Source organism: Budorcas taxicolor, chromosome 2, assembly GCF_023091745.1.
Source record: "Budorcas taxicolor isolate Tak-1 chromosome 2, Takin1.1, whole genome shotgun sequence".
Lineage (NCBI taxonomy): Eukaryota > Metazoa > Chordata > Mammalia > Artiodactyla > Bovidae > Budorcas > Budorcas taxicolor.
Window position 1 is genome coordinate 32,407,914 of NC_068911.1, and position 142,438 is coordinate 32,550,351.

At 45.9% G+C, this 142,438-nt stretch overlaps 3 protein-coding genes across 8 annotated transcripts; 2 read left to right on the forward strand and 1 right to left on the reverse strand.

Annotated features, from left to right (window-relative positions):
* The first annotated feature begins 240 nt into the window (after positions 1-240).
* On the forward strand, positions 241-37,885 carry ZC3H7A (zinc finger CCCH-type containing 7A). Its single transcript, XM_052636159.1, has 23 exons — positions 241-297; positions 11,375-11,476; positions 12,250-12,289; positions 14,585-14,782; positions 15,527-15,685; positions 15,922-16,002; positions 16,096-16,134; positions 17,013-17,046; positions 17,666-17,949; positions 19,374-19,581; positions 20,681-20,745; positions 21,292-21,478; positions 22,459-22,620; positions 25,817-26,013; positions 26,288-26,388; positions 27,040-27,221; positions 27,629-27,705; positions 28,752-28,885; positions 29,287-29,392; positions 32,025-32,133; positions 33,843-33,976; positions 35,760-35,923; positions 37,023-37,885. The coding sequence occupies exons 2-23, from the start codon at positions 11,409-11,411 to the stop codon at positions 37,210-37,212; spliced, it is 2,919 nt and encodes a 972-aa protein (XP_052492119.1). The 5' UTR covers positions 241-297; positions 11,375-11,408; the 3' UTR covers positions 37,213-37,885.
* Positions 37,886-45,805: 7,920 nt separating this feature from the next.
* Positions 45,806-104,429, forward strand: TXNDC11 (thioredoxin domain containing 11). Of its 4 annotated transcripts, XM_052636160.1 has the most exons (12): positions 45,806-46,133; positions 53,527-53,743; positions 56,908-57,005; positions 60,441-60,570; positions 70,855-70,948; positions 86,586-86,698; positions 88,767-88,967; positions 92,723-93,515; positions 95,734-95,876; positions 96,348-96,457; positions 99,906-99,986; positions 103,694-104,429. In XM_052636160.1, exons 1-12 carry the CDS (start codon positions 45,889-45,891, stop codon positions 104,334-104,336), a joined length of 2,868 nt encoding a protein of 955 aa, XP_052492120.1. In that variant the 5' UTR covers positions 45,806-45,888; the 3' UTR covers positions 104,337-104,429. The 4 variants fall into 4 exon arrangements, with proteins under 4 accessions (XP_052492120.1, XP_052492121.1, XP_052492122.1 ...); XM_052636161.1 differs by lacking the exons at positions 70,855-70,948; positions 86,586-86,698 and having other exon boundaries at positions 46,006-46,133; XM_052636162.1 differs by lacking the exons at positions 56,908-57,005; positions 60,441-60,570 and having other exon boundaries at positions 46,006-46,133.
* Positions 104,388-114,349, reverse strand: SNN (stannin). Of its 3 annotated transcripts, none has more exons than XM_052636172.1 (2): positions 114,259-114,349; positions 104,388-107,541 (listed from the first exon to the last, which is right to left on the reverse strand). In XM_052636172.1, exon 2 carries the CDS (start codon positions 107,457-107,459, stop codon positions 107,196-107,198), a length of 264 nt encoding a protein of 87 aa, XP_052492132.1. In that variant the 5' UTR covers positions 107,460-107,541; positions 114,259-114,349; the 3' UTR covers positions 104,388-107,195. The 3 variants fall into 3 exon arrangements, with proteins under 3 accessions (XP_052492132.1, XP_052492133.1, XP_052492134.1); XM_052636173.1 differs by lacking the exon at positions 114,259-114,349 and adding an exon at positions 108,984-109,150; XM_052636174.1 differs by lacking the exon at positions 114,259-114,349 and adding an exon at positions 107,944-107,987.
* Positions 114,350-142,438: the final 28,089 nt, after the last annotated feature.

A 142,438-nucleotide genomic window follows, 5' to 3' on the forward strand; every position in this document is an offset into this window, starting at 1 on the left:
GGTCGCCGCCTCCCGGTGCCGCCGCCGCCGCCCGGCCCGACGTGGCGCCGCCACCGCCCCCGGCGCCGACGCTCGCGGGCGCAGCCAATGGCGGCGTCTCCCGGGCGGCGGGCGCGGCCTCCGGCCGCCAGAGGGCGCCGCGCGGAGGCCGAGGAGCCGCCGCCACCACCGCCGCCGCTGCCGCCGCCGGGTCGCCGCGGAGGGAAGCTACGAGCGAGCGCCCAGGCCGCCGCCGCCGCCGCCGTCGCCTGCTCACCGCGCGCCGCTGCCCGCCCGCCGGCGCGGACGTCCCCGCAGGTAGGTGCGCGCCGCCCGCCCGCCGGCCCGCGCGCCGCCCGCGCGCCGCCCGGCCCCCGCCCGCCGCCGCCTCGTGCTCGCGCGCGGCCGGTAACGGACACGGGCGGGGGAGGGGCGCGCTCTCGGCCGCCCCGCGGCGGAACGGCGGCCCCGGGGGCGCGGGGCTCGGCCACAAAGGGCGCGCGGCCCCGGCGCAGGGGCGGCCCAAGCGCGCGCGGCCGCCTGGGCCCCCGCGGGCGCGCCGACGGGGGCGGGCGGGTCCCGGTGCCTCCCTCCCCGGGCGGCGGCGGCGGGGGCGCGTCTCCGCCAAGTGGGGCGCAGGGGCGGCGCCGCGCGCCCCATTCCCGCGTGTGTTTCGGCTGACAAAACACCCCGTCTCTGGTTAACTAAAATATATATGTATGTATATATTTCCCCGTACTATTTGTGTCTGTTTGGTGATCGAGGACCCCCACCCCCCACCAATCCAGTACCTTGGTTTTGGGGGCGGGAAAGATGTTCGCGGGGCGCCTGGCCCGTTAATTTCGGGTCACTGTCTCCGCCCCCCCCCCCCACCCCCCGTTATTTATTTTTTTGTTTTGCACGGAGTTCACGTCTAGGACGTGCACGAATGGTTTCCTGTCTTTATTGTGGACACCGAGACGGCCCGGGCTGGAGGTTTCTCGTCCCCACCCTTAAAGAATGAAGACCTGTCAGTTCCCATTAGCGTGAATTTCCTGTCGGGGACGGTCACTGCAGGGGTGTGGTCCAGCTGGAAAGCTCTGGCTGGTCCCGAGAGGTCGCGCTTGCACCCTGATTGGGTGAAATTTTCGGGACTTGGGTCTTTCCCCCCAACCCGGTCCTCTGATACGTAGTTAGGTATTTTAAAGGCCAACGTCCGCCTGAAGTTCGTGTGAGCTGCCCCCGGAAGGTGGCCGCTGACCGCCGGAGCGGTTGCAATGTGGCTTGACCTACTAGAGATTCCCTCTTCGGTGAAAGAAACACACCTGATTTTAAATCACTTAGGAGAAAACAGTAAAGCACCCCATTCGTCATTTTTTTCCTGCTTAAATCATACAGGTTGAGATGATGTTTCAAACATACTGGGTTAACTGAAATACATTCTTAAAATTAATGTCACTGGTTTCATTTTGCTCTCTCTTCTCCTTTTAACATGGCTACTTGAAAATTTAAAATTAGATATGTGACTGGCATTATATTTCTGTTGGACAGCGTTCAGCCAGAGCTTCCGAAGGGGGCAGGGGTGATTAGGATCCTGTGCCATCTGCTTATTTTTTTCTGATTCTGTGATGGCATGTGGCCTCCTTCTCTACTAGGCTCTCAAGGAATCCCCTGCCTCTTCCCTCTCACCCTCAGCTGGACTGCCCAGCTGATTGCTTAATGAGGATCTTGTCCTAATTTGCAGAATAATTCAAATTAGTGGAGGGAATTTTCTTTGCTGAAAAAACGTTTTCCGTCTGCTGTCTACAGGAGTCTGCAGATAGTTTCACTCAGAATCAGACCTTGAGCTATCGAAGCTGAATATTTTTGGGGGGTGGGGTGTATGTTTGTGTGTGTGTGTAATGCAAAGCACATGTTGATTTTCAGGTCCTCTGCCACCTAAATGCCTTCCTTCAAGTTACCATGGCTCTTTCTTGGGTGCTCATCACACACCGACCTACACTCTTTTCCCTTCCCACCTGTTAGATACTGTTAGTTTTTATGAGTACAAGTGGTGGTTGTCAATGATATTGTCCCCTAATTCTTCATTTTGACTAACTGTAAAGCTTGTCAGTTTGGGAGGGTTAAATCAGTGTTAAGTAGGAGAGAATCAATTAATATAGAATCTCAAGTCCAGTAATGGTGACAGTGACTCTTGGAGAGTTGTGAGCATTCCAGTAAAGGACAAGGTAGAACAGAAGGTGTCTGTATTCTTTGCCTTGGTTACTCTAGAATGACTTTCAAGAGAAAGTATAACGTGTGGAGATTTGATTTCCAGATAATATCTTGAAGTGTGTGTGTATTAGTGAAAATACTTTTTCTCCAGAATCTTAGGATTGAAAGTGAAATTTGTGTTTTCTAAAGTGTGAAATGTTTACAAATCATCAGAAAAACTTTAGATAGTATTTTTCGGGTGGAGAAATAAGAAAATGTTCATCCAGAAGTTTAAAATGTATACTTGTTCCAAATATCAGTTTAAAAAATTTAATTCACATACACGCACACACACAATAGAAGCATATTAAGTGAAGTGAAAATTTCCTTTGATGCAAAGAAACAGGGTCATTTATCCTTACCAGGTCTTGCCCAAATAAGAAGTTTGCTTTTTAATTTTGTTATGAGTTTAGCGATGTGTTTTTAGTTAACTAATTACTATTAATTTCACATACTGTGACGCCTTGGGAACCAGATAATTAATACAGTAAAAGGTGGAAATTTTTCTGTTGCACAAATGAGAAAGTGGAACCTTTGTATTTTATTAGAATACGTGAGTCTGGAGCAGGGTAGTAATCTGGCAGTTCAGCACATCTCTGTAGTCCTGGGCATGCCACTGACCCAGGGCCTGGGTGCCCCCGGGCAAGCTATCTGCAAGATTTTTTGTCTTTCTTGTCCATTCCTCCCATACAGGATTCCTGTGTCAGGCAAGATGTTCCCAGGGCCTTAGGAGGCCTGGGCCCTGGAAGGGCCACCTGGCACTTGTTATATCTGAGAGATCTGAGAGCAAGTTCAAAGTGAACAGCTGGGGGGGTGGGGTGGGAGAGGGGTTAGGGGAGGAGTAAAAGTGTGAAATTGCCTCCCTGATGTTGCTTAGTGCAGCCTTCATCTTGGGGCTTTCGTTTTCAGTAGAAGGGGCAAACTGCCTCATAAGTGTATCCAGGAGGAGATTTCCCTGTTCCAAGAAGGTGCCAGAACATCTATAATGACGTTTCCCTCCCTGGGTTTGAGGTCTCTGGGGGATGTAATGTGTCCCCCCGCTTCTGCAAGTGTTGCAAGCCGGGATGACAGGGAACAGTTACTTTAGCTACTTTGTGTGTTGTTTGGGCCCTGACCCAGAGAGGCTTGAGGCTGAGGACCGCATTGACTACAGGCTGATGATTATAATTTTTCACTTGCAGCTTAGGAATGCCTTTTAAGGCAAGAATTCAGGCACTGTGCTGCACATTCTCTGGGGCACCTTCTCTGGTCCTGTGTGAGGATGTCTTGGAAGTACGGCTGTTTAATAACATTTACTCCTCTTTCTAAACACATGATGTCGTGGGTGGAGCGTATTTCCACTCGCCACTCGGCCCTGGAGTGCTGTCCTAAAATTCCCTGTGTCCACACCATCGACCCTCTCTGCTTCTCTGAGTTGCTTTAAATTTCATCCCTTGCCGACGTCACCCTGTATGCCTGAGTGTGCAGAGGGCTGTATTTATTCGGTTCCTCTTGAGTGGCACTGAAGTGCCCACCTGTCTGTGGCAGCTGTGTGTGTCTTTCAGAGCCCAGCCCCAGCGCCCTCAGAGCCACGCTGGCCCTCCTGGCAGAGCTCCTTGGATGGGAATTCAGGCCTGGGGCCAGGCCGGGCCGCTGGGCCGCTTTCTGGCTGTGCGATGCTGGCCCGGCCGCATCACCTCTCTGTGCTTCAGCTTCCTCTCAGTACCTGCCTCTCAGCTTCTTAGGATTGATGATTTCACCCTCAGAAAGCACTTGGAACAATGCCTGGCATCCAGCCAGAGCCGTCAGTGATGGCTGTGATTTTTGCCTCTGCCGTATATTGTAGTCACATTTCGCTTCCTTGGTGTCTTCTGATAATGGACGCTGCTGGTTCCCAAAGTTACCATGAAAGGCCAGAATTTCACAGTTTCGCATTTCATGGTTTAGTTATAGCTTTGTGCTAGGCTTCGACTAGTGGGTGTCACCTCACAGGCACAGAATAAATATATAAGGAATTATACCGGAGAGCCAGGGTGCCTTGCCTTCTGTGAAGCTTCAGGGTGAGTAAGGAACTTAAAGTCAGCTGCTTCCAGAGAGGTGATGTATGTTCCCGTTTACAGGAGTTTAGCTAATTCATGAATTGTTGTTGGTCAGTGGCTCCCTCGCGTCCGACTCTTCTGGCCCCCTGGACTGCAGCACTCCAGGCTCCCGGTCCTCCACCATCTCCCAGGGTTTGCTCAGACTCTGTAATTGAGTTTCTCGCTGATTTTGTTTATTTATTTTTACAGTTCAAAGCTCCCCCCCCCTCACCCTCCCACCACTTCCTTTCCGTTTAAGGAGAAGAGGGTGTGGCTGACTGGCTTTTCCCCTGTTGGTGATGAGTGAACTCCTTCAGGAGTGACTTAGGGGTTCAGGTTTTTCCTCTGTTGGTCCGGTTGATTCCCACCCTGTTGATTCACTCCCTTGTTTGCTCCCTAAGGACGTGGGGTCCCCGTCAGCCAGCCCCACTGGCGTCCGGTCACTTCCTCTTTGGCCCTATCCTTTGGTTTCTCACGCCTGCCTTGACTGAAGCGCTGTCCCGGGGACTTTGAATGGAGTGTCCTCTTTACACTTGGCCACTTCATTCATTCTTCACTCAGGTTGTCATTGACCTGGACCCAGGGAGTGTGAGGTGATCGCGTCCAAGAAAGACAGGGGGTCTCCTGGCAGGGAGTGATGAGGGCGACAGCCTCTAAGGCTGACCCTGAAGCCCAGACTCAGGGCTGAGAGGAGCCAGCTCAGGGCAGATCTGAGAAGGGTGTCGTGGGCAGAGGGAACTGCAAGCATGAGCTCCCGGAAGCGTGGAGCCCTTGACTCACCCCAGGGACCCACAGGAAGAGGAACAGCGTGACCCGGGCCGGGTGAGGGCGGCGTCGCCGTCAGGAGTCTAGATTTGGTTCTGGGTGCTGAGGGGACGCCAGCAGAGGAGTTTAAGCAGGACTGTAATACCCAACTTGTGTTTTTAAAGGGCATTCCTTTCAGTGTAGTGTAGGGACGGGGTGGGGGAGGGACAGTGGTGAGCTCGGGGGCCCAGAGCAGAGGTGGGGGGGGGAGGGAATTGCGACACCCCCCTGTGACTGGGACCGGGGTGGCACAGGAGGCCTGACACGCTCAGATTTGGGGTGCCTGGCATGTATTTTTGACAGTGTCACCGACAGATGCTTTGTGGGTAGATTAGTTGGATGTGGTGAGAGAAAGGTTTCTGGTTTGAGCAGCTGGCCGGGAGGTGATTTCAGTACTGAGAAGGGCAGAGTTAGGCTTGAGAGGAGGAGGGTATAACATTAGGGGCCTTCCAGTTAGACATGCTGAGTAAAGGTCACACACTGGCCCAGAATTTTCTATGGGTCTTACACATGTCAGTGTAGGGTAGATGGCCTTTTTGTAAATGGCATTTGGACAACTAGTAGCTATTTGAGAGGGAATATGTGTGTGTGTGTGTGTGTGTGTGTGTGTATATATATATATATATATATCACTCCTTAGAGTAAACTGGTGGATCCGGTTTAAGGAAAAGAAAATATATTTTTTTAATGAATCCGTGAGACTACTAGACGAAAACATGGAGAGTTATTTCGTAATCTCAGAGTGGTGCAGGCATTCCTTTCTTTCTTTAAATCATTTTACTTCTTTATTTATTTTGGCAGTGCTGGTTTTTCGCTGCTGCTAGGGCTCTTCTCTAGTTGCAGTGAGCAGGGGCTACGCTGGTTGCGGGACATGGCCTTCTCGTTGCGGTGGCTTCTTTTGTTGCAGAGCCCGGGCTCGAGGGTGTGCGGGCTTCAATAAATGTGACGTGGGCTCAGTAGTTGTGGCACACAGGCTTAGTTGTTCCGTGGCATGTGGGATCTTCCCAGATCAGGGACCAAACCCTTGTCGCCTGCCTGACAGGCATTCTTAACTACTGAGCCGTCAGGGAAGCCCAGGCATTTCTGAGTATGTCAAAATCCAGAAGCCATAGAAGAAAGTATTGAGCTACTTAAGAATAAGACTTTTGCTGTCAAAAAGTACTATAACCAACATCAAAAGTTTGACATCACGTTGGGGAAAATAATAATAACATCACAAAGGACTGCTTTCCTCAACACATAAAGAGCTTCCACGAATCAAAACAGCTCAGCCTGGAAGAAAAATGCATGAAGGAAATGAAACAACAGTTCACAGAAAAGGAAGTACAGACGGCTCTTAAATCTTAAAAGATGTTTTAGCCTCACTAACGATAGGAAGACTGAAACAAACAAAGCCCCAACCACAGTTGTCACACTGTCATCTCCCTGACAGCAGTGGAAACGTCCAATGATTTCTTGTGCATTGGTGGTGGGTAGGGTCATTTGGTAAAACTTGGCAGTAGCTGGCAAAATAAAGAAATACACCTACCCTTCATTCTTTGGAAATTCTTTGAAGATATGTGCATATGAAATGTCCTGTGTACCTGGTGAACTTTTAAAGGCTGGAAACAACCACAGTGTCCTAGGGGCCTGGTCACGTTCCGGTGCAGCCGTATCACGGAGCCCGCTGCAGGGCTGTTCACGCAGCTTGATGTGTGCTGATATGGACTGACCTTCAAGACGCGGTGCCAAGTCAAGAAAAGTAAGGTGCAGACACATGTTAGGAGCCCTGGTTTGTATAAAAAATAGCGTATCCACAGGATATTTTTAACTTTTTATTTTGAAATAATTACATACTCAGAGGATACTACGAAAGTCTTATATTGACTCCCACAAACCCTTCGTCTGCTTCCCCCAGTGGTGCCGTCTTGCCTACCTGAAGTGCCGTAGCCAAGCCCGGAAACTGACACCTGCATAATGCTGTTAACCAGACTACAGACCTTACTCAGCTCTTCATTCACGTGTGTGTGTGTTTCTGGGCAGTTTTATCCCACGTGTAGATTCATGTAACCACCTCTGTAGTCCAGGCACAGCTTTGTTCACAGAGTGTCTTTGTCAGGGTGCCTAACAGATCTGTGTCAATGATGTTCCATTGATTGATTGCCCTCAGAGGGCATGCAAGCGGCTGAATGATCGGGCTGGGAAGGCGACGTTCCTTTTCACTCTCATGGTATTTTAAAGCCCTGCTTTCTGAACAGTGGGTGGCATCTGGACATCCAAGTAGAACTACCAGGTAGAAGGTTATCTGCGAGCTCTGCTAGGGGATGGACATGGGGCATTGTCGGGCCCTCGAGAATGTTTCACATCTGGGTGGGGCAGGGGGTTCCTGAGCGGAGAGGGTGGGGGGACACAGGGAGAGGGGTTCTGGTGTCCCCCAGGGCCCTCACGTTTAGAGGTCAGCTGGAGGTGAAGCCCCCCGCCCCCGCACTTTGAGGAGGGAAGAGACCCCTGTCATGTGCTGCTGAATTTGAAGAGAAATGGTTGTTGGATTAACTTTATCAAGTTCTCCTTCACTTTAAAACTGAGGCAGGGTTCTGTTGACTGGATCCCGAAATAAGATGGTGTGGAAAGCCTTTATTGTTTTATTTTAAAGTGAGATGTTGGGGGAGGCTTCATTTCACAGGTAAAACTAACTATGGTGGGAAAAAGGCCGAACAGTGATTGCCCTGGGTGCAGGTTAGGGGAAGACCGGCTGGAGAAGGGGCCCGAGGGAACTTCCTGGAGTAAAGGCAGTGGTGTGTCTCAAGACCAGGGTCTGGGTTACACAGATGTATCATTTGTCAAAACCTGCCTTAACGTATTTGCATTTTACCTTAAAAACTGCAAACAGCTGTTGAACTCCACATAATGCTGAGGTGTTTCGTGGTGAGTTATAATTGATGTCTGCCGCTCACTTTGCAGTTTACAAAATTGTGTTGGTGGATGGACGGAGGGTGGGCAGCCGTCATTAAGGATGGGCAGATGTAATACATATACCAAAATATTCATTGTAAGATATAAGGTAGTATAGAGGTATATGAATTCATGGTAAAAAAAAAAATGTGTGTGTGTGTGTGTATAAAATTTTTCATAACAAAATTTAGGGGAGAATTCTATAGAACATGGAGTGCTGTGTCATATGATGTTTAAATGTCACCTCATGCTCTGTTCCCCGATTTTTAAACATGTGAAAGTGGCATGGCGTTTCCTGCTGTAAAGAATCTACATCTTACTTTCCCTTAATCACTTGCTTGAGTCGTCAGCTCTTTCTCTGCTGCCCTTTGTCCTTAAGAGGCCAGGGTTCAAGGTTTTTGAGCACTTCCTGGGGAAGCAGCTCTAAGGCTCTTATCTTGGCGATTATCCTAACCCCGGAGTCCCTTCTGAGTCCACAGATTTGCTTTTTTTGTTGTTGTTACATAAATGAGCCCGTTTATTATAGGCTAGGCAACGTTGTCAAATGGTGGTGCTTCTCCTGGTCCTTCAGTTCCTTCGGTCTTCTTTCTGATGCAGCCTTGACTATGACGGCAGAGGTGGGGGTGAAGGTCCAGGCGCCACCAGCTGCTGTTCTCACACAGGAACCGCAGTGCCAAGTGCCCACGGCTCGTCTCTTCTTCTTGGTTTTGTTGCAGAAGGAGCAGGTGTGCTTGGCATGCTGGCTGGTTTCAGTTTTCCTCACCATTTTCCTGGGGGAGACATCATAACAGGTCCCATGTTTGCCCACGATTCTGACCTCCTTGGTGCATTTCGCCAGGTGGCCGCCACCTAGGTCCGAGCCCAAGAGCCAGATTTACTTTTCAAGTGAACCTCAAACTAATTCCACAGCTCGCCAGGCAAGGGTGGGGAGAGGCCCATGGTTCACTGAAGGAGAGAAGAGGCTTCTTGCCTGCAGCTTCTTTTCTTCCATCCCAGTCACTCTGGCCTGACCACCCTGGGCCTCCAAGTGCAGCCCTGGGTGCCTTTCCCTGGGCCTCCAAGTGCAGCCCTGGGTGCCTTGAGCTCCAAGGTTCTGACTCGGCCTTAAGTTAAAGGAGAGAAAACTCGAGTGGCCCCGGAAGGGCTCAGAAGCCACATAGGCTTCTTTGAATACTTTCTTTTTCCAGTGGTCATTTATTCACAAGATTAAAAAAAATTTTTTTTTAAAGGTTTGCTATGAAGAGACTCTGTCTTACCCTCTCCCAGCCCCCAGGTTTCTCTCACTGCTGTTCCTTCTGTGAATCCATCTGGAGCTATCTTGTGTATGGCTCGTGCTCAGTTGCCTCAGTCGTGTCTGACTCTTCGTGACCCCATGGACTGTAGCCCGCCAGGCTCCTCTGTCCATGGCGTTTCCCAGGCAAGGATACTGAAGTGGGTTGCCATTTTCTTCTACAGGGGATCTTCCCGACCCAGGGATCACACCCATGTTTCTGGCATTGCAGGTGGATTCTTTACAGCTAAGCTACCAGGGATGCATGAAGGTTGTTGAGGATGTAGAGTAAAAGTTCTCATCCCAAGGAAAAAAAAATGTTTATATTCTTTCAATTTTGTGTTTATATGAAGTGATGGATGTTCACTAAGCCTGTTATGGTGATCATTTCGTGAGGTTTTTATGTCGATCATTGTGTTTTACACCTTACCCTTACACAGTGCTGTATTCAATAAAACTGAAAGGGGGAAGAGAAGAAAAAAGCCTTAGCACCAGTTCCCAGGTTTCTGGGCACTCCAGCCTCCATCCCACACTACACTTGGAAAACCTTGCACAACACATGGTGAGCAGTAATGAAACTAAAGCAATTCAGCTATGTATACTTGAAACATGGGTGCAGACCCATAGTTTTCGTGACACGATGTCCTCTTAGAATTGACTCTCAGGAGCCCTCGTCCGAGGGTGACTGTGTGGACCCCCCAACCCCTTCCCACCCCACTGGGGAGCATCTAACAATATCTGGAGATACTGGTGTGCCACATCCGAGGGGAGGAGTGCTGCTGGGACTTAGTGGACAGAGGGCAGGAAGCTGCTAGCATCCCACGGCACACAGGACAGCTCTCCACGCTAGAGCTTGTTGTTGTTATTTAGTCTCTAAGTCTCGTCAGACTCTTTGCGACCCTGTCCTTCACTATCTCCCAGAGTTTGCTCAAATTCACATCCATTGAGTTGGTGATGCCATCTAACCATCTCATCCTCTTTCATCCTCTTCTCCTTTTGCCTTCAATCTTTCCCAGCATCAGGGTCTTTCCCAACGAGTCAGCTCTTCACATCCGACCAGAGTAGTGGAGCTTCAGCGTCAGCATCAGTCCCACCCATGAATATTCAGGGTTGATTTCCTTTAGGATTGACTGGTTTGATCTCCTTGCAGTCCAGAGGACTCGCAAGAGTCTCCTCCAACACCGCAGTTCAAAAGCATCAATTCTTCGGTGCTCAGCTTTCTTTATGGTCCAACTCTCACATCTATGCATGAGTACTAGAAAATCATCACTTTGACTATACGGAACTTTGTAGGCAAAGTGATGTCTCTGCTTTTTAATATGCTCTCTGGCTCTGTCCTAGCTTGCCTCCCCGAATGGCTGAGACTGAGTGACCCTAGTTTAGGACGCTGAGAGGTGACGTTTTATCCTGTTTCTTTTCTCTGTGGTTCTCCGGTAGCTTTCTGGAAAATACTTCATGAACAATGGCCAGTCAGGGTAAATACCCCCGGTGTTGACATCAACCTGAGTTACAGTTAAGGTAAACCCTTACCATCTAGAAAATTTCAATTAAAGTAACTTCACTTAGATCCTCATTCTATCAGTTGTATCAACAAGGATTGTTTCAAAAGTCTGTGTAACAAACTACAGATCAGGCTTAGACTGCTCACAAGGAAGTCAAAATCCCTCGGAGGCAAGCGGATATGAAACCTTTTTGCTCCTGGAAGGTTTCCAGAAGCAAAACAAGGCCAGGACTGTTCTCACGGCTGCTTCCGCGTGCGTAGAGACAGGCCAGAAACAAAACCTGCAGTTGAAGGAGGGTAGATGAGAGGGGGAGAGAGAGGTAACTTGTGTGTGGGGATTGTTTAGGAGGCGCCTGCCGAATCTGCCCGGTTGTTCAACGTGAAGCAGGCAGAATGTGGACACCCTCTGCTCAAGGCGCACGAGACAGCGGGGACCACTGACCCAGCTCAGGTGGTGTCCTCGGCCTCAAAGACCCTAGTCAAGCCGGAGGATGTGGATGCGTCCACAGTTAATTGTGCGACATGACCTTGATCCTGAGTGTTTTAATTGGGGTCCAGGAGCCCCGTGCCTTGTGTAACTTGTTGCCTGTTTCTTTCCAGATTTCTCCTTTAGAAAGTGGATGTGTGGGATAACATGTCCAGTGTGTCCGAGGAGAGAAGAAAAAGGCAGCAGAACATTAAGGAAGGACTACAGTTCATACAGTAAGGGCTCCCTGCACGCCTCTGTCCTCGCCACGTAGCAGTCCCTTTTTGCTGTGGCTCTGGATTTGGGGGGGGTAGGACACTTTTAGTCCTATTCACCTGGGTTAGAAATCAGATATTTTTGTCCCAGCAATGCTTTCTGCTCCCGGAACATCAGTCCCTTTGTGTTCCGAGGTGGATCTTGCCGTCACCAATATTTCAGGGTTAAAATCCTGACTTACCTCCCAAAATGTTCGACAGAGGAATTTGAACCTAGTTTCACTCTGATGAGGGAAAGTCAACATCGGTCAGCACCCAGGCCTTTTGTGGCCACACTCCTTCTGTTGAGAAGCCCGGCCTCAACTGGCCTTCGGGATGCACGTCAGCGACAGGACCACAGCCCGGGTGGCCGTGTCCAGGCAGAAAGGCTTCTTTGTCCCTCCTGGGAAGGGGATATTCTTTCCCTCTGTTCTGCAGTGAATTGGAACAAGTAGAACTAGTGGTTCTGTACTATTTAAAAACTTTTTCGGCATTTGAAGAATTAGGCCCTCTGTTAGTAGAAGTAGATTTGAAAGGTAAATGTTACCCTAAAGAAAATATAAAAGAATAGTTTTAGATATTTTTTTTGTGACTACAGTTATATGTGAATCATGCTCATAGAGGACAAGTAGGTCTTTCAAATGTGCTTTGAACCAGTGATGAGCTAATGAGAAGCCCAGTTTTAGGGTCACTCCTGGATGAACCAATCCTGACAGGGACCTGATCAGCAAAATTAACTGGTTTCTTCTTCGCAGGTCACCGCTGTCGTATCCAGGATCACAGGAACAATATGCGGTAAGGAAAAGATCTGTTTGAAAGTAGCCTATGAACTGTCACATGTAGCCTGGCTTGGCAAACCCCAGTGCGGCCCTCTGTTTTTGTGAATAAAGTTTTATTGGAACACAGCCATGCTCACTTGCTGGTGTGTTATCTGGCTGCTTTCATGGCATGGTTGAGAGAGACCGAATGGATCACAAAGCCTCAAATCCTTACTGTCTGGGTATTTACAGGAAAAGTTTGTCAACTCGTGTAAATAAGACAAGGTTAGTTTCTTCTGGCATACTTGGACGGTTGTATTTTCTTTCCTCTGTTAATGTCGTTTTGAAGTAATTTCTTTGAGTCCCTTGACAGTTACTTTTAGCCTTTCATTTCAGGAAGAATGAGAGGGACAGATTATGATTGAGAGGGACAGAGTATCTTCTGGTTTCTCTTTAGCAGAGAAATTGTCACAGTAAAAGGGTGACTTGGTAATCAAATGAAAGAGCTGGAGATGAATCTAGTTTGAGAGAAAGCCCAGTTGACTAGGCCTGGAACTAAAGATTACCTCATCTCTGCATACCGTTAGTTCCCCGTGGCTTTGTGTTTCTGCGGGTTGTGGTGTTTCTGAACGTCATTCCTTTCTCTCTGCCTCCCTCCCTCTCTGTTCATTTCAGCCTCTTCCTTCCTTTTCTCCAAATAGATGTAGAACTGTAAAGTATGAGAGCTAGCAATCATGTGGAGCAGTCCTTTGATTTTACAGACAGGCACTCAGGGCCCAGAGAGGGGAATCAGCCTGTCTCTCAAGTCACCTTAGTTGTTAAAGATTGATCTGGACAGTTTCCTTTGTCACTTTCATCAGCTTAGACGTGAATTCATGAAACGAGATGAAGAGCTGTATGTTTATGTGCCCCCTTGATAGGAAAGGATTACTTATTTAATTTATTTTGGGAGCTGTACTGGGTCTTCATTGCGGTGCACAGACTCTCTAGTTGAGGTACACAAGCTTAGTTGCTCCGAGGCATGTGGGATCTAGTTCCATGACCAGGGATCGAACTGCTGTCCCCTTCATTGGAAGGCAGTTTCTTAACCACTGGGCCAACAGGGAAGTCCCAGAAAGAGACTTCTAAAATCTTAAAGCAATGATAGCAATCCTGAAGGAAACTTAAACAACTTCTGCCCCTACCAAAAGAACATGTGTACTAAAAGCAATAAAAAAAAGATTTGACATCCCCTGGAAGAAAATCTATGACCAACCTAGACCACATATTAAAAAGCAGCAACATTCCTTTGCTGACACAGGTCCGTCTAGTTGAAGCTATGGTTTTTCCAGTAGTCTTGTATGGATGTGAGAGTTGGACCGTAAAGAAAGCTGAGCACCGAAGAATTGATGCTTTTGAACTGTGGTGTTGGAGAAGACTCTTGAGAGTCCCCTGGACTGTAAGGAGATCAAACCAGTCAGTCCTAAAGGAAATCAGTCCTGAATATTCATTGGAAGGACTGATGCTGAAGCTGAAACTCCAATACTTTGGCCACTTGATGCGAAGAGCTGACTCATTGGAAAAGACCCTGATGCTGGGAAAGATTGAAGGCAGGAGAAGGGGATGACAGAGGATGAGATGGTTGGATGGCATCACCGATTCTATGGACATGAGTCTGAGCAAGCTCTGGGAGTTGGTGATGGACAGGGAGGCCTGGCGTGCTGTAGTCCATGGGGTTACAAAGAGTCGGACACAACTGAGCGACTGAACTGAACTGAACCCCCTAAATCAGTAAGCCACCTGAACATTTACAAAAGAAGAAATACAAATGGTCCATTAAAATGTGGAGAAGTTCAGCCTTGCTGGTAATCAGATATGCAAATAAGTAAAGGATACCGTTTTTCCTCCAGAAATTGGTAGATTTTATGTGTGCGTGCTGACGCACGTGTGTACACATGTTGGCAGGGGTGCATTCAAGCAAGCCACTATATGCATTCATCGTTACTGCCTTTTTTGGAAAACAATTATAAATACCAGTTAGAAGCCTTAAAATGCTCATTCCATGTGTAGGAATTTATCCTTGGCGCAGAGTTGGCGATGTCAACAAAAATTGACAGGCTGCTTTTGCAGCACTTTTCTTAATTGATTTTTTTCTTGGAAAAAGCAAGCACAAGGAAACTCTAGCTGAGATAGTAGTGACCTGGCCTAGATTTCATAATTTCTTACAATAGTGCTTGTTGCTCTGTCAAATTATTTCCTCTGAAGTTTTAGATACAGAAATTGAAATTTGCTTGCACTCTGACTTGTTCCTTAAAGAGTTTCAAGGGGTAACATTCTTTTTATTTTTTTTAAGGTATATTTACACGCTCTTGTGAGAAATCTTTTTAATGAAGGAAATGATGTTTATCGCGAACGTGATTGGAACCACTCTATAAGTCAGTATTCAGAAGCTTTGAGTATAGCTGATTATGCAAAGTCTGAAGAAATTTTAATCCCTAAAGAAATCATTGAAAAACTATATATAAATCGTATTGCTTGCTATTCCAATATGGTGAGTTGTGACTTGTAAAGCAGTGTTTCTGGAGAGAAAAAAGATTTTCAGTAACATAGTACATTAGCAAAAGTCAGCTTTCTAATTTCAGTTTATAGGAAAGATGTATTAGCTGCTTTAGAGAGGCCTCAAGCTTTGAAAAATCAGTTTTGGCCAAATACTTATGAATTTTTAAAAATAATTTTTTAGATACTGGTCCTTGGAGATACCCTTTTGAGTATGGCTTTGGGGGAGGGGGTATCTGCTCTTAAAAAAAAAAAAAAGTCAGCCTAAAAAGATACAGGTATTCACAGATGGGTGTATCAGTTGTCTCTGCTGACAGCTTGCTCCTTATGTTTCTCTTAGGAGTTATTTTTATTTTTTAATTAAAAAAAAGGAGTAGTGAGCCTTCAAAAGAATTAATACAACCTCTTCACTTATCTAAACTTAAAAAGTAGTATTTTGATGTTCTTACAGTTTTCATATAGACATTTACACCTAGGACCTCAGCTATACCTGGACAGCTTTCTTTCTTGAAGATCTGGGGTCTTTTATGGCCAAAGGTCTGGGTGGTGGGTACATAGGTAGCCATGATATTCTTTCTACTTTTCTGTATTTGAAATTTCATAATGAAAATAATTAAAAAAAGAAAAACAAATAAAAACCATTACCAATCCATTTTGAGAGGAGAATCTGAATTTGTTTGTGTTTGCATCATTGCAAGACATGAATTGATTGCTAACTTTATTTGGTCTCACTCACCAGGGTTTCCATGATAAAGTTTTAGAAGACTGTGATACAGTCCTCAGTTTAAATGCCAGTAACTACAAAGCTCTGTATCGGAAATCTAAGGCTCTAAGTGATTTAGGAAGATTCAGAGAGGCTTATGATGCTGTAGCAAAGTGCTCCTTGGCAGTGCCTCAGGTATGGTATTTGTGTTCTAATTCATTTGTTTACATCCTAGCAATTTTATTGCTTCTATGTAGACGAATGGCATGAAAAAGTTATGTTTTCCAGCCAGCCGTCCACCTGCTGCAGCTAGGAATAAATGCCCATAAAGCAAGTGTCTTGACAAGGATAAATTAGAACTGCTTTGTCCCTTCACCTCTACGGTTAGTAAATATAACCCTCCATTAATCGTATATTCTGACTTTTTTCAGGATGAACATGTAATAAAACTAACTCAAGAACTAGCTCAGAAACTGGGATTTAAAATAAGAAAAGCATATGTTAGAGCCGAGGTAAGCTGGAGTTCTCGCCATAAGTTATTTTCATTTTGTTTTGTAACTTGGAGTCAGTTCTGGTTTTAAATTAGCATCTTAATTTTCTTTCAGCTCTCACTAAAATCAGTTCCTGGGGATGGGGCTACAAAGGTAAGGTCATTACTCTTGTAAGAATCATAATTTTTAAAAAAGAAAAGAAGAAGTAGTAGCAGTTCTGCTTTTAATATTTTGGGGTTTTGTTTATTTTTGAGGCCTTTTTATTCCTCATACACCTAAGTGGCCAGAGCTTCCTGCCCTATGAAAAGAAAACAAACAGCTCCAGTCATATCTTTTACTCTCAATCAGCATTTCCTGAAGGCCCATGGAGCATTTTACAGGATGTTCATGGAAGTTAGGTGTTATTAGAAAATGTGGGTTGGGGCCATATACTATTTTAGAAGTCACTGGGTTAAACACTTATCTTTTTTAAGGATAAGTCTTCTTAGAGCTGTTAGGAGGTCGCTGTGAGTTGGGGAGGGTGGAGTGGCTACACGGGTCCCTCTGGAACTGGAAGGCTCCTGAATATGCTTGGAGAAATACTAGGCCACACGAAATGAGTGGCAAGAGGCCCGCACTGTTTAATCCTACGTTATTACAAAGGTTGGGCTTCCCAGCCAGGTGGCCTGCGAGTGCAGGAGACGCAAAAGATGCAGGTTCAATCCCTGAGTCAGGAAGATCCTGAAAAGGAAATGGAACCCTACTGTGGTATTCTTGCCTGGGAAATTCCATGGACAGAGGAGCCTGGTTGGCTACAGTCCATGGGTCACAAAGAGGCAGGCACGACTGGGCATACACTGGACTGGCCCACACGACTGAGTGTGCACTGGACTGGCCATCACAAAGGCTGATGCATTCTGTTTGTCTCTGTCTTAATTGGAAGGAGGTCAGATGTGAGAATTGGCATTGCTCTCTTAGAGCAAGTTTTATAGCTTGCTTTATAGTCTAGAATCCTGAAAATACTATGATCTATTATTTGGTTCAATTTCTAGGCTTTGAACTGTTCTGTGGAGGATATCGAGCCAGGTATGTTTGCACACACACATCCTCTTAATCTGAAGTGCCACCCTTGGGGACTTCCCTGGTGGTCCAGTGGTTAAAACTGCACGCTTCCATGCAGAGAGTGTGGGTTCGACCCTGGTCAGGGAACTAAGATCCCACATGCCTCACTGCGCACCAAACAAAAAAGAAAAGTGCCAGCCTTAGATGTTATGTACGTTATAGTGTTGTCGGTTAAGATTGCTGGGTCGTTAGTAGTATTAAAACAAGAGTAATTTCAGAAACCACCTCTGTGCCTCTGGCTGTGTCAGTAGTGACTGATGGTACTGACTGTCAGCGAGCAGTTGTTTGGCATCCACTGTGGCATCACCACCCTCTAGTAGCTCCACCCGAAAGGAGCCCAGGTATTTTGAGAAAGGAGGAAGCATTTTCACAAGTGAATATATCTGTTCCTGGGCAAAACAAACTCTTTTTTTTAGAATTGCTTTTACTCTTTTATTTGAATTGGTTTCGCTGTTGTATCTATCTGTTTATAATTGCTTTCATATTTTCACCTTGCTCTTCATTTTCTCTGTTATTGGCCATTAACAGTAGTGTTACGTAAATATACTGAAAATAAGTGAGCACATGTCCATTCATGTTACAGATTTATTAGCTCCGAGGCAAGAAGCACCTTCTGTTGTTTCTATACCTGCATCCAGTTTTTCTCACCAAGTTGGAAATGAGCTGGCTTCAGTTTCTATTATGCCCTTAACTTCTGTTTTGCCGCTGCAAGTGGAAGAGAGTTCTCTACCATCTACAGTGTTGGCAAATGGAGGAAAGATCCCCTTCAGCACGCCGGAAGCATTTTTAGATGATGGGGATATGGTCCTCGGAGATGAAATAGACGATCTCCTGGATTCTGCACCTGAAACTAATGAAACTGTCATGGTAAATTTCAGTCTGACTCCCTTAAAACCTGACTTTTCCCCCCCTCTTTCTTTTAAAAAATTGTGATATAACCTGCTAGATATTTTCAGTATTGACTGTACGCTAAACTTAGGCTTTTCTTGAAAATTACTTTTGTCCTTTTCCAGTGGTAACTGGCACTTTATTTTATAAATTAAAAAAAAAACAGAACATGCTAGGAATCACGTGTTATGGGAAAGGGAAATTTAACTCCCTGGCAAAGAATAGACATTTGGCATGTAAGGCAAAATGAATCGATGGATTAAAGGATTTCTCATTCCTTAAGGATGATTCTCTTGTAGCTATATAACCATAACGCAAACTTGGGTCCACAGGCCAGACCTGGCCTGCTGCCTCTTTAGTACAGCCCGAACACTGAGACTGGTTTTGAGATTTTTACGTGGCTAGAAGAAAGGGAAAAGAAGAATAATATTTAAGATACATGAAAACATCTCATGACACTGCAGTAACAGAGTTGAGTAGTTGCACCAGAGGCCGTGTAATCCACAAAGCCTGCAATATTAATAGGGCTGCATTAATATCCAGCCCTTATAGAAAAGTTCACTGACTCCTGCTGTGAAGTATATTAAGAAAGATAGTGGCAGCAGTGATACTAGAATGATGACGCAGAGAGGGAAACTCAGAGCTGGTTTCCGGGGAGAGTAAGACCAGTGGTGTCCTTGTGGGGCTGACAAAGAGAAGATGTAAAAGGCAGACAGACGATGGGGGGTGCGGGTGGGGGAGTTGGTCCCTTCCACTTTGATCTGAGGCAGGTTATTTCACCTCTCAGTCCCTCGGTTTCCTCATCTGTACAGTGACAGTCCTCGTAGGATGCACCTCAGAGGGTTAGGAGGATTAAATGGATGGTATATCCCACCGTTTATAGAAAAGTTCGCTGACTCCTGCTGTGAAGTATATTAAAATAGTGGAAGGTATTTTAATTGATACAGGGGGCTCTCGAAAAATTGTCGCTGTGTGGGGGAGGGGCAAGGCATCGTTCCATTTGTTCTCATGAGGTTGTACATTGACATCTCCCAAAAGATGGTCCCCAGTTCTCCAGGCTGCTCCAGCTCCCTTCTCTCGACCACCCTTCCTTCCGCCCTGGCCCCTGTTGGCTCAGAGCAGGGACTGTTAGGAATCCTAGGAAGCTTGGAAAATGAAGCAGGGACTTCTCATTTGGGTCACAGTGATATTAGAAGTCACATCTCCAGACTTTTTAAAAAGTGGGCTGGAGAAGAAGTCAGCTCTGTCGCTTGGATTCTGCCATCTTGATAATGACTTCAACTTTGTTACCTAACAAAATCACCCAGTGGACTAATTTGTTCTTATGTGCTGATATTAAAAGCAGTTTGGCAAGCTTGGGACAGAGTTTCACGGACTTCATTCTGGTCTTGTTTCCTCCCCAGCCGTCAGCCTTAGTCAGAGGCCCCCTCCCAACTGCCAGCGTTGGCCCAAGCGTCCCCTTCTCGGCGGCGTCTCTTTTGGGCGCCTTGCCCATCGGGGCAAGGTACGCACCCGCGCCCTCCTTCTCGGATCTGTATCCGCCTTTGACTTCATCCTTAGAAGATTTCTGTTCTTCTTTAAATTCATTTTCAATGAGTGAATCTAAACGAGGTAAGACTCTAGCTGCTTATGTAAACAGTTACAGTTCATTTTCTAAAAAAGACAGTCTGTTTAACTAACACTAGGTAGTTGGTACTTGAGTTATTTTCATTGTAGCCGAAAATACACTGTAGCTCTAAAACCTGAAGCTTCCTGTTTTAAATTCTCCTGGACTTAACTGTGCCATTGTGGACATCAAGCAGCAAAGGCCTAAGAGTAGGAATGTATGTGGCACTGTTTGTTTGTTTGTTTTAATAAGATAACTTGTTAAGGTGGGTGTCTGTTGTTTGGGGGGGGTGAGATGACTTTTAATGTTTTCTCTAGAAAAGGGATAACTCCCTCTTAAAGGGTCTTAAAGACAGGTTATCCTTTTAAATTCTGAACTAGGCAATACTTCAGTTAAGACTAATTTAAAATCAGTGTTTAGAATGATAATAGAACCACATATTTTTGGCTTCATCCATTGAGCTCAGCAAACTATGGTACTTTACTTTTGCAAAGGATTGCTGAGGTTTGGGCCTGACTCCTGTTTTTGTAATTCTAGGCTTAATGTATCCTTTAAGTAGCCACAAGAAAAAAATCTTCATATTTTTGTCAGGCATCATTACAGTTAAACGAATCAACATCAAAATAATTGATTTAAAGATTGGCAACTGAACAAATGGAAATTTGTGGAAAACAGAGGGCAGAGAGAAAGGAATTGAGTGGCAGACGGAGAAAAAGAAAGAAGTTGAACCTGACTGGTTCTCTTAATGTTTTGATGAGTTTCTGCTTCACACTTTCAAAAGGAGAGAATCCTTTTCCATTTTTATTATGAATTATCTTCTTAGTCTTTTTTTTAACATTCCCATTTGATAGGCCCTGCCTTAGCTCATGTCTCTGAAAAATTGCTTTTTATTGAAATTTGTTTGTCTAAGGATTATTTATGTCCTTGGTTTCTGGAGGAGAAGAGAGACTCCATAGCCCTTTTTGGGTGTCAATAATGAGCAAGAAAGCTTCTCGGAACTGGGAGGGGAAATAAGGTGGGAAGCCATAGTGAGCTACTAAGCCCTGATGTTCTTATTACATGATTAGAATGAAAAGGTCTGTTGAAGTTTTTTTATTATTTTAGATCTGTCCACCTCAACTTCTAGAGAGGGAACAGCGCTTAACAACAGTAATTCTTCCCTTTTACTTGTAAGTGCCACTTCCTCTTTTGTAACTTCGTCGCTTAAATTGCAAATAGGTCTTTTACTTAAGTAACTGAGTTATTTGAATGAACGGTACCAGCTCCCTGGAATTTTGTGTGTGCTGTGGGAAAGAGTGCTAAAATAAGACTCTTCTGGAACATCCAGTAATAAGTGCTCTGTGTTTAAGGCTGGATCTGTCATGGCAAATTAATCAACAGTGTAAGAGGCTTTAGCACAGTGTGAATGATGAAGAAATGCAAGATCAGGGCATGAAAACCCTGTTGGCTGATGAAGCAGAACAGTTGCCCATTGCTTATAACAACTCATAGAGCATCCCGAAAAGTGGGGGAGGGGCCTAGAGACCCCAAGGACAGGAACATGTAGAAGGAAATGGTTTTTAAATAGAAACGTAGTAAGGACAGAATAGTCCCACCTCTAGTCTGTGCAGAATGTCTCACTTTTGAGATGCATTTGTTTTCTTCTTTAGTGATAGTGCAATATTTTTTGGCTGTTTTTTGTTTTTTTGTTTTTTGTTTTCTTATGCTTCTTGCAGATGAATGGACCAGGCAGTCTGTTTGCTTCTGAGAGTTTCCTGGGAATTTCAAGTCACCCTCGGAATGACTTTGGAAACTTTTTTGGAAGTGCAGTAACTAAACCCGCTTCTTCAGTGACCCCAAGACATCCCCTTGAAGGAACCCATGAACTGAGACAAGCTTGCCAGATCTGTTTTGTAAAATCAGGTCAGGACCAAACCAAGGAGCCCGTCAATAACCTGAGAGTTCTTAGGAATTTGTAAATCTATGTGGAAACACCAACTATTGTGACTCTTGTATCTTTATTTGAATTCTTTTCTAAAGAAGCAGCAATTATTGATTAGGAGCCTTTAGAGTCTAATAGGATAAGTCTCGGTTCTTCTTTGATACAATTTTATGTATAGAATCATTTAAGAATGTGATCATTTTCAAATAGAGTGAGAACTAGAAAAAAGCATTTTAAGACCAGTATGTGATACAGTGTTTGTGAAAATTAGAGTACTTTCTGTTGGGTTTTTTCATATCTTTACCCCTAAGTCAAGTTATACAAACACAGTTTATTCTAAACGGGGCCCACATTCATTTTCTTACTTAGTTTATTTAAGCACATGCTTTTGCTTTACTCAGTTGGTAAAGAATCTGCCTGCAATGCAGGAGATCCTGGTTCAGTTCCTGGGTTGGGAAGAACTGCTAGAGAAGGGATAGGGTACCCACTCCAGTATTCTTGGGCTTCCCTCATGTCTCAGCTGGTAAAGAATCCGCCTGCAATGTGGGAAACCTGGGTTCGATCCCTGGGTTGAAAAGATCCCCTGGAGAAGGGAGAGGCTACCCACTCCAGTATTCTGGCCTGGAGAATTCATGTACTATAGAATCCATGGGGTCACAAAGAGTTGGACATGACTTTCACTTTCCCTTTCCCTTTAGAAGCCATTAGAATTCTTATTCTAATAAATAAGGGTTATATCTTGGGAGCACTGGTGGTTTTGTTCTGATCTTTGTGTTTTGTCTGACAGCACAAAAGGCAAAAATTACTTTCCCTAGCTTGTTTTACGTGGGGATTATGAAAGGACTTTTTCATGGGAATTTAATAATCATTATTCAGTTGCTCACATCTGCTTATAACTGTGCCTGTAAAATGAAATGATACTTCTTGTGCATATGAACAATCCTTTTTATATCTTTTTCAGGGCCTAAGCTAATGGATTTCACTTATCATGCTAATCTAGACCATAAATGTAAGAAAGATACTTTAATTGGTAGGATTAAAAATGTAGAAGATAAGTCATGGAAAAAAATACGTCCAAGACCGACAAAAACAAATTATGAAGGACCTTATTATATATGTAAAGGTATGTGCTATAATTACTTAATTGGTGTACCATGGCCTGAGAAACAATTTGCTACTTTTATTGCGATAGCCCCAGTATTACTGTTACTAAAAATGTTTAGAGTTAACAGCAAATTCCTTGGTTTGAAAGATTAGTATTTTTTTGTATTACTTTTACCTTTGCTTTCAATTTGCTGTCCAGTGGGTGTTTAATAGTTATTTATTGAAATAGGGGTTTCACCAGGTTTTAAACAAAGAACTGTCTCAAACTTTGGGTTTTCTGACATAGTCTAAGCAGAATCAGAACACTGAACTAAGGCTTTGATAATGTCACTCTTGTAATATATTTTTGAGAGAAACATAGTGTTTTCATTTTGTCAGACCGCTCCACCTAAATGAGCTTTCAGTCAATTAAGTTGCTCAGTCATGTCTGACTGTGCCACCCCATGGACTGCAGCACGCTAGGCTTCCCTGCCCATCACCAGCTCCTGGAGTTTGCTCAAACTCATGTGCATTGAGTTGGTAATGCCATCCAACCATCCCAACCTCTGTTGTCCACTTTTCCTTCTGCCTTCAATCCTTTCCAGCATCAGGGTCTTTTGCAGTGAGTCAGTTCTTCACATCAGGTGGCCAAAGTTTTGGAGCTTCAGCTACAGCATCATTCCTTCCAATGAATATTCAGGAAATGAGCTTTGAATGTCCATAAATGATAGAATGGGAAAGACTAGAGATCTCTTCAAGAAAATTAGAGATACCAAGGGAACATTTCATGCAAAGATGGGCTCAATAAAGGACAGAAATGGTAGGGACCTAACAGAAGCAGAAGATATTAAGAAGAGGTGGCAAGAATACACAGAAGAACTGTACAAAAAAGATCTTCACAACCCAGATAATCACGATGGTGTGATCACTCACCTAGAGCCAGACATCCTGGAATATGAAGTCAAATGGACCTGAGGAAGCATCACTATGAACAAAGCTAGTGGAGGTGGTGGAATTCCAGTGGAGCTCTTTCAAATCCTGAAAGATGATGCTGTGAAAGTGCTGCACTCAGTTTGCCAGCAAATGTGGAAAACTCAGCAGTGGCCACAGGACTGGAAAAGGTCAGTTTTCATTCCATTCCCAAAGAAAGGCAATGCCAAAGAATGCTCAAACTACCGCACAGTTGCACTCAACTCACACGCTAGTAAAGTCATACTCAAAATTCTCCAAGCCAGGTTTTAGCAATAGGTGAACCGTGAACTTCCAGATGTTCAAGCTGGTTTTAGAAAAGGCAGAGGAACCAGAGATCAAATTGCCAACATCCACTGGATCATTGAAAAAGCAAGAGAGTTCTAGAAAAACATCTATTTCTGCTTTTTCAACTATGCCAAAGCCTTTGACTGTGTGGATCACAAGAAACTGTGGAAAATTCTGAAAGAGATGGGCATACCAGACCACCTGACCTGCCTCTTGAGAAATCTGTATGTAGGTCAGGAAGCAACAGTTAGAATTGGACATGGAACAACAGACTGGTTCCAAATAGGAAAAGGAGTATGTCAAGGCTGTATATTGTCACCCTGCTTATTTACCTTATATGCAGAGTACATCATGAGAAACGCTGGGCTGGAAGAAGCACAAGCTGGCATCAAGATTTCTGGGAGAAATATCAATAACCTCAGATATGCAGGTGACACCACCCTTATGGCAGAAAGTGAAGAAGAACTAAAGAGCCTCTTGATGAAAGTGAAAGAGGAGAGCCTAAAAGTTGGCTTAAAGCTCAACATTCAGAAAACAAAGATTATGGCATCTGGCCCCATCACTTCATGGCAAATAGATGGAGAAACATTGGAAACAGTGGCTGACTTTATTTTGGGGGGCTCCAAAATCACTGCAGATGGTGATTGCAGCCTTGAAATTAAAAGACGCTTACTCCTTGGGAGAAAAGTTATAACCAACCTAGACAGCATATTAAAAAGCAGAGACATTACTTTGCCAACAAAGGTCCATCTAGTCAAGGCTATGGTTTTTCTAGTGGTCATGTATGGATGCGAGAGTTGGACTGTGAAGAAGGCTGAGCGCCAAAGAATTGATGCTTTTGAACTGTGGTGTTGGAGAAGACTCTTGAGAGTCCCTTGGACTGCAAGGAGATCCACCCAGTCCATTCTAAAGGAGATCAGTCCTGGGTGTTCATTGGAAGGACTGGTGTTGAAGCTGAAACTCCAATCCTTTGACCACCTGATGCAAAGAGCTGATTCATTTGAAAAGACCCTGATGCTGGGAAAGATTGAAGGTGGGGGAAAGGGATGACACAGAATGAGGTGGTTGGATGGCATCACTGACTCAATGGACATGAGTTTGAGTGAACTCCGGGAGTTGGTGATGGACAGGGAGACCTGGCGTGCTGCAGTCCATGGGGTTGCAAGGAGTTGGACACGACTGAGTGACTGAACTGAACTGAAATGATTTTTTAAACTTAGTGGTGAACATGCAAACATCAGGGCTTTTTTTGCCCTGTCTGAAATAAAAGTAATTTAGAATTGTGCTGCTGTTTTTTTTGTTTTTTTGTTTTAAGAGTTAATACCATTGGGACTTCTCTGGTGGCTCAGATGGTAAAGAATCTCCCTGCGATGTGGGAGACCCAGGTTCAATCCTGGGTCGAGAAGATCCCCTGGAGAAGGGGATGTCTACCCACTCCGGTATTCTTGCCTGGAGAATTCCATGAGCCTGGCAGGCTACAGTCCACGGGGTTGCAAAGAGTCAGACACAACTGAGCAACTAACACTTCCATGCTTTCAATACACCATTCCTGCATAGTAATATGTGTATCCTTGAATTGTTAGAAAAATTTAAACAATGCACTTAGTGTGTTTAATATTCATTGGCTTTGAAACCACAATGGCCCATGTTTTAAATGTCTTTTAATTCCCTGTCTCCCCCCTACTTTTTTTTATAAGATTTTGTTTGAAAATGTATTTTTTTTTTTCCTTTTTCAGAGGATAGTTACTTTACAATGTTGTGTTAGTTTCTGCTTTACAGCAAAGTGAATCAGCCACACTTATACATATATCCCCTCTTCCTTGGATTTTCCTCCCATTTAGGTCACCACAGAACATTGAGTAGAATTCCCTGTGCTACACAGTCGGTTGTCATTAATTATGTTTTATTCATATTAGTATACGCATGCCAATCCCAATCTCCCAATCCATCCCACCTCTGTTAATTTCCTGTCTTTCTAGATGTTGCCGCTGAGGAGGAATGTAGATATTCAGGCCACTGCACATTTGCTTATTGCCAGGAGGAGATAGATGTCTGGACGCTGGAGCGGAAGGGGGCGTTCAGCAGAGAGGCTTTCTTCGGTGGCAATGGAAAGATCAGCTTTACCGTATTCAAATTGTTCCAGGAGCATCTTGGAGAATTTATATTCCTTTGTGAGGTACCGTCTCCAAGTCTTCTTTCAACTGTGAAACAGATAGTGGTTTCTGACCCAGAAGTATCAAGTGCTTAGCTCTGGTCCTGCTGTTTGCTAAAGCATTTGCTTAGCAATGGTAGCTACTATTACTATCCAAAAGAATAACATTAAGACGTCCTATTTGCCGAGTGTTAATTGACATATGCTTGTAATATGTAAGTATGAATGTCATCAGCATCACACAAAAGTTATCATCTTGTATTACATTTTTATGATAATTCTTCTCTGTCTGTTTCAGAAATGTTTTGATCATAAGCCTAGAATGATAAGTAAAAGAAACAAAGATAATTCTACTTCTTGTTCTCATCCAGTTACAAAGCATGAATTTGAAGACAATAAGTATGTTGGTATTTTCTAATATTTTTAGTGACAAAATTAATCCTCTTTTTAGATCCAAATAAAACCAGAGTAGTATCTTCCCAGGTGTTCCCTTCTCTTTTTGTTGTTGTTTTGAAAGATGGTGACTATTTTTATAAGACTAATGGGTTTTGCTGAGAACTTTAAAATGAATTATTAAGATTTAATACAGAAAAGCAATACGGTTTATAGCTTCTCATGACATGGATTTAGGTATTTTAATGTAGCCTAAGATAATTATCCTCTCCTCTCCCCAGTTAATCCTACAGTTGCATACAGTGATTTGCTTTTTTTTCTGAAAGAGATTTAAAATGTATTTTCAGTCTAGAATTTTACATTTTGTATGTGTATATGGGCTTCCTTGTTGCTCAGATGGTAAAAAAAATCCACCTGTAATGCAGGAGACGTGGGTTTGATCCCTGGATGGGGAAGGTCTGCTGGAGAAGGGAATGACAACCCACTGTAGTATTCTTGCCTGAGAATCCCATGGATAGGAGCCTGGGGGGCTACAGTTCATGGGCTCGCAAAGAGTCAGACGTGACTGAGCGGTTAAGCACACACACACGAGTATATACATTTTTTTTAAAAGCTATGGTGGAACAGTAGTAAAATGTTGCTCCATTTTCCTCTTAGGTGCCTTGTCCACATTTTGCGAGAGACAACAGTAAAGTATTCCAAAATACGTTCTTTTCATGGCCAGTGTCAGCTTGATTTATGCCGACATGAGGTTCGATATGGCTGTTTAAGGGAAGATGAATGCTTTTATGCACATAGTCTTGTAGAATTGAAAGTCTGGATATTGCAAAATGAAACAGGTAGGTTTGTGCAAGATTGAGACAAGTCCCCTCAAGAGCAGTCGGGGTTTACGAAATGGTATTGAAGACTTTTCCCCATAATCTGGTGTGGCAGCACTGTAGATTTTATCTTGAGTCTTAAACCTGAGTTGCTTCATGTTTAGAGTGGCCTGTTTTGAATGTGGTCTCATATAAGTAATTCCTGATATAAGTTCATGTATGCAGTACGGATCCGTGAGGAAGAAAGATTCTTCGGAAGGCACCAAGAGCTGTATTTATAAAGATTCCATTTCAAAAGAGTAGTATGATATTCATCCTTGGTGACAGATTATGCCAAATGGGGGTAAAGAATTGAGTCTGACTGTGCCTAGACAGGTGGCCTGGTATTGCGTAAAGAACTTTAAACAAAAGTCTTCGGCATTTTTCAGGCATCTCACATGATGATATTGCCCAGGAATCTAAACGATATTGGCAAAATTTGGAAGCAAATGTACCTGGAGCTCAGGTATGCTTTTCCTTTATCCTTTCTGCATTTGGGATCTTTTCTGGAATGGCCTGATGGATGTTAGTAGTTGCCAGATGCAGTTTATACTTCCATATAATCCAGTAACCTGCTTGAGTTTTCTTGAGTTTATTGAGTTAAGTGGGAAAAAAAAATTGCGTAAATGTGAAAAAAAATTTTCTGAATTTTAGTTGATTATCATTAAAATAAAAAACCAAAAAACTAGGTATCTCATAGTACCTGCCAGGAATACAGGTTAGGGAATTCCCTTGTGGTCCAGTGGTTAGGACCCTGTGATTCCACTGCAGGGGCCATCGGTTTGATCCCTGGTCAGGAAACTAAGATCCTGCATAGCCAAAGAAGAAAAGAATATAGGGTACAATTTTCTCTAATTATTTTATCTTTTGGCCACACCACATAGCATGTAAGATCTTAGTGCCCCAACCAGGGATTGAATCCACATCCCCTGCAGTAGAAAGCACAGAGTCCTGACTACTGGACTCTCAGGGAAGTTCTAGGATACAGTTTTCTTATTTAGTTTATTTATTTATTTTTTCATTATAAATAAGTTCTTTATTATGAGTTTATATTGTGCTTGATACATGAAACACATTTCATTTAAAATATTTAAAATAAGTCTTGCTTCTTATTTAGTTTATTTGGCAGAACAGATGGGGTCTTGGGCTGTGGGGATCCTTGGAGGAGGGGAGGTAGACCATGTAGTTTTGCTTACCACTCAGCCAGACTGCTTTATCCAACCATCTTCCTTCCCTTCTCCCCACAAATCCTAAACATTAACACCAGAGCTGGCTTTGATAAATTGAGGTTTGGCATCTGTAATCTACTTTCATCATATTCTCTTATATTTGGGTAGAGAACTGGAGATTTAGTTATCAGATCGTATATACAGTGGTCAAATCATCAGACCAGATAAGAACAGAAGTTGTGTGCTATTAAAAACATAATAGCACACAGTTGTGCATGGCGAATGAATGTGTTCTCAGAAAATGGTTTTCTGTTAATTAAAACTGATCTCTTAATTACTTAAGGTACTTGGCAATCAAATAATGCCTGGATCCCTTAATATGAAGATAAAATTTGTATGTGCTCAGTGTCTGAGAAATGGCCAAGTCATTGAACCAGACAAAAACAGAAAATATTGCAGTGCAAAAGCAAGGCATTCGTAAGTAATGTGTGTGTGCAAATAGTGCCTGTTTCTCTTCATGGGCGTAAAACCGTACATATAAGAAAAAAGATTAAGGCTGTGAGGAGAGCAAAGGAAAGTAGACAATTTAGGAGTAATTGCAAACCAAAAGGAAAGAGACTTTTAGGATTTAGTAGCTAAGAATTCAACAAAATTCAATAGTATTTTTCCTGTATTTTACCATTTCCTTGTTTAGGATTCATAGGGAATGTCTGTTTATAAATATCAACAGGAAGTGAAATGACAGAATCATAAGGCATTTCTTTTAGAAGGGTTGAAAAAAAAATCTCTGGTCCCTTGGGTACAGACTTTGTACCTGCCCCTTTATATTATGCCTTTGCCAGTGTGTTTTTGTTTTTTCTGAACTCCATTTTTCTTAGGTGGACCAAAGATCGTCGTGCGATGAGAGTGATGTCTATTGAACGTAAGAAGTGGATGAACATCCGTCCTCTTCCCACAAAGAAACAAATGCCTTTACAGTTTGATGTACATACGTAATTTTTAAGCCACTTTTTTTTTATTAGGCATTTCAAATCATTAGAAAGTAGTAGTAATTCGGATGGAAACTGGTACCCTTTAAATAATGCTCGTCATGTTACTGAAATCTAAGTGGTCCTTTCGTTTTCCTTCCCCTTTTGTGTGTGTGGCTCTGGCGCAGTTTTTAGGTTGATTGGAATGAGTTACTTAGGAGACATAGAAAATGAACTAGAGAAAAGTGATGGTCTAGACTCAGCTTATTTTCCAGATGAATGACTGTGAGCAAATGGGAGAGAATTTCATTGATTCCTCAGCTTTGCTATCAAACCCAAGACTTTCTGTATTATTAACTCTGTTGATGAGTTTTTGGTGTTTTTTTTTTTTTTATCACGCCTATTTCTTTCACTGAAGCAATGGATGCTCGCTAAAGGATACCTAATGTTACAGGATTTTCTGGAAGTAACCCAAGGGTGGAGAAGGAAATGGCAACCCACTCCAGTATTCTTGCCTGGAGAACCCCAGGGACAGAGGAGCCTGTGGGCTGCCGTCTCTGGGGTCGCGCAGAGTCGGACATGACTAAAGCGACTTAGCAGTAGCAGCAGCAACCCAAGGGAAAAATGCTTCCTGCTGGAGCAACATGTTCCCCCAAAGCCCTTAGATCGGGAACATCAAACTGACTTACAAGGTGGCACATTTCGTCTTGGTCCCTCTGGTCCCCTACGTGGTCGTCTGGGCAAAGCTTGGAACTGGCCTGACTTTCTTGTGCACGAGAGAGGGTCTGGTGGGGTTATGCCTGAGCTCAGGTGAGGAGCGCTTTCTGCCCCAGTGGAGGAAACATGGGGAGAGTCTTCTGCCCAGAGCAGCAGTGCAGATGGACTGCAGAGTCTCCACTAACGCGGCTCCTTCTCCAAACTGCCAAGGAGTTGAGGAAGAGGCAGGTTCATTTCCCATCACCCAGGGCACCTTGCAGTCTGTGAAACTCAACACAGGTTACAAGGCCAGTCTTTGAGGGAGGTGATGTGTTTGTGTTTATCCACTGTGGTTTCAGCCTCATAGATACGGGTGATTTATTAGTGGGCTATAATAAGAGAGGAGGAAGGCTTATTAGAACCAGTGATTATCTTGTGCTTCAGTAGATAGTGGAGATTATAGACGTACTCCTTAAAATTTTCCCAAGACAAAGACGACCGGGAACAGTTCTAACTCATGAGGCAGCTGCCTAGAACCACTGATGATTCTCTCATTGCAGATGCGGGTTCTACACCGCGTTTACAGGAACACATTTCCTCTGTTTCCCTACCCCACCAGATATTGCTAAGGGGTCCTTTTTCTAAAAGAAGAAATAACACTCTGCGTGCGTGTATGTGTGTAGGCAGTGTGGTGAGGTGGAGAGAGGATGGGCTTCAGGGTCTGCCCGAAGGGCCAGTAAGTTAGCCTCAGTTTGCTCATCTGTAAATGGGAATCATTGCATGGAAGATATGTGAGATGGTGGTGTGTAAAAACCCAGCACAGAGCGGCCTTCTCCTTTATCTTCTCTTCTCCCTGCTCCTTATCACTGAGCTTTGAAAGACAATAATCAGTGTCTACCCAGTAATACATAAGTACTTCCGGGGGCTTGAATGGGAAAAGAATATAAGAAAATCCATCACAAGAATGTTTTGGTGACTTGACTTCCTGCAAAAAAATTGTAAAGGGGTTGGGGGGTCCCTGACTTTCGTTCAGGAGAGGAAAGGAGCAGTGTTTAGTGTTAACCGCTTCTTGATTTTTGGTGAAAGTCAATGCTAAGCATTTACTGTTATGTAAACTACTACATAGAGCCAGCTCTGTTGAAACACGGATAAACTAAGACAAGCTAACAATGAATTGTGCTAGGATTTATGCTCCATAAAGACAAGTACATTGATGATATTTACGAATGTGCTGTTGGTGACAGTGGTATTCCTAGTTCTTAATAGTCACAGGTCTTAGGGAAATCTGTTCTGCTGACTGCTATCATTTTATTTTTCCTACCAGTATCACTGTTTTTACTCTGTAAAGTAAAAATGCAAATAACCACAAGAGGTATTACTTGAATGCTGTATAACTGGATGGCCTGGTTAGTGGAATAATTGTCTTCTGACACTGCAGACCTAGTGAATGATGGCTGAGATTAGCTGCCAGTGTCGGTGAGAAGTAAACGTCGGAGGTTTTCTCTGACCTTGTTTATTGGAGGCGTCTGCAGTTTCTTTCCTGCTTCCCAAGTGCTGACAAGGAGGTATCCTGGGTGTCAGGCAGAGGAGAGTAGGATATGTCATATTGAGGGGGCCAGAGACTTGCACTACAGAGATAAAGTGCTCTGTTGTGTTAAAAGCAGATAACTCTGAATAAGTGAATCTGTTGACATTTTCTCATAAGAAAATGTTCCATATTCCAGTTCCATACTTAGGCTCTTTTGAAAAGTTTTGAGACAGAAAGCTTGATATCATCTCATGTCTTTGGGGCTTATAGTCAATTTGAATAGGAGCAAATTAATCTCATTTAAAAATTATATTACTCAGCATTAGCATGGATAATATTTATTTCGCTTACATGTAAAAATTAGGCAGTTTTACTCATTGTACTCTGTCTTAAAGCATATTCATGTATTTTTTTTTTAATACAGCTGTGCAATCATATTGCTTCTGGGAAAAAATGTCAGTACATTGGAAACTGTTCCTTTGCTCACAGTCCTGAGGAACGAGAAGTGTGGACCTACATGAAGGAGAACGGGAGTAAGTTGATGATTAAACATGGCCTTGACACCCACGGAATCCAGCTCGCCTGGAAGTCTCTTTCCTCCCTGTAAATTGCCAGCTTACAGGGAACACAGAAGGCAGTCTGTGCTCTAAGCCATTATCTCATTTTATCAGTGAAGCAGAGTCTGACCACCAGTCATGTTTGCTTAGGTCAAATTTGGATACAAAAACATAGGTCAGCATCCTCTGATGACATAGGCATGTCCCTGAGTCACTGTCTGGGGAAGTTCAGTCCTTCCATGAGTGCTCGGGTTAGATCACCTGCTCCTGGTGTGAAGAGTCACTCCTGAATTTATCAGGTTGGAACTGGAGGTTTCTTCCGGGAACTCTTATGGGTAGAACAGGCCCAGATGCAAAGGCCCAAGGAGAGAATGATTGTCTTGGTCAAGCATCAGTTTTACTGTGAGAGCCTTGGAAAGAAGCCTCAGGCAACCTTTCACTTCTGACCAGAAAAGGTTTTGCTACCAGTATCATTGTTCTTCAGTTTTAAGTAAACTGATCAAAATTTATGGATGGCTTGAGATCTGCAATCTGGGGATTACAAGAATCAAGTGGATTTAAGCACATCACCTATTGTATTTTAGCCATGTAAACATTCAGTGACTTGTGTGAGTGGGACTCCTTGCTTGGAGTGAGGACTTGATATCCTGAAGGTATCCTTGCAAATCAGGGCTCTTGCAGCAATTCCTGCTACCACTGGCCTGAAGGAAGAAGGATTTCCTATTGTATCTCTAATCTTAGCTGGAGGTATATTGTTAGAAACACTTGAGCAGACAGTAGAGCCGGGTTTTGACCAGATCCTCATTTCCAGCTTTATTATTTTTTAACTCAGTGCCTCTCAGCTGGGGATGAATTTTGCCACCCACACCCCTCTCCCCTTGGGGACAGTTGGTAGCGTCTGGACCTTTTTTATTGTTATGACTTGTGGGGCAGTGCTACTGGCAGCTGGTGGGCAGAGGCCAGGGAGATTGTTAAACATCGTACAGTGCACAAGGCTTATCCAGCAGCAAAGAATTATCTGGCTCAGCACACAGGTGGTGCTGAGGCCAAGAAACCTTAGTTTTATCAGTGGATGCTAATGCCGGATACACGTGTTCCTACTGTGAGAAGCAGCTTGCAGCCACAGCCCCGGACCTGGTCATCACTGTGCTGCTGTAAATCGCACCCCTGCGTGTCAGTCCTCTGGGACAGTAGCTGGACTGACGGGGCCCCATCAGGGCCAGAATCTTGGTTCCTGTAGTAGGTTCCTCACCTTTCTCAGTAAACAGTGAGGAGCTGTGTAAGTTGCCTGTGTGTTTACAGCACTGATAACGAGTATTTGACGTGGGCCGTTGTGAAGCTGTGGCTTTCCTTTTCAGCAATGCCCTTGAAATGGCTTCTGAACCAGGGAAGTCTTGGGTTTCTGAATTTTAAACACCCACAAGGTGTCTTGCAAATGCAGAGAGGAGTTCATCAGTCTTGAAAACTAATGTTTGTCTGTGCCCTAATGGACCTGAATTTGGTTCTTACCCTGAGCGTCTGGAACTGGCCCATCTCTCGTGTCTAATACATAATCTTATCTCTGTTTGCCTCTTGATTTTCTTTTGAAAATTATGCTGACTTATGCAAAAAGAGTGCACGCTCTTGTGTGTATTTAAATGATGTTTTTAAATATTTGCCACTGAAAGGAGTTCATTTTTCTTTAGTACAAGATATGGAGCAGTTTTATGAACTCTGGCTAAAGAGCCAAAAAAACGAGAAAAGCGATGATGCAGCCAGTCAGTCCAGCAAAGAGAATGGAAAGCAAATCCACATGCCGACGGATTACGCGGAAGTTACTGTAAGTACCGCAGGTTGGTGCCCTTGCCTGTGCTTCCAGGCCTTTTCTTTCCCACCTTCTCCCAAACCTGGCTCCCTCGCTCCCAGCTGGCCTGCCCGCCTCCCGGTGTCTTCATCTTCTCTTTGCGCTGGCTCCGCACTGTAAGTCTAAGCCTCTCTGTCCTAAAAACTCCTTTCCTGCCTCCTTTTTCTGACTCTGGAAGCAGGAGCTGGTGAGTCACTGGCCTGAGATCCTGGGTAGCTTACGGAATGCCTCTGTGAGGGAGACGCAAAGCATGATGAGCCTGCGGGTGTATCCCAGTGCTGGGCCATGCAGGTGCTCAGGAATGGAGGGTTCCCCACCCCCAGGCCCTCCTTGTTTCTGGATGGGATGCTGTGCAGCACGTGGGATCTTGGTTCCCCAGCTGAGGATTGAACCCATGCCCCCTGCGTTGGAGTCTTAACCACTAGAACATCAGGGAAGTGCCCACCCTGCCCCAAGTCCTCGTGTTCCCTTACCATCCTGCTGCAGTCTGGCCTGTCTCTGGGTTCCACCCCAGACATAAGGCACCTGTGGTGTTTCACTGCGCTAGCCTTAACATTTTTCAGAAAAGTAAAGGGGTTAATATAGAGAGTATCTTGAGCTGACCATCCCAAGTCAACTGATGTTAACAGTTTGCCGTGTTTGCTTCCGTTAGGTAAATAAAATATCACAGATGAGGTTGGAACCCCAACTGTCACCCTTCCCAGAGGGACCAGATCCAGTGTGTCTTTTTCCAGGCCGTGTCTCCATATCTTGGACTGTCTAATCCTAATCTGTAGTTCTGCCCAGCGTGGTTTTTTAAACTGACACAGATGTACACGTTAACTCTGCTCCTTGTTTCCAGTTTTGGTTTTTTGGCCTCTTTCTGAATTGAATCAGTCAGACCCGGGTCAGGGACGTGTCTCTGCTCATGATAAGCCCTGTGGACTGTGCCCTCTCTGCCCGGGCTCAGCGCCGATTGCCTCGCCACCTTAAGTACTCCTGGGGTTTCCAGAGCAGGGTCACCCCAACTTTCTGGGTCGTGAGAGTCACCTGTCTCTGTGAGCCTCTTCTCTCTGCCCCCTTGCCCCCACCCTGCGGCACCGCCTAGCACGTGAGATCCTGGTTCCTCTGCCAGGGATCAAACCCGCATCCCTTGCATTGGAAGCATGGAGTCATAGCCACTGCACTGCCAGGGAAGTTCCTCTGTAAACCTGTTCTTACCCAGCATCACACAGGGTTGACCCAGGGCGCTTGGGAAGTACTGTTCAAACACCGCACGCTTGCATCTGTGGCAGCACAGGGTTCCTAATACAGTTCGTGGGTCTGTGCCCCCGGGGTGGTGTCTTCCCAGCATGGGTACTTCCCTGGCCCCTGGCACACGTCCTGGCCCGCAGTAAGGGGTCAGTTCATGTGCAGGAGTGGAGTTGCTGCTCCTTGTTCTTGCACAGCAGGCGAGCCCTGGGCTTTCGCATCCTCTCTGATTTTCCTCATGGTGTTTATCCTCCCCGGGACCCTGGTTTGAACCTGGCCCCCCATCCTCCCGACAGACTCCCTTGTTGGCACACCAGCTTCTTGCCAGAGTGCCTGGACCCCTGGCCCAGCTCATTGTCCCGGCTCTCTACTTCCTGTGTGCTGGGGGGACCCTCGGCCCATCTCTCCCAGCTACCCCCGCTGGACGGGCTCCCCAAGAATAGAGTGTAGGCCTTAGGTGGACTTTTTAGTCAATCTGGGCCCCCCCGGACAGCAGCTGCTGACACGACACGTCTTCCTTGCACTGCAGGTGGACTTTCACTGCTGGATGTGTGGGAAGAACTGCAACAGTGAGAAGCAGTGGCAGGGCCACATCTCCTCCGAGAAGCACAAAGAGAAGGTCTTCCACACTGAGGACGACCAGTACTGCTGGCAGCACCGCTTTCCAACGGGGTATTTTAGTATTTGTGATAGGTACGTGGGTCTCTGCAGCTTCCCATGTGAACTCTGCTGGTCTGGCTTGAATGCCACAGTCATTGTATCAGTAGACATGGTGCAGGCTAAATCACTTCGGTTGACAGACTCTGTGTGACCCCATGGACTGTAGCCCTCCAGCTCCTGTGTCCATGGGATTCTCTAGGCAAGAATACTGGAGTGGGTTGCCATTTCCTTCTTCAGGAGATCTTCCTGACCCAGGGATCGAACCCACATCACTCACCTCTCCTGCACTGGCAGGCAGGTTCTTTGCCACTGAGAGCTACCTGGGATGCAGTGGACAGGGTACCTGGGTGGCAAAGTCTTCTAATCCTGGATGTTGGCATCTGAGCTCAGAGTTTTAGTTGCTCCTTGAACATTTCCTTCACTCACCTGCGTTACCTGAAAAGACTCCTAGTTTGCCCGCACTGGAGTGAAACATCTTAAGATAACCAAACAGGGAAGTAAGTTCATTCAGGCTTGCCCAGATGATCTCTGAGCTGGCAGTGAGGATTCTCTGACTCTTCACAACCATCTTTTCGTAGTAGATGTTCATCACTTTTGAAACTGCCTTTGAATTATATTCCAAGTGTCAGTCTGGAACTTTCTCAGGTCAGATGGAAATAGTATTAATAGTATCACTCTTTTAAGTATAGCTAGAAAATTTTTCAGTGAAAAGCTAGGCAATTTTGAATTGCTCCTTATTTTGTTGTTGGCCATTTCTGTTTGATTTCCCAGTTTAGATCCATGTGATACGTAGAATTATTGAAGATTACTTTCTACTTCCGGTCCCCCCTGATTTTCTTTCTACTGCATCAGGAAGGAGTAGAGTGTTTTTTTTTTTCCCAGCAATCAATGTTTTTCATTAAGTAGTACATTTAAATAGTTTAAAGTACTCATTTCTCTATTCTAGATGCCAAGACAGTAAAATACTCATTTTTATTATACTCTAATATGAAAGTATTAAAAATACTCATTTTTCTAGGATTATGAGTTTGAGCTAAAAGTTGAACACAAACCATAAAGGTAGTGAAGAGCACATTTTAAAGATTGTTGTAAACAACGGGTGGACACTTACCAAGCTGACTTGTCCTAACAGGTATATGAATGGTACCTGCACGGAAGGAAGCAGCTGTAAATTTGCACACGGCAATGCTGAACTTCATGAATGGGAAGAGAGAAGAGACGCCCTAAAGATGAAGCTCAACAAAGCACGGAAAGATCACTTAATTGCCCCCAATGATAATGACTTTGGAAAATATAGTTTTTTGTTTAAAGATTTAAACTAATATGCTGGCTTTTATGTATGTTACGTAATCAGGGCATTGACCAGAAAAATTGAAAGTGTTCTAAGGCACGTAGCAGAGGAGCTGCAGGTTTTCTGCTTGTATTGGCGTCTCTCGTCCCTCCTGAGCAGCAACCCACAGTAGGTAGGAAAACGGGCTGTTGGACAGGTCTGGCCAGGCTCTTAGGGCGTCACATGGCGAAGTGACCGCTACTGGTTGCCATCTGTTGAACGGACATTTGGATGAATTGTGTTCGGGAAGAGGTGATGTCTAGGACGACTCCTTGAGTTGGTCCTTCAGATAAGAACCACGATGGTGAGAGAGAAACACTGTACTAGGATCAGAACACATGATGGATGAAATTCTTCACGCGTTTTTAAGAGGAACGAATTTGTCTAATGAAGTTCGCTACTTATCTGTACGTAGGTTGCTAAAAAGGATTTTCTTAACTCAGATTTTAAGCCAAATAACCATTTAACACTAGTATATGTTAAATGGGGTATTTTTCTGTATTTGTATGTTTCACTATAATAAGGGAACTGAGGATAATGTGCATTGAGACTATTTTGAAAAATAATCAGTTGACTCATTTTATTTCTTGGTCTTTTGCTGTTTAAATGATGATTTTGAAAGATTAAACTTGTACTGTTGGTATTGTGTAGTGTATGGACCAATATTGCCTGTAATAAAGATTTTATATATAGATGTCTTTCATTTTGTGGTATGGTCCTTGCCTCACAAAGAATTGTTAAAACTGGGTCCTAAAATCACAAGGTTAGATCTTTTTTTTTCTGGCCACTCCATGCAGCTTGTGGGATCCCAGTTCCCCAACCAGCGATCGAACCTGGGCCCTTGGCAGTGGAAACATGAAATCCTAACCATTGGATCACCAGGGAATTCCCTAGATTTTTAAAAAACACTTTTCTTTAAGCAATTAATGACAAAGTAAATTAGAGGGACATGGCAGCAACTGCCATTCTGTCCCACTCTCCTGCGATTCGGGTTGCTAAAAGGCTTCTCTTATTGACCGACATGCTAACCCCTCTAGCAGCTCTTCTGTGTTTCATTCAGATGAACACTCAGCAAGGGGACACATGGTCAGCTAGGACGTGGGCTGTGGGACTCCGCAGAGATAGCCGTCTAGCGAGATGCGCTCGATAGGGTCGTTGTGGTTTTTGAAAGACCGCTGAAGATGTGGTCAGCACAGAGACAAAGGCACTGTTGTTCTGCTAAGTCTCCCTAGTCTGACGGCCTTCATGATGTTTTTCTTCTCCATCCTTCCAGACTTCTTTTGTGCTCTTTCCAGGGAGAATAGATGTTAAAAAAAGATATCTCTGCTGTTCTGTTTCAACCTGCAGTTTAAAAAGCTGGTTGTTCTAACCTTGGAAACCTAGGCTTGAAACCTAGTTTGGAATCCTCTGACTGGTCAAGAGGAGAATTTTTTTGATTTTCACACCCCACGTCAAAATTTTCTGTGCCTTGGCTCTCTCGCAGTTCTCTGTGCTCTGAACCATCTTTGCAGTAAATCCCACTTCTGCCTAAGTCATCCAGTTTGTTGCTCTGGTTTCCACCTAAGAACCCTGCAGGCCACAGCCTTGGTCTCAGCACCAGGATTTAGTCGTTCAGTCACTAAGTTGTATCTGACTCTGCGACCCCATGGACTGCAGCGCACCAGGCTCCCCTGTCCTTCACTGTCTGAAGGAGTTTGCCCAGAATCATGTCTACTGAGTTGGTGATGCTCTCTAACCATCTCACCCTCCGCTGGCCCCTTCTCTTTTGACTTTCTTTTACAGCATCAAGGTTTTTGCCAGTGAGTCAGCTTTTTGCATCAGGAGGCCAAAATACTGAAGCTTCAGCGTCCGTCCTTCCAGCATCAGTGAATATTCAGCATCAGGAAATCAGTCTAATTACTCCATGATGAAGTCACATCCCCAACCCAGAAATGAAGAGAAGAGAGTAGTATTCGGGTGAGGAGAGGGAAGGAAAATAAGGTATAAAAGAGCAAAACTGCAATATTAACTGCATTGGAAACTAATAAATCGATGTGTCTCCTTGGACAGGTTGATCTGCCTATCTCCTCCAGAGTGGATTTTTTGTTTGTTTCAATGTTTAACAAATGGAGATACAATTTAAAAAACCCCAAATGTTACCATTTTAAAGTAGAAATCCATGGTTTTAGTAGAATCCAAATGTGCTACAATCGCCACAATGAAAAAGTATTTTACTCCCTGAAAATAAAACCCACACCCTAGTGTACCTGCTCCCCCTGCTTTTCAAGCTGTAGGTGACCACTAATCTGCTTTCCTTATTTAAAAAAAAATTTATTTATTTGGCTGTGCCAGGTTGTGCCACGTGGGATCTAGGTTCCCTGATCAGGGATTGAACCCAGGCCCCCTGCATCTTGAGCTCAGAGCCTTGTCTAGGGTTGTCCTAGACAAGGACAGGGCAGTCCCTAATCTGCTTTCTGCCTGTGCTGGACATTGCATGTAAGTGGAATTATAGAATATGTGGCCTTTTCTGACTGGCTTCTTTTACTGAGTGTAATGTTTAAGAGGGCAGCAGAGGATAAGATGATTGGACGGTATCACTGACGCAATGGACATGAGTTTGAGCAAACTCCGGGAAATAGTGAAGGACAGGGAAGCCTGGCGTGCTGCAGTCTGTGGAGGGCATGACTTAGTGACTGAACAGTAAGTGTTTTCAAGGTTCATCTACACTGTAGCATGTTATCAGTATTTCATTCCTTTTAACTGCTGAATAATCCTTCATTGTGCAGATCTGTTAGGTTTTGTTTACCCATTCCTCTGGTGATGGGCATTCAGCTTGTTTCCTCCTTCAGGCTCCTGTGAATAGGAACATTCATGTGTAAGTTGTGTTGGCCACAATGAGCTGGGCCCATCAGTCCTGAAGAGGTGTTGGGAGGTGGCAGGTAGATTTTCCTCTGCCCAGTTCTCCCACCTGTGTTGGACGTGCCTGGACAGTAGGCCGGGGCTGGAAGTGCTCACCCCTCTCCATCATCCTCAACCTTCCTGGGTCTGCTCTTTGAGGGCTGTTTGCCTTTGACTGAGTTCCAGTGATCCCCACTGGGAAACCGAAGGACTGCATGTTAGTGTGGGTTCAAACACTCCTTAGTTGACCTGCAGAGATGAGCATATGGATTTTCTGTCAGTACTTACTGCAAGGGAACAAGGAGTGCCAATTTATGGAAAGCCAACTCTTTGATCTTGATATAAAGTCTCCAAGAAACCGCACTTGTCCAGCTTTACCTAGTAGGCTCAGGGTGTAGGCTCCCTCCTGCATTACCTGCCAACCTGTACCTTGTCAGGCACATCCTGTTTAGTAAATACTTCGAGGCTTTAAAAATTAACAAGCAAAAAAAAAAATCATCAAGCATTAGATGTTTCATATACACACACACATAAATACATGTCTCTGGTAGCTCAGCAGTAAAGAATCTGCCTGCAGTGCAGGAGACGGGTTCAATCCCTGGGTCAGGAAGATTCCCCCCAAAAAGGATATGGCAACCCACTCCAGTATTCTTGCCTGGGACATCCCAAGGACAGGGGAGCCTGGAAGGCTATCCATGAGGTCGCAGAGTCAGACATGACTTAGAGACACCAAACAACAACAACAAATGTATACATGTTATATACATGTATATAAGTATATGTGTGCATATATATATATACTCACACATACATACATATACATACAATGGAATATTAACTCAGCCATACAAAAGTGAAATTTGTAGCAACTTGGATGGACCACAGAATATTATACTTAGTGAAATAAATCAGAAAAAGACACTATATGATATCCATTATAGGTAGAATCTAAAAAGATAATACAAATGAACCTGTATACAAAATACAAACAGATTCACAAACAGAAAACAAATTTATGGTTACTGAAGGAGAGATGGAGGGACAAATTAGGAGTATGGGATCAACAGATACAAACTACTATACATAGATTGGCAACAAGGATTTACTATACCTTCTACATAGTACAGGGAATTACTGAATATCTTGTAATTACTATACCTTGTATATAGCACAGGGAATTACCTAATATCATGTAATAACTTATAATGGAACATAATCCACAAAACACACTGTGCTGTACATCTGAAACTAACACAATATTGTAAATCAACTATACTTCAATTTTTAAAAAATTTTGTTGAAACTACAGGATATAAAATAATGGGCTTTCTTGTGCAAGAAACAGTGACAGAATACCAAACCAGAGACTCAGATTTAAGGAAGCTGATGAAGGGACAAAGTAGAATAAAATATTTGAAGCAAGTGATAGCATTGCTTTCTGAGTTACCATAGTAACACACTTTTTAAAATAACCAAATTTGGCTTAGAAACAATAGTAACGAGACAGTTTAAAAGAGAATTATACAATTTTGAGCAGGGGGAAAGTTATGATTATTTGCACACACACAGAAAGAGCTCTAATTTTAAAAAAAATTAACAAGTCATTATTTCTCCCCAATTCTAAGACAGGATTAATACCTGGGAAAAACATATGTCCCAGGTGGCATGGTGGTTAAGAATCAGCCTGCCAACATGGAGACAAAAGAGATGTGGGTTTGATCTCAGGGTTGGGAAGATCCCCTGGAGGAGGAAATGGCCACTCACTCCAGTATTCTTGACTGGAAAATTCCATGGGCAGAGGAGCCTGGCAGGCTACAGTCCATGGGGTCACAAAGAGTCAGACACAACTGAGCACGCGCACAAAAAAAGAAACACATGGAATCTTCTCCCTGGCCCTATGCAAACGCCACCACCCTGATCACGGTATGAACAGTGACCGCGAAAGCACAGATACTAGCTGATGTGGACTAGTTAGGGCTGCCATGATTTAATGACTGAATAAGAACAAACCGTGAAGAGCAGTGCAGCCTGACCCAGATGGCCTGGTGTCATCTGAAATGAATTTCCCATTGTCCATCATTGCCGGAGCAGCAATGTCTGGAAACAGAGGAGTAAAGGAAACATACGTTGGTCTCCTGGCTTGTAAGACACCGCCCTGCACTGCCATAAGATATAGTGGGTCTCATGAAATAGCCCAGAGGCAACAAAAGCACTTTGAACTTTATAAAGGCCTGTGCAAAAGACAGGTGTCTTATGAAAGAGTAGGGTGGATTCTGCCCTGTTGGCCTACAGTGAATGAGTACCCATGACTTTGGACCGTATTTGTTCTTGTTAGCAATATACTGTGTTAACTCAGATCTAAACAAATTAAGAGAACTAGAAATGGTAAATAAAGTTAACATCTTTTAAAAAACTAGAAATGCATTTAAAAAATTTTTCTCAGCTTCTTCCAACAATATTATACAAAACAATAATATAACACTGGCTTTGTAGTAGATTAAAAAAAGAGCAATAATAGCATTAAAATGGAAGGAAGAAATGGAGCTATATTGGAGCAGTTTCTGTATTTTACTGGAATTAAGTTAGTGTAAATCTGAAGTAGATTCAGAAAAAAATGTATACTGTAATCTCTGAAGGGCTTCCCTGATGGCTCAGATGGTAAAGAATCTGCCTGCAATGGGGGAGACCCAGGTTTGATTTCTAGGTCAGGAAGATCCCCTGGAGAAGAGAATGGCTACCTACTACAGTATCCTCGCCTAGAGAATTCCACAGACAGAAGAGCATTGTGGGCTACAGTCAGTGGGGTCACAGAAAGTTGGACACGACTGAGCAACTAACACACAATCCCTAAAGGCCGCCGCTAAGAATATAAACTGAAAAAATAAGTTTTAAATCAGTAAAGGAATTAACAGTGTTTTAGAAAAGAGCCACTTAACATAAAGGAAGGAAGCAAAGAGAGAAAAAAAAAAAAGGGGGATTGTGAGAGGAGATACTTCCCTGGTGGTCCAGTGGCTAAGACTCTGCACTTTCAATCCAGGAGGGCCAGGTTCCATCCCTGGTCAGGGAACTATATCCCACATGCTGCAACTAAGGTCTGGTGCAGCCAAAAAAAACAGTATTAAAAAAAAAAGATGAGATATACAAACCAAAGTACACAATGGCATACAAACATGAGCTACCAACATGTGGAGCCTCCATGGTTAACAAACTGAATGCTCTGGGCCACTTAGGAAGGTGGCCATTCCTAGAGCCCTTTCAGTTCAGTTCAGTCGCTCAGTCGTCCGACTCTTTGCGACCCCATAAACCGCAGCACGCCAGGCCTCCCTGTCCATCACCAACTCCCGGAGTTTACCCAGACTCACGTCCATCGAGTCAGTGATGCCATCCAGCCATCTCATCCTCTGTCATCCCCTTCTCCTCCTGCCCCCAATCCCTTCCAGCATCAGGGTCTTTTCCAATGAGTCAACTCTTCACATGAGGTGGCCAAAGTACTGGAGTTTCAGCTTTAGCATCATTCCTTCCAAAGAACACCCAGGACTGATCTCCTTCAGAATGGACTGGTTGGATCTCCTTGCAGGCCAAGGGACTCTCAAGAGTCTTCTCTAACACCACAGTTCAAAAGCATCAATTCTTCGGCGCTCAGCCTTCTTCACAGTTCAACTCTCACATCCATACATGACCACTGGAAAAATCATAGCCTTGACTAGACGGACCTTTGTTGGCCAAGTAATGTCTCTGCTTTTGAATATGCTATCTAGGTTGGTCATAACTTTCCTTCCAAGGAGTAAACGTCTTTTAATTTCATGGCTGCAATCACCATCTGCAGTGATTTTTGAGCCCCCAAAAATAAAGTCTGACACTGTTTCCACTGTTTCTCCATCTATTTCCCATGAAGTGATGGGACCGGATGCCATGACCTTCGTTTTCTGAATACTGAGCTTTAAGCCAACTTTTTCACTCTCCTCTTTCATTTTCATCAAGAGGCTCTTTAGTTCTTCTTCACTTTCTGCCATAAGGGTGGTGTCATCTGCATATCTGAGGTTATTGATATTTCTCCTGGCAATCTTGATTCCAGCTTGTGCTTCTTCCAGCCCAGCATTTCTCATGATGTACTCTGCATAGAAGTTAAATAAGCAGGGTGGCAATATACAGCCTTGACATACTCCTTTTCCTATTTGGAACCAGTCTGTTGTTCCATGTCCAGTTCTAACTGTTGCTTCCTGACCTGCATACAGATTTCTCAAGAGGCAGATCAGGTGGTCTGGTATGCCCATCTCTCTCAGAATTTTCCACAGTTTCTTGTGATCCACACAGTCAAAGGCTTTGGCATAGTCAGTAAAGGCCCTTTACCTCCCTGGAAACCTTGCACTGGGGTTAGCACACTGGCTTGTGGCATAGGTGACTTCTTATCTTCTGTTTTTTTTTTTTTTCTTGTTTTTTTTTTGTTTTTTGTTTTTGTGTGGTATCATACTGCCTTAGTTCTCTCTGCGTTTTATTTACCTGGTTTGTAGTTACTGACAGCGGAAGTCTAGTCTAGATCTTTGGCCCCAGCTGTTGGGTAATTAGGGACATTCTCTTAGCTCCAGGCACACGTGTCCCAGGTAAACAATCCCAGTCACTCTCAAATCATATTTCATCCTTCTCTGACTTGTCCTTTTTAATCACAAAAACTTATTTAGAAGTGACCTAACATTTAGAACATTTGGAGCTCCCCCTGTGGCTCAGCTGGTAAATAATCCGCCTGCAATGAGGGGAGACCTGGGTTCGATCCCTCGGTTGGGAAGATCCCCTGGAGAAGGGAAAGGTTACCCACTCCAGTATCCTGGCCTGGAGAATTCAAAGGGCTGCATAGTCCATGGGGTCGCAAAGAGTCGGACACAGCTGAGCGACTTTCACTTTCATTAACATTTAGAGTCAGAAAGTATTTAAGAGTTGGCAGAGGATCGCTCGAGCGGCTTGTTAACCATATTGCTTTCGAGTCTACTCCCCTAATGCCTCGTGGACGCGGTCAAGAGGCTTTTCCAAGCCTCGGTTTTCCGATCTCTAAAGTGAGTACAGGATGCACAGACCGTTTTCCCAGGGCCGTGGTGTAGGGACGTGATACCGTGGCGCACAGCACTTCACTGTGCAGGAAATGGACACTGGGAGAGAACAGTCCCTAAGACTTTAGCACTCACTATTGGCCCAGCAGTTTCCATCGAGGACTTCAGTTAACCTTCAAAGCATCTCTGTGAGGTTAGTACTGACGCCAATGCAGTTCCACAGGTGTGTCCCAGACACGACTGCTGTCACCATTACAGCTGTTTTAAGCTCCCGGAGCCAGGCGGTGACTTTCCGCCGCCCGGGGCTGCTTTAGGGCAGCGCTGGGTTGAACCCGCAGTAAGAGGAGCCGGACACCTAGCCGCGGTGCCTGCGCAGACTCAGTGGACGGACGGACGTAAGCGGGTCGAGCACGTGGCAACAGCGGCGTGCGCGCAGACTCCAGGGACGGGGCGGGGGGGGGCCTGTGGGACGAACACGCCTCCGCGGCGGCGCTGCTAGGGGGTGGGGCCGCGCAGACGCCACGAGCGAGGGGTGTGGCCCTCCGGGGGCGGGGCTTCCGAGTGGTGTCCGGCTCCGCCCTCTGCCCGGAGGGGGCGGGAGCCGCGGCGGCGGCGGGGCTGACGTGGAGGCTCGGGGTTAGCGGGCGCGGCGAGCTGCGGGATTGGGGAGCGACGGGCTGGCCCGGGCCGGGCCTTCGGGCCCTTGGCGGCGGCGGCGGCGGTATAAAGCCGGCGACGGGGAGCATGTAATGTCGGAATGCGGAGGCCGCGGCGGCGGCAGCAGCAGCAGCGACGACGCCGAGGACGAGGGCGGCGGCGGCGGCGGCCCCGCGGGCTCCGGCTCCCTCAGCCCGGCCCCGGCTGCGTCCTCGGAGGGCCGGCTCCGCCGCGGCTTGCGCGGCGCCTCTCTCATGGCGCGCCGGCGGCCCGAGCTGCTCTGCGGGGCTGTGGCGCTCGGCTGCGCGCTGCTCCTCGCCCTCAAGTTTACCTGCAGGTGAGGCGGCCCGCATCCCACGCCGGCGCCCCTGGGCCGGGCCGGCGGCGCGTGGCCGGCTTGGGAGCCTCAGAGTCGAGGGTCGAAGCGGTCTCCGGAAGTCGGGCCTGACTTTGCCCTGGCCGGTGGACTTGACCCTGCGGCATGAGGCCCTGCCCGCCGCTTTCCCTTTTCGCCGGCCAGCGAGCCCTTAGGCGAGGCTCTGAGGTGCTGCCCGGCGCCCTTCCTACCATTTCATACCAGGAAAGGTGGGCCAGGTTCTGATGTGCTTGTCACCTGTTGGGATTTCTTGGGGATGCACCCGTCACTTTTGCCCATCCTGTAGGACCCTTATTTATCACCCATTTTATTTCCCTATGCCTCGGGTAGGCGTAGAAGACCATTAGCGTCCCGGACGTTGAGAATTCATGCACTCATGGATCTAACGATTATTTATCCGTACCTACTGTATGCGGACGGCTCTTCGAGGGTGTGTGATGAATATCAGAAGTCCCTGTTCTCAGTAAACGAGTAACCTTAACGTGATCTTAAAGGGTTTCATTAAGTGCTGCGCAGGAATAGAAGCAATGAGGGTGGGGCCCTAAAGACTTTCCCGGGGAACTACATAGGAGAATCACCCAAGAAGGGGAAGGGGCCAGCACTGGGGAGGTCCGGGGGGAAATGTCCAGGGTTAAGGAAACGGCAGGTGCAAAGGTCCTGGGACTGGACAAGACTGGTGGACTGGTGTTTTCCTGAAACTGGAAGAAAGGCCTGAGTAGGCTGGAGCTAGTGGGTGGGGTGGGGGAAGGAAAGACAGTTAATGTGTCTTGCTTTGGAAAAGGACACAAGTACAAATTTTGCTTTATGTTTTAGTGTGTCTAGTGTGTTTTCGTATTTTGGTGTGTCTACAGTGTGTCTCCTGGGACTCCAGTTTATTTATAAGTTTGTGGTGCCACTGACTGGCATAGCGGCCACTGGGAAGATTTCAACTTGGAACATTTTTATGGAGTCTGTTTAGGACAATATATGACCCCTGTTGTCAAAGAGATGTCAAAAGATTGGAGATTTTAGTGGAAAGAAGAAATTATAATAATTATTGCTGATGAATTAGGAGATGGGGATTGACATATACACGCTGTTGCTGCTGCTAAGTCGCTTCAGTCGTGTCCGGCTCTGTGCCCACCAGGCTCCGCAGTCCCTGGGATTCTCCAGGCAAGAACACTGGAGCGGGTTGCCATGTCCTTCTCCAATGCAGGAAAGTGAAAAGTGAAAGTGAAGTCGCTCAGTCGTGTCTGACTTTTAGCGACCCCATGGACTGCAGCCTACCAGGCTCCTCCGTCCATGGGATTTTCCAGGCAAGAGTACTGAAGTGGGGTGCCATTGCCTTCTCCAGTATATACGCTAATATGTATAAAATAGATAATAATGAGAACCTGTTGTATAGTACAGAAAACTCAACATAATGCTCTCTGTTGACCTAAATGAAAGGGAAATCCAAAAAGGAGGGGATCTTGGATACATATGAGCTTCCCAGGTGGCTCAGTGGTAAAGAATCCACCTGCCAGTGCAAGAGATGCAGGAGATATGGGTTTGATCCCTGGATCGGGAAGATCCCCTGGAGAAGGAAATGGCAACCCACTTCAGTATTCTTTTCTGGAAAATCTATGGACAGAGGAGCCTCGAGGGCTGCAGTGCATGGGGTCGCAGAGAGTTGGACATGACTGAGCATATGTACACACACATGGAAGTATATGTATGGCTGATCCACTTCGCTGTATAGCAGAAACTAACACAACATTGTAAAACAACTATACCCCTAATTGAAAAAAAGTCATATAGTAAAAAAACAAAACTAAACAAAAAACCTTATTGAGCGTTTGCCATTGTGCCAGGTGCAGCCTGCCAGCTGGGTTTCTCAGCCTTGGTACTGTTGATATTTTGACTCAGATAAATCTTGTGGTAGCGGGCTGCCCTGTACATTCTGAGGTGTTCAGCGGCATCCCTAGCCTCTGCTTACTACCTGCTCTTACCCCCCACCCCCCACAATGTGACAGTAAGAAATGTCTCCAGGTCATACCTGATGTCCTCTGGGGGACGGAGTCACCTGTTTGAGAACTACAGATTCCATGAATGCATTTATCTATTTAACACGTGACCTGAGAGCCTGTTATGGATCACTTAAGTCACCAAGCAAAGTCTGGAGAGAGATACACACACATACACACACACACACACACACATATACATATTCTTACTCTTCCAGTTTACACACGAAGGAGTGGAGCTTTGGCCATGTTGCAAAACTTGCCCCAATTCACTTCCACCTGATAAGTGGCTGAGCTGGAGTTTGAATCCTTTATTGTCAGAAACCAGGCTCTTAACTGTGTTCTTTGTCACGTCCTACACAAGGGAATTACACAAAGTATTTTACAAGGTAGAATACGAAAGCGTGGTATTCGAGTTCAGATGAGGAAGAGAGGTTCTCCTCCAAGGGTGGAGAGCTTACTTGCATCAGTTTGTCCATTTATAGCAATAAAATGTGGTGTTTTCTCTGAGACAACAAGACTTAGTAGATATGAAAGTCCTTTGAGATTTCAGGAAGAAGTGTAAATCCAGTTAATGGAGCAGGCTGAGCAAGATCCCACCTGCTTGAGCCAGGGAGAATGAGCCAGTGAACAGCCTGTTTGCCTGTCCAGCTTCTTTCTGTGCCACAAATTTGACGGTCTTTTAATAGACTCAAATTGATTTTTTAATAATCTCCTTTGATTGAATGGTGTCATGATACTACTTTATTGTTCTACAACTGACTCTGACATTTCTGCTGCTCTTTTCCTATTTTGCTTTTAAGATGTTGTGTTTTAATGAAGACAGAGGCTTAAAGAGTAGAATTTTTTTTTAAGTTATTTTTTATTAATAGCTCCAGACCTGAAATAAGACAATCCCCTTTAGTGTCTTATTGCTTATTTTTTAAAAAAGAAAAAAGGTTGATTTGGGGTTGAAACACTATTAATAATTAGTTGTGCATTTCTGAGCACTTAATCTCTGTCCTAGCTGCCTTTCTATGCATTGAATGTCCATGACTTCATCCTTTCCTTTTACCCTGCTTTGTGGGTGTGTTTTTGTGGGGAAAAAGTTATAAGTATGTCTTTGGGTGTCTGTCTTTGTTATCTCTGTTGTTCAGTTGCTCCGTCATCTCTGACTTTTTGGGACCCCGTGGACTGCAGCACGCCCGGCTTCCCTGTCCCCCATTATCTCTCTATGTATATATATTCATTTTGCTTTATTTTGTTTTGTAAGCTCAAACCTGCCTCAGACCCTCTTTGGAAGGAGGTGTAGAGCATGATTCTGGTATAGAAATTGGGAGTTGCGACAGGACTTCCTTGTTTGCAACCAGCTGTTTTGAGTTTTTTGGTACCTGAGACTTTGGCTTCAAAGCTGCAGGAAATCTTTAATCTCCGTATGGTTTCTCAAAAACAGTAGCTAATTTTAGGAGTTAAATGGCAACTCATGAATGCTTCTGTTGGGGCAGACGCATATGAGTTTCTCTGCCCCGGCTGTGTTTGCTTTTTGACAGGCCACGGGCTTGTCTGGCTCGTTTACTTGAGGAGCTGGCTCATCAACAGTACTAGGTTGATGATTGTCCTTTGATTTGCCACAGACCTGCATTTTCCCTCCTTTACGTATTTAACTCTTACCACCAAATTTGAAGAGTAGAAAAATAATGCCTCCAAAGACTTTTGGACTTGTCAGAATGTGTCAGCTTGCCTCAGGGCCTTCCCTCTGGGTGACTGCCTTCCTGTCACTCATGTCTCCACCCCATGGAGGAGCTTCCAGGTGCCCTGCCACATTTCTGTGTTGACTTCTCCAGCGAGCGTGATCATTTTGTATGGTTTTATGTCTGTTTACAGGTTTGCTTGTTTGCATGTCTTCTTTCCTGAGAAAGGAAGCCCCTTGAGAACAGGTCCCTTAGTTCCTATACAGCAGTGCCTGAAGCACAGTGACATTTGCTCAGTGAACTTTTTTTTTTTTGAATTATGGTGTAAGTCACTGAGTTTTGGGGGTTATGAAGATGTTATACTTAGACAAAGCTCCCTGACTGCAGAGTTAAAATATTAGTATGAGTGCATAAATAGGAGATTTGCTCTGACTTTTAACAGCATTACTTTATGATGTTAATAATTTTTGGTTAAAATGGGGAAGCAATATATTTAAAACTGTCTTAGTTCAGGAAGCTAAAACCTTCTAGATGTAGAGAAGGGTATGTACTCTTCCTCAAAACTGAATGACCCAAGACTCTTAAGAGTAGCTTTGGTCTTGGGTATTTGTACGATTTCTTTTTTTTTAAATTTATGTATTTGTAATTGAAGGATGATTGCTGCACAGTATTGTGTTGCTTTCTGCCATATGTCAGCATGAGTCAGCCACAGGTACACATACGTCCCCTCCTTCGGGGCTGTCACAGAGCACTGGCTTGAGCTCCCTGCGTCACACAGCGTTTGCACACTGGCTGACTATTTTACATACGATGACACAGGTTTCAGTGTTACTCAGTTCATCCCACCCTCTCCTTCCCCCAGTGTGTTCACAAGTGTGTTCTCTATGTCTGTGTCTCCATTGCTGTCTTGCAAACAGGTTCATCAGCATCATCTTTCTAGATTCCGTATATATGTATTAATATATAGTATTTGTTTTTCTCTTTCTGACTTAACTTCACTCTGTATTATAGGCTCTAGGTTCATCCACCTTGTTAGAACTGACTCAAATGCATTCCTTTTTATGGCTTTGAATAATATTCCATTGTATTACACTACAACTTCTTTACCCATTCATCTGTCAGTGGACAGCTAGGTTGCTTCTGTGTCCCATTACTGGGCATATACCCTTGAGAGACCATAGCTGAAAAAGACACATGTATCCCAGTGTTCATTGCAGCACTATTTACAACATCTAGGACATGGAGGGCCTTCTCATAGCTCAGTTGGTAAAGAATCTGCCTGCAGTGCAGGAGACCCGGGTTTGATGCCTGGGTGGGGAAGATCCCCTGGAGAAGGAAATGGCAACCCACTCCAGTATTCTTGCCTGGAGAATCCCATGGATGGAGGAGCCTGGCAGGCTATAGTCTGTGGAGTTGCAAGAGTCAGACTCGACTTAGCGACTAAACCACCACCAGGACATGGAAGCAACCTAGATGCCTGATTTCTTTCTTGGTTCTGATTGTCTGTTTGTCTGCTGCATATCTCAGAGCTGGTAGCATGTTCCTGCCTGTTCCTCCGTCCTGCTACTTTTGCTGTGTACTGAGAGACCAGATGATCAAGTGCATTTGAACACATATAAAGTTAGAATAAAGTGGTCCTTAGAATCATTCCTTGTAATGCAAATGCACCTTCTGACATTTTTGATTCAGATTAATAATATATGTCTGTATGGATTTAATTTGCTTACACATATATTCAGATGAGGTGAGTAGGGTAGGTTTGTTCATTTCACTCATTACTGACCTTTGCAGTACTGGGAGCTGCTAAACAGTGAGGATTTATCAGTGAAGAAAAGAGCGAGGGTTGTTACCCTTATGGAGTTAATCAACAGGCAAATAAGTAAGTCACAGATTATGGTGAGGGCTGTTGAAAGCAACTAATAGGAATCTGAGAGAAAAAAAAAAAAATTGGAAGAATTGTCAGAGCAGTCCTCCCCAAGGAGGTGACCCATCAGCCAAACTTATTTCTCATCAGTGCCATTGTACTATAATTTACACTTGGTAAAATTCCCACATTTTACATATGTAGGTCCATGGCTTTTGGCCAGTGTAGCCACCGCTACCCTTTTAATTCCCTGTCCCCAGAAACTTTCCTCAGCGCCCTCTGCAGCCGGTCTTCCTTGCTCTACTCCCAACTCCAGACCACTGCTGATGTGATGGATTTCATTATAGACTAGTTTTGCCTGTTATGGAATTTCATGTCAGTGCATTCATATTATATGTATTCTTTAGTGTCTGACTTCTTTCAGTGTATTTTGAAACTCATCCAGTTATAGTATGTATTGGTTTGTTTTCTTTTAAATTACTGAGTGACATTTAATTGTAAGAACACACAAATTAGTTTATCCTTTCACCTAATGATGTATTACAGCTGTTTTTTTGTGCTTACTTTGTATGTAGTTTATCTTTTCCCATCCCTGTGGTTTCATGCTGTCTATGTCTTTATGTTTAAAATGCTTTTAGAGAGCATATGGTTCATTATCCAGCCTGTCAATCTCTTCCTCTTAATTGGATGGTTTAGCCCTTTTATATTTAATGTAATTGTTGATATGGTTGAGTTTGTGTTTACCATCTGGCTGTTTGTTTTCCATTTATACTTTCTGGTTTTTCTTCCTCTCTTGGTCTTTTTTCTGTTCACCTTCCACACCACCCTCCCCCCTCCCCGCCCCCCAACCTGGTACCACATGGTCCGCGGGAATCTGTTTCCCAACCAGGGACCAAACCCAGGTCCTCAGCAGTTTGAAAGCAGGGAATGTCAACCACCGAACATCTAAGAAATTCCCTCTTTTGGGTTAATTCAATTTTCGTAGGGTTCCATTTTTATTTTCTCTCTTGTTTCTTAGCTAAGCTGCTCTAATGGTTTTACACTCTTTTAATCCAGATGTGTGGACAGCTCAAGAGTGTTCACTGGGGCCCTTTAACCTGGTGGGATGCCGCTGCAGCACAGACCTTGTTGTCTTGGCTCTGGCCACTTGTTTACTTTTATTCTCTTTCTTCCCCTGACCTTCTGTGAATCTTAAGTACATACTTGGGAAACCTGTTTTCCAGTTAAATGGGCAGTTGCTTTGCTATTCATCTTTATTAACCTTTGGATCATGATGCATACATACAAATGGAGACATCTACATTATTATTACTTTTACCTGAGTGTCCTAAGTACAGGCCAGCCGCAGCTAATGGACTTAATGTGAGTGGACTGTAAGCATTTCCCATGCCTCCTAGTGGTGCCATGCGTGCTCCCGCCTCTTGATTCTGAGCAAGCTCACTGATGGCTCTGAAACCCTGGACATCAGTGGCTTGTGGAGAGCAAGGCTGCAGAGAGATAAGGATGGAGTCTTTTGGGTGGGGGAGGCAAGAGTCCGGATTATTCAAAGACATTCTTCTTGTCTGCTCTCCACTGCCCTCCCACCCCACACCCGGGGCAGACAGTGTTAGAGAATGTTTTTAACATGTCATTTAACATGTTTTGAACATGTCTTGCATTCTCTCAGTCAAATCTTGACTTCGCTTAGCATAAAGTACTACTTTTATCCTCTAGGCCAGTCTGGGGAAGTCCCTTTTCTTATTTAAGAGAAGACTCTTCTTTTAAGCTTTGTTCTCTTTCTACACAGAGCTGTTGTTAGAAGGTAAACTAGAGTCTTGTGTTTGCTCTTTTTTTAGTCGAGCAAAAGATGTGATAATTCCAGCAAAGCCACCTGTCAGCTTTTTCTCCTCGAGGTCTCCGGTTCTTGACCTCTTCCAGGGGCAGCTGGACTACGCAGAGCACATTCGCCGGGATTCGGAGGTGGTGCTGCTGTTCTTCTATGCTCCGTGGTGTGGCCAGTCCATCACCGCCAGGGCTGAGATTGAACAAGCAGCAAGTCGGCTTTCAGACCAGGTAAGGTGGACATTCAGCCTGACCATCAGATGACTGGCAGTCCAGGTGCAGGGCAGGTTCTCCTGACAGACACCTTTCCCAGATGGCTGATTTTGCCAGGGTGAAGGCCAGGAGCCTTATTTCTAGCCTAAATCGTAAAGCCCCTCTGAGCAGAGGCTTTCTGATTGTGCTTGTCGTAGCTGGTTAGAGGCAGGGGTGGGAGGAGATGCCACGTTTTCTCGTGATGAGGCCAGTGCTCATCTCAGGGTGCCAGGTTGTCTGGTTTCAGTGGGGAGACTGAAAATCCTCATTGAATATACTGTTAATATTTACTGGTTATTTTACATAAGAGAATTTATGGGTCATGATTACAGTGTAACTAGGCAGACCTTTCAAATACCTAGACCATAGCTACATTCAACAAATATTTAATGAACGCCACCTTCACGCTTGGTAAGAGGGATAGACAGACAGTTGATATATAGGCCTTCTGTCTGGCAGTGGTTTTCAATCCAGTGGATCCCAGTTGACCTTTATAAAACAAGTGTTTTTTGATATCCCTTTTTCTGTCCTCAAAAGGTATTCATAGATGATAAAACTTCCCTATACATATAGTTTCGATGTAGCCAATTTAATGCACTAATTGTAACATAAAAATAAGGGGGAAAAGAAAAATGGTATATAATTAAACACGTGTTTTAGTATGTAAGTGCTGGGGTAAGTTAGGTCCATGTACCTTTATGTAGGAGAAGGCAATGGAGAACCACTATGAGTTATAATAGCAGGAACAATTACAAATGCAGCCTCATAAAGTAGGATATGTTGGCCACACAGGGACCACGAGGGCATTGCTCTCAGTGACTTAATTTTTCTGAATGGTGAACAGCTCTTGGTAAAGTTCTGAGCCAACGAAAGTCCTTTCTGCCCTCAATTAAACAGATGTTGCCTTCTTGAAAAATTCAGTGAACACAGAAGCCATGCTTTGGATTGACATATATAAAGTGGAGTCAAGATCTGAGTTTAATAATAATAAACAGGTTTCCCTCCACATCAGTGTTTGGCAGGATATTTAAAACTGCTCTTGGTGATATGGAGGATCGTTCCACGTGCAGAGCAGCTTGAAGCACTGCAGGACATCGGTGCCACGGCCCCTGCCCGCCACATGCCCTCTAGCATCCCCCGACCGATGCCGTCAGCCAGAAAGCATCCCACAGGTTTCTAAGAGGCTGCTGTCGAGACCCACTGATCTGGGGTGACTTGTGGCACAGTTGAGTTTCAAAAGTTCATTTGGAACTCTCAGTTGGATTTTCTTAGAAACAATGTTATAAATGTTGGCTAGACTTCCTCCCCAGCGTAGCAAAACCTTTTTAATTAAGTTATACCCCTGAAAGTGGTGCTAAGTACTGTATAAATACATTGATTTTTGTATTGATAGCGTTGATTCTCAGGGGGTTGTGATTTTGTGTTCCAGCTTTGGACCCATGGAATCAATCTATTCCTTGTCTCCCCACCACCCCCGCCGCAACTCCCCTTAAGAATGGCTGATAGTAATAAAGCTGGGGACACTTGGGGAAGAAAACAGCCCTAAGGGAGCTCTGGGAGGCAAGCTTAAAGGAAGTCACCCCTTTGTCAGTCATTCCTCATTTAGAGCACTTGGGGGAAATGTGAGAGTCTGTTGTATTTTAGGGTAAGTGTCAACTACTTGTTATATTACTGCCAGCCTAAGGAATATGTCCTTCAGTGTGACTGTAGGGATTGCATGCTGTTGTGCAGGCCCCTGCTCCTTAGAACAGCCCTGCAAGCTGATGCTGGTTGCCCTGAAGCACGACCTCGGGTTTAGAGGGCAGAAGAGTTTGTTAAGGCCACAGAACAAGTGGTAGAGGTTACAGTGCCATCCACAACTGATGGGCTCTGCCTTCTTTCAGAAAAAAATTTCAGCTCCTTCTAAATTGAGAGCTTATTGTTCTATATTCTCAGTAGGGAAAAGGAGTGGGTTTATTTTTGGAAATAGGCAAAAATTTCTGGAGCCACATTACTTAATAAAATTAGCAAATGTTGTAGATTGTGCCCTATTTTTGAGGTGTCAGCCTTAGTAAAGGTACTGTTATAAAGTATACGTAGAGTACAAAAGGAGTTCTTGAGAGTTTACATTAAGTTTTGAGCAGTACTGCTCTCTGGTCAGTATAAGGCATCTGAAAGTGACTTTTCATTTGTAGTCTTCATATTTTTCAGTACTTTATTACAAAGATTTTTAAAACATATAATAGCAAAAGCGAGCTCTGTCTGCCACTTAACGTCTAATAACATTTTATTAGGCTTGTTTTATCATGTATCTGTTCATCTTATCATCCATGTAATCTGTGGTTCTCAACTATAGGCAGTTTTGTCCTCAGGGGACTTTTGGGACTGTCTGGAGAGGTTTTGGGTTGTCACTACTAGAGAGGGGAGGCCAGGAATCCCACCGAATCTGACATCCACTGTGTGCCCTCCCCACCCCTGCCCCCAGCAAAAACAAATAAAACAGCAGCAAAAACTCTGTATCAGTTCATGCTAAAAGTGTCGGTAGTAACAAAGGTGAGAAACTCTGCTCCAGTCTAACTATTAATCCATCCCATTTTGGGTACAGTTCAAAGTAAATTTCGGGCACTGGCATACGTCTCCTTAAATACTTCAGCATCTGCCTATAAATACATATTTAATCCATATTTTTGCTATCTGATAGTATATTTTAAAATATAGTTCTAGTCATCTATTATCTTTATTGGTTTTTAATATCAGTATTAAAAACGGTCCTTTGAAATTTTTGGTATGTCAGCTGTATGTAAGATTGTTTTTATTCTCAGATGCTCAGTTTGACTATCAAAAGACATATCCTACTGGTAAGTTTTAGTATAATCATGCTTAGAAAAAGTTATTTGGTGTCATTCACTTCAGGATTTGAAGCAATTCATTTTTCTCTTGGACCAGACTGCAAAATATTCAGGGTCCCAGCTGGACACTGTCTACTAGAGTCTTTCTTTGTCCTTGTCAGGGTGAAAGATGCTCTTCTTTGAACACCCAAAACGATTTTTTTAATGCTTTCTGTTTCAGAGAGGGATTGTTTCATTTCTATAGTTTTATTTTTTAAATCTTGGTGATTTTTCAGTTGTTATTTATAGTCATTTGAAACCTTCTTTGACTTGCAGGTGTTGTTTGTCGCAATTAACTGTTGGTGGAATCAGGGGAAATGCAGAAAACAGAAACACTTTTTTTATTTTCCTGTAATATATCTGTATCATCGGAGGTAAGAACTTTCAAGTAGTGTTTCTAATCCAATTCAGTTTATCAGTTTCAAAGTGAATTTTTGTTTTGTCCTGTTTAAAAATATCTACTGTAGAAAATTGAGAAAATAATAAATAAGCAAAAATAAGTAAATAGAAGGATCTGTGATTTATCAATCATCCATAATCACTATGTGTTTTGATTTATATCCTCCTGTGACTGTACATATCCATACCCCCCCTTTTTTTTTTTACTTAAAAAATGGAGTCATGTGTTGATAGTAGTAATATCTCCTCAACTGCTTTTTTTTGTGTGAACATTTTTCCATGTTATTACGTATTCAGTAGCATTGTTTTCAATTGTACTGGTTACTCCGCTGTGTGGCTGTATGTTTCAAATATTATAGAAATATTTTATGGAATAAAAATGTACTAAAGTCCTTATCCTGTTGTCTAGCAGCATAACATAGTCAGGAGGATATCTAACATTTTTTCAAATTGGGAAGAAAAAACTACAAGTGTGCAATCCTATAATCTATCATTCTGAAATCCAGAGAGCTTTGAAGACCTGAAAGAGTTCCATGAACATCGTCCCCAAATGCATTCATCTGGCCTAAAGTACCAAGAGGCCACCTGTAGTCTTTGTACCACATCAGATGCCACTGTCCTCATTTTGCTGCAGAGATACTGGTGCTTGGTTTTGGAGAACTGCCCGGGCCTTGCCCTGGGTTGTTTAGTTGCTCAGTTGTGTCCGACTCTTTGTGACTCTATGGATTGTAGCCCTCCAGGCTCTTCTGTGTATGGGATTATCCCAGCAAGAGTACTGGAGTGGGCTGCCATCTCCTCCTCCAGGGGATCTTCCTCGACCCAGGGATTGAACCCGTGTCTCCTATGGCTCCTGCGCTGGCAGGTGAATTCTTTACCACTGAGCCACCTGGGAAATCCTGCTGTGGATGTTAGGTCTAAAATCTGACTTGAAGGATTTTGGAGACAGAAGATGAAATTCTGGGCTCTGTTCAGTGTAATTGGCTTGAAGTTTGTTACTGAAGGGTTAAGAAGAGTTGACCAGTAAGAACTTTACTTTTTAGGCTTTATTACCTCCCTCTAAAATTCTTGGGCCTTAATCAATGCAGATTTATTACAGATATCACCAGACTATCATGTGTGGATTGTCTATCCCCTTCCCGCACATTCCTGTGTCTCGGACATAAAACTTGTGTGACTCAGAGTGTTGTTTCTCAGGAGCTGTTGAATAGTATTTGAGCAAAAAAACACATTCCTTCCCCGTCTCCACCCTCAAATTTCCCTCTGGGTATAAACACAGTTTCTCTGAGTAACTTTCTGATGGTCACTTCTTTTTTTTTTAAGATAAGTATATGGTGTTATATTAATAATTGAAAGTTGTAAACCTCGGTAGTATGTAATGGGCGATGACCTTGCCCTGAAGAGATCCCTGTGTTTCTCTTTTTGGAAATAGGGTGCAGATGGCTAGCAGGGAGTGTAGGCCTTGCAACTATGTGTAACCAAGCCCGCTGCCCAGAGGTAGACTTAACTCGATGTGACATTGAAATCATAAGAGTTCCCTTGAATTGAGTACAAATGTCATTTCAGGATATGTGGGTGTGCAGCATTGTCTTACACTATGGTTTTCTTAGTTTTATAGAAAGATGGAAAGGAACATCAGAAATACTTAGTCCAGCCCTCTTATTTTACAGATAAGGAAACTGAGGCTGGTATACCTTAAAGTGCTTGCCCCCCATCGGCCTGTTAAACCTTTACTTGTTTGAGTCAGTTCAGAACCATTAATACTCATTTCAACATCTACCATTCCCATTGTACCAAAAAATAAAGTGCTACAGCAGAGACACGAAAAGGTAGCCTTTTTGTATTCTGTGCTGTTTGTATAACAGCTTAACTAGTAGTAGCTACCTATAGAAATTAACAGGCTTTCCTGTTTTGTGAGAGCAGACTCCAAGTTTTTTTTGACTTGTTTTGTTGCCAGTCACCAAGGCAGTTTAGCAAAGACTCTGAAGCAGGAAGTAGTTTTCCCAAAACACTCTGTACAGAATTCACCTCCCCTCAGTCAGCTTGTCCGAAAGCATTGGCCATGGTGTGCTGGCAAAACGTGCTGTACGACCTGCATCTGGGGATCTTCTCATTACACCTGATCCCTGGGACCCTTGTAACATGGTACCTGGGAACCTCAGCAGAGCCTGATTTGCTTGAGTGGACGAGGTTTCCAGGTTCCTTGCCCACTTTCTGCTAAGCAAAATAAGTTATTAGGTGACTTTTTTGATTTCTTCCTTTAAATTAAAATTTGGTGGTGGATAATGGGGTTGGTGGTGGTAGTAATTTAAAAACAGATTAGTTAGCAAATGAATTGTAGTAAGTCTTGAATCGATAGAGTCGCTGACCCAGTGTCTCTGCTGTGTGTGTAGAAAGCTATCTTTACCTCTTTCATGCTGATGTTCCTCTGTCTGCTGTCATATTCTGCAGGGCACACTGAAGATTGTTTATGTCATCACATTATATGTATGTGTGTTTCTGTTATCATGTATTAATATTGTGATCCCCATTTATGTAGTTCTTTCCTGTGCTCTGCTATTGCTGTCAGGATGCTTAGTGTCAGTTTCCATTCAGAGAGAAGAATGGGTATAGATCTGCTGAATTTCGCCGTACTCCCCCATCCTCGCCACATACCATCCAATTATATTTGAGCAGTGTGTGTTGTGCAAGAGTGAAGAAAGCCCTGTGACCATTCTGATTAGCTTAGGAGGATAACTCGGTGTTGGCAGTATAGCTTATTGGTACTAAATCAAATTCCTGTGTGTCCCCAAGCACAACTGCCCGGGAAAACAGGGAAGATCATTTGTACAGTTCCCTGACTTCATACCTTCATATAATTTTTTGTTGTAATAAAGTTTTAAGGTTTATTTAGTGACCTTTTGTGTAAGTGCCTCTGAAAATATTTAATAACTACTTTGTAGTAGGCCAAAGACCAACTGCTCAACTTGTTCCTTATTTCACAGGGACTTGAAAAGGAAAGTCGACCCCTCCCCCCTCCTTCCGCCCCTCCCCCACCCCCAGCAGAATTATGTAAAGATCCTTTGGCATTTGATCTGTTTTCAGAGTTGCCTGTTTATTGTTTTTTAGAGAAATGTTACTGTGAGAGTTAATTTTTTTCAGAGACTAGAATGAACTTTGCTCTGAAATTCAGTTTGCAGAATTAATTTCATATTAAAAAGTAATGGCCAGTTGTACCTCCCCTCACATAAAATGCTTGCTCTTAATTAGGCCTCCAGTTACCCTCTTGAGACAAGGAAGGCTACTGACATATGAACCAGTTGGGATCCTAAAGCAGGACATTTTCATTTTGTAGTGTTGATGATTTCAGTTATATATTACAGGTTTAATGCATGGTGTATTTTTATTTTTTATTTTTATTTTTTTGGTACTAGTTTTGGACCAATCGAATACAAAGGCCCCATGAGTGCTGTTTACATTGAGAAGTTTGTCCGCCGAGTGATGAAACCACTTCTCTACATCCCATCTCAATCAGAATTACTAGATTTTCTCTCAAACTACGAGGTACCTGTCTTTCCTGTCTTCTCCCATTTCCTCAGCCTTCACTGGGTTGCATTGGATTGTTTTTATTAGAATAGTCTTTATACCTCCTGATTTGCAGCAATTAAAAGATCACATATAGGTAAGCCCCAATTAAATGCTTTTGGAGATACTTAATTACAGGGATGTTTTGGCCAAGTGAGTTTTTAGAGAACAGAAAACTTGTGAATACTATTTTTCATTTGGGAATTTTAAACAAACTTTCAGTTTGTCTCACGATTAGCTTAGAGTATGTAAGAATTAATTTACAATTTATATGCAATTGTAGATCTCTAAATATATGATGCATACAGCACTTTTGGGCACCCAGCGGTAAAGGTGGTAAAGGACCCACCTGCCAGTGCAGGAGACGTGAGATGTGGGTTCGATCCCTGTGTCAGGAAGATTCTCTGGGTTAGGAAGATCCCCTGGAAAAGGGCACAGCAGCCCACTCGAGTATTCTTGCCTGGAGAATCCCATGGACAGAGGAGCCTGGCGGGATACAGTCCATAGGGTTGCAAAGAGCTGGACATGACTGAAGGGACTAAAGCACATAGGACACAGATTTCTAAAATTTTGGACGATGCTGACAGCTTTTTACTGTGTGATATCTGGTTTTTCTTGTAAGTTGTAGTTTAGGTAAAAAAAAAAAAGCTAGGAATATGTTCTTTCTGTTTTATTAAATGTGTAAAAATTTCAAGGTTTATTAACAGAAAGTTTGCTAACATCGCATCTCAACTGTTTTCCTATTGCCAGTCAACCCCTGATGGATTATTTTGTTGGGATCCTCAATGCGTGTTCAGGACAGGTTTTTGTTGAAAGACCAATATAAATCTTAAAATAATCTCAAAAATTATAAAAGTAGTTCCACAGAAAAATTCACTGGATCCAATGTAAAATCGTACTTACAGTGTTAGTCACTGAGTTGTGTCTGACTCTTGGGACCCCATGGACTGTTGCCCACCAGGTTCTATCCATGGAATTCTCCAGGCAAGAATACGAAAGTGGGTAGCCATTGCCTTTTCCAGGGGATCTTCTCAGCCCTAAGCCTCCTGCATTGCAGGCGGATTCTTTACCATCTGAGCCTCTTGGTCACAAGTAAAAATGATACTTAGCTACAACAAAATCAAGACTATAAGTACCTAGTAGAGATAAAAAGCATATGAATCCACCTCTCACTACTTAGGAATTTAGTAACTGTCATTTGGTTAAAATTTACCTTTTGCACTATGTATGTTTTATATAGGTGGGATATGAATTTCTTTCCCCGGAGCATCGTTTACAGCTTTTTTCAGTTGTGTCAGAAACACTTTGTGTTAACTGTTAGCAGATTTTCAGGCAGCAGTGTTCCTCTCCAGTTATTCTGCTTCTAGTTCCCAGATGTGCTTTAGGGTGAAGGCTTCCGAACTCTCACGTGGATAAAGGGTAGGTTTCCGTGCCCTCCTGGGCTTGCTCCCGTTTTCCTGGGAGGCTGGTGAGCAGGACCTACAGTGGGAGGCAGGACCTACAGTGGGACCTGGGCCCTATCCCTCTGGCAGCACCAACTGGGTCTGTGACTGGGGGCAGGTCACTCATCTGCCAGGCGTCAAGGTACGGGAACAGGGTTTTCCTGAGACTCCGTTTGGTGCAGTGATTGTGCGATGAGGGTTTTCATGTAGATTTTCAGTAGATGACAGTCAGTCACTGGGGGTAGTCCAGCAAGACGAAGAAGAATCAGGACTCAGACAAACTTGAATCCAGCTCACTTCTGTCTTCTTAGCTATGTGGCCTCCAGCTAGTACTTAACCTCTTTAAGCCTCCATTTTCTCATTGGTAAAACAGGGATTAAATGAGATTTTAAAAAGAAAATGCCAGCTAGGATGTAATCATAATAAGTGAAAATCTATCAGTGAAAATTACATTGTGGAAAAATCCTGGATAGTTTGCACTACTGAGAGAACTTAAAATGTGCCTAACATCTGCCGGAATTCCCTACTTATATAAAAACCTTTTGTTTGTTTTGTAACTGAGATGATAAAAAATGACCTGTAGAGGCCAAGAGGTCTTCCTTCAGGTGAACTCTGTTGAGACTTCTGTGGAACACTGGGCCTGGATTGGTGCCCTCTGTTTTCCCTTCACATTTTCACTCAGTGTCCTCTAGAAAGTAAAAAAATGGGAGAAGAGCTGTGGAACATCACATAGCACACAGCATGTACCTGCCCATCCCCAAAAGAGTGTGGGGAAAAACGGAGATGATTGGGCTTTACAGAGCAGAGAGAGGTGGCTTTAGAGGTGGTTATATCCAGGTCTGTGAGAGATTTGTGTACAGAGAGTTTTGAGCAAGTTCTTAAGCAGAGGTCATGTGATGAGATGGACTCAGCTAGGACTCTACAGGGCTGGGTTTTAGCCCTGACATCTAGCTCTGACAGAAATCTTTTATTTCTGCGTTTTATGCAGATTTCTCATTTCTGAAGAAAGGGAGATGGCTCAGATAATCCCTCCTGTTTTGGCTTTGGTGAGTTTAGAGGTTGGAAAGAGGCAGACGAGAGAAGATTTATCATTTTTGGTTGGGAAAGTATTTTTTAAACAGTGCCTTTGAGCATGTGTATCAGAGATCTTTCTAACCCTTGTTTATTACTGTCTCTAAGATGTTTGTAGTGTCTCTGTAGTTGAATCTGCAGGAGAGAGACGAGGGCACAGCCATGACTGAGCAGCAAGGATGATTCCTGACCTTGAGCTTCTGCACTCTTACAACCTGCTTTTCAGCAGCAACTTTCAGTGATGATGCTCCAAGTCTGATGTTGAGTTCACATCAGACTCGGTGTCGTGCCAGTGACAATACTCAAGTTGTTTGTTTTTTTTTTGGCAGCCCACTTAATTAGAAAGATGACAACAATGGTTAGACTGCGTTTAAGATGGGACCCAAGAGAGTGCTGCCAAGATGGCACCCTGTAGAGCTTCTCTTGGCCTTTCAAATGCCTCCTGAAAGCTGCAGATGGCTTTTATCTTGTTAGAATCATCTTTGCTGGGCTTCTGTTCACTGAAATGAAACTGTTGGGTTGGCAAGAGACAGTATTTGATTAATTGTGAAAGAATTTGGGGAGTCACGCCCAGCATGGTTTCAAATGGGAAGTCTTTTATCTTGTGAAACATACCAGATACTGCCTTAGAAAGGAGTGATACCAGCTTCATTCACTCTCTGTAAGATAGCATAAAGACACAATTTCTGATCCAGAAATGAAACCACTGTCATGGTTTTGATAGTTGAATACATAAAAAAGTTTAAAGGAATTTTTAGAGGCCCCACTCTGGACCATAATAAACTCGGCATTATTGACATTTGGAATCAGATAATTCTGTGTTGTGGCGGGTTGTCCCGTGCTCTGCAGAATGTTTAGCAGCATCCTTGGCCTCCACCTACTAGATACCAATAGCGCCACACCTCCCCCTTACTTGTGACAACCAAAAATATCCAGGCATTGTCACGTGTCCCTTAAGTAAGTAAGTAAGTGAAGTCGCTCAGTCATGTCCGACTCTTTGCGACCCCATGGACTGTAGCCTACCAGGCTCCTCTGTCCATGGGATTTTCCAGGCAGTAGTACTGGAGTGGATTGCCATTTCTTTCTCCAGCAGATCTTCCCGACCCAGGGATCGAACCCGGGTCTCCTGCATTGTAGACAGATGCTTTACCATCTGAGCCACGTGTCCCTTAGGGGCACAAAATCATCCTGGTTGAGAACCAGTGCTCTGAATGATTGTTTCCTCAAATAAGGTCTGTAGGATGCCTCACAGGTCTTAGTATAAACACACATTTTTTCATATAGCACACAGAAAGCCACAATCTAATTATTGCAAGTGTCTCTGCTTATCACAGTGTCAGTAGAGAGATGAAAATTAAGCAGTGCCTTAACTGGAAAATTCTGGAGTGTTACCCATGGGGAGCCAGAGCCAGGTGTGAGTTATTTTTCATCTATAGGTGTCCTTGAGGCTCAGCCTTTACTCAGTTTGCTTGTACCACACACTCCCCCCACCCAAAAAAAGCAAGCATCCTAAGCATGTTAAGGGTATTGCTGATTTAAAGGAGTCTTAGTATGACAGATACTTGCTTTGATCAAATATGGATTTCAATATCAAACCTGTATTTGGATTACAATATCCAAATGTTGTCTTTACAAATATGAATTTCAATATCAAGTGTGTTTAATATGAATTGATATTAAAATCCATTAAAATACAGATTTCATATTCCTTGAAATTACAAATATGGATTTCAATATCAAATGTGTTTAAATTTAGGTATACTAAAATTGGGCAGAAATAATTATTTAATGTTTCTGTGGCACTTCTGAGGTTTGTTAGGATGGCACTGCTTCTGTCTCTAAATGTTTCTGCGATGTGTTACAGGAATGCATTTGATAATTTCCTCCTCATTAAAAAAAAACCATATTGGTTACTTATAAGTTTGTCTCTAATCCAGGTATTTATGAACAGTGTGGATCATCGTAAGATTGTGTAGTGTTTATTACTTGGGAAGTTATGCTACCCTGCAATTAACAACTTTATATATTGACATAAACTTCATTATTCTGTGTGTACTGAACTCTATTCACATATGCTCCTAATGCTGTTATAAACAGAAATGCTCTAATTCTAGGTTGGTTTGAATTTTTATAAGTCCTACAGACGAATCTTTTTAAAAGCCTATTTCAGATTATTTGATAATTACCTAGAAGAGCAGAAGTTTTTAACAAATGGAGAAAATATATATGTGTGTGTGCATGTATGTATACACATGTGTATATGGTTTTGACAGTGCTGCACGGCTTGCTGGTTCTTAGTTCCCCAGCCAGGCATTGAACCCATGCTCCCTGCAGTGGAAGCACAGTGTCCTAACCATTGGACTGCTGGAGAATTCCCTAACCAGTATTTTATTTGACTTATTTATTTGAATATATCAGACCTAACCAAATCAGATTGCTCATCATTCACCATACTTCTGTGTTTGTAAAATATGACAGTAAACCCAGATGCTGTTTTTAGGAAAACAGGATTGCATTTAATTTACTGAACATTGCAGAAAGGCATTAAAGGGTGAATATTTTAAGTGCTTGACTCTGTAAATTCCAGAATATCTTAGACATTATCAGCAAACAAAGAATGAGTAAACTATGCTTGGATAAGTTACCAGCAGTTTTCAAGTGCTTTTACTTCTGATTTTCCCAGCAGCCATGTGAGGTAGATGGAAACTGTAGATCCTTTAAACAGATTAAGAAGATAAAGGTACAGAGAGGCAGAGAGGGTTTGATTTACTCCAAGTGGAGATTGGACTGCAGTCCAGGTCTTCTGGCTCCCAAGATTCTTCCTTATATACAAAGGAATGATTAAAGTCTCTGATTTGAAATTTCACTATGTAACTAGAGGTTAAAACTTTGAATATTTAATTATTTTTATGTCATTTTTGATCCTTCTTCATGGAAGAAAAATTTTAAAATAAATCTTAACTTGACTGTAACTTTTTTCCCTTCATCTTTAATAATGGTTCTAAGAATAATTAGTGATAAAGGATGGGCTGTGGCTATTGACTTACTATTAAAGAAGCAAGTTTTATTAATTGGGTTGTTAGTATTCTACAGAACTGGGAGTGTTCTGTGTATGAAAATCACAGGATTGATGCTTGGTAGAGTCTAGAATGTTCTTCCCAGATATGCACTAAAATCATACCTGCCTTACAAATCATGAATGTAGCTAAAACTAAATGGACTTGCAGGTGGACACTGCAGGCAGAGATCAGGAGCTTTATGTCATCTTGTTGCAAACCATGTTAAGAAATTCTACTTTCTTCATTTACTCTAATTGTATGATAAAATTCCTCTTCCTTGAAAGTTCTTCCTAACTATTTAAGATACAGACAAGACAGTTTGTTACTTGGGGACAGCATAGTCAAGCACACCCCAGTGTCATTTTTTTAGACATTAAGTTGATTGGAAAGGGAATAGGACTGAGTGTGGTAATGTCACTTTCACAGTCACTAATTTTATGACTCCTCTGTCGGTAATTTTCAGACATCATTTGTCCTAAGTATCAGTAGCTTCTATGTCAGTAGTGCTTACTTTTTTATATTTTAAAGCATGTGACAGAATCATCTGATTTGTACCTTTCAGTCTACCACCAGATGCCAACAGTCTTATTTAAAACTCATATCTGTAACAAAAATATTTTCAAAATCTTTTCATGAATTTCTATAATTTATCTTTTTAAGAGCAGTGATTTAGCATATATCCATTCATTTATTCTTAGAAGTTTTGATAAATCAAGTTGTTTTAAATTTAAGTGGGATAAGAGAACGTTTGGAAGGTGTTTGGAGGGAGAAGCAGGGCATTGGGTAAATTGCCAATTGACAGAAATCTGAGCACTTTGGAGACAAACCTAGAATGCTGCGTGGTACCTGCTGTTATCCTGTTGTTTGTTAGTAGAAGTGTTGATTGTACTCTGATGTTGCACAAAGAAGTAGATACTGTTTCTGCTAATTCATAGTTCTATACAACTTTAGCTTTACATTTTCTGCTGCTGCTGCTAAGTTGCTTCAGTCGTGTCTGACTCTGTGCGACTCCATAGACGGCAGCCCACCAGGCTCCCCTGTCCCTAGGATTCTCCAGGCAAGAACACTGGATTGTGTTACCATTTCCTTCTCCAATAAGTGTGAGTTAACATTAATTCAGAAATATTGTTGCCATTGAGGAAAGCAACACATGGAGGTAACTGTTCTCATGGCCACTAGAGGGCGTGCACACCATCTGCTGAAATTTATGGCACACTGCAAATGGTGCTCACGTAGGAAAGACATATTTTATGCTGGTAAGGTTGGGCTAGCCTCATATAAATAGCCCATTTAGCCTATTCCAGCCTTATTATAGCAGGTACTGAATATACTGTACATCATGGAATGGAGTTGAAAACCCACAGATGGTTAGGGTATAATCTGGTACTCTTCATGTTTAGTTCTTCACCATGAGAATAAATTTCTGTTGGTTTAAGCCACCAAGTTTGTGGTGATTTGTCATGGCAGCCCTAGAAAGCTTAACACATGACATAATATAAGAAAACCATTGCTACAGACAAAGACAAGTGACAGGACAGAAATGAGAGCAGAGAGGGAGGTGTGAGTGTCTTAGAAGGCAGAGAAGACGTCTCTGAGGACGCGGCACTTGGACAGAGACTTAGAGTGAAGCCTGTGGGATGTGATCCATCCCTGCGGAAATTTGGGGAAGGTGCTCCAGGAGGCAGGAGCAGTGAGTGCAGAGGTCCTGAGGGAGGAATTGGATTTGGCTGGGCAGTGACTAGAGCTGCGGGGAGAGCGGTGGGAGTCGAGGGCACAGAGGTGTCTTGCAACTGCGGTGTGCCCTGATTACACCTTTGATGAGGTGGGCAAGCGAAGGAAAGGGGAGCGCTGGCAGTTGGGTTCCTGTGGGCTGTTTGGCTCTCCTGGCAGCCGTCCTGGCCTCAGGGAGGGACCGATGGAAACTCTGTGGCTGGACCCTGAGGTGGGACCATCTGTACACGCTGGTGGGCATCAGAGTGAGGAGCGACAGCGTGCATGCCAGCCGGCCTCAGCCCCAACCTCAGCCCAGGGTCAGGCTGCCCCACGTGCTTGGCCTGCTCATCTGAAAGAGAGCCTCAAAAGTATATGAGGCAGGGGCCCCGGTGTCTGCTTTGAACCAGCTCCCGGGTTGATATGCAGCCCAGCAAACAAGGGGTGTAGACCTGGCACGATCGTGTATGTGGATAGGCATGTGTTTTGTTCCCCAAACTTCCCTTTTTGCAGATTTAAGAAAGAACTGTGGAGGAAACTGAAATATATAATCATTTCTCAGATAACAGCTTTGGTTGGAGAGGCATTGAAACTTTGGGGAAATGGTTGTGAAATTTATTTTACCTGAAGCATAACCAGAGCCAGTTTAATAACTTCTAAATGCTAATTTGCAATAGAAATAAACAGATAATTGTCACTTTATTTCCTTTTTATTATTTTGAAATGTTAGTTTTAAGTGACATTCTGAAACATGCCACATTTCAAAATTTAATACAGACTGTCACACTACTATGAATATTTGGAAAATAGTACCTAAAATAGATAGACATTGCCTGTTTCTTTAAAATAGCTAGTATTTTATGATTTATGCAACCTTTAATCCTTTAATACGGTTGTTGAATTTTATGATCTTCGTATTTTTGGTAATAAAAAGTAAAAGTAATTTTACCTATGGGTTTTTTTGTATTGTTTGTGGAATTTCTTTGGAAATTTCAGTACCAGGTCTTCTGAGAATAGAGGGTCCTTCATTCAAGCTGCGTAGCCTCCTGGGAAACCACAGCAGTGGTGCCATCAATAGGGATAAACCCTTACACGGTTAAAAGGCCTGCAGAGGACCCCTGCAAATGGTTTAGCCTTCATTCATTCTTAAAGTTTTAATCTGCATTTCTCATGAAGACGTAGAATTCAGGTAGTTTTTATTTCCATTGAGGTGTGTTTACATAAACACATGTAATTACATATATGCATATAAATAGATACATATTTATGGGCTGTATGCCTTCTCCTATGATGGGAGAAGAGAATTTGAAGCTCACTTCATACAATTTTTGGCCATGAAACCATTCTTAATATTTAGAATGAGTTTATTCCAATTGGTTTTGATTTAGGAGAGTAAAAGAAATTTAAATGGGTGTATTTTCTTTCCATCGCTTTTCATTTTATCTTGTATTACCCAGTATTAACTGACTGAAATTCCTGAAGGTCTTGTTTTCCTTAGTTCATGGTATAAAGGCTGATACACCGTCATAGCTTGGTTTAAAACATTAGGAACCCAAACAGTTTGTTATTCTATTTTGAGCCAATTCTGGATTGGCTTTTTGAAAACATTTAAAGAAATTTAGCACAAAAAAAAATCCTGTTTCAATAACTTTACTTTCTTATTTCCTCAGTTGTTTGAGAAATTAGTTATTTGTTGGATTTTTTTTTTATATTAGGATTAAACATTGACTGTCTCGGTCTCTACCAGAATGAAAAGCAGTAATTTATTTAAAATGAAATCTTATTAGACTAAACAAGTGCTTTAGATTTGAAAGATAGTATGTTCCATTATAGATCAGAAATTTCCTTTTTTGTACAACATACTGATTTTAAACTTTACCAAGAGGGTAAATTTCTATTTTACTATTTAGGTCTTTGTCCCAGTGATCACATCAGCTCCAAAATTATTTATTAAAAACAGTGTTGTGTGTTTTAGGGCTAGAAAGGACTCCTTACCTCTGGCTAGTGCTTTATGTTCATCAAGCTCATTCTTCTCAGTAACCCCAGGATGAATGGTCCCCATTTGCCAGTTAAGAAAGCTGAGCTTCACATTGAAGGGTTCACCCAAGATCACTGAGCTGTCAGACTTGAGCTTAGGTCTCCTGACTCCCAGCCAGCACTCTTTGCTCAAGGATCTCGGCAGTTGGGCTTCAGAAACATTTAGTTACAGGACAAAGTTGGACAGAATGGTGCCCTCGGGGCCCTCTAAGGAGGAAGAAATTATTCTGAACATGAAAGCAGAATGTGTCTGGTAGAACACAGTTAATTGGTTTGGCAGAATGGAGGGGCGCTCGGTTCTAAGCTTAGAGAAATGGAATGAGCAGGTGGAAGGTGGAGTGGAGGACCAAGAGAGCTCTCCGCAGACTGACCTGACAAGAGAGGAGCATTGCCCGTGAGGAATGCTGGCCTCTGAGTCGGGGGAGAGGAAGGAGCCCCAGAAGGATGACCTTGGGCACCAGTGGAGCCACTCGGGGTAGCCTGATTTCCAGTGAGCGTGAAGGTGTGTTTGGAGTGAGGGGAGGAAGAAGTCGAGGAAGAAATGTAAGAAAGGTAACAGATCATTGAACTGGTTTGCCTAGAGTTGCTAAACAAAGGCAAGTGAGTACTTCAACTTGATGGTGAGGTTTCAAACCAGGGGCATAGGAGAACTGTCCACACAGGGTGAAGGACCTGCCTAGGGCGTTTCAGCTCTGAACTAACTGCCCCTGTAAAAGCTGCTGCAACTCAACTCGATCCCTTACCCTGTCTGTTGTCTAAATGGAGGGAAAGGGTCAGTGCTAACCGGCAACTTTTTTCATGGGCTTCTGTTAGGTTTTTAAAAAGGGAGTGCAGCAGATTGCAGTTGTGAAGTTGTAATGGCATGTCTTTCTTGTTTTGAAATATTTCTCTTTATGCAGTGACCAGCGATACCCCAGCCACCTAATTCTGCTCTTGTTCTACAGCCTGGAGTTCTCGGGTACTTTGAGTTCAGTAGCTCACCCCAGCCACCGGGTTATTTGACCTTCTTCACCTCAGCACTGCATTCATTAAAGAAAGGTAAACAGGATTCATATTAACACATTAGTGCTTTAACCAGAATGTATGTATACTGATATCTACTTTTGCATAGGTTATCTTTGTGATCATACATTTTAGTTCTCTTGATTATTTTTCTCTGTATTTATATTACATTGTTTTATGTTCTATTGACAGAATTGTTTGCTGTTTCAAGGACCGTCTCTTAAATGTTTAGAGCCTTTTTTTTAATGTAGCTTGATCACACAGTGTCTACAATGTTGTATTTTGCACTTTAAATTTTATTATATTCTCTGGTTTTGTGTGGAGTTGGACGTTTTGATCAGTTTTTAGTGGTTGTATTGCTGGTTGTATGAAAGTCATGTCACATTACAGCATCAGCCTACGGCTAGCTTCACTATTCTCAAATCCATATATACGTGTTTTTTTTACATAGTTGAATCATATCTTATTTGAAGCCCTGCTTTTGAGTTAAACATTGTATCCTGCCTGTTTTTTCATGTTGCTCCATTTTCTTTCTCTGTATCAGCTGTGACCTGAAATCAGCTCTCTGTTAGATACTTTCATCTGCTGTTCATCTCCTCCTGGTCCAAGCCTCTTCCCATCCCACTGACGAGACCAGTGGGCACTTACCTGGTACCCAGTCTCCACCCTCCTTCCTCACACGGGGGCTGCTGTGCCAGCCCTTCAGCCTGAAATGTGTCCTCTCATCCCCAGTGCCCAGGGCCCAGCTGTCCACCTTTTAAACCCCTGTTTATCCTCCAGATTCCCCTCAAATAGCACCTCCTCAGTCTCCCACGTTGGGGAGAGATTTGTTGTTTTTTTTCATAGCACTCAGCCTAGTTTATATTGATGTGTCTACTTGTGAGATGATTTGTTTACTGTCTGTCGTTTTCCTGGGACTGGGAGGTTTCTGAGGGTGGGGACCGTGTGTCTTCAGTTTAGTGTTCTTTCTCCAGCATCTGGCACATAGCAGGGGATCAGTCACTATTTGCCAGATGAGTGATCGCACTGATCTTTCAGTAGGCCAGCCAAAATATGTAGCCATCCTCCTGCTACTGGATATTACATTGCTTCAGTATTTGGGGGGGTATTATGATCGTATACTATTACTACATCAAGCAGTTGTATTATTGGCCATTTTAGTGTGTACATTGTCTTACGGTTTTATGCATAGAGAATCTGCTGTGTGCATGCTTTTCACGCACGGGACATTGGGCGAGGAACTCAACCTGTCACATTAGGTGTCTCTTCTGTCCCCTTTAAGACTGGGCTGCACAGCTTCAGGTGACTAAGGAGGCTCAGTGAGTCAGACTTTGAATTTTGAAGACAAAATACTGCCAACTTAAATAAGCTTAAGCAGATAGATGTTCAAAAATCCTCTTAGAAAACTAAATAAAGTCCTTTGAAGATGATGTATAAAAGAGTAGTCTAGAGTTAGTCACTAGAATAATGGCAGCATTCAAGTTCTTGAGAAGCTGTTTCAAGATTTGAAACAGGGTGTGTTGTTATCCAGCTAACTTATAATGCATGTTAATGTTTCATCTTAAATTACCTTTTCATTCAGAAGTTTCCAAAACATTGCTTCTTTTGGAAAAAATCTTTCCAAATATAAGGTAGTAGTAGTAGTCTTTATTCCCATTTTTTTTCTAATATAGTTGACTTATTAAAAGCTTTTTTAATAAGGTTTTTTTTTTGTTCCTTTTTTAAGCAGGGAGGGTAACAAATGGGTTAAGACTACCTAAAGGTACAAAACAAGTCTTATGGTCAGATCACTAATTTTGACAAATTATTATATTAGATTTCTTCTTGGAATAAATCTAGCTCAGTAAATTTACTATATTTCTTCCCTCTCTAGTTGGGTCTTGTAAAATCCTGTTGCCTATGGACTTAGCAAGAACTGAGTTCATCATATTTAATAATTTTTCACTCCATTTTTGTGGCTAAGCTCCCACTTAAGCTTTAATGAACCATTTTTAGAAGAAAACCACAAATTTGGAAGGATGAATTTCTATGAAATATGTACTGTGAAGGATTACCTAAAGTAAATCTTCCTTGGGCATCTGGGTGTTTTTCACCTTTGCTTTCTCCTACGCTGAAGTCAAATGGTGTTTTACTTACTATTAATAGCCGATGCTCAGTAAGAGAAAACCATGCTGGCTTTTTTTTTTATTTAACGGGACAGTTTGAAATGTAAATTCTAGGTCATTGTTGCGTTTCTGTCATGTACACAAATTGAGGCCTGAGGAACATTTGACCTGTTTAACATTTGGTTATAGAGAGCTTAACTGATGAAGTGTTTGGACTGTTGTGGTAGAAAGCAGATGTCCTGGTTCACCAGGCCACGAGCGTATATAAAATGCACATGTCTTTCCATTGCCTTATGTTTTTTGTTTTTTTTTAATTGCCTTAGAAATAGCCAGGACACTCTCTTAACGTTTGTTTAGCTTGCCATTGGTCTACAAATATTTTGAGAATGTCCCATATATGAAGCACTCTGCCTGGGTGTTGGGGGTAGGGTGCTGAGAGGGGCCATCTCAGTCCCTTGTGTCCTCTGCCTGTTGGTCTCCATCCAGGTGCTGGTTCATCAGTTTATGTTGGCCCTGCTGTTAGATGGTTGTGGGCAGTAGCCCTTTGTTATATTTCTGTCCATTATTCTCTAGTCATTTTACTTTTATCTCTTTTTTTTTACATAGCAGTTCTGTACTTTCATGTAGTTAAATCTGTGGTTCATTTTCTTGATCTATTTTTTAAAAAATCTGATCACTAATTAGTGCACTTTCTTCTCTTTGGATTTTAAACTTATTTAGCTCTTTATGCTGCCTGAGTTTACCTTGGCTTAAAATACAGAGCACAGTTGATTTTCCTCACTTCTTACTGACTAATCAGCACTATTTATGGAGTAACACTTCCTTTATCCTTCATCTTGATGATGCCTGCTTAACCAAAAAATATTTTCTTATGTGTAATTGGGTCTATTTTCTGTGTTTTCTCTTGGTCTAGAAACCTTTTTGTATGACTAAATATAATTTCGTTTCTTGCTCTGTAAGTGAGTACCTGGTGAAGTCTGGACTCTGCTTCTTTTAGTTCTTATGTTTTATGAAATATTCTTTTATATCCATCTATACATTGGGCTGGTAGTTTTATTAAATGTTTATATTGACTTAGAGGTAATTGACATTTTCATAAAATTTAGCTTCCCTTTCTAGGCTCACAGCATAATTATTCATTTATTCAAACCTCCCTTTCAGTTTTTTGTAAATGGTCTTGGCATGAGTGCATACTCAGTCATGTCTGACCAGGCTCCTATGTCTTATGGGATTTTCCATGCAAGAATATTGGAGTGGGTTGCCATTCCCTCCTTCAGGGGATTTTCCTGATCCAGGAGCTGAACCCATATCTCTTGTGTCTCCTGCATCGGCAGGCAGGTTCTTTACCACTGCACCACCTATGAAGCCCCAAAGGTCTTACACACCCTCATTACTGATTAATCCTTGCAAAGTGCTGAATGATTAACTGTGGGCTGGCATTCTGGGTGTGTTTCCAGATCCTTGGGACGCTGGTCCCTTGTACTTTTCCTCTCTTCCTAGACTGCCAAGCCTTTCCTCTTTAAGCCTTTTCACCTTGATCTTGGCAGACAGACTTTCTTCTTTTGCCTAAAGAAAACTTGATAGAGGGGTTGATATTTTTAGGGTGCCTACTTGATTTTTTCCTGTCTTACGCTTATTTATTTACTGTAAAGATGCATTCTGGTAAAATGTTGTTATATTCTGCTGTGATTCAGTGCCCTTTTTAAAAGAGAAAATTTGCAAGAAATTTCGTCCATTTGACCTTCAGAAGGGATGCAGTGCTTCCTGAGGGGAAGGCAGGGGCCTAGGAGCTGGTATCTGGTCCTTACCCTTTGTCTGCCCCGGCAGGGTCTATACACTTGAGCAAAACATGCACCTTTTCTGTGTTTGAGTTTCTCTGCCATAAAATGGGAGAGAGAGGAGGCGACAGGGTAAGTGCTTGTTTTACAAGGCGGCATCATGTGTGAATTATGTTGTGTGTGAATAAAGTGATAGTCTGAAAGTCTGTAGTAGTTTAATGGGAAAGCCACCGACTGAAAGCGCCTGAAGCGATTTCTGGGTCTGGTTTCTTAAAGGCGACTACACCAGGTGTTCTGCACCTAGACCAGCCAGCAGGTCTTCCTCTTCCCTTTTCCTGGAGCTCTCCATCCTTGCTGCTTTTTGTGTAGTGAGCCCTCTGTGTCCACCTGTGGATTCAGCCAACCCTGGGTTGAAAATATTAGGAAAATTCTAGGAAGTTCCCCAAAGCAAAAATTGAACTTGTCACACATCTGCCAACTAACTGACATAGCATTACATTGTATCTACAACTATTTATTGAGCATTTACACTGTATTAGGTGTTATAAGTTCTGGAGAAGGAAATGGCAATCATAGAGGTGATCTAAAGCATACCAGAAGATGTGTGTAGGTTACATGCAAATGCTGTGCCATTTTGCACAGGGGACTTGAGCATCCCTGGATTTTGGTATTCAAGAGGAGTTGGGGCCGGGGCTGGAACCAGTTCCCTGTGGACACCAAGGGATGACAGTGAGGCATGGTGTTCTCCCCATGGAACTGACTGCGTCTCTGTCCCACCAGAACGTGAGCTAGTTTGTTCAGACAGTATTTACTGAGTGCCTTGAGGCCAAGATTTCATCATTGGGCTCTTACAGTTCTTACAGTTTAGCTAAAAGTTTTAATGAATAAGTTGTAAAGAACACTATACCTTGAGATTGCCGAGGGAGTGATTTTCTCAGTGGGATGTTGTCACTTTGGATCTCCTGCCCACCTCCTCCATGTCCCCTCATATCTGTCCTTTCAGGTTCCCTAGACCAGAGTTGCAGGAGTCACTCACCCTGGGCTGAACGGAGGCCCAGCCTGGCTCATTCTTGGCTTCTCACTGTCTCCTAACACTAGAATCCTAATGGATTGAATTGAAAAACACACAATATTTTGGAGAAGTAAATGGCAGCCCACTCCAGTATGCTTGCCTGGAGAATCCCATGGACAGAGGAGCCTGGCGGGCTACAGTCCATGGGGTCATAAAGAGCTGGACACGACTGAGTCACACACACACACACACACACGACACTTAAATGTCATCCTCAAAATACACTGAACTGTTAACTAAAGACCCACTCTCTTCTTTCACCTTTAGGAATTCCTGAGTGTAGCGGACAGCAAACTTTGTGACATTAGTCTTCTAAGGAACACTTTCGGAAAATAACCCTTTTTAAAATAGAAATTGATTAGAGGAAATAATTCCAGTGTAGCGTCCCTCTCCTCCACCAGATGGCGTTTTGTGGTGCTGCTATTTGCTGGGACAATCCCGTCAGGACACAGAAAGGTCCCTTCATGAATAAAGCTTTTTTGGAGCACTTTTCTGTTAAATTATGAAACTTTATACAACGTCAAGAGATCTGAAAGGTAAGATTTTCTTATCCTGTAAGTGATATTCTTAAAGTCATTGAAAAAACAGGGAGCTGGGACTTCCCTGGCAGTCCAGTGGCTAAGACTGCACTTCTAACACAGGGGGCCCAGGTTTGATCCATGGTTAGAAAACTAGGTCCCACGTGGCTGCAACTAAGAGTTCGAATGCCATAACTAAGAAACACATAAATAAATAAATAAATAAATAAATATTTTAGCAAGGATATGATCATATTTCATAGGAAATACTTTTATTCCCATTATGACATCTCCTCAGCCTTGTAAGTGCTGCTCAGTTCAGTCGCTCAGTCATGTCCGACTCTTCGTGACCCCATGGACTGCAGCACGCCAGGCCTCCCTGTCCATCATCAACTCCCTGCTAGATAAGCACTAAGCTGGAAACCAGACATTCCTGTTCTTGAATTAGATTGAGAAGCATGACTTATTAATTCAGCGAACTTTGGAGGGTCGACTTTGTACTCCAGCTGTGAAAAAGAGTAACACTTCCTACCATCCATAGTGCCCCCATAGGGTGGCCCTCAGGTGGGCTTGTCCACAGAGCAAGTGCAGTAACACATCTGTGACAGGCTTTGTCGGAGCACGGAGGTGTGGGGTGTGCGGGTCAGATCAGGGAAGACAGGAGGAGGGCGGGGTTTCCCAGGAGGATGAGGAGTCAGGAACGAGAGTGAGGATGAGGAACAAGAGGGCGGAAGACAGGTGGCGCTGAGAGAAGCAAAAAGTTTGCGGAGAGCTCAGAACCAAGCTTAGTGGTCACCTGTAGATACTCTGATTCCTTGGACCCGTGTGTTTGAAAATTTTCACTCTTTACTTTCTGATTGTTTTGTGGTATTTTCTACCTTTTTGAAGTTTGCCTTTTTTATGAGTGTGTATGTATATGTGTTTTTGTTGTTGTGTTTTGGGGATTTTCTCTGGCCACCCTGTGCAGCATGTGGAATCCCAGTTCCCAGACCAGAGATGGAACCTGTGCCCCCTGCAGTGAAAGCATGGATTCTTAAGCTCTGGACCGTCAGGGAAGTCCTTGTCTGTGTGTGATTTGATTTTTGATCCTATTTTTTCAGGGTTGTTGGGGGTTTTTTGGTGGGCTTTTTTGTTTTTGTTTTAAGCTGAAATAAGACTCCTAGGCAAAGAGCCCAAAACATTAAAATCTTGAAAACCTCTCAGGGATCCTCTTCTATAATAAAGTCACACACTTAAAGTGAAGCCATTCGGTTCAGACAAACCCAGCTCTGGCCTCCACTTAACTGCTTGTTATGTAACATTGAGCATGATAAGTTGATGCTGAACAGAGCACTTTACCTGGAAGATCCAATCTTCACTGCCACTCTTTGAAGTAGAATGTTACCTTCTCAGTGTTACTATCTCAGCTGAGGAGACTGAGGCTTGGGAAAGGTTGTTAACAGACCCCAGGTCACTGTGAGGCAGAACAGTGGCTCCTCAGAGATGTCCATATTGTAACCCCAGGACCTGTGAATATATTACATTGCATGACAAGAGAAAATGGGGGTTGCATGTGGATTTAAGTTGCTAATCAGCTGACGTTGAGAAAGGGAGGTTATCTTGGAGTATCTGAATGAGCCCAAGATAATCAGAACAGTTCTTAAAAGTGGAATTGAGAGGCAAAGAACAGTGTCAGAGTGATCCAGTGAGAGAAGGACTTGTCTGGCCATTGCTGGTTTTGAAGATGGAAGGGGCCACAAACCAAGGAATGCAAGTAGCCTCTGAAAGGTAGGAAAGGCAATGAGATGGATTCTCCCCTGCAACCTCTGGAAGGAACACTCCCTGCTGACACCTTGATTTTAGCCCAATGAGGCCCGTTTTAGACTTCAGCCTCCAAACTGTAAGATATTTTTTAAAGCTACTAAATTAGTGGGTAATTTGTTACAGCAGTAACAGCGACTTAATACAGTCATGTCCAGTAAGTAAGGAGTGTGATAGGAACCGCAACCACATCGCTCCATCTGCCTCTGCTCTCCTGGGATGAGGAGGTGGTGATTCTCACCTCCAAGGCTTTGCTCATGATCCTACTTAAAATGCAGTGCCTCCCCCTAGTTAGTATCTGCCTTCCTAATTTTTCGGGGCCTAGCCGAAGTCCTGTGGGAGTTGTAGATATTGCCCAGTCAGCGTGACATCTGGTGCTCTGCAGACATAGAGTGGAGATTTCCATCCACCGGCTCCTTTCTTGGAACTCCTGTTGCACTGCTTGGCTGTGTCTCCCACTTAGCAACCAATGTTGTTTTCTGATTTTCTCCTAGATGTTAGTGGCGTCTTCTTAACTTGTAGTCGGGGACTGACTCTCCTGACTAGTGGTGTTAGTGGCAGGTGTCCTGTGTGACCACGGCTTACTCTTTAGGTTCCCTATCTGCAGTGTAAGGGAGCTTTGCCCTAGTTGCCTCTAAAGGAGACTTCAGCTTGAAAATGCTCTGGCCCGTGGCCTGGTTTTTTTTAGACCTGGTAGCTAAGAATTGTTTTTATTTTTGTAAAGCATGATTAAAAAAAAAAAAAAATATATATATATATATATATATATGAATGACACCAATGCTAGACCCTAAGTGCAGCATAAGAGGAGATGGAGGAGGAATTTCTAAGGAGATAATGTTTATTTAGTGAAGTCTTTCCCTCCCTGAGGCTTTTTTTAAAGAGAAACTTAATTGAAATACATACAAGAGATGTATTCAGATTGATCATTTTAATATTATGCTCTGACTAAATGAGAACAATGGTGTGAGGGTGTTTACGGTCATGTTAGTATATAGGACAGTGCCTGTTTAGCTTTATAGTTTATGTTCCCCTCAAATGATGAATTTGGAATGATGTTTTTCTTTCCCTCCTTCCTAACTCACAAGTAAAAGGAAAATCCCTGCTGAGAAGTTATATGTTTACTTGGAGTTTAGCAGTATTTTGGCAAGCACCAGCACATGCATAGTGTGTCTATGGTGCCCAAATGCCAGACTTTTTTCTACATAATTGCTTTGTGCTTAGGATTTTGAGGGAGTTGCCTGGTGGTCAGGATTCTGTGCTTTCGTTGCCATGGGCTGGGTTCAGTCCCTGGTTGGGGAACTGAGATCCAGTAAGCCATGCCGCACAGCCATTAAAAAAAAAAAAGAAATTGACAATGTAACAAATCTCTGAGTCACATTTCTGGGGGAAAATGCCAGCCATAGCTATAGTTCATGCGCTGAAGACAAACATTTCTATACAGTTGCACCTCTTTGCAGATATTTTTATTTTGATGAATGCATGTAGCATTGGAAGTGCGTGAAGTCATCATCCGGTGGCTGATGCCGAGTCACTACAGTGGAAACCCTAAGTAACCTTGGAGGGGCTGTTGTTATCCCTGTGAATACAATCCTGTCGTCTTCCTTTTTCTTCCTTGTCCAGACCTTGGAAAGAAGAGTGGAAAAGCAGAAGTTAATAAAAATGTCAGAGTATAGAGTAAAGTGAGAATTGTTGGCGGCATGGAAGGGACCACAATACAGGTTTTGCCTTTGGGAATGTAAAGAATTGAGAGAAATTTTCCCAGGGAGTAAATAACTTCTTAGCCATGTAGGTTAAAATCTACGGTACTCAGTCCGTTTTGAAGAATATCATGGTTTATTTGTTAGCAGTATTCTGTATCAGTATTTTTCCCAACCTGGTGTTCCATTTTGCCCTGAGATCCCTGAGAGATTAGCTCACGCAGAAGCCTCCTGGAGAGCAGATGGCCGGTCCCGAGGTGAAAATTTCCATTCAGTTCCAGCATGTCTGCTCATTCTTTCAGTGTATCCTTGGGTACCTTACTTTGTAGGACACCAAATGCTGTTTAATGTAGACCTCTAAGAGAATTTCAGAAGCTCGGCCGTTTATACCCGGAGTCACAAGGTCGAGAGCCCCACCTTTTCCTTTCTGCAGGAGAGAGTGGGACACATTCTTAAAAATAACCATTCCCTGCTATTTAGAGAGGTTTTCATGAAAAAACATCTTTGTCTTATGTGTCCTTCCCAGATAACTGTCCATTATTAAGGCTTACTGGCTGCTGGACTTACCTGAGGCTAACGTTCTTCCTGAGTTACATGAATCTTGCTTTTTCATCGTGGCATAGTTCAGTAGAACTTTAACATGAACCACAGAGATATTTTAAAATTTTCTAGTGGCTGCCTTAAAATTGAAGAAGAAATAGGTGAAATAAATTGAATAATTTATATTTTATTTAACCCAATGTACCCCAATTATTAGCATTTTCAACATGTAATCAATATAAAAACTGTTGAGATATTTTACATTTTTTTAACCATGTCTTTTATATGTAACAGCACACTTCAATTCAGATGCTAAGTGTTCATTAGATATACTTGATCTGTGTTTAGATTTCATACAATTTACAGCTGAAAAAGTGTTTTACATACCAAATAGTTTTATATTGTTTCATTTTGTGTATTTATTTTTATTGAAATATAGTTTATTTATAATATGATATTAGTTTAAGGTTACAAACTCATCTTTTGAATGTTTCCTTATAACTGAGTTGAGTATCACTTTCAAATTAGATTAAATAAAGTCAAATAAAGCAGAAAGTTTAGTCCCTCAGTTGCTCATATTTCAAGTGCGCGCTAGCCGCTCGTGGTTAGTGGCTACCACCTAGGACCATGCACTTAGGACCTAGGGCTCATTATCCCGATGTCCTGGGATAAAGCAATTATATCCTAAAATACTGAGTCTCCTGTAGGCACCTCCTTGAACTAATGCTTCCTGGTAGTCTGTTAGTTGGTGAGTGTGAATTGTGTAGCTTTGCTTCTGGTAAGATTTTTATTACTAATTTGAAAGCAGTTAAACATCTATTAATGGAAAATCTGAAAAAAAAAATATAAAATTGAATCATTTTGCTGTACACCTGAAACTCATACTGGATTATAAACCAACCATACTTCAATAAAAAGGGAAACAAAAAACCTTTTGCTAACAAAAGGAACTAATTTTTGTTCTTTTCTGGAATGTTTGAGAATTTTAATATTTTGCCTCACTGAGGTCTTGCCTCAGAATGTATGCAGTTTACCTTAATAGGGAGCTGAAGTTTTAATGTTAAAAATTGAATTTAAAGCAGTGGTTTTAAGCAATAAAAGTAGTCTGATATTAAAACATTATGCAGTGACCAAAAACAAAACCCCTGATGCACACCAGAAAGATCACAAGTGAGCCAGATGAGTCTGAGTGGAGACCAGATGGAGTTTGAGATCTTTCCATTCTCGATGTGTCCTTGGTGGTTGCCAGGAGGTAAATGGTGAAGAGGTGTGTGGAAGGTCAATGAAAGCTCCACCCAGAGGACTAAGGGAAGCAGGGGTAGAGCATTCTGTGAGTGACGGAAAAGAACCCCAAGCTCATGAAAGGTAGCAAGGGGTAAACCTGCAATAAGTGCTGAAAATAAACAAGGCTTCATGGATCAAAGCAAGGCTGTTTGTTCCTCAAAGCATGCAAACAGTGAAGTGCCATGATATATTTGTTCCACTCATCCTTAGTCTCACGGGGAGCCTAGCGGCGGCTGTGTGCCCAGTAGGTTGCCGTGTAGCTAAGGGAGACCAGACCAAGGACTCAGGCCACAGACAGGCTGTTTGTAGCGGACAGTAGACAAGCCAGTCTTCTTGCTGTGATCATCTTGATGTCTGTGTGACCGGCTACAGGAACTGCTCAGTAACTCCTGCTTTCACCTGGGTGTTCTCGCAGGATGTTGTTGCGTGTTGCAGTAGTCTTTCTGACACCTTTCCCTGGATGGTTAATAGACTGTAGTTGGCCGGTTACCTGGCTAACAGCATTTATTAAGACTTTATTATTATTATTAATTTAATAGGATCATGCCATTGTTGGACCCACTGATGGGGGAGGGAAGAGCATGATTCTGAATTTGTTTTTTATTATTCAGTACATTCAGAATCCTCAGTTAAAATATTAAAGCTTCATTCATTTTGGGACAAAATTATTCATTTTTAATCGACAAAGACCCCTATTGTAGAAAGCCCTGGAGCCCTGCCTGACAGAATGTTCTGGATATGGAGATGAGAAGTGTTATTTTCGTGTGTCGTTCTTACACTGTGAACTTCGCCTGCTAATTCAAGTGCTCCTTATACACAGGAGACTGCGCAGATAAACTGCTTCTTCCAGCAAGATTTCCACTATCTGAAGGAACTTTTAAAATGTGTGATTCTTGTAAATTTCTGTGTGAAAGATAAAGTTTTGAAATTGTAATATGTTTGGGCATGTTAAAATCTGCCTCGTGCAGGCGGCTGTCCATTCTTATGAATGCAGCTAAGCTGGTTTTTGAATGGCCCCTTTCAGCTTTTGAGTTTAACTGTCACTCCTGATTCCTCTGCTCCAGTAAATCATGTTGGTGACTTTGGCGGACTCTCAAATGAGTTTCCTACTGGCTGCTTCTCCTTCACCCCTCTCTCTGTCGGTGGCAGTCTGCCAAAATGAGCCTACTGCTGGATGGAGGGTGATGTGTTTGCTCCTACCAGTGCATTTCCCCTCCTGGGTCCTGCTTTTTCTTCCAGCACCTTTGGAATCTGAACTTACATGTTATACTTTTTTTTTTTTCTTTTAAATTTCAAATTTGAACCAGTTTTATAGCTGCAGAAATGTTGCACGGATGGATGGATCCGGAGTTTCCTAACGCTCTACCTTCACCTAGCTCCCTCCAGTGTTAACATGATTTAACCATTTGTGGTGGTGCTTTTGTCAAAACTAAGAAATTAACATTGGTCCAGTGTGAAGGTCTGTAAACGGCAGACCTTATTTGAGTTTTGCCATTGTTTTCAGCAATGTCTGTTTTCTGTTCCAGGATTCAGTCTGGGATCCTGCATCGCAGCTAATTCTTTTTTCTCCTTAGTCTCCTCCTATGACAGTTCCTCACTCTTTTCTTACTTTCCATGACATGGACACTTTTGAAAAATACTGATTGTTTATTTTGTTGCTCAGATTGTTCCGGCTTTGGCCATTAGCATCTTGGGTTGGTGCCTGTGTCCCTTGAACAAATTTTCCTCTTTTTATGAGCACTTCTTTCCTGACTCAACAAGATGTTTCAGGCTCATCTTGTACTGCCTTTGCCCCAGCGCTGGGATCAGCTTCTTTTCCAAGAAGCCCTGGATTCTTTTTATTGGAGAATGACATTTAGAAACCCAGATGTGGGGCTTCTTGATATTCAGTGTCATTACTTCTAGGCCCTTTCAGCAGGCAGAGAGCTCAGACATATATGTGTTTATTCCTGTGCACATGCATGCCTCTGTTCTATATCTATTTGTGTCTTAAGTCATAAGTTTATACTAAAAGTTGTAAGTTTATTTTAATTTCCTCTGATTCCAGCCTAACACTGCAGAGTTCACTTTAACTTGCCTCTCTTCATATGTAACTTCTTTCTCTTTCCCTGAGAAGCCTGGCTCTCGCTGTCCTGACAGTATCCAGTCAAGATGCTATTTGCAGCTCTTCTCTGGTTCAGTTCTTTGTCCTCACCCACCACCGCCCCCTCACTGAGGTGTGCGGTATTTGCAGTGCCGTCAGGCTTATCTCGGAGAAGGTGATGGCACCCCACTCCAGTCCTCTTGCCTGGAAAATCCCATGGGTGGAGGAGCCTGGTGGGCTTTAGTCCATGGGGTTGCGAAGAATCGGACACGACTGAGCGACTTCACTTTCATTTTTCACTTTCATGCATTGGAGAAGGAAATGGCAACCCACTCCAGCGTTCTTGCCTGGAGAATCCCAGGGACGGGGCAGCCTGGTGGGCTACTGTCTATGGGGTCGCACAGAGTCGGACACGACTGAAGCGACTTAGCAGCAGCAATAGGAAGATCTGCTGGAGGAGGAAATGGCAACCCACTCCAGCGTTCTTGCCTGGAGAATCCCAGGGACGGGGCAGCCTGGTGGGCTGCTGTCTCTGGGGTCCCACAGAGTCTGACACGACTGAAGCGACTCAGCAGCAGCGGCAGCAGGTTTATCTGTTGGTGCTTGTGTTCCACGTTGGATCCCCACGCAGTGGCTGGTGTAATGAGTCTAGGTTTTGATCGTGAAGGCTGTGAAACGTTGCTGTAGTTCTAAGTTTGGTGCTGAGAGGAAGGTTAAGCTGCCTCACTCCCATTCTCTGGCTCCCATTGCCCACCCCGCCCCACCCTTTGCCATCTGCCCTCTATATATAAGCCTTTCCTGTCATTTTGGGCTTATGCTTCTTGTGTTTCTTTGGTTCTGTGCCATTTTCAGCTCATCAGGTTTGTGTTAGATTGTCCAGCCTGGTGTGAGGGACATGGTCACTCTTGCCTCATCCTCAGTAGCCACTCCTCCGAGACGAAGAGGCCGCCCCTGCTGGAAGGTGGGCTGGTGCGAGTAACCTAGAGTGTGTTTACTTAGATATCACTTGGTAACATTTAAAGTTGTTTTAGTTTTTTTTTTGTTTTTTTTGCTCTGTAAATAATGATGCAGTGAACATCTCTGTGCACAGGACAGTTCAAAGTGATTTTGACTAATTTTCATAAGATAGAGTCAGAGCTTCCCAGATGGCGCAGTGGTAAAGAATCCACCTGCCAATGCAGGAGACACAAGAGACATGGATTCAATCCCTGGGTCAGGAAGATCCCCTGGAGAAGGAAATGGCAACCCACTCCAGTATTCTTGCCTGGAAAATTCCATGGACAGAAGAGCCTGGCGGACTACGGTCCATGGGATCACAAAGAGTCAGACATGACTGAACGACTGAGTGTAGCACACAATGTTTAACTGATATTTTACTTAACATCTGCTAGTAAAGCAAAAAGGGGGTAGGGAAAAAATGTACCTTTTCCTGCATTGTTTTATCCACCCTCTTTTAATACTACATATTTTAGTCAACTTTTAATCACACAAATATTACATTAAATATACTCCTTAGGAGGAAAAAGAACGCTTCACACATAAGGGTCAAGTCCCCTTTGTTCTCCAACTCCCAACACAAAACAGTTTTTGTTATCCTTTCAGATTGTGTATACATTTGTAACCCTATGTGCCTATAGGAGAAAACATACTTTATAAGTGTGAGGGATTTTTCCACATAAAAGGTACACTGTGTCTTTGCTTTTTTACTCACATGTGTCTTAGAAAATCTATTCAGGCTGTGTAGATTGCCCTGCCCCACTGTTTTCAACATCTGCAGGCAATTCCTTGGTGACTGCCCTTGGGTATAACTCTCAGGGCACATGTGTGGGCACCAAAAGGCAGATGGGGGCTGCGGGCCATGTCCGGGTTCCATCGTGGACAGCACAGCAGATTGCTCTCTTAGGTGGCTGCCAGTCTGGCTTTTCCACCAGCTTTGCAGCAGTGCACTCATTTCTTTACTGGTCATCAATATCTGGTACTTCCTATGTCTCAGATCTGGGGCATTTTGAAGGTGAAAAGTGGCAATTGTGTTTTCATTTGCTTTCCTCCAAAATAGCGAGGTTAAGTGCACAGTTAGCCTCTTACGTTTCCTTTCCTGTTATTTGCCCATTTTTAACTGTTTTATTTTTCTTACTAATTCATATGAGTTCCTTGTATATACTAGATTGATTCATGTAACTAACATTTATTGCTCCAGAGATCAATACACATGTGCCCAGATGCTGCTGTAGATGCTGGGATAAACAGCAATAAACAAGGTTTTAAGAGGAAGTTGGACCAAAGAAGATCTAAATAAATCAGTAGGATTATGTAAATGTTAGTAAGTGCTGTTAAAAGCTTAGAGTAATGGTAAGGAGAAGGCCTGAGTCAGGAGGGAGCCTTGGTGTCCCCTTACAGACCATCCTTTCAAGTGTTTTTGCCTGGAAACAGGTGGTCAAGGAAGCCTTCTCAGAGAAGGTGGGGTGGGAGCCGAGATCTGAATGATGAGAAGGAACTGGCATGGAAATGTCCAGACAGAGAGAGTAGCATGTGCCTAGGCTCTCAGGTGAGGCTTGTGAGTAGGGGAACGGACTGAAACAGCGCAGGTCCTAGTCAGAGGCAGGTACTCGGGAGGAGACGTACGATCTGTTTTAGAAGGTGGTTGCTTTGGCTCCTCCTTTGCGGTCTAGGCTAGGTGGCCAAAAAGAGCTTTGCTCCGGGGAAATTTGTGTGTCAAGATTTGATCGTTGGGTTTTGTGGTTGTTTTAAGGCATAGGCTTTTTCTTTTTAATAAAGGAAAATTTTCTGTTTCAGATTACCTAGGAACAGTACGATTTGGGGTTATCACAAATAAGCATCTTGCGAAACTGGTATCCTTAGTACACTCTGGAAGTGTGTATTTACATAGACATTTCAACACATCACTTGTAAGTATTTTAAAATCACGTTTCTATTAGCGCAGTGGTTCTTAACCTTGTTTAGATCACAGACTTCTTTGAGAACTGGGTGAAATCTGTAGACGCTGTCTGTAGGAAAGTGCACATGGTTTTATATGCAAACTGAGTCCCCTCAGCCCCTTCTAGAACCCGTGCCCTAGAGCTCTCGGATTTAACAGCTAGAAATTCTGTTTATATTCTTAGATTTTGATGCAGCCTTGTTAGCTTTCCTTCTTGGATGAAATTGCTGTATTGGAGAAGTGTTCCTCTGGGACCATGTTCTCAAAGGTTAAGGTTCCATTGGGCGATATCCTTTGTTCATTTGTTCCATTTATCAAGAGTAGCAACATGACACGCTTTTCTCCTTTAGCTGATGAGATGGATTTGGAAGGTCTTGTCAAGTCACAGTGAGAGGCTGGCGGCTTCCCGCCCCAGCGCGCCTCGGTTTCCCAGTGTTGTCTTTGTTCCCTGATTTTGTTTGCTTGTTGGTGGACTGGCCCCAACTTAGCTGTTTCTGAGCTTCTGGCCTGTGTTGTGCTTAGTCCTGTGCTTCTGCTCTGTTTATTGCTCCTTCCTCAGTCCCGGCACTGAGCTTACTTTCTCCAGTGTTTTCTCTCTCCAACTTCATTGACAGCGTCAGTGACTTACAGGTCGAGTGAAAATCCGAACCCCCGTACCCAGTGTGCCCAGCCTGTAAACCCACGCTCCCCTCAGCTCAGCGTACAAGGCTCTTGCCTGTGGAGGGACTGCTGAGGGGTGCCCCCTGTGGCCAGTCTCCCTGGCTTCTGCCTTTCTCTGGTAACCCAGATGGCTTTACTCCTTGCAGTTTATATTCCCAAAGTCAAATATATTCCATGTTTTCCAGATAGAAATGTTCATGAAGACAATTAACATTTTTTTCCACCTCCCACCATCCCGTTCTGGGAATCAAAATCTGATGGTTTCTCCTGCCGCCCACCCATTCTCCTTGTGCCTCTGTCTTAAGTTTCTTTGGATTTCATCTGCTTCTGCTGTCTATCATTTTCCTTCATCCTTCTTTTGCAACATGCTTTACAAGCAACATATATCATGTTCATGTATTGTAACAGGTACGGAGAAAGAAATTTAAAATAGATGGCAAAAAGAAGATAGGACTGTGAGAAAGTTACTGAAAAAGATACTGAATTCATGGTGTCAATTCCATAGTTTTTAAGAGTGGCTCATTGACAGAGCAGCAGAATTCCTTTCAGCAAATGAAATATTAATGGAATACCAGTATTTTTTATTTTTAACTAAAAGCAGTGGACATCTTGTTATAAGTCAATTTAAACCTCTATTTGGGGAAGTATAAAATATCTTATTTTGTGGAACTCTCCAAGCATTTTGGGGGGAGTTTTGTTTGAAACTCTGTAATTTATATCATTGGAATTTCAAAAATAATTTTATGTTGACATACTTTGTTAGAGAAAAACAAAGCAAAAAAAATCTGGGCATATCTCTCCTTAATTCTGTACACATAAAGTATGGTCTGTGGCCTTGTATACAAGTTCTAGGTCACTCAGGGTTTCATGCAAATATTTGTTGAGTCCCTGCTCTGTGCCAGGTGTTCTAGTCCCTGTGGCGGGGGATGGGGGTGGGGGAGACAGGTGAGCAAGGCAGATACAAACTTCTGTCCTAACAGAGAGTCCCCAGGGACAAGGGAAACATGATATTCCCAAGGGTAAAATGACCCCCAACTCCATCATTTCTGTTTCCTTAGCAATCGCTTTATGCAGGAAGGTAGAGGTCACAGTTGCCAGCAGCAGGCAGGGAAACATTTGTTGATAGATAAACAAATTCATCTTTTCTGCCTCAAGGGAAAAGGTGAATCACATGATCTGAAAGTCACCTCTCACAGCAGCTTCTGCTTTCCAAGCCACTTGCGAGGAAGTGCCCAGTCTGGAGAGGCAGAGCCAGAGTGCAGCCGCCCAGGCCACTCCGAGCCTCGTTTTCCTCGCCTGTGAAGAGAGGGCTGAGGCCGGGCAGGGGTGGTGCTGCGATCCCGCCTCGCCTCTTACGTCTGCGCGTTTGTCCTTCCCAGGTCTTTCCCAGGGAGGTCATCAACTACACCGCTGAGAACATCTATAAGTGGGCCTTAGACAACCGAGAGACGCTTGTCCGATGGCTGTGGCCGCACGGCGGCAAGAGTCTCCTGCTGAACAACGAGCTGAAGAAAGGACCAGCACTTTTTGTATTCATACCTTTTAATCCCTTAGCTGAGAGTCACCCTTTGATAGATGAGGTAAGAGCCACAGTGGGAAGAGGCGTCTCAGAAGCATCAGGCGAACCTCATTGACTTAGAGGCTTCTCTCGTTCCACGATCGGAGTGGTTTCCCTTACTCGCTGAGTGGCTGCTGTGTTTCGTGGTGTCACTTCTTCCTGTAAGCGGGCAGAAGAGCCTGTGCCTTCTTGGTTGGGACCCACCATGGCCTCTCCGGCCACGTTACTGACAGTGTCTCAAGTCTGGGTGAGGCAGAGCAGACAGGGTGGTCAAACCATGCCTCTTTGGAGACAGGCTAGGTTCCCTCTTCCTGCGGCGACTGATGTTCAGGAGAGGTGTGGAGGGGGTGGACAGCACAGGCGGGGTTTAGTGTGGCCTTGGGGGTGTTGTCATCACAGGCATTTGGCCAGGCTGGTTGCCCTGACCACGCTCAGTCCAGCAGTGGTGAGGTGACCTTGGGATCCTGTGTTTTCCTAACCCTTCTGTGGCTCACAGAGTGGTTTTCGGAGCCGATTGTCATCAGAAGTCAGCCCCTCCCGCCTGCCTCTTCTGCATGCGTTGCTTGTCTCTGGGTGTGAGTTTATTTTATGTATGGATTGTTTGGGGGCATTTAGAGCAATAACAATCCACAGAGAGCGCCTGGGATTGCTCAGTTGGGTTTACTGGGGGTTTAATTTTTTCCTTCCCTCCAGGATCCCTTAATTGGCCAAAACCAATTTCAGAGAGTCCATGAGCCACTGGCCAGGCTCACCAGATGCTGCTTCTCCCAGGCCCTCTCAGGAGCCTTCCTGAGGGAACAGGGAGGCAGGACCCTCGCCAGGCCAGGCCCCTCCAGAGGCTGCTCTGGAGCCTCTTTGCTGACATGGTTCATCCCCGTGGGGGCCCTTCTGAGTGGACGCTGCTCCCGTGGCTCAGAGGAGGGAGAGGAAGTGAAATGGCTCTGCCGATTCTCTGACTAGGGAGGACTTGAAGTAATAGGATTTCATTTCTTTGGAAAATCTTCACTACACAGTTATTTTGTGAACTAAGACACTCTTACTTTACTAAGACGCTCTAGTATTAAGAGTTCTTAAAGTTGTTTCTAGTAGATGTGGGGTTTTCAACCAGCCATCCCCTGGTATCCATGGGGGTTTGGTTGCAGGACCCCCACATATACCAAACTCCAAACATGCTCAAGTTCTGTATTGTGAAATGGCATAGCATTTACATATAACCTATGCACGTCGTCCTGTATATTTTAAATCATCTCTAAGATTACTTATAATACCTATACCTAATACTGTATAAGTGACAGTGTTAGTTGCTCAGTCGTGTCTGACTCTCTGCAACCGCTTGAACCATAGCCTGCCAGGCTCCTCTGTCCTGGGGATTTCTCAGGTAAGAATACTGGGGTGGGTTGCCATGCCCTCCTCCAGGGGATCTCTCTGACCCAGGGATCAAACCCCCATCTTGTACATCTCAATACCATATAAATGCTGTGTAAATAGTTGCCTGTGTGCAGCAAACTCAAACTTTGTTTTCTGGAATATTTTCCCCCAAATATTTTTGATCCACGTTTGAATTGCAGATACAGGATATGAAGGGCTGACTGTAGTTGAATTTTTGTGGGTTTGGTGGGGGCCTGGGGGTGGTGATCTGTTATGTCTTTGAATATAAAGTAGTACCCAGATGGGGCAAGAGGGCAGCTGGGCTCTTTATTAATCACATAGGCTTGAACTTTTCAGTATAATGTGCTGTCAGAGCCTTACCCTTTAAGAAGGGCTGAGATGTTCTTGTGTGTACATGTGTGTGTGGGAGAGGGGACCAAAACACTGGTTTTATCATCTAAAGTAACCTTTTTTATGCCCAAGAGCTATTCGAACAATTTGTTTTTTTTGTACAAACATGTGTCTTAAATTAACTCTGTCCATAAGTATCATACGGAATAAGTGTCATACGGAGGAGGCAATGGCACCCCACTCCAGTACTCTTGCCTGGCAAATCCCATGGATGGAGGAGTCTGGTGGGCTGCAGTCCATGGGGTCGCTAAAAGTCGGGCACAACTGAGCGACTTCACTTTCCCTTTTCACTTTCATGCATTGGAGAAGGAAATAGCAACCCACTCCAGTATTCTTGCCTGGAGAATCCCAGGGACGGGGCAGCCTGGTGGGCTGCCGTCTATGGGGTCACACAGAGTCAGACACGACTGAAGCGACTTAGCAGCAGTAGCAGCAGCATAAGTATCATGTGTTATAAAATATGGGTTTTCTTTTAAATTGGAAAAGTACTTACTAAATGGTTTTTACACACATGCGCACACACACACACACCCTCTTTAATGAAACAAAATCCTGAGTGACTTAACACCCTTTAACTAACTAACCATGGCAGGATTTGACTTAAGTTAGCACAGTTCTGTTTTAGGGAGTATGAGTGGCTCTGGATTAGAATGACTTGCTTGTCTTTTGCATTAAACTGGGGTGGTGTTGGGTGGTGAAAGCTCCTGAGTTTGGAAATGGAAGAGTCCTGGAATGCAACTTGAATCTAAATGGCTAACACTGATCTCAGGGTAAAGTGGATCATTTCACCAAGAAGCGGGAGTGTGTACATTCCCGAGATGCCTTCCGTTTACCAGGTATTTATCGAGCCTTTGTTACGAGCCTGGCTCTGGGCAAGGGTCGAGGGGACAGCAGGAAAAATCAAGCCCAGTCCTGCCTGTGAGGATTCCTGAGCCTGTGGGGAAGAGGGGTGTCTCGACAGACAATTGGGAGGCTGTCTGGAAGGACTTCTGGGACCATAAAAATGCGGACCCTGCCTCTCCCCAGGTTGGGGTGGAGTCACCTTTATTGATGTAGGGTCTTCGGGAGAGTGTTGAGGTTTGTCGGGTGGAGGAGGCTCTGACCAACCAGAAAGGCAGACTCGGGTCAGACTGTGTTTGGTTTTACCCTCTAGATAAGGGGAGCCATTGAATGTTGTTTGGCAGAGGAGCCTCATGCTTTGGGTGGTATTTTTAAAAATAAGGGGTGGTAGTATGGAGGCTCAGTGGGCGGGGGGAGAGAATGGCGGTCTGTGAGGGGTGAGGCCGAGTCGAGGCAGTGGCCGTGGGGACACGAAAGGATGCTGCCCAAGTCAGCGCTGGCTGGACTGGAGGTGTGGGTGACGCGGAGGAGAAACTGAGGGCTGGCTGATGTTTCTGGTTTGATGGTGCCATTTTCCAGAGAGGGTGGTGCAGGAGCAGGAAGGCAAAATGGAGTACAGTTTGGAACAGGTTGAATTCGTGGGCTCCTCTGGTGCATTAATTTATTTGGAAACATAGATGCCGGGAAATAGTTGATCTACTCGTTAGGTGCTTGGCAAGTTTTTTTAGGCTAGACTGTTATATTTAAGAGGGAGAATGAAGACCTCCTCTGGAGGAGTTTAAGGATGTAAAGGAAAGTGACTCAGCTGGGTGTTCAGACTTAAATTCTGTTCTTGGTTCTTCGATGACCCAGATGTGTCTTGTGGGGTGAGCTGCTTCACCCCATCACGTGATAGGCTAAGACATCTCCCTCTAAGGCCCCTTCTATCTCTGAACAGGTGGTTCAGTATTTGTTAACAGAGTGACATGATCTGAAATGTGACCCAGACCCTTCTATCAATAGCTCTAGGTGTGACAGCTTCCTGTTTATTGCTGTTTCCAGCCAGGGCTCTTCCTTCTGAATCAGACAGGATGCTCTCTAGGCCTGTGAGCCCCGGGGTCAGTCCCTTGGTTCCCTACCCCACCCCACGCCTCTCACAAGCTCCACCTTGTGTTTCAGATCACCGAAGTGGCCTTGGAGTACAACAACTGTCACGGGGACCAGGTGGTGGAGCGGCTCCTCCAGCACCTGCGGCGAGTGGATGCCCCGGCGTTCAAGTCCCTGGCACCTGAGCCCCCAGCCCGGCTCTCGGACCCGCCGCTGATAACGGCGTCACCCTGCTGCAACACGGTGGTGCTGCCGCGGTGGCACTCCATCTCCAGAACCCACAACGTGTGTGAACTGTGTGTCAACCAGACAGCTGGTGGCCTCAGGCCGAGCTCGGTCAGCGTGCCCCAGTGCAGCTTCTTCGAGATGGCAGCAGCTCTGGATTCTTTCTACCTCAAGGAGCAGGCCTTTTACCATGTGGCATCAGGCAGCATAGAGTGCAGCAATTTCCTAAGCTCCTACAGCCCCTTCAGCTACTACACTGCATGCTGCCGGACCGTAAGCAGGGCCGTAGCGGGCTTCATTGACTCTGGACAAGGCGTCTTTGAAACCCGGCCCATTGCATTTCCTTCCCTAGAGAAGAAGTGCGAGGTTGAGAGCCCGGGCTCTGTTCCTCACATTGAGGAGAACAGGTATCTCTTTCCTGAACTGGAGACGAACAGCTCGAGCTTCACAGGCCTGAGCTGCAGAACCAACAAGACCCTAAACATCTACCTTCTGGACTCCAACCTGTTCTGGTTGTACGCGGAGAGGCTGGGTGCTCCGAGCGCTGCACGGGTGAAGGAGTTTGCTGCAATCGTTGATGTGAAGGAAGAGTCTCACTATATCTTGGATCCAAAACAGGCTCTTATGAAGTTCACCCTAGGTACCATGGGCCATTACCTTCCCCAAGCCTAACACTTTGCTTAACTTTCCATAGGCGACTGTTATTTAGGGATCTCATGACGGTTGGCTCTTACTAGCTCATTTTAAATCTTCACGCTGCAGTTGTAATTTTAAAAGAAGCTAATTTTGTCCGTTAAATGAAACACAAACTGCCTAACTCCAAATTCTGGATAAGTTGGTCACTTAGCCCTTGGGGCTAAGAGTCCAGCATCCCAGATTGGCAGTGCCTGCTGCATTTCCAAGGTGGGAACCTGGCCACAGTGACAGACAGGGTGGTGGGGACTGGATCTGGTGGTAACTCCCCCGGCTGATGAACAGCCCTGGCAGGCGCTTCACAGAAAGCAGTGGAATGATAGAACTGCCTGGCCCCCTTTTTGTCTTGCAGGTTTAACTACATATCAGGGCTACCAGGCCTAATTTGTTCTGCTGCTCCTTTTTAGCATGTTGAGGAATACTGCTATGACCTTGGGTGCCTAGATGGTAACAAGCAAGTGTCAAGTGCAATAAACAAGTGTCACACTGCAAACCAGCAAGACCCACTTTGGGAGCGGAAGTGGGAAGGGGGTAAATCACCATTCTGGGAAAGCACCGTGAGCTTGCCCTTAGAGCCTGGCAGCAGCAGTGACCCAGCCCACGCGTCCTGTTCCCAGGGCTTTGCTGACATCCTTGATGTGCACACAAGGAAGTGTGAATTCAAAAGCTGTGTTAGTTCAGCCTCGTTGGAACCATGGGGGAAAGCCGGCGTTTGCCAAGTGGAGACAGGAGGAATGTGGGGAGGGCAACCTTTCGTTTTCAAGCTTTGGAGAGCATGAAAGTGAGAAACTCAAAACCCTTAAATGTTAGTCACTTTAGGTGCTGTCTTTTAAGTCCAGGTGAAGCTTGTTTCCTAATTAGACACGTTTGAAAAGGCTTATGTAAATGGTGATTTATTTTTCCTACATCAAATTATATACTAAAACGTGAAGCTTCCCGAGTGTGTCGAGGAACCCCGTGAATAGTCACTTAGTGAAGTGCGTCCACTTTTGATATCACACCTTGCTCCTCATTCATGTTGCCTGAAGTTACATTTTGGTGTACTGAGTTTTCTTAAAATGAAACAAGCCTGTATTTTTAAAGTAAGCATTGATTGGATCTTCCTGCCTCCTGTGCTGATACTCAAGCATTCAGTGAGCTCGTGATGGGCCCACCCTGAATTTAAGGGTGATCTGAAAGATGCTGTCTTCTGATTTCTTGTCATCTTCTGTATCTACCCTGAAACATCTAGCTCTATTGTTCTCTGTCTGTGCTTGATGACAAAATTTGTCAAAGTCCTCATACAAAAACATCCACTGTGTTGTTTTGGAGAGGTGACTCTCAAGTCTGTGGGGCAGTTTCAGAATTCAGCCCTCATGCAGATTAGTGAACAGTTCTAGGTCTTACGTTTCAAAAAACCAACTAAGTGTCATTCAGATGTTGATGACTGATTCTCTTTAGTATTCACTCAACCTTCTTCCCTTCTTCCTTCCTCCACGGAGCCTGTCATTGTTTACTAGGACCTCAGAATGGAGAGAGAAGAAAAAAAAAAAAAAAGAAACTCAGATTAGTGCTGCTTCAGATGAAACAGGAATCTGAAAACATAAGTCATTGGTGGGGAGGGTAAAACTGTTGGTTCAAGTTAGGGTTTTGGATTATTTATGGGTCTTATTTATGCTGTTTTGCCACTAAATATAGTTGTTTATTTCACTTAACCTTTCAATTAAAGAGGAAACTTGAGGAGCTTTAGTGAAGGAAACACAAACCGTAGTTCCTCACTCTCAGATGAATGAGTGTTTGAACACCTCCCACATCCCAGTAGCTTGTGCGGTTACTGCATCGGTAGTGAGGCTTAAAGGTCTTGATATTGTAGGTTGAAATCTCGATGGTGACTCGTTGATGACTTACCCAGTCTCTGGTGTCTTGTGGACCAGTGTTAGAAAAAAAGAGCGTCGAATTCCTAGCCTGTGCACAGTAGACCATGGAACTCTTGAGTGGTACTCTTTTAGCTAAAGTGCTGTCTGCTGAGTTACTGCAGCCTATGCGACCCCCTGCCCCATCCTGTGCGGATTTTGTTCAGTGGGCCTGTGAAGCCAGCCCACTTTTTAAAGTGTAGAGTTTAAAGTGGGCCAGCTACTCTCCTTGTACCAAGAGAAGAGCTGATCTCATTTTCTCTTTATTTTTAGAGTCTTTCATTCAAAACTTCAGCGTTCTCTACAGTCCCCTGAAAAGGCATCTTATTGGAAGTGACTCTACCCAGTTCACTTCTCAGCGTTTAATCACTGAAGTGACGACTGATACCTTCTGGGAAGTAGTCCTTCAGAAACAGGTATGGAATCGAGCGAGGCAGAAATCAAGCCATCTGTCCCTATTAAAATAATTTCCAAAGCTGCAATCATGGGTGGAGCAGTGGGTGCTGCCGTACAGAAGACTAGCCACATGACAGCCTTACTGCAGAATGTGCATGAATTACATGGTGCTTTTGTGATTGCAAAGCATCCTTAAAAATACATAATTGAAAACACAAAAGATCAGGGACTTCCCTGGTACTCCAGGAGCTTAAGACTCTGAGCTCCCAGTGCAGCGGGCCTGGGTTCCATCCCTTGTCAGGGAAACTGGATCCCATAGGTCACAACTAAGAGACCCAGTGCAGCCAAATTAAAAAAAAAAAAAAAAGTACCCAGAGATCAAGTTTTCACTGTACTTTGTGCGTGAGCAGCATTTATGGTATGCTTGCCAGGCTCTTAAATACAGTGAGGACCCCAGAAGCCCAGTAACAGCCAACTTCTTCTTCCCACAGGACGTGTTGCTACTTTACTACGCACAGTGGTGCGGCTTCTGTCCAGCCCTCAATCACGTCTTCATCCAGCTAGCTCGGCTCCTGCCCTCAGACACATTCACTGTGGCGAGGTGAGGAAACCCATGCTGCCGCACTCTGGGCTGGGTGCCTGTCATTGTTCTTGCTTCCAGCTTAGCCACGTGGCTAGCAAGGGTCTGCCAGTTTTCTGTGGACTTGGGTAAGACTGAGTTGATTGTCAGCTGGAAGCTATGAGCAAAACCTCATTGGCGCCAGAGTCTTCCTGGTGAATACTGAGTGTTCCTTGCGTGATGCTGAGTGTGTTCAGGCCTCATCTAGTTCATCGGAGCATGAGGGTGTTTCTGTGGGAGCAGTGCTGACCTGTTTGGTTAGACAGCCCCCCAAGTGGCCAGCTTTCTGGAATATACATCACTGGGACCTTGGCCCAGCAAAAGGGGGCCAGTCTCTGACATACTGTCAACCAGCCCTGGGACCTGGAGTGAATCTCTCCATCAGGCCTTGTTTCCCTCCTCATTCCTAAAAGGAAGAGGAAAGATGGGCTAATACCCACGTGGTGTTCTAGTGTGATTCCATGGCACTGTATGTGGGATCTTCAGTAAACAAATGAATTTTAAATCACTGTTTTGTAAAAACAATGCTCAAAGAGTTTTTGGATGAGATAGTAGGCAGTTTAGAGAGAAAATTATTTAAATTTAAGCTATATCTTCTTTCTCCCTCCTCCCCAAGAAAACCCCTTCAGATAGGTAGAATTAAATATAAAAGATCAAATCAGAGAAAATGACAGAAAATAGAATATTGGATTTGCTGGTTGCTTTGAGAGGTGGAAACTTGCCAAATAGTGAAAGAAAGATGATTTCAGATTTCACTAGGAAAGTGTGCGATGAAAATACAGAAAACCGACTTGCAGAAGGACAATAGCTGTGTCTTCCAGCACGCGCACCTTTCCTTTTGTGTGGCTGCGAATGATGACTCAGAGCCCCACTGGAGGAGGCACTGTGTTTCGAGACTATATAAACGGTATCTGACTTAGTCCTTAGGACCGTCAGTGGAATAGGTGTGAGCACCACTCTCTTTTCTACTGAGGACGAATCTGAGACACAGAAATACCAGGCTGCTTGCCCAGAGTCAAGCAACCTGTAAATAAGGGATCAGGATTCAAAATCAGGCCTTCATACTCCAGACCCTGAGAAATTAAAGTGGTTTAAGAAAACTGCTGAGAGCAAAATGGTGTTTATACATATAGTGGAATATTATTCAGCCTCAAAAATTTTAGGACGTTCATGCTACGTGAAATGAGACACAGAAGGACAAGCACGGTGCGGTCTCCCTTGCTCGAGGCCCCTGGAGTAGGCAGAGTCACAGCAGTAGAAAGCAGAATGGTGGTTACCCAGCAGTGCGGGGAGGACGGGAGTGGTTGTCGAGTGGGGTCAGTTCCTGTTTTGCAGGATGAAAGAGCTCTAGACAGATGGTGGTAATGGTTACACAGCATTATGAAAGCACTGTGCACTTAGAAATGGTTAAGATGGTACATTTTGTGTTATGTATATTTTACCACAGAGGAAGTGGGGGATGGAGGGAGAAACAGCTGAGGAGGACTGCACTGTGAAAGAAAGGTCACAAAACAGACTTTCCACCTAAGAGGAGAGCGTGAATAAACAAGTAGGAAAATGATAATTTAGTAAATGTAAATTAAAACAATAACAAAATGTCATTTATGTTTATTAATGAATGCTCTTGAGTGGTAGAATCTTTGTTTGTTTGTTTTTGTTTTGGCCACATCATGTGGCTTCAAGGTTCTGACCAAGGATCAAACCCAGTCCCCAGGGCAGTAAAAGCACAGAGCCCTAACCACTGGACAGCCAGGAGATTCCCTTTGGTAGGATCTTGTGTTGATAAAATCAAATGAAATTGTCACAGTCAGATGTAGCTAATAGAGAAAGTAAATTGGCATAAGCTTTTTGGAAAACATTTTAGCACCATTTGTAAGAAGTCACAAAAATGGTTATGTACTTTTGACCCAGTTAATTTCACTTTGGGGAATTAAGGAAATGGGACTCCCAGAGAAGCATGTGCTCATCATTCGAGTGTTATTTATATCTGACAGGAGAAAAATGGTTACATAAATTATGGTTGAGCATTTGATGGGATTTTTACCCCTTCATTAGAACAATGCTCTTCATACAGTTAATTTTGAAAAGAATAGAATGTGAAATGTGACTGCTGCTCTTCACAGTAGGTCGACATAGACACCAGAACTTGAATGAGAATGGCAGAAAAGAGGTCCTGATTAGCCCAATGGGATTTGGAGGGGATGTTTACAAATATATTTTTTGATTTTACAGTTTAGTTTTTCCTTGAAGTAAAAAATCAGGAGAAAAAGCATTTGATTGTAAACCACTTGCTTAAAAAATAGGACTGATGTTCTCTGTAGCCTTTCACAGGGGGAGGTGGGAGTACTGTTTTGTTAGTGAAGCTATTTAAAACCATTATGATTTGGTTATGTCAATTTTTTTTAAGTGAATTTCATCCTTCTGGACAAATGCATGGCACTGATTTCTCCCGCTCCCAATTATACATCTGAAAACTTCTGTCGAGTTAATGATTCAGAACATTTCCATCTTTTGTACGTACTGTTTGTGGATACTGACACCTGGCCTAGCGGGCCTTCCTCGGTCCGCTTCCTCCTAGGATGTTCCTTTTGCTTCAGCTGAGCAGTCCTGGGGGCGAGTGGGGAGGCCCTCCTGCAGGTCCGGCTCAGTGCCAGCTGAAGAGGTGCCTCCACCTAGTTCAGCAGAAAGCAAGCGCACAGGTTGGGTAATTTAGCCCAGATGTCATTTCCTGTATTAGAAAATTAATCGAAAATCTGCTAAGAAAATACAACTTTTTTGGTTTCTGTCTAGACTTGCAAAATATAGAGTATTAGCTTTCTTACATTTTCAGAGGCTCGATGTATTTTGTGCAATGATTTCCTTTTTCCAGGGCTGATTCATGGGTTAAAGTACTTGCCCACATTCTGTCAGTTAGGTGGACTACCTGTCAGGTGTCAGTGAGACTTTTTTATTCTTTTTTAGAATTCACTTAGTGAATTAAAGTGTCTTTACTTTCAAGACATTACATTTCAGGACTTCCCTGGTGGTCCAGTGGTTTAGACTTTGCCTTCCAATGCAGGGGGTGCAGGGTTTGATCCTTGGTCGGGGAGCTAGGGTCCTTCCTACATGCCTCCTGGCCAAAAAACCAAAACATGAAACAGAACCAATATTGTAACAAATTCAATAAAAGACTTAAAAATTTTCCACATCAAAGGAAAAACAAAACCCCACTACATTTCCCTCAGTGGGTCAGGTGAGCAGATGCCTGTCCTGGAAGCCTCAGTGTTTCTCGTGTGCGCTGTGCCTGCCAGTGGTGGGCTCACTGCCAGGGGCCAGTCTGTGTGGCACACGCGGCGCTCCGGGTTCTTAAGTTACTTGAGAAGATGCGTTCAGGTTCCAGGTTGGAGTTTCTTGAGCCGCTCTTACGTTTTCTGTTCTTTCCCTTTGCCAGGATCGATGTATCTCAGAATGATCTTCCTTGGGAATTCATGGTTGATCGTCTTCCTACTGTCTTATTTTTTCCCTGTAACAGGTAATGTGATTTTTTTTTTTTCCAGTATTTGGGCAGATGGGATTCTTTTGCCGAAAATAAAATGGGTTTGAGGTAATTCACAAAAGTGAAACGTAAGTCATTTTATATTACTAAATTATTTAGAATAAAATGCATTGTTTGAAATGTACCACTAGGGACCCAGGGGAAAAGGCCTTTGGTGTCAGGGTGTCAGGTGTAATGGTTTTAATAAATGTGCCCCTCCTAGAGTGTGTTTTACACAAGCATGAATGCGGCCACTGGGACTCATTCCCCTTCTTGGCCTTATGAGCACACAGTGTGTGCTGAGATTGACAGCAAAGAGCCCCACGTTCAAGTGGGCAAAACAGTAGCTCATGGCTGGGCTCTCGGGGACTCAGGCCCGGCCTGCCTGCTTCCACGTGAGTCATTCATTTCTCACTGAGCCCTGCGGATGGCTTCCTCGGCTCCCTGGTGCAGGGAGGAAAGAGGCTCTCCCGCCCGCTGCACCCCCATTCTAGGGCTCACAGAGCCTTCTTCCCGTGCATGTCACTTCAGGGGTTGTCACCTTGGTCTCTTCCCATTCATCTAAGGGCGCTCCAAGGTCAGCCATCAGGGCACCCTCCCTGAGAGCCCAGGCACAGGGAAGGGCCGTTAGGTTAGCAAAAGGACGCCGACCTGGCGGTCAGCGAACATGGGTCCGGATGTTTTGGTAGAAAGGAAATTAACTCTTGGCCTTTTAAAGCCTGACAAACCAAATGTTCTCTTTGTATAAATTCCTTTTTGTTTTTAAAAGGATGGGTCTTCAGAGACCCAGTCACATGGGTTTGACAATATCTTCTCAGGGAAAAGCACTCGCAGGATGAGTTTAGTAATGCTCTCTAACTCACGTGTTTTATTCTTCGGCGCTCGCTTTTACTGTTTATTGCAGCCACTGTCGTGCTTCGCGTGTCTCTCTAAGGAGAGTGCTTCCTTCATGTGTATTGATTCATTTCCTTGGTTTTTCCTCTCTATCTCAAAGAATTTTTGCTGGTACACTTCCTGTGGTAGTAGGGTCTTGTCAGATCACGCACTAAAAACAGAGCGTGACTCACCCCGTTCCACCGCTGTGTGGTGATGAGCCTTTTTCTTTCTAAGAAGCATCTCAAGTGCCACACAGTCCAGGAAACATGGACAATGACACAAGCAATTTCACCTTGTGTGGGACAGAGGTGAAGTTTAACGCCTCATTTTTCAAATTTCAAGCCTAGTTTGAAAAAGCGGTGAAATCCTAACCCCCAGCACATGCCTTTGCACGAAGGCGTTCCCAGCAGCTAGATGGTTTCGTGTGTGGGTTGGGCGCTTTTCGATCTGAGGCCGCCCAAGGGAGTCACTCATGCCCTGCAGGAAGGGTGCTGCAGCCCCTTCTTGTTTCCCTGAATTGAAAAGTCAAGGAAGTAGATACTGAATAGAGAAAACTGTCCAGTTCTAGTTTAACAGAGAGCTTGAGAACCAAAGTCTTACTGCCCTGGAATGGAAACTTTCTTTTTAATAAAATATTTATTTATTTATTTTTGGCTGTGCGCTGAGACATGCAGGTTTTCTCTAGTTGCGGCGAGCAGGGGCTACTCTCCCGGTGAAGTGTGCGGGCTTCTCGTTGCGGTGGCTGCTTCTGTGGCAGAGCCTGGGCTCTAGGGCACGTGGGCTCGGTAGTTGGCACTCCTTGGCTCTAGAGCACAGGCTCAGTAGTTATGGTGCTCTGGCCCGGCTGCTCCACAGCATGTGGCATCTTCCTGGATCAGGGATCGAACCCATGTGCCCTGCATTGGCAGGCAGGTTCTTTACTACTGAGCCACCAGGGCAGCACAGAACAGAATTTTTTTCTTATTTCCTAAAAAGAAATGGTAATCAGAAGTGAATAAGCTCCTTACTAGCTGGTCCAAGGTGAGTATTCAGTTTACTCAGAAGGTAGATGGGCAGAGAGCTGACAGCTTGCAAAAGAGGACACGAAAAGGCCGACAGCATGCAGTAAGACCGTCCTCACAGTCACATGCTTATCTTCCGTGAAGAGAATGTCAAAGTGCGTATGCGTTTTGGTAAAATAGAAATTTACACGTGCACTGGGTTAAAATATGTGCAGAAGGGAAGGTATCAAGGGGTTGATGGTGATGGTTTTGCAGGAGTGAGGCTTACAAGTGGTAAATGCCTCTTGTGTGCTTTTTACACCCTCTGCAAATTGCCTTCAATGAGCACGTTGGATTTAATAATCATGAAAGTGAAATTGTAGGAGAGAGCTTATCCTCTGCCGCAGTGTGCAGCCGGGGCCTCCTCCTTCTCCTGCAGGGCCACCTTCCCACTCAGGGGCATCTCAAAGCCACTCTTGTTCCACCATGTCTTCTGTGTGACCTTTCACAAGGCAGGTGCTCTGGCCCGGCCCTGGGCCAGCACATTAGAAGTAGGAGGGGGTCCACTCTAGCATGGCCCCTGGGGAAGGACCTCACTTCTTTAGAGGAGCAGCCCACCCTCCTTCTGTATTATAGCCCATTGGCCAATTTGCATTTGGCCTTTTATTACGTGCTAGAGGTGCATACGCGTGCTCTTGGTGAACTTCCAGGAGAGTCAGATAAACAGTGGGACCTTTACCACCACTCCTGCAAAACGATTACCATTTGGGAAGCAACTTGTTGACACTCTGTGTCCTTGATGCTTAAGGAGTTAGCACAGCCTTCAGGTAGGTTCATGGAGATTGCTCCAGATACTGAAAAACAGCTTGCTTACCAGTGTCATTTTCTGTGCTGTGTCCCCAGATACACACACTAAGCTTTTTGCTGGGGATGGTTCACATTTGCTGTGTCCTGGAAGATTAGGTTGTGCTGCAGAACTTGGGGGCAGATCCAATCTCTGCTTGCCCATCCTCGCCTGCTCTTCACAGGGGCCAGGATGTTCTCAGTTGTCAACTGAATGGCTGGGAGGCCCCAGTGGAGAAAGCTTACACGTTAAGGAAACTATGCTTTAAAGGAAGGTGTGGTTATGTGCTTACCCCCAAAGTTTTAAAAAAATTATTCCGTTTACCTGAAATTTTCCATAAACATATAAAATGGGGCATATCTGCTTTTAATTTCCCTGTGATCTTTCTTTCATAGGGAAAGGGCTACCCTTTGATAGAACACCTTTTGTCTTTTCTTAGGGCTGGGCGACCTTCATTCTTCAGAGCCCCTCAATCTGTCTGTCAAGGGTGGGGCTCCAGTAACACCTTCCCCATTGTGATAATAAAATGTATCTCTACGTGTTGCCCACTGTCCAAAGGGTTGGGCATAGTCACTCCAGTTGAGAACTCTTGCTCAGATAATGTGTAATAAATGCTTGCTGAAGAGCCAGGCTGTGTTGGAGGTTTTCCCCATCTCACCAAGCATTGCTGTTGCTGATGGCCACAAGAATGATATGGTGGCGATCTGGCCCCAGTACACTCATCCTGACACACCACTGGCTTTAGGCCTGGGAGCTCTTATCTTTCCTGGAACACAGAGTCTGAGCTCTTTGTCCTCAGGAGCAGACACACCTTTGAGATAAACCACTTTAATTACAGAACCAGCACATCCTCATGTGTAGAACATTTTTTTCCGGATGACATTTTCCGTGCAGACTTCCTTTTGGTAGGAAACAGCAGCTTGACCTTCGCTGGCAGCCTGGTTTTGTACTAAGAACATAGGCCTGGCTCTCTGATCTTTGACTCCTTCCCCCTTTCTCCCCAGAAAGGACCTAAGTGTGAAATACCCTGAAGACCTTCCCATCACCCTTCCCAACCTGCTGCGGTTCATCCTACATCACTCAGACCCAGCCTCCGCGCCTCGGAACCTGGCTGGGCCTCCCGCTGCAGAGTGTCTTCAGAGCGAGGCAGTCCTGCAGCAGGGGCACATCGCCCACCTGGAGAGAGAGATCCGGAAGCTGCGGGCAGAGATTGGCACCCTGCAGCGGGCGCAGGTGCAGGTGGAGGCCCGGCTCGCCAGCGCACGCAGAGACGAGCACCGGCTGCTCCGGCAGCAGCACACGCTGGAGCGGCAGCATGATTTGCTGCGGCTGCACAGCGAGCAGCTGCGGGCCCTGTACGAGCATAAGACCCGGGAGCTTGACGAGGTGGCCCGCAAGCTCCAGGAGCTGGCTGACGCCTCAGAAACCCTCCTCACTGAGAACACGTGGCTCAAGATCCTGGTGGCCACCATGGAGCGGAAGCTGGAGGGCAGGGACGGGGCAGACGACCGCATGCCCCCAAGCAAGGCGCACTCAGAGCCCCCCAAGCCCCCAGGTGCCCCCCGGCTGCCCGCCAGCACACCCCTGCCTGCCAACGTCAGCTCCACGCTGGCCTCCGAGGGGAGCCCCGAGAATCGGACAGACTGACTTTGGAAAATAACATGAAGAAATCAAAGGAGAAAACTGTACATTGGGAATATATTTATGCAAATTTTATTGAAATTTATTGTAAATAAAGATTTTCTCAGTGGTCTAGAAAATCAACTTGAATGTCATTCAGCTTTTATTGAACAGGGGTGACATCCCCTCCACTTATTGCACAAACTTGGTAGCTTTGAGACAAAAACAGTAGCACAGTCCATGTGAAGATTCGTCAGAAAAGTTAGTCCCTGTTTCAGTGGCTCAGTGTTGGAGTTCCCTCCCCATCCCCCTCCTGTTGCCTCTGCCATGACACGCAGGATGAAAGGCTAACGTCCTGACTGACTTGGACGCAACAGTTGGGCTATTCAGAAAGAATTCAATGAGAGGTCATAACTTAACTGAGCCATTGGAGTGCGTGGCTCTGGTGTCTCTGCTAAAAGTAGCTATTGACAAAGAACAGTGAGAGCTATTGTGTGGTTGGTCACCAGTCCTGTGGGCCCTTCCACTTACCCTAGACACCCCCCTAGTGCCCCACTGTGCCTCTGACCCGGCACTGACACCATGCTGATAGGCCTGGTGCAACAGGCATAGATGTCAACGGATAAGGACCCCCCCCCCCAAGAGTGAAACTAAAGAGAAAATGACACTTCATGTTCTCAAAACTGAAACTGCATGGGCATGGTAAGAAGCTCGGGGGAAGCCTGACAGTCAAGCGGTCGTTTTCGGGGTCAGGCTCAGGGACTTGAAAATGCAAGTGCTTCAGTTACTTGGGGGAAGGACAGACAGCCTCAGCTGTTGACCGCCGGCTGCAGAAAGTAGAGGTAGAAAGCCCGAAGCTCTGAAATGCGAGGGGAGTGGATCAGACACCCCCACACCTGCCCCAGTTTTACATCCTCTGTTAGAAAGCACACCTCCTTGACCTTCCAGTTGACCCCTTTAGAACCTCTGACAGCCCCCTCCAGCCCACACTGTGTCCTGCCTCTGCTGGTGTCCAGTCTCACACTTGGCCATCCCTGCGTGGAGACCAAAGGCACCCTCTCCCCTGCTCTAAAGCCCGGCCACCTTCTAAGGATCCCTCAGTGGCCTCCTGTGCTGTCTCAATCCTGCTTTTGGCTCAAATTGTCTTTTAACTAGCTACCCCTCCCCTCCCCGCTAGCTATCATTTAAGGCTGGACCCTTAATTGAGGGGTACACTGCTAAGAGAGGTGTTCCCTAAGCTCCCTCCTAGGGGTTCTAGAAAGTTGGATTAGTTCAACACACTTTTTTAGGGGAGATCTGGATAAGGCCAGAGGAGCCGCCTTCAGCGTGCCCAGGAGGCCAGAGCTCAGGGAGGGGGGAGCTCTGATGGGGTGGGGGCAGCCTGAGGTTAGCCAGGCGCTCCTCGCCTCTGCTGTGGCAGGAGGCTCAAGTACTGGGGACCAGTGCTCCAAAGCTCTGCCAGGGCTGGCCTCCAGTTTATTCCCAAGGATGCACACACAAATAACCATCTAATCATCGTTTAAGACTGTTTACAGTGGTGATTAAAAACCCGAGTTCACTGAAGTCTACACAAGGGACACCATGGAGGGGCGAGGGGTAGGGGGGTGTCGATAGCCATCCAGCTCCTCATCTTTGTAAAAACCAAGTCTTGAACCTTAAGCCCCTTCTCCCCCTACCTGCCCACTGAAGTACAGGCTGCTCGGGGCTCCTGCTTCCTCAGGCACCCAAGAAACGACACTGGGCACTCTCAGAGCAACGTCAGGGGACCCTCCTTGTCGGTGGCCCGCTGAGGACAGTGAAATCGAGCAGGTGGGTGGGAATCTGAGCGGAAAGGAAGCAGATCTGTGAAAAGGGCAGGAGGGAGAAACGGGGGAAACTAAGCCCCGCCCCCCTCCAGTGCAGAAAATATTAAATACAACAACAAACTAAAACCGCCACTGTCTCCCCTTCCTGGGCCAGCTGGGTTTCGGATGCGGGTGAAGGCGGCAGCTCTGGTGTTTTCCAGGGAAGCCAGCGCTCAGTAAAGCCGGGTGGGGGGCGGGGCGCCCAGCATGCTCAAGACCACGGGGGCCAGAAACTGCTCTGCCACTGGGACGCCTGGCAGCCTCGGGACTCGTGCCCTGACTCGTCCTTCACCGGCTCCCAAGCAGCCGCAGCAGCTTCCTTGCAATCGCTCCACCAGCAACAGGGAACAGCCATTTAACGACCTCATCTACCAGGAGCTAGCGGGGCGGGGCACGGGGGCGGATGGCGCCCCCGCTCTCATTCATCGCTCACAAAGCAAACCACCAAGGCACCCCGAAGGGTCCGCTGTGAGGCTTAAAACAGACATGTCACGTCCTCTACGAACACACACGTGTATCAGAGGCCCCTGCCAAGTGCCATGTGGACCTTACACGTCTAAAACCACCCTTCCCCACTGCCTTGACTCAGCTCAGCCCTAGTTCAGACAGTCCCATGTGCTCTACACGCGATATTTTAAAAAATCAGCAAAAGAGGCTTAAGCACGTGCTTCCGGGGCCTATTTACAGTTCACAGGCTTGTGAGTTCACGCGTTACAGTAGTAGTAGCTCCATCAAAAACAGGCTCAGCTAAACATTCAAGTAACAAAAGCGCTGCGGGGCCGAGAGCCCCAGCTAGGTCAGGTCTGCCCACTGCCTGCAATGGGCAGTCCCACCAGGACGCCGAGGGGTTGCCCAGGGCCAGCAAGCCCCGGATTGGGACCACTGGGACCCTGGGAGTCAGTGCATGCGATGATGAAGCCTGGCGAGGCCATGCCAGCAAGTGTCAACCCTTCCTCTTAGGCGGAGGCATGTCTGTGTTTTCGCCTCTCCTGCGCCTCTCCCGGCTGGCTACAAACGGGCCCAGGAGCCTCCGCATCCCGGCTCAGCCATGGACTTCAGGGCCGTTGGGGGTCAGCTTGGCCTTCCTCTCCACGCACGGTCCCTTGGCTGAGTACTGCACCAGCAGGAAGGGCTCCTTGGTCTCGCCATCCCCTACGATGCTCTCCTCATCCTCTGACTGGCTGATGCGCTGGAGTCGCAGGTAGCACCAGCAGCCCAAGATCAAGGCCCCCAGGGCAGCGATGGCGATGAGGATGACGATGACTGTGACCACTCCCGTGGTGGGGCTGTGGTCCATAATAGACATGGTCAGCGCTTGTAGGGGCAGGGGCTTGCTCCGCAGGAAGGTCTCGTGTGGGGACAGCTCAGCAAGGCTGGACCCGAAAGCCCTGAAAGACAAAGCAAGACGATGGGACACTGCTGGGGACCCTGGCGGCTCACACGCTCTCGCTGGGTCTTCTACTGGGTCTATTTTTAATCAGTTCATAAGCCTGACCGGCCCGCCCTCATCCTAGTGAAAAACAGGCCGGGTGGCGTTTGCTGGTTTTTTTGGCTCATGATGCCACCAGCGTTCTTTGCTCACCCCAGCTACTTCCATTTAATACCTTCAGTGCCTCTGCTACCAGCCAGCCAGTCACCCGCGCTCAGGCAGGGAACCTGAGAGGCAGAGGCAGGAGAGGCAGCACCTGAGACCTGTGACCCCACCATGGTGGAGGCTGAAAGAGCGTCTGTTCCGGGTGAATGGATGTTCTAGAAACCCAGCACCACTAGGTGTTTTAGTAAGTGCTCACAGATGAAAGGAGCCAGTGCTTCGAGACAGCCAGAGACGAGGGATTCGAAAGCAGGGAAATGACATCAGCCCCGACAGGGGAAGTATACAGCTCAGCGAGCCTTCCGGTACACCTGTGAGAGGGTGCAGTCAGTGACAGCCTTTGCTCCCAACGGAGCTGTAGCTGCCCTGGCTTGGGAACTTTGAGGGGGGCACAGGGGAAGCAGAACAGACCGGCCTCTGCCCTCACTGGGCTCAGCGTCTAGTGCAGGAGCCAGACTACAGACAGGTCAATATGCCACACACCTGTTGCTACAAATGCAGGAAAGTCACACTGGGAACACAGGGGACCAGGTGCCACCAGGTTAAACTGGGTGAGGCAGGTGACAGACACCTGGGAGGTGATGCTGGGACATGCGGGAAGGTCAGCCTTGGAGAAAAGCATTCCTGGCAGTGGAACACCATCTGCTAAGGTTCTGAAGGCAGGAGGGTCCGCTAGCAAGCGTGAGGAGCTGAAGGGGTTTGATCCCTAGTCTGGGAAGATTCCACATGCAGCCAGTGGAGATCAGCTGGTTTGGGTCGGGTAGAGGAGGGGCAGGCAGGGACAGCCCCCTGAGGTTGGAGGTAGTGGCTCCCCTGGGTCCCAGACCGAGCCCTTTTTAACGTCTCCTGCATGACCACACATGGAGCAAATAACAGTTACAGCCAGGTGGTCGTGAGGGTGCAGGAGAGCCCGGGGCGCCTTGGGCACAGGGCCAGTGCTCAGCTGTCTGAGGCTGCTATTTTTGGAGAAGACTGACATCAGTGCAGGTGGACAGCGCTGGAAGGGGAAGGTGTCCCCTCCAAACAGGATGGAGTGCCGTCCTTGAGCAATGACAGCCTTAATTAGCAATGATTCTCCTCCACACTAAGGAGTTCCCCCCACCCCCACCCCAGGACCACATTCTGGGCAGCAAAGTCAACGTCCCTGAGTCTGTCCAGGGACCAGGCCTTGAGAAAATTCCTGCCCTGCTCCCACCGCCACAATGACAGAGGGGTCTGGGGCTGGAGGGGGCAACACACCTGGAGTCTGTGCCCTTCTTACCACCTCCAGGGCCAGGCTGCTGTCATCACTCTCAACGGGCTCCCTGGTCCACCTGGACCACTGCAGCCAGTGCCCCGCCACGCAGCAGAAAGGCCCTAGGTCCTTACAGTGACCTTTGGAATCTGACACGAACCAGCCCCAGCCCCTGCTCATCTCCCACTGACCCCACCTCCCTTCACTCCAGGCCTTTGCCCTAACGCTCTGCTCCCCTAACCCTGGCTCAATGGTTCTTAAGTGGGGACAGTCGTGCCCCCCAGGGGACATATGGCAATGTCTGGAGACATTTTTGGTTATAACTGGTGCGGGGTGGGGGTGGGGTTGCTACTGGTGCCAACTGGATAGAGACCAGGTGTGCTGCTAAGCCTCCCCCACTGCTGGGGACGGCTCCCCAGACAACGGTCCCAAACAAACATCATGCGGAGGCTGAGAACCCTGCCCTGGTTAGTTCCAGCCCAGGCAGGGAGCCTTCCTGACCCCTCAAGCCAGGAAGCCCCCTTGGTCCTGCGCCTTGCACTCCCTCCCTCCCTCCCTTCAGGGCACCCATCTCAGTCTGCCACCCTGGCTTCAGTGTCAGCACCAGGCTGGCATACTTGCTCCAGGGGTGGCCCCACACACTTCTGTGCTGCCCAGGGCATGTCCTCCCGGCTTCTCCCATGCCACCATCAGGGCTGCCATCCGCTTCCACAACCCTGCTCAGGCCTCCAGGTAGGACAGGTGAGCCCTCCTCCCACCCCACCCCCACTAGAGCCTGCTGGTAGCACCGGGTAAACCCGTCCCAACCCCCATGCTCTCCTCCCACTTGGGAGCACACCGAACTGCCAGTCCCTCTCCACCTTGCCCTCTCCACTCGCCCTCCTGGGTGTCCAGCGCCTGCTGGGGTGCCTGCCCCCACCCTGGGTTCTTGAACAGGAAGGGAAGTCAGTATCAGTTCGGAAGAGGAAGTGTGTGTGTTTGGGGACTGGGGGGTAGGGAGTGGGTTCGGGGACAGGAAGTCAGAAATCAAACAATGGCAGCAAAAACCTGAGGATGGGGACCCCAGGGGCCAAACCAGCTGGGGAGCCCAGGAAGTGTCCCCAGAGTCCTGGGGGAGAACCAGAGAGGCAGCCCCAGCTCCAAGGGACCCTCCAAGAGGGGCGGTGACCTTTAAACCCTGTCTGCTGCCCCTCCCCACGCCCCCAGCACCCCAGGCCAGGAAGAGGGGGCGGAGCCAGGTCTGGGTATCTCCCTCGAGGGAGCACAAAGCCAGGTGACCAGGCCACAGTCACACCTGGCCGGAGTTCCCTCCCCCACCCCCAAACGTGTGTTTATTACTTCATTCCCTCCGCAAGTACTTCCTGAGAACCCATCTTTTACAAAATCTGGTCGCGTCATCTCCTGCTCAGAGCCCTCCCCGGTACCGGCAGAGAATCCGAATTCCCCTGCCTCCCCAGCTTCTTCACACCCTCCTGCCTCCGCCTATCTCCCCAAGGCCTCTGCACTTTCTGTTCCTTCTGCCTGCGGTGTTCTTCCCTGCACGTCCCATGACTGGCTGCTTCCCATCAGAGAGAACTTTCTCAGAAGATGCCTCTTGCGGGGGTGGTCTCCCCAGACCCCCCAGGCTCCAGATGCCCCCCACCGCCCCCCCACCTGACATTCTCTTGGGTCAGGAAAGGTGCTTCCCTGGCTGCCAACTCCTTCCCACAGTGGGCTCTGAGCCTGGAGGAGGGTGCATCCATCCTGCCCATTGCTGGAGCCCCAGCCCTGTCACCAGCACACAGCAGGTGCTCAATACTTGTCTGCTGACCACCACTTCAAGCTCAGGGGAAGCAGCAGTCCTAGGCAGCTGGCCTCAGTAGCTCCTACCCCTGAACGCCCCCGAATCTCAAAGCTACCAAGGAGGAAGGACAGGCTGCAGCCTGAGCGTGGGGGTGGGTCCCAGGCAGGCCTGACCTGAGCCCCTGGAGGGGCAGCTGTCCCCACACAGGCTGTGGGGAAGGGAAAATGTCACCGAGATGCAGATCCCAGAGCAACCTGAAGCCGGCCGGTCCCCCCACCCCACCCCCCCGCCCCGCAACCCTCACGGCCTGGGCTGGACCCTACCGATGGCTCCATCTCCTCCGGGCTTCCCTCCTGCTAAGCTAAGCTGTCTCCTGCAAGTCAGCTGACCCCTCACCTTGAGCTAGGAAAGGGCACAGGGCAGGACAGAGAGGCTCACAGGCTGGGTAAATGCCCAGAATGGTGCGTGGGAAATCTGGACCCCTTCAGAACACTCATCCAAGTGGTTAACACTTTATTCTACACCATCATCTGATCCTCCTAACAAGCTGGCAACTAGCGCTGCTCAGGGTTCCCATCTGAGTTTCACAGGTGGGGAAACTAAAGCGTGGGGAGCTTCAGCGGATTATCCAAGAGTGATCCCGGGTAGAAACATGGAGGACGGGACCCAAAAGTGGGGCCCAGCAGAACAAAGGGCAGGGGCTTCCAAGTGCAGGGGGAGAGGGGCAGGCCAGCCTGGGAGCCAGCTCACAGCCAAGGCACTCTAGGGGTGGGCGACGGGCCATGCTCCCCCCAACCTCCGCAGCAGCTCCTTGCCAGCTCCCTTAGTCAGGAGGGAGGCTGGCGCTGGAAGCCCAAGGCCATTTGGATCCCCAAACACACAGTGCCAATCCTCCGCCCTCCCTCCGCCCTCCCGCTCCACCTCCCTGGGATCTCACTCACTGCTCCTGGAAAAACAAGATGTAAAAGCCCAGTGCCTGCAGACGCCACCTCTTTGAGCGTGCCACCCCGGCCCCCCCACCATCCACCAGTGGGTTTTAAGGACTGTCCCTGCCTCGGCCACCAGCAAGCCAGGCATCTCCCACTGTCCTGCTGGCCTCAAGAGGCCCACCACTTAGGTCTTCCTCAGTGTAAGGTTGCATGTGTCACCCCTGCCTCTTCAGGGAACTCCAAAATGAAGTCTTCACCCCACTCTGCAGGTCCCTGCACCCACCCCAGGCCTAGTGGAGCCTCAGCCTCCAACAGAACAGATTCAATGCGAGTCCCCTTCTTCACCCCATCCCTCCACTCAATATCAGGAGCTACTATGACTCAGCCAAGCAAGTTGCCCAGTAATGGCCTCAGTTTCTCAGCCTGCAAAATGGGAACGAGACCTGACCTCACCAGCCAGGCTGTGGGGAGGCTGAGAAGTGATCAGAAATGTGACAACAGGACTCTGGAACCACCAGGTTTGTGTGTCGCCAGGCCCCACACCTTCCTGGATGTCACAGGGAGGACAGTGAAACCTCAGGGTAGCCCCTCACAGCACCCCCTCTCCAAAGGACCTGTTCCCAGATGGGTACAAAACCTGGTCCAGGCCCAGTGCCACAAATAGGAGCTTCCTTAGGGGACATGCTGCCACCTTCTTCTCGCTTAACTGGGCACATCACAAGTGTTACCCGGCCCAGCTAGACAGGTTAGCTAGCTCCGCCCTGCAGCTGCTACCTTCTGGGACTGTCCTGCTTACAGGGGACCAACCACCTCCGCACAGTTAAGCCATGCCCCTTCCCCCGACAGAGCCATCTGTTAGGTGTCCCAACAAACCCTGCTCTGTCTCTTCGGGGGACCCCAGTTCACAAACTGGAAACATTTCCTGCCCAGTTTCTGATGAGGAACACAGGACAGGTGGGGAGGGTGGGGCACGTCAAGGGGGCAAGTGGAATATCTGCTCTGTGCCAGGCCTGAGTCAGGGTTCGGACCCAAGGGAGCATCACACAGGCCACTGCCCTCGACGAGCCAGGGCGAGAACAGTGGCGATGCGGATGAGAGATTAACTGTGCTGTGCCCAGCTCTGCGTCCAGTGTCACTTCACCTTCCACCACCCACCCATTAGACCACGGTCCTCCCGAAGGGGAAATTCGCACCAGAACCATCTAGGTTCCCCTGTGCAGAAGAGGAAGCTGGCGCAGTTAGAGTCCCAGGGACTGCCCCAAGGTCAGTCTCGGTCTCCTATGCCCGCGCCCTGTGAATCAGCCACTGGTCATTCTCACAGGCTGCCCCGAGGTAGGCCCACTTGCTGGACAACTTTGGTAATAACAGTAGATGCCTGACAGAAGTTGGCAGTGATTACTCTGTACCTGACACTGGGCTAAACACTTCACACAGATCATCTCTCAGCCTCAAGAGTCCATGGCTCAGAGAAGTAAAGTCAATTGCCCAAGGTCACACAGCTCAACAGTAACTGCGCAGGGATTCAAACCCAGGCAGCCCTGGATCCAGAATCTGGGATTTCAACTCTGACACTCAAATGGCATATTATTTGACCCCCACCTCCCCTGCTCCCATGCCTGAGGGGCCAAGGGGGACAGGTGAAGCCCAGTCCGCCCCCATCAGAGCAGTCTGGGTGACTGGGGCCAAGGGCTCTATGCTGGGGACACAGGGATGACAAGCACCCGGGCAGCTCCCGCGTGCCAAGCGCCGGCGACGTGCAGGCGCGATGCCAGGCGATGCCAGGCGCGCTCCACGCACCCTCTCATTTAACCCTGCCAGGCGACTCCGTCGTCTCCCCGCCTCTACCAAAGAGCTAAGAACAGGCTGGAGAGAGGAAGGGACGAGGCCCGGGGTGGGGGGACAACTGGAGTGGGAACGACAGCTGGAGAAGCAATTCCAGTCGGCTTGACTGGGGGAGGGAGCTTGGAGGACGCGGGACCACGAGACCCAGTCATGCCCACGCCGCGCAGTCACCGCCGACGAAACCGGGCACCAAACGTCGCAGCCCGTCCTCAGTTTCCCCACCTGCGAAGTGGGCGCCAGACTTTGCCAGGACCCCCTCTCCTACCCCCCTCCTATCCTCCTGACCACCCCGAAGGCTGCCAGGATCCCCGCCTCCTGTTAATTTTTGAAAATCTCTAAGTGTCCCGAGGAGCCCCGCGGCCAGCCTGGGGCGCCGAACTGCGGGCCGCGGTGAGGGGCAACCACTGCGTTGGGGGGGTACACTCGCTCCCTGCAAAGCCGACGCCGCCGCCCCCCGCCGCCTCCTTTGTCCCGATCTCTCCGCAGCGCAGCGGACAAAGAACCCCCGCCCGCGGGCGCGGCCCCCTGGAACAGACCCTCCCCCCGAAGCCGCGCCCCTCGCCCAGGTTGCCCCTCCCTCGCCGCAGAGACCCCCGAGCCCGCGACCGAGCCTTCCAGCGCGCGCCCCAACCCCAGGCGGGGCCGCCCCTTCCCCTTCTGCAGGGCCCCGCCGGACCCGAGCACCCGGCACCCGCTCCCTCCCCGGCCCTTCCCGGCTCCGCTCACCATGGCGCCGTCCACAGCCTGGCCCGATCGCCCCGCAGCAGCCCCGGGGGCCCGGCTCCGCCCGCCCGCCAGCCCGGTCCGGCCGCCGCGCACCGTCCGGACGCAGGAGCCCCGCTCTGCGGCGGGCGGGGCGTCTCCGGCTCCGCCCCCGAGGGGGGGGCGGGGTCCTCCCTGAGTAGCCAATGGGAGCCCACGCCTGGACGACTGGGCGGGGCTGTCCGGGGCGGGGTCACGTGGCGCGAGGCGGGCCGCCCAGGCGGGGCGGGGGCTGCGCGCAGCTGGCAGGACTGGGGGCGGGAGGCGGGCTCGGCCTCGGCGCACGGCGATTGGGCGCGGGTCGGTGCGGGGGCCCCCTTGCCCGGAACCCCCGCCCCCAGCCCCCAGAGGCTTCCCTTACTCCCGCCAGCAAACAGAGGGGAGAACTGAGGCTCAGAGCGGGTAAGAGTGTGGCAAGGTGCCCCGGCAAGACAAAAGACAGGCAGGACCCCTGAGTTACAAGTCCTCCCTCGGGGCAGGAGCTGGTCATTCACTCGTTTATTAATTAGTTCATTACTGCATCATCCATCCATTCATTCGACGTTTGTGGAACGCCAACCATGTACACTGGCTGTACCAGTGGTGGCTGGAATAACCACGAACACAAGCAAGGACCCTGACCTCAACAGAGCTCTCATTCTGCTGCGGGCTGAAACAGGATTTGCAGCCTTTTTGGCCTCTTTTAATCATGGTTATTGAACGTAATAGCCCCCGCGATTAGGCCTCACCCAGCGCTAGGCCCTGTGCTCTCCTCTCAACACACTTCATGGAGACAACTGGGAAAGGAAGAGCTGCTCATTTTGCAGTTGATATTTCAGAGAACTGAAGTACCACAGCCCACATATAATAAAGACAGGATTGGAGGCGAGGCCTGTTTGCCCTGGGAATGAGTGCCAGTCAGTCCACTTGTCCACCCAGGAAGGCAGTAAAGGAAGAGGACACTCCTTCCCCTTGTGGCCAGCTGGCTGTAAGAGGGGCAAGAGTGGGTCCTTCAAGGCCTCTGTGGCCAAAGTTCCCTGGACTACTGCCTCTCGCTTGCAAGGTAGGAGGGGGCAGGTGGAGCACCTCATCCTGAGAACTGGTCGTCTTGTCTGGAAATGTCTTTTCCAGTCTCAAGCAGAGTCCTTGGAACTTCCCTGGTGGTCCAGAGGTTAAGAATCCACCTGCCAATGCAGGGGACAGTTCAATCCTGGTCCCGGAAGATTCCACATGCTGTGGGGCAATTAAGCCCCCTCACCCCAAGTACTGAGCCCATGGGTTGCAATTGCTGAGCCTGTGCGCCCTCGAGCCCATGTTCCGCAGCAAGAGAAGCCACCGCTTGAGAACCCCAAGCACAACTAGAGAATCACCCCCACTCCTTGCAACTAGAGAAAATCCTTGGGCAGGAACAGTGACCCAGCATAGACAAAAATAAATTTAAAAAAAAAGCAGAGCCCTCTGGGAGTAGATGGAGGGCCCCCACTCTCAAGGCCATAGTCACCACGCTCTTTCTGCTCCATCCACTCCGGGTTGGTGTCTTCCTGCTTCAAATGCACCATGCTGTTTCCCACCTCTGGGCCTTTGCCTGTGCTGTTTTCTTCAGCTGAAACGTTCTTCCGCTCCATCTTTCAGAGGGCCCTCCCTGATTTCCACCCAGTGCTGTATGTTATGTTCTAGCCTGTGCACTGCAAAATTGTACATTTACAAGAGTATATGATACGTGCTTGTCTGAAGGAAGGAATGAATGGGCAGACTGCAGACCTCCAGGTCTGACCCCGTTGCACCCTAGCCAAGAGGCTAGGCCCAGGAGGTGAGCTGGAGGTTAAGTGATAGTAGACAAAGAGGCAGAGGGGCATTCAGCTCCAGGCCAGCTCCCCAGAGGCCAGAGCCAGACAGCTCAACACAGCTCCTACTCCTGAGTTGGCCCGGTACCACCCTCAAAGGCTCCTGCCTGGTCAGCCACACCTGGGAGCCCCGGGTGAAAGGAAGCAAGTTCTTCCCACAGAGTCAGTTTCAGCGGCCTCTGTGGTCCCAGCCTCAAGTAGCCAAAGACCTCATTAGTGGTGAGCAGGTGGGAGGGGCAGGCCCAGAGGCCCAGAGCCCCAGAGCCCCAGAGCCCCAGAGCCAGGGTTGGCCAAAAGGTGACAAGGGACTCAGGAACACTTTGGGGGGAAAGATTCTGGGAGGAAAAAATAGTGATGGGGGGATACAGCATAGCATGGATGATGAGCATCAACTGTCTGGGTACAGTGCAGCCTTTCCTACCGGGTAGCTTTAGAAAAGCAGCCTGACCTCTCTGACCCTCAGTTTCATTGCCTGAAAAATGGGGGTGACAGCAAAGACAATTGTGAGGGAGTTGACAGGGCAGTTGTGAGCACCACAGGGGTTTAGTACAGAGGAAACAATTCCATTCACTTTTTTTTTTTAATACTTATTTTTTTGGCCATGCCACACAGCATGTGGGGTCTTAGTTCCCCGACCAGGGATCAAACTTGTGCCCCTTGCTTTGGAAGCATGGAGTCTTAGCCACTGAACTGCCAGGGAAGTCCTTCATTCACTCTTAACATGAGTAGTGGGGTTGGATCAGTATGGGAGTGAACCTGGGCTTCCTCATTTGGATCTTGGGCAAATCACTGCATTTCTGTGAGCCTCGGGCTCTTGTTCTTCACAGGGACAACCCACCTCTGGGGTACTGAAAGGTTGGGGGCTGGGAATAGCCCAGCTATCTGTCTTGCCCAGAGTGAGTTGCTTCAACAATAACAATAACAACGAATAAATAAGAGCAGCAAACTGTGTTCTAAGCACTACTACATATACATGAACCCATTTTAATCCCCATTTTACAGATGGGACAACTGAGGCACAGAGCAGCATATGTGCACAGAAATGATCTGGGAAGGGGGTCTTGTTAAGTTGTAGATTCTGACTCAGTAGGTTGGGGCCCAAGGTTCTGCATTTCTCACAAGCCCCCGGGTGGTAGTGATGGTTTGGTTACCACACTTTGAGCCACAAGGGGCTAGTGCATTTGCTAAAGGTCACAGGTGGTATGCACCAAGCCTTGATTCAAGCCCTCCCAGTAGACTGCCAAGTCTTGAACTTAACCACCACCCTAACTGTCTGCCCCAACCCTAGCTTTCTCCCCTACAAAGAGACAGGAAGTATAGCTCCCCTCCCCAGGCCCATTTCCTCTCTCCAGGAAGGGGTGGGTTCTAATACCTCCCTCAGTTGGTGACATCTGGTCCGTAGAACTGCCCTGCTCCCAGCATCCCAGGGGTCCTCCTGACGATGACAGGGAGGTTTTTAGATGCTCATTAGCCAGGAAGATAATTAAGGGCGAGGGCTGAGCTCGCCTTGGCTCCCTGGGGCTTGCTGGGGCCCAGCTGGGCCTGCCCTGTGCCAGCCTGGCCCTGTGCCCGCTTCCCTTAGGGCGCAGGAGGGGCTGGGACAAGGGAGGGGCTTGCCAGGGAATAGAGAGGCCTCAGCCAGCCTCCAGGGAGACTCCAGTGGGGCCTGTTAGGGTTCCAGGCCTAAACATGAAGAGAACTGCTGGGCCAGAGGGCAATTCCACAAAGGGTGAGAGGTGAGTTCTGCAGGGCGAGGTTAGGTGGGACATAGACACGGTGTCACCTAACTCTGAGTCACCCAGCAATCTGGGTCAAGGAGAGAAATCAGCCCTTGCTGGTCGGTGGGTATAACATCTCTCTGGCCTCTCTCTAGCTCTGGCTCGGCCCCCTTATAACCTTATAACCTCAGGCTGACAGTCTTGGGCAACCCACACTCCCATCTCGAATTGAACAACGTGTTGTTTTTCTGCATTTATGTTACTGTCTATTTTTGGCCCAGATATTGCTTTTCCTTTTATGATAGTGACATACCCATTTCTTTTTATGTATTTATTTATGTTGGCTGTGCTGTGAAGCTGATGGGATCTTAGGTTCCCAGCCAGGGACTAAAACCCACACCATAACAGTGAAAGCGCCACGTCCTAACCACTGGACCCACCAGGGAACTTCCCTCATTCCTTTTTCTTTTTTTAACTATTTTTTTGAAATTTGCTCTTTATTTTTATTTTTGGCTGTGCTGGGTCTTCGCTGAGGTATATGGGCTCCCTCCAGTTGCAGCACGGAGCGAGGGGCACTGCCTAATTGTGGTGCACGGGCCTCTCACTATGACAGCCTCCTCTGCTGCCGAGGACAAGCTCTAGGGCACGCAGGCTTCAGTAGTTGCAGTGCACGGGCCCAGCTGCCCCATGGTGTGTGGGATCTTCCCAGACCAGGGACCGAACCCACATCCCCTGCATTGGCAGGTGGACATCCAACCACTGGACCACCAGTGAATTCCTTCCTCAACCCCCTCCGTTCCTTTTTAAATCAGTCTTTTCAGGGAGAAAAAAAAAAAGAAGTGGGTGAATTTAAAGCAAAGTGTAATAGAAATAACTAGAGATGGTTAGGGGGGCTAGCAGCGGTGAAGATGGGGGCAGGTGGAAGGCTGAAGTGGAGCATGCACCAGAGGCGAACCTCACAGTGGCTCGGAGCCCGGTGCTCTTATTTCAGTGCCAAACAAGAGCCCCCGGCTGGGGCAGAGGCATCCCATGGGCTCCTGCATCCAGCTGGGTTGTCATTGGCTGAGAGGAACCTGGGTTGGTTCTGGTCTTCATTTCTGGGGTCTGTTATCAGCGTGATGAGGGGCAGTCTTGGGGAGTGGGGAGGGCATGACTGCCCCCAGGTTGCTCCCCGCCTGAAGCCTGTCCTGTATTTCCACGTGTGGTACCCACCTCTCCAAACACACACATGCACCTGAGTACCCGAGCCCCTTAACTGCCCATTCACCAAATCCTTCGTTTATTTACTCAGTTTTTTTCATTGATTTAGCCGATCTTTATGGAGCACCTCCTCTGTGCCAAGCACTGTGCTCCCTCCTGAGGAGACAGGCATGAATCAGATGGGAACCTCATTCCTCACGGGAAGACACATGATAAACGCAGAAATGAGTACTCTGCAGGGCTTGTCAGACTGTGTATGCGCTGGGGAAGAAGGGAAAGACAGTAAGGGGAGAAGTGTGGGGACTGGGAGGGGGCTGGGCCACGTCACAGACATGGAAGAAGGCAGTGGTGCAGGAATCCCTTTTATTTTAAGTAATTTTTTGTTATTGTTGATTTTAAGTAATTTTATTAGCGAACTTCAGGTGCAGAGAGTGATGGACTAATCATAACCCAGATCATGGTGTATTCTTTTTGGTCCTTGCATGACCTGATTTTCTTAAAAATTTCCGCAGTTATTTTAATCACATGATTCACACCATGTAACCCATTAATCAAAAGCTAGGACCCTAACAGTGGCCAGTGTCCAGCCTGGAGGTTTCCCCATCCCGTCCCCCTTGTCATCCCCATCGCCCTGGGTCCTATCTTCATTGCTCCCTGGTTTCTCTCTTGTGTGGTTTTATCTCCAAGTCTATTTTTATGTTGTTGTTGTTGTTCAGTTGCTAAGTCACCTCTGACTCTTTGGGACCCCCATGGACTGTAGCGTGCCAGGCTCCTATCTCCTGGAGTTTGCTCAGATTCACGTCCATTGAGTCAGTGATGCTATCTCACCATCTCATCCTCTGCTGCCCCCCTTCTCCTTTTATGTTGTTTTTTTAATGTTAGCTCCTTTTTACTAACTTTATTGAAAGGGTGTATTACCTTCCCAGGGCTGCTGGAAGAAATTCCCACAAACTGGATGGCTTAATACAGTAGAAGTTTATTCTCTCACAGCTCTGGAAGCTAGAAGTTCTAGATCAAGGTGCTGGCAGAGCCACGTCCCCTTTGAAGGTGCTAGGGAAGGACGTGTTCCGTGCTTCTCTCCTGGCTTCTGGTGGTTGCCAGCAATCCTCAGCAATCTGAGGCTTGTAGCTGCATCACCCTAATCCTTGCCTCTGTCTTCACATGCCTGCTCCTCTGTGTGTCATCACCTCTCCCATTTCTCCCTCAACTTTATTGAAGAATAATTGGCAAATATAATTGTATAATTTAAAGTGCACAGTGTGAAACTTCAGATATTAATGCACACACATGGTGGAATGATTACCCAGATCAAGATAATGAACATGTTCATCACCTCACATGGTTAACTCTGTGTGTATGTATGCACCTACATACACAGAGTGAGAATGTTTAATACCTACTCTGAAACTTTCATGGAGAAGGCAGTGGCGCCCCACTCCAGTACTCTTGCCTGGAAAATCCCATGGACGGAGGAGCCTGGTAGGCTGCAGTCCATGGGGTCGCCAAGAGTCGGACACAACTGAGTGAGCGACTTCACTTTCACTTTTCACTCTCATGCATTGGAGAAGGAAATGGCAACCCACTCCAGTATTCTTGCCTAGAGAATCCCAGGGATGGGGGAGCCTGGTGGGTTGCCGTCTATGGGGTTGCACAGAGTCGGACACGACTGAAGTGACTTAGCAGCAGCTGCTGCAACTTTCAAGTATATGGTAACGAATAGTCAGCACGCTGTACATTAGACCCTCAGAACTTATTCTTGTAACTGAAAGTTTGTACCCTTTGACCTTTTTATCTCCTTGTTTCTTCCTCCCCCACAGCCCCTGGCAACCACTGTTCTATTTTCCATTTCTGTGAAATTGGCTTGCTTTCCTTCCTTTTCTTTGTTTCTCGGTCTCTTTCCCACTTCCTTTCTTCCCCACGTGTAACTGATAACCATATGGTATTTGTTTTTGTCTGGCTTATTTCACTTAACATATGGTGGAATAACATTATATTGTGTGTGGATATGTATATGCATGCGTGCTCAGTCACTCAGTCATGTCTGATTCTTTGCAACTAGTCCGCCAGGCTCCTCTGTCCACAGGATTTTCCAGGCAAGAATACTGGAGTGGATTGCCATTTCCTCCTCCAATGTGTGTGTGTGTGTGTGTGTATATATATATATATATATATTATATTACATATATGATGTATTACATATATGTGTGTGCATATATATGCCACATTTTCTTTATCCATTCATTCGTTGAAGGACATTTAGTTTTTTTTTTTCTATGTCTTGGCTATCATGAAGAATGCTGCAATAAACACAGGAGTTCAGATATCTCTTCAAGACACCGATTTCATTTCATTTGGATATATACCCAGGAGTGATTGCTGGATCACATGACAGTTCTGTTTTTCATTTTTTGAGGAATCTCCATACTGATTGCCATAGTAGCTGCCCAATTTGCATTCCCACCAGTGTGCACAAAAGTTCCCTTTTGTGTGAAGTGATATTGTGATTTCAATTTGCTTTTCCCCAAGAATTAGTGATGTTGAGCACCTTTTCATGTGCTTATTGGACATCTGAATGTTTTCTTTGGAAAAATGTTTATTTGGGTCCTTTGCCCGTTTTTTAAAATAGCAAATTCTTTTTTGCTATTGAGTTGAGTTCTTTGTATATTTTGGACATTAACTGCTTGTCAGATGTATGGTTTGCAAACATTTTCTCCCATTCTGTAGGTTGCCTTTTCATTTTGTTGATTGTTTCCTTTGCTTTACACAAGCTCTTTACTTTGATGTAATCCCACTTGATTATTTTCGTTTTTACTGCCCGTGCTTTTGGTGTCTTATCTAAGAAATCATTGCCAAGTCCAATATCAAAGGGCTTTTTCCTGATATTTTCTTCTAGTAGTTTTACATTTAAGTCTTTGATCCATTTTGAGTTTGTGAGTGGTCTAAGACAGGGATTCAGTTTCATTGTTTGCCGTGTGAATATCCACTTTCCCCAGCATCATTTATTGAACAGACTGTCCTTTCTCCATTGCGTGTTCTTGTCGCCTTATCAAAAATCAGTTGACTGTATTTGTGCAGGTTGAACATCTGGGCCCTCTGTTATTTTTCACTGGTCTCGGTGCCTTTTTTATGCCAGTATCTTTTTATCAAATTTATTAATTTGACTGCACAGGCTCTTAGTTGCAGAATCAGAATGTTCAGTCTTTGTTGGGGCATGTGGGTCTAGTTCCCTGACCAGGGATAGAACCCGGGCCCCCTGCATTGGGAGTGTGGAGTTTAAGCCATTGGACCACCAGGGAAGTCCCTGTGCCAGTATGTTTTATTAAAGCTCTGTAACATAGCTTGAAATCAGGAAGTGTGATTCCTCCAGCTTTGTTCTTTCCCAAGATTGCTTTCACTATTTGAAGTCTTTTGTGGTCACATACAGATTTTAGGGTACTTTTTTATTTCTGTGAAAAATACCATTGGAATTTTGATAGGAACTACATTGATTCTATAGATCACTTTGTATAGTATGCACATTTTCGCAATATTAATTCTTCCAATCCGAGAACACAAGAGAGCTTTCCATTTATTTGTGTCTTCAGTTTCTTTCATCAGTATCTTATGGGTTGTTTTTGGTCTTTTTTTTTGGTTTTGTTTTATTTTTTGTCTTAACAGTTGTCAGTGTACAGGTCTTTCACCTCCTTGGTTAAATTTATTCCTAAAGATTTTACTGTTTTTAATGCTATTGTGAACGTGATTACTTTCTTAATTTCACTTTCAGATAGTTCACTGTTAATGGATAGAAACACAAGTGATTTTTGTTTGCTGATTTATATATCCTGCAACGTTACTGAATTCATTTATTAGTTTTAATAGTTAAAAAAAAAATTTTTTTTTGGTCACATTGCATGGCACGTGGGATCTTAGCTCCCTGCCCAGGGATGGAATCGGCTTCCTCTGCAGTGGAAGTGCAGAGTCTGAACCACTGGAACCCCAGGGAAGTCCTTTAATAGCTTTTTGATGGAGTCTTTAGGATTTTCTGTACATAAGATCATGTCATCTATAAACAGATAATTTTACTTTTTCCTTTCCAACTTGGATGCTTTTTATTTCTTTTGTTTGTCTAATTGTTACTGGGAGTTCTTCCCCTTCTTATAATGATACCAGTCACCGGATTTAGAACCTACTCTAACTCATATGACCTCAACTAAACTTAAATAATACCACTTCCCTGGTGGTCCAGTGGTTAAGAATCCACCTTCCATTGCAGGGGACACTGGTTCAGTTCCTGGTTGGGGAGATCCCATATGCCATGGGGCAGCTAAGCCTGCACGCCTTATCTACTGAGGCCATGTGCCTGGAGCCCGTGCTCTGCAACAAGAGAAGCCACTGAAATGAGAAGCCTGCGCACCGCAACTAGAGAAAACCCATGTGCAGCAACGAAGACCCAGCATAGCCATAAATAAATTTTAAAAAACTTAAAAATAAACTTTAATCACATCAGTAAAGACCCTATGCTGGTGCTAAATCACTTCAGTTGTGTCCAACTCTGTGCAACCCCATAGACAGCCGCCCACCAGGCTCCCCCATCCCTGGGATTCTCCAGGCAAGAACACTGGAGTGGGTTGCCATTTCTTTCTCCAGTGCATGAAAGTGAAAAGTGAACGTGAAGTCACTCAGTTGTGTCCGACTCTTGGCGACCCCATGGACTGCAGCCTACCAGGCTCCTCCGTCCATGGGATTTTCCAGGCAAGAGTACTGGAGTGGGGTGCCATTGCCTATACAGGTTCAAATAAGGTTACATGTACCGGTACCAGGGATTAAGACTTCAGTGTATCTCTTCAGGGAGACAATTCAATCCATCAACAAAGGGAAGCCAGATAACCAAAACAAGTGTATCAAGATATATGAATCTTATGAGACTTCATTTCTCATTTAATAGTCTACATATAGCTAAGACTGGCCCATACTGGGATTTGCTTATTTTAAGTGTTTGTGTCATATTCTCCTAGGTCAGTGCATCATGGCTGGTTTCCTGTGGACAGCCTCTTGAATGGTGTACGGGTATCTGCTAATTTACAGTGCTGTGTGAGCATTCTTTTTTTTTTTTTTTTTTAATATTTTTTTGGCTTTGTTGGGCTTAGTTGTAGCACATGGGCTGTTTGTTACAGTGCACAAACTTCTCTCTAATTGTGGCCTGTGGGCTCCAGAGTGCACAGGCTCAGTAGTTGAGGTGCTTGAGCTTGGTTGCCCTGCAGCATGTGGGATCTTAGTTCCCTGATCAAGGATCGAACCTTCGTCTCCTGCATTGGGAGGCAGATTCTTAACCACCGGACCACCAGGGAAATCCTTGGGCATTCTTATAAGTGGCTCTTGATTGTGCATGCAAGAGTTTCTGTGGAGTGTTTACCCGGAAATGGAATCACTGGGATTCTGAATATATGAATATTTAATTGTGAGAGATGACAGCAAGGTACTTTATGAAGTGGTTGCCCTAATTACACTTCCGCCAGCAACATGCACCATCTACATCCTCTCCAGCACTTGGTATGATCTGATTTAAAAATGTTTTCCAGTTGACTGTGAAATTGTTCCCACTAGAGACCTTGATTTGCATTTCTTGATCGCTGATGATGCTGAACACCTTTGTTAATGCTAAGGTCTAAAATATATTCACCTATATTTCCCGCTAAGGTTTCTGAAGCTTTGTTTTTGACATGTAAGTCTATAATCTATCATCTCTGCATCATTAAGTTCGAAAGGATTATTCCTCTCGTTCCTGCTAAACATTTTTTAAGGTAGGTTTTTTGTTTGTTTTTGGTATTTAAGTCCTTAATCTGGAGTCGATTTTTGTGTAAGGAAGGATGGATTGTGTAAACTGAGGAGCTTTTGCAGGGTAATAAGTGTAGGACAGTGGGGCAGGATGTTCCACTGGGACTCTTGAGTGTACTGGAAGTTGTTCACTGGATATTGAGTTCAAATTCTGCTCCTCTCATGGACTGCTTTGCGATCTTCTACTTAGTCTCTGTGATCCTTGGCTACCTCATCTGTAAAAAGAGAATTATAGCAAATACTGTCCTTGGGTGCCACAAGGAGTACTTGAGATAAAGTGTGCAGAAAAGCTTCACACATTGTGGGCACACAACCTAACTAGCATTTGTTGAGTACTTACTATGTGCCAGAGGAGGCCAGGCACTTTCCATGTGTTATTTATTCATTTAACCCCTGACAGCTCCGTGAAGCTGATGGTATCTTCCACACGTTACAGATGAGGAAACCGAGTCTCAGATAGGATGAGTGAGCCCCCATAGGCACAGTGCTAGCGTGACTCAAGAGGACTTGAACCCTGGCAGGTGAGCTACAGAGCCCCCATCCATCAGCCATTGTGCCACTGTGCTCAGTTGTGTCCAGCTCTTTGCGACCCCATGGACTGGAGCCCACCAGCCTCCTTGCCCATGGGATTTTCCAGGTAAGGATACTGGAGTGGGTTGCCACGTCCTTCCTAGGGGATCTTCCCAACCCAGCGATCAAACCCAGGACTTCTGCACTGGCAGGCGGATTCTTTACCACTGAGCCACCAGGGAAGACCATCCAGCTGCATCACATTTCAAAGCCACTCCTTCCCTCCCTCATCACCCTCCAGAATCTAGTCCCTGGGCCTTGCTTCTCTAGGCAGAAGGGTCTAGAGGTGGAGATGGGGGAGTAATAGGCAGTGGGGTTCACCCCTGATTCTCCTATGGCCCCTGCCTTTGACTCTCAGGCTGGAGAGAGGCTGGGGAAGGAGGGGGGAGCTTGAGCCTCTTGTGGGGAAGTCCATCCATCTTCCCCTCCCTGCACCAGAGGCAGTTGACCATCACAGTGTAGATGAATCACCAGCCACAGAGTTCTCCCCAGTGTCATCCATTATTCGTAGCTGCCATCCCAGGCACAGGGTGGCTTTGGGGTCAGGCAGGAATTATTCCCGAGGCCCAGCTCTTAGGGGCTTTTATCCACAGCTGAGCCTGACCATAATCAACCTCATTCTCTCGATCTGAGGGCTAGGGACTTTCAACCCAGAGGGGCCAGAGACTCCAGCACGAGCTAAAAGGCCTGCGACCCGCTGGCTGACAGGACACTTGGGGCTGTTTTAGCCCAGCTCTGCCGCTTTCCAGTTACCTTCTTGGAGCCTCAGTTTCCTTAAGTGTAAAGTGGGAATAACTATCCCCACTTGGTTAATAGATTTAGAAATTATCTACAGCTAGAGGCTGGAGAAGGCAATGGCACCCACTCCAGTACTCTTGCCTGGAAAATCCCATGGACAGAGGAGCCTAGTAGGCTGCAGTCCATGGGGTCGCTAAGAGTCGGACACGACTGAGCGACTTTCCTTTCACTTTTCACTTTCATGCCTTGGAAAAGGAAATGGCAACCCACTCCAGTGTTCCTGCCTGGAGAATCCCAGGGACGCGGTGCCTGGTGGGCTTCCGTCTATGGGGTCGCACAGAGTTGGACACGACTGAAGCGACTTAGCAGCAGCAGCAGCAGAGACATGGGTACCAGAGTTGACCACCAGAGTTGCTGTTGTGACATTTACTCTTTCAGTGATTGTCTCTCAGGCCTTTATGGGGATGCAGAGATGGTGTGACCCTTTAAAGTTCACCTAGTAATTTTTAAAAATTTCTATTTAAATATTAGTTGATTTATAATGTGTAAATTCCTGCTGTACAGCAAAGTGATTCAATGGTATCACTGATATCAAAGTGATTCAGCGAAGATATATATGTGTATACATATGTATTCTTTTTCATATTCTTTTCCATTCTGATTCATCATAGGATATTGAACATAGTTCCATGCACTATACAGCAGGACCTTGTTGTTTATCCATTCTATATATAATAGTTCGCATCTGCTAATCCCAAACTCCCAGTCCTTCCCTCCCGAACCCACTTCCACCTTGGCAACCACAAGTCTGAGCCTCACATCTGTGAGTCTGTGCCTTTTTTGTAGAGATGTCCATTTGTGTTGTATTTTAGATTCTGCATATAAGTGGTATAATATGATGTTTGTCGTTCTCTTTCTGACTTCCTTCACTTAGTATGATAATCTCTAGGTCTGTCCATGTTGCTGCAAATGACATTATTTCATTCTTTTTTATGGCTAAGTAGTATTCCAATATATATATACACATACCCCATCTTCTTTATCTGTTCATCTGTTGGTAGATGCTTAGGTTGCTTCCAGGTCCTGGCTATTGTGAATAGCGCTGCTGTAAACGTAGACGCACGTCTTTTCAAATTAGAGTTTTGTCTGGATATGTACACAGGAGTGGGATTGCTGGATGATATGACAACGCTATTTTTAGTTTTTCACCAACTAATTATTATTTGCAGCCAGGGTTGAAGCCATTGTCTTCACCTTGGAATTCTTAAGAGTGATCCCTCAGCAGATAAAGTTCAATGAAGCAATTTAAAAATTTGGGAGGGGGTGCCTATAATTCTGTAATTCTCAACCTGTGGCTCCTCAGCATCACCTGGGAGCTTGTTCAAAATGCATGTCCTTCCCTGCCCAAGCCTGCTGGGTCAGGAACTCTGAGGGTGGAGCCTAGGGAGTTGTCTTTCAACAGCAGGTTGGGTGCATGTTGTTGACACAAGTTGCCATGTCGTGAGCTCCCACGTTGGAGGGCCGCTGTAACAGGGAAGTGAGTGCTGCCATTGTGTACTGAGGGAGCTTGGGAGCTGGTCCTTCCCCAGTCATGCCTGCAGATGAGATCACAGCCCCACCGACGCTTAGATTGCAGTGAGAAAGGCTGAGCTGGAAGAATTCTCATTCAGATTCCTGCCCAACAAAAACTATGGGATAGTAAATATTTGCTGTGTTAAGCTGCTCTGTTTTGTGGAAATTCATTTTGCAGCAAATAGGTAACTAATGTGGTGAATATTGGCAAGAAGGAGAGAGTGGCTGGGTGAGGGGAATAGAAGGATATACTAGAGTAATCTAAAGCCTACGTGAAAGGGATTTATGGGACTTCTCTGGTGGCTTAGTGGTTAAGAATCCACCTTCCAATGCAGGGGGTGTGGGTTTGATCCCTGGTTGGGGAACTACGATCCCATACACTGACTAAGCTGAAATGTCACAGCTTTTGAATTCACATGCCACAATGAAGACCCAGTGGCGCAGCCAAAAAAAGAAAAAAAATTTTTAAAGGGTTAAGGACCTACTGTATATCACAGGGAACTCTGCTCAATATTCTGTAATAACCTCAATACAAAAATAACTTCGAAAAGAATAGATACATATATATGTACAACTGAATCACTTTTCTGTACACCTGAAACCAATGCAACGTTGTTCCTCAACCATACTACAATATAAAACTAAAAACATTTTTCTAAGGATTTAAGGGACATGTAAGCTGATTTCAACGTGCAGACCTTGTTTGGATCCTGAACATATTAACTGTCTTGTTTTACGTTGATATTTGGGGAATGCAAACACCAAGGGAATCCTGGATGATATTAAGCTGTTATTGTTCATTTTATTGAGTGTGATAGTGGTTCTGTGCTTAGTTTTGAAAATGAGGCTATGTCTCTGAGAGAAACATGTTGAACTAGTTACAGATGAAGTGATATGAGGAATTGCTTTAAAATAATCAGGGTGGGGAGGGGGTAGATGTGAAAGAAAAGAAACCGATGGTTGTTGAGGAGAGGGGCAGTGCGTGCAGGCTCCCTTTACTCTTCTCTGTGTTTTTGTATATGTTTGAAATTTTTCACAGTAAAAAGTTTTTTAAAAAAATGAAGTGAGTCCAATGTGCCCACTGTACAGATGGACAGAAAAAACCCCAGAAGCAGGCAGGAAGATTGGAGGGAACTGGGGAGTGGGGAATCTTAGGTTTTTGACAATGGGGGGTCTGTCCCTGGGCTTGCCCTCCCCGCCTGGCACTTGTGTAGGAGACTCTGGGGCTTCCCTGAGCCTGAGGCGTGGAGAAGAGTCTCCCCCATCATCCGAGACTCAGCTTTCTGGCAGTTCATAGCTGACACACTAAGCCATCTGAGTCTATGCCTGTGAGAGGCATCTTTTGTTTGTTTGTTTGGCCGCCCTCTGCAGCTTATGGAATCTTAGTTCTCCAACCAAGGATTGAACTGGGGCCACTGCAGTGAAAGAGTGGAGTCCTAACCACTGGCCCACCACGAAGTTCCTGAGAGGCATCTTTCAAGTGTATAATGGTGACGATCTTTTCTCTTAATATATTAAGTCGTCGCGAAGGGAGTGTGTGATTGTGTTTTATTCATTTATTTTTGTATTTTATTTTAGATATCTCTCTTTTTTTAAAAGAAGATACTTGTTCATTTTAAACTCAAAGGGAGTACAATGCAAAGACAGTACCCTTCCTCTTGTCTTCCAGTTACCTCCCAAAGACAACCATTTAATTTTTCAACAGATACATATTTTAAAAATTGACTTTTGGTCACACTCACAGCATGTGGGATCTTAGTGCCCCAATCAGGGATTGAACCCACACTGCTGCATTGGAAGCACAGAGTCTTAACCACTGGACCACCAGGGAAGTCTCCTATTCAACAGATATGTATTTATGGAGCACCTACTATATGCCAGAAAGGCACTGTGTCAGGAGGCACTAATGAGAGCTGAATGTGGAATTTAAAATTTTCCAAGAGTCCCATTTAAAAAGGAAAAAGAAACAGGTGAAATTAATTTTAATAATACATTTCTTTAACCCAGTATATCCAAACCCATTATATGGAATCAATGCAAAAATTATTAATGAAATTTTAATGATCTTTTCAAAGTGTATTAGCTCAGGCTGCAGTAACAAAATGCCACAAATGGGGTGGCTTAAATTTATTTTCTCATAGTTCTGGAGGCTGGAAGTCCAAGATCAAGGTGCATGGCAAGGTTGGCTTCTCCTGAGGCTTCTCTCCTTGGCTTGTGGATAGCCACCTGTGAGCCTCAGTTTCTTCATCTGTAGCATGGGCTTGGTGAGATCTGATTGAAAGGGAGGCAGGTGTAAGAAAACAAGATTGTTTCTGAGCAGAGCTGATGCCTCCTGGGGCTCCCCAGTTCCCAATGATCTGAAGAAAATCCTCCCACACTGCCCTGGGCTCCCGTCAAGCCCTGATCTTACTGCTCTGGCCCCAGGGAAAAGGGGTTGGAGCCTGTGAGTGGGTCTCTGGTAGGTCCTGACCTGTCCTGGCAGGGAGACCGGAGGGGAGTGAGGCAGGAAGGCAGCTCTGGGTCCTGAGCACCTCCATCTGCCCTTGTATCCTCTGCCCCTGCCTCCCTTTCTACACTGCAGCCATGCTCAGCCACCACGGTTCCCTGACCCTCCCTGTCTCAGGGCCTTTGCACAGGCTGTTCCCACTACTCGGGTTTCCACCCACCTCTTTTCAGACTTCTACTCACTGTTTAAATCCTGAGAAGCTTTTTCTGAGGTCCTGCTCTGTGGCCGCTGCCCAGCCTGGGTCTCACTGTAGTGTGGGGTCCCCAACAGACTAAGCCCCCTGAGGTCTAGGATCAGATCTGTGCCAACTTGGTAGCCCAGCGACAGTGGATTCTCAGCAAACGGTTGTTGAGAACAAGTGCACGAAGGCACGAGCATGTCTCTGCTCCATCCAGACTTTGATGCTTCATGTGCGGTGCTAGGAGGAGTAGGTAAGAAGGTTCCCGCCCCCAGCGCTGCTCAGTCTAAGGGGAGGCAGACATGAAACAGATAATTATACAATCACTCTGAACAGTCCCGGGAGGCAAATGTAGAGCCAATGAGAGTGTGTAGAGGGAGATGCCACCTTGACAGGGACCTGAGGTTTCCTGGAAGACATGATGTTTCAGGCTTGATCTGAAAGCTGAGCAAGAATAATTAACCCAAGAGAGGCAGAAAGATCTTTCCAGGGAGAGGGGTGCAAAGGCCCAATGGTCAAGAAACACCCAGAGGAGAGTATGTGAGAGGTGCCGTGGGCCGAGATGTTGGGGTGGGAAGATCAGGTCATACGGAGGGTGGCTGAACTTTATCCACAGAGCAGTGTGAGGACACGAAAGGATTTCATCATCCCTGGGAAGATGGAACCCAAATTAAATTGGAAAGAGCTAGCTGTGTCTGCCACATGAAAAATCAGAGGGGCCAAGAGGGCAGGAAGGAGGCCCCTGCAGTTCTTGAAGGACTTGGACTAAGGCGAGGATAGATAGATGTGGACAGGCATGGAGGATTTTTAGCAAAGAGCCAGTCTACAGGCCCAGCCATCGGGGTGGTCTGCAAAGAGAGCAAAGTCAGGATTCAGAGGGAGGCGTGGTGCCTTGCCCTAAGCAGGACCCGGCCAGCTGGGAGCAGCCTGTTCTCAGGAGGAGGGTCTGATGAGCCTCTGGGGCCCTGGCCACCAACCAGCCAAGAATCCCCTGGCCAGAGACATGGTCCTGGGGACACGAAGGATGCTAATCCTGTCTCCAGAGATGATACATTCCAGCAGACAAGTCTTCTACATACTTTGGGCCCCGCCCTGCCTGGGAGTTGCTGAGTGAACATCTCTGGGCCTTGCCTGCCCTCCTGCTGAGAGCCAAAGGCTCATCCACTTCCCTGGGGATCAAAGACTCCCAGTGGTCTCCCAGGAAGCCCCCACTCAGGTTCAGCCAAACCCCACCCCTGGGAATGTTCATTAGAGAAGTGGTCCCCAGCCTGTTTGGCACCAGGGACCAGTTTCATGGAAGACAGTTTTTCCATAGTGGGGTGTGTGTCTGTGTGTGTGTGTGTGTGTGTGTGTGTGTGGTTTCTTGATGATTCAAGAGCATGACATTTATTGTTCACTTTATTTCCTTTATTATTACAGCAGCTCCACCTCAGATCATCAGGCATTGGATCCCAGAGGTTGGGGACCCCTGCATTAGACCACTGAGGATGCACATGCCAAGGCCTGGGGACAGCGTGTGAACAAGGGGACAAGACGCCTGCCCACAGCGGGCTGACAGCCTAGAGGGGGAGGAGGGAAACACGAAGACACATTGATAAATACGTTATGAAATATAATTTCAGAGCCAGATAAATGCTCTAGCGAGTGATGTGATGGAGACTAATGGAAGGGTGGGCTGGGGTTTGTGTGAGAGGAAGTCAGGGCAGCACATGCTCTGAGGATGCAGAGAAGCCCGTCAAGGAAAAGCATTGTGGGTGAGGGAACAGTCAAGACAAAGGCTTGAGGTGGGATGGAAGAGACCAGGGAGGCGGGGAGGGGAAGATATGGTAAAGGAGGGGCCCAAGGGGTGGACCTGGGGCGGACAACGCTGGTGAGCAATTTACGCGGGGAGGTCCGGCAGGGGTGAGACCGGGCAATGGGCTTCATCCCCCAGACCTACCAGAATCTCCCTTCTTGCTCAGCTGGAAACCCCCTCCCCCGGAGTTCCCTATTTTAGCCCTTTCTAGCCTGTCTGCCTCCTTCACCCCCGTAACAGGTACTCCCTGGGCTGGAATTTCCCCAAGATGTGCAGTCAGGGAGGGGAAATAACACCCATCATTGTCAAGGCCATCAGTGCTGGGATCTCCTAACCCAGTGCCCTGGCCCCTGCTGGGCGCGCTGTGACTTGGGCCCTTGGCTCCTCACAAGGGGACCCTTCAGGTTTTACGGGCCCCATTCTACAGACCAGGAGACCCAGACGCAGTGTGACTCGCTCAAGGCCACGTGGCCCGAAGGCAGGAGCCAAGATTTGAATTCAGCTCAGTCTCATCCTGAAAGTGAAAGTGTTAGTTGCTCAGTCGCGTCCAGCTCTTTGTGACCCGGGTGGACCGTAGCCCACCAGGCTCCTCTGTCCATGCGGATTCTCCGGGGCAGAATACTGGAGTGGGTTGCCGTTCCTTTCTCCAGGTGATCTTCTCGACGCGGGGATCGCACCCGGGTCTCCCACATGGAGGGCAGGTTCTTTATCATCTGAGCCACCAGGGAAGTCCTAGTCTCATCCTGAAGGTTGGGCAGAGCCTACTCAAGTCTCGCGAGAGTTTCAGGATCCCGGGAGATCCAGATTTCTCCGCCCCTTTCCAACCTGCCTCGCTTCACTGCCGCCATGTGGGAAAGTGTTGCCGCCAGTTTCCCAGTTGCTGAAGCAGACACCCCAGAGTCATTCTGAGCCCTTGGCTGCCCGCCTCTACCAGGGGCTGGTCACGAAATGCCCCTGCTGGGCTCTGTTATAGCTTTAACACCCAGCATATCTGACTAGTGGTTCGCTCTCCCTCTTGAGACCAAACAAAAAGAGGAAATTAAATTGTGGCAGGTTATCATTGATCTAGAGAAAGCCGCACAAGGTCTGTGGTCACCTTTCTCTAACGATACACTTTACACGATTGCGGTAAGTGCAGTGGGTAGGTGGCCAGGCCAGCCGGCTGATCTCTGGTGTCCCTAAAGAATACCTCAGGACCCGGCGGCTGACGGCGTCCACCCCAGAGGGGCTCTGGGGAGGTGGGGGCCCCCACAGCTCACCCGTTCTGCCGGAGGAGAAGTCATAGAGGGCTCAGAGTCACGGATGCCCTTCACTGAAGCCGTGTCCTCTTTGGGGGCAACAATCTGATTGTGGTGATGGATGCATAACTCCATGAAGACACAAAACCACTGAATTGTTCTCTTTAATGGGGCATCATGTGGTATGTGAATTAAAACTCAGTTTATCTAATTAAGAAAAAACAGCAAACACAAGTGTTCTGTGTCTGCCCAGGGCGGGGTCCAGGTCTGCTCAGACAAATGAAATGTGAAAAAAAAAATCATGAGACCACTCAAGTTTTATCTGATAGCAACAGTCAGAGCTAAGCTTTCTTTTTTTTAAAAAAAAATGTTTGTTTATTTATTTATTACTTTGCTGCACTGGGTCGTACTTGCGGCATGTGGGATCTTCCATTTTTGTTGCAGCACTTGGGATCTGTAGTTTCAGCATTTGAACTCTTGGTTGCGGCATGTGGGATCTAGTTCCCAGGCCAGGGATCAAACCCAGGCCTCCTGCATTGGGAGCGCTGAGTCTTACCCACTGGACCACCAGGGGAGTCCCCAGAGCTATCATTTTAGTGCTGGTGATATGCTAGTTAACTCCTCTATCACCGCAGTTCTATCAGGAAGAATTATTACACCCCCACCCTTGACAGATGGGGGAACTGAGGCATACAGAGGGACTGTGACTGGCCAGGCTTACACGCAAAGAAGTGTCCGAGCAAAGTTTGAACCCCATGGTCTAGCCCCAGTACTTTCACATCTGCCTCTGAGACAGACAAGAGTAAAGAAGACAATAGTATAAGTATCAAGTGTCCCCCAGCTCAGGAGTGGCCTCCTGAGTTTTTATCAGCACCAGTTACACCACAGGCTGGTCTAGTTCCAGACACCCTGCAATAAAGTGAAGAATATATATATATATTTTTAATGACTAATTGAAGTGTAGTTGATTTACAATGTTATGTTAGTTTCAGGTATACAGCAAAGAGATTTAGTTATACATACATATCTATTTTTAAAAGATTCTTTTTCCATATAGATTATTATAAAATACTGAGTATAGTTCCCTGTGCTATACATTAGGTCCTTGTTTATCTGCATGCGTGGGAGCTAAGTTGCTTCAGTCGTGTCCCACTCTTTGCGACCCTGTTAACTAGCACACCAGGCTCCTCTGTCCATGGGATTCTCCAGGCAAGAATACTGGAGTGGGTTGCTGTGCCCTTCTTCAGGGGCTCTACCTGACCCAGGGATCAAACCCACATCTCTTATATCTCCTGCATTGGCAGGAAGGCTCCTTACCACTAATGCCACCCTATCTATTAGTGTATATATGTTCGTGAAAGTGAATGTGCTAATCCCTCAGTCGTGTCTGACTCTTCGTGACTCCATGGACTGTAACCTGCTAGGCTCCTCTGTCCATGGAATTCTCCCGGCAAAAATACTGGATCGGGTTGCCATTTCCTTCTCCGAGGGATCTTCCCATCCCAAGGATCAAACCAGGGGCTCCTGCATCGCAGGCAGATTCTTTACCATCTGAGCCACTAGGGAAGCCTGTATATGTTGATACCAAACTTTTAATTTCTCTCTCTCTTTGTCTCATTTGGTAACAGTAAGTTTGTTTTCTATGTGTGTGGGTCTATTTCTGTTTCTGTATTTAAGTTCATCTGCATCAGATTTTTTTAGGTTTCACATATAAGCAACATCATATATTTGTCTTTGACTTAGTATAATAATCTCTCTGTCCATCCGTGCTGCCGCAGATGGTATATTTCATTCTTTTTTATGGCCGAGTAGTATTCTATCCTGTATATGAACCGCATCTTTATCCATTCGTCTGTCAGTGGACACTTGGGTTGCTTCCGTGTCTTGGCTGTTGTCTGCAGTGAACACTGGGGTGCGTGTGTCTTTTTGAATTACACTTGGGAAGCCCCAGTCATCATATTATTTCTCTGTATCTATGCCCAGGAGTGGGATTGCAGGATCATAAGTTAGCTCTATCTGAGAATGAGATGGTTGGATGGCATCACTGACTCGATGGACACGAGTTTGGGCAGGCTCCAGGAGTTGGTGATGGACAGGGAGGCCTGGTGTGCTGCAGTTAGTGGGGTCGCAAAGAGTTGGACATGACTGAACGACTGAACTGATACTAATACTGATTTTTAGTGTTTTAAAGGAACCTCCATATCATTTGAGAAAAGTGCAGCGTCCTCTAAATCATCTTGTTTCAGCCCTATCCGGCCCCCGACTCACTTCTCTGCCTGCCCCCTGCTGGGTTCTTTTCTCATGAATCATATCGTCATTTCATTTATAAGTTCTTTAGAATGTGCCTCTGTGATAGGAACTGTCTCAAATAACCACATTTTCATTTAACTGCCGCTTTCACACCTATAAGAAGTTCACGATTCTGTAATATCCTCTCAAATCCCATCCCCACCGGCCGCCCCCTGTTGTTTCCTAACTGTGTTTAAGGGCTGGTTGGTTCAAATCAAGAGACAAAAATCTGTGCATTGCATTTGGCTGGTGTTTCTCTTAAATCCTTTGTAAGCTGTAACAATTCTCTCTTTTGTATTTCCTTGCCTTTTAGTTGTTGCAGAAAGTGTGACATCCTTCCTCTTAAGCATTGATTTGCTGCCTCTTAAATGGCCTCCAGCAGAAATGTGAAGGCTGGGGGGTGGGGGGCGCGGAGTGGGCAGGAGATGGTGGGGGCTTGGCCAAGCCTCCAGACCTTGTGCAGAGCCTGTGTTTCCACCTTACAGGTTATCTGAAATGAAATAAAATCAGGCCTGGAGGCTCATTGATGTTGGCAGCAACTGTGCTAAGTCGCTTCAATCGTGTCTAATTCTTTGTGACCCTATAGACTGTAGCCCACCAGGCTCCTCTGTCCATGGGATTCTCTAGGCAAGGATACTGGGGTGGGTTGCTTCCTTCAGGGGATTCCGACCCAGGGACTGAACCTGCATCTCTTATGTCTTGTGCATTGGCAAGCGGGTTCTCTACCACTAGTGCCACCTGGGAAGCCCTGACAGCAACTAAATATATTCATTTGTCACAAGTGGTGTCCATCCCCCCTTCAAAGCGTGTATGGAACCTGCCCTTTCTTGCAGTGGATTGGAGGAGGTGAGGGGGGAAGCAGGGCTGGGGTGCTGGGAGGCTCCCACAGTCCAGATGAGAGCTGATGATGTCCTGGGCCAGGGTCGTGGCTTAGGTGAAGAGGGGACAGATTCCAGGAGTGTTCTGGAGGTCGAGTTGGTCTGGCGCAGTGACCACAGAGGGAAGGAGGTGTCCAGGGTGCTTTGTTTATCTTTAAAATTTTTGGCCACACCCTGAGGTATGTGGCATTTTAGTTCCCCAACCAGGATCAAACCTGCACCCCGTGAACTGGAAGGCAAAGTCTCAACCGCTGGACCACCAGGGAAGTCCCCGGAGTGCTTTGGACAGCAGACTCCTTCCTCTCTGGGGGAAAGCAACGTTCCTGCCTTGGGCTCCTGTGCACAGACCCCCTCCTCCCAGCTCCAGCTCCCAGCTGCAGCTGGGGAGATGAAACACACCGAAATGAGGGTGACTCACTCCTCAGCATGGACCACCCGCACCCCACGCTCAGGCTTCCGAAGAGAAGCAGCCAACAGAGGAAAGAGGGGGTGGGACAAGGGCATGGATGCCAGAATCGGCTGCTTCCCAGCGCTGTGAGCTTGGACAGCTCAATACCTCTCTGAGCCTCAGTTTCCCCATCTGGGCAATAGGATGCCTGTTTCTATCTGAGTGTTGGGAGAAATTTAATGGTGAGCAGCTCTTAAGTGGTGGTCTTGAGGAAGAGAGCCCAGGTGGCCCCAGGAAAGACAGGAAGATGTGAGGACTGACTGGGTAGGGAGGCTGAGTATGTTTGGAGCACGGTCTGCAGCTGATGAGGGTATGAGGCCAGGCACCTCCCAAATGGTGCTTGACCAGGGTCAGCCTCTGAGCACCCTGGTTATAGACAAAGCAGAACTAATGAGGGGGCAGTGATTGGGGTGCCATTTGTGGTTCTGCCAAGCCTTGGGCCATTTCCTTTTTAAAAATAAAAAAATATATATATTTTAATGACCATTTTTTAAAAGTCCTTTTGTTGTTGTTTAGTTGCTAAGCTGTGTCCGACTCTGTGACCCCGTGGACTGTAGCCCGCCAGGCTCCTCTGTCAGTGGAATTTTCCAGGCAAGAATCCTGGAGTGGGTTGCCATTTCCTTATCCTGGGGAATCTTTCTGACCCAGGGATCAAGCCCAGGTCTCTCGCACTGCAGGCAGATTATTTACCACTGAACCACCAGGGAAGCTCTTGGTGTGTTTAATTCCTCACAACACCCAGCCAGGTGGAAATGGCATTCCCATTGCCCACATGGGGAAACTGAGTTTCAGAGAGGTACTGAGCTGTTCAAGCTCATGATGCTTATTGAATTTGTTACATCATTGCTCTGTTTCTGACACTAACTCCATAGTCTTTGAGAGTTTTCCTGATTTCTGGAAGACATGTCCCAGATCCTCTTATACCCTTTCTACTTGGAATCAGCCATTTCTTAGAGGGGCCCTTGTTCCTTTTGGTGATAAATGGGAGTGAGGGATCACAGTCTAGACACGAAGGTGCGTATTCCCATTGGGTATCATTGCATCTGGGTGTGAAACTAGAGATAACCAATCTTTTTCATTCACATTTAAGATCACAAGGTTTTCATTTAACTTCTTTGATTTTAGGTATCTCTCTTTTTAAAAACTTTTTACACAGAAAATCTTGGTTCCTAACAACGTTAGCACACATTTCTTATCATCTTTATCCTATATTATAAAGCTGACAGTTTCAACCTAATAATACCAATATAATCACTACCTATAAGATGACCAAGTGCTGTTGAGGATTTCATTGTGCTTCTGTTCTTTGATTCTGTGGTTCTTCGGATAAACCCCATTAGGGATGTATAATCAAACTGCTGTGTTAAAGTCACTTCCAATGCTCCTTCTCAGTGTGGTTGCCAAGTTGACATTCAGTCAGGTTTATTCATTTCTGCTGGGTATTTTTATTTTAAGGGTCTTTTTTTTTGTCTTTGCTTTATAAGTGTATAGACTGTTTGCATTTACAAAATAAAAAGTGAAACCAGATACACTCAAAGAAATCTAGCTTCCACATCTGTTCCTTTCACTAATTACCTCTCTCCCCATAGGTTACAGTTCTGTTAGCTTCTGATTTATCTTTCCATTGCCTCTTTCTTCCTTTTTTTTTTTTTAACAATTCTGTCCCAGAAAGGAGCAGTAATATATAAATATATGGAGATGTTGAAATGTTAACCCCTGTGTCGTCTCCAACTCTTTGCGACCCCATGGACTATAGCCCATCTGTCCATAGGATTCTCCAGGCAAGAGTACTGGAGTGGGTTGCCATTCCATTCTCTGGGGATCTTTCTGACCCAGGGATGGAAACGGGGTTTCCCACATTGTGGACGGAGTCTTTACCATTTGTGCCTCCTGTATATGTATGTATGTATATTTAATATTTATTTATTGGGCTGTGCTGGGTCTTAGTTGTGGCTTGCGGGATCTAGTTCCCATACCAGGGATCGAACCCAGGCCCCATGCATTGGGAGTGCAAAGTCTTAGCCACTGCACCATCAGGGAAGTCCCCTCCATTGTCTCTGTCTGAAAATATATGCAAATGTATACACGTGTCCCACACATTCAGAAGCTAGAATATATATCGTGCACACACAATTCTGCCCCTTAGAATTTGGTTTTGCTGTTTTCTTGTAAACCTATATCCTGGAGACCACCCCCGGGCGGTATTAGGAGAGCATCTTCATTTCTTTTCACAACCGTTGTGCACTCTCCTATGTGGACATCCAGTTTATTCAACCAGTTTCCCCTTGGCGGATGTTTGTACTGTGTCCAGTCTTGGCTGGTTCTATTAGCACGGCAACAACAACAACAAAGAGCTTTGTGCATATGTGAATTTGTACTTTGGGGGCATGATTCTTACATACTCTAACCAGATTGGTTTAAAAAAAAAGAAAAAACTTCAAGATTTTTAACATTTTAGAACAGTTTTAGGTTCACAGTAACACTGAGAGGGCCTCATGGGAATTTTAGTCACAGCTGTGATGCACGTTACCCAGGAGTTGACGGTGCAATGGGTGTGTGTAGCAGCTGTGCTCGTGTGGGTGGAGGTGCCACTTGCTGAGGCAGGAAGCACGGAGGGGCTCTGTCTAACTGTGTACCTTGTGGTTAGCAAGTGAGCTGGTGGTGGAGGGCGCGAGAGCCAAGGTGTGGGAAGTGAGGCTAGGTATGCGGGAACATGCAGGCAGCAGCGACGTCCAATTTTAGCTGATTGGGAGGCTGCAGGCAGTTCTTGGAGAGGGAGAGAGGGTCTGGCACACCTGGTATCCCAACCCCAGCTCCTTCTGCAGGGGCCGTCCTCATCTCCCAGGCAGGAAGCAGGCAGGGTAGGGGACCGATGTCCACCACTGCTGATTGCAGGCTCCTCTGAACCCCGTCTGGGATAAGTGACCCCCACTCCCCCCGCAGGCCAGGGGAAGGCAGCCTGAACCTGGTCCAGACCTGGGAGACAGACTGCCCTGGGTCCAGACCCCGGCTCAGCTCTGTGACCTTGGGCAAGCTGCTTAAGCTCTCTAAGCCTCAGACTCATTTGTCCAAAGAGGATGGGGTGGAACCTGCCCCACTATGCTGAGGACACTGTGGGCGTGTGGATGGGAAGTGCCTGGCACACAGGAGGTGCTCCCGCTGAGGACCAACCATCCCTGCTGCCCTGTGAAGGGGCTGGGGCTCAACCACTGGGAGTCTGGTTCCTACCTTTGCTGAGCTGGAACAGCTAGAGAGACCCACTCACTGTGGTGGTGATGGAACCCATGGGCGTGAGAATCAGACCGTGAGTGAAAGTCGCTCAGTTGTGTCTGACTTTTTGTGACCCCCCCCATGGACTGTAGCCCACCAGGCTCCTCCATCCATGGGATTTCCCAGGCAGGAATACTGGAGCGGGTTGCCATTCCCTTCTCCAAGGGATCTTCCTGACCCAGGGATGGAACCTGGGTCTCCCACGCTGTGGGCACATTCTTTACCATCTGAGCCACAAGGGAAGCTGAGAGTCAGACAGCTGAGGTTCAAATCCTGGCCTTGCCACTTCCTCTCTAGCTGACTTTTTCCACTCTCTGTTCCTCAGTTTCCCCATCTGTCAGATGGGGATGATGAGACCACCCACTTCACAGCAGTGTTGGGAAGAAGAATTGAGCTCAAATGTTTCAAGTGCTCAGTCCAGAGCTGGGCATACAGTAAGTTCTGACTAATGTCACCAAGAACCATCACAGGGGACTGTTGTCTGTGCTCAGCTGCTCAGGCCGGAGCCTTAGGGGCACCAGGACAGGGGGCAGGGGGTGTGCAGGCGTTGTAGCCCCTGAGCAGGCAGGCACGTGGGCACCGCTAAAAAGATCATCTCTTTAAGAAGGGAAAGTCAAGGGGCTTCCCTGGTGGCTCAGTGGTAAAGAGTCTGCTGGCCAATGCTCTTTGATCCCTGGTCCAGGAATATCCCACACGCAGCAGAGCATCTGAGCTCATGTGCCACAGCTGTTGAGCCTGAGCTCTGAAGCCCGGGGTGGAGCCCTATACTAAGGTCACAGGAGAGAAATCTCTGAAACTGGCCGGTCCACACCTGGGAGCCACAACTGCTAAGCCCAGGTGCCGCAACTACTGAAGCCTGGGTACCCTAGAGCCCGTGTTGCACAAGAGACATCACTGCAGTGAAGCTCGTGCACGGCAACCACGAGCGGGCCCCACTCACCACAACTGGAGAAAAGCCCTAGTGCAGCGACAAGACCCAACACAGCCCCAAACAGACAAACGAAGTTACACGTTAAAAAAACAGGGGAACGCAGAACTCTCTGACAAACATAAAATCTTTGAACATATGTCAAAGATTTTTGACTCAAGAGTTTAGGAGGGAGCTAGTAAGATGTTACAGCCAATTCAAAGGAGGATTTTAAAAGCCCACACACGGGCAGGCAATGGGGAGTGCCGAAATGAATTTGCAGACAGGTGTGAAACTGGTCAGTGTGCAAAGGGCAGACATCAATTGTGTCTCTACCGGATGCAGGTCATTTGCATGTCTACGGAAGAGACTCATTTGCATCACTATCCGTTTTCTACCTCGTGGGAAATACCTTGAAGACTCTGCAAGGCCAGGATGACCCCGGAGGGCGCACTAGGCAAGACACCGGCCATCTTTTTCCCAGTTCAAAACCTTGCATAATTTTACACACACATGCACACACAGAGTCACAATCACTAACAAACGCAGTCATGCGCACACAGCCACAGCACACACACGGGCCTCCCTCTGTGTGTGTCTGGATGTCTCTCTGACCCTCCTTTTGCCGTGAGAGTGATTCAAGCTCCCACCTCCAGCCTTTGCTCCCCCTCCTCAGCACACATCTCCATCAGCTCTCTGACCACCCACATCTTGCTCATCAGAGCTTCCATGCAATGCCTCTCTGAGCAGGAATCTCTCTTTCCCCTGCACCCTACCCTGTCCTTACTTCTGTCTGTCTTCCATGAGCTTCCACGTGGGCACCTATATAGGGTAGAAGGAGCCTGGACTCCAGAATTGTTCAATCTGAGTCCCAGATGTGGCACTTGGCCATCATGTGACCATGGGCAAGTCACAGCTCTGAACCTCAGTCTCCCCACTTCATCAAGTGGGATGATAACAGAACCAACCTCATGGGTTGTTTCTATTTTGCTTTGAAGATTAAATTAGCAGAGGCAAAGAATGCTCCTTTGGCAGAGGGTCTGACACACAGAAGAGGCTGACAGAGGATAAGATGGTTGGATATCATCGCTCATTCAATGGACATGAACTAGGGCAAACTCCGAGAGATGGTGAGGGACAGGGAGGCCTGGCACGCTGCAGTCCATGGAGTCACAAAGACTTGGACACAACTTGGCAACT

Excerpts from the sequence above, each read along its gene's own strand:
- ZC3H7A (XM_052636159.1), top strand. The coding sequence starts at position 11,409 with ATGTCCAGTGTGTCCGAGGAGAGAAGAAAAAGGCAGCAGAACATTAAG. Across the intron at positions 20,746-21,291 it reads GTAATTCTTCCCTTTTACTT|ATGAATGGACCAGGCAGTCT; the intron begins GTAAGTGCCACT and ends TGCTTCTTGCAG. Across the intron at positions 32,134-33,842 it reads CTACATGAAGGAGAACGGGA|TACAAGATATGGAGCAGTTT; the intron begins GTAAGTTGATGA and ends ATTTTTCTTTAG.
- TXNDC11 (XM_052636160.1), top strand. The coding sequence starts at position 45,889 with ATGTCGGAATGCGGAGGCCGCGGCGGCGGCAGCAGCAGCAGCGACGAC. Across the intron at positions 70,949-86,585 it reads ACTGCATTCATTAAAGAAAG|ATTACCTAGGAACAGTACGA; the intron begins GTAAACAGGATT and ends TTTCTGTTTCAG. Across the intron at positions 88,968-92,722 it reads GTCACCCTTTGATAGATGAG|ATCACCGAAGTGGCCTTGGA; the intron begins GTAAGAGCCACA and ends CTTGTGTTTCAG.
- SNN (XM_052636172.1), bottom strand. The coding sequence starts at position 107,459 with ATGTCTATTATGGACCACAGCCCCACCACGGGAGTGGTCACAGTCATC.